The 143,620-nt window shown below is 46.1% G+C and overlaps 5 protein-coding genes across 14 annotated transcripts; 2 read left to right on the forward strand and 3 right to left on the reverse strand.

Moving 5' to 3' along the window:
- Positions 1-1,714: 1,714 nt before the first annotated feature.
- MYLK2 (myosin light chain kinase 2) lies at positions 1,715-39,471 on the forward strand. Its single transcript, XM_073681547.1, has 13 exons — positions 1,715-1,856; positions 6,367-6,637; positions 10,675-10,740; positions 14,040-14,314; positions 16,505-16,610; positions 17,041-17,134; positions 17,372-17,481; positions 18,339-18,480; positions 29,135-29,205; positions 29,319-29,447; positions 30,512-30,664; positions 35,973-36,105; positions 36,487-39,471. Exons 1-13 carry the CDS (start codon positions 1,715-1,717, stop codon positions 36,565-36,567), a joined length of 1,773 nt encoding a protein of 590 aa, XP_073537648.1. The 3' UTR covers positions 36,568-39,471.
- A 1,491-nt stretch (positions 39,472-40,962) lies between these two features.
- Positions 40,963-46,786, reverse strand: LOC141272280 (interferon regulatory factor 4-like). 3 transcript variants are annotated; one of them, XM_073682815.1, is made up of 8 exons: positions 46,598-46,786; positions 45,182-45,361; positions 44,849-45,032; positions 44,529-44,689; positions 43,170-43,260; positions 42,431-42,823; positions 41,353-41,468; positions 40,963-41,279 (listed from the first exon to the last, which is right to left on the reverse strand). In XM_073682815.1, exons 2-8 carry the CDS (start codon positions 45,356-45,358, stop codon positions 41,205-41,207), a joined length of 1,197 nt encoding a protein of 398 aa, XP_073538916.1. In that variant the 5' UTR covers positions 45,359-45,361; positions 46,598-46,786; the 3' UTR covers positions 40,963-41,204. The 3 variants fall into 3 exon arrangements, with proteins under 3 accessions (XP_073538916.1, XP_073538915.1, XP_073538917.1); XM_073682814.1 differs by having other exon boundaries at positions 40,967-41,279; positions 45,182-45,405; positions 46,598-46,785; XM_073682816.1 differs by having other exon boundaries at positions 40,973-41,279; positions 44,625-44,689; positions 45,182-45,405; positions 46,598-46,784.
- Positions 46,787-91,857: 45,071 nt separating this feature from the next.
- LOC141272281 (interferon regulatory factor 4-like) lies at positions 91,858-106,746 on the reverse strand. Of its 6 annotated transcripts, none has more exons than XM_073682818.1 (11): positions 106,597-106,746; positions 104,537-104,692; positions 100,814-101,184; positions 97,524-97,747; positions 97,191-97,374; positions 96,967-97,031; positions 96,589-96,679; positions 96,135-96,239; positions 95,433-95,819; positions 92,974-93,089; positions 91,858-92,889 (listed from the first exon to the last, which is right to left on the reverse strand). In XM_073682818.1, the coding sequence occupies exons 3-11, from the start codon at positions 100,872-100,874 to the stop codon at positions 92,815-92,817; spliced, it is 1,308 nt and encodes a 435-aa protein (XP_073538919.1). In that variant the 5' UTR covers positions 100,875-101,184; positions 104,537-104,692; positions 106,597-106,746; the 3' UTR covers positions 91,858-92,814. The 6 variants fall into 6 exon arrangements, with proteins under 6 accessions (XP_073538919.1, XP_073538921.1, XP_073538922.1 ...); XM_073682820.1 differs by having other exon boundaries at positions 104,442-104,692; XM_073682821.1 differs by lacking the exon at positions 104,537-104,692.
- Positions 106,747-106,815: 69 nt separating this feature from the next.
- Positions 106,816-127,349, forward strand: TTLL9 (tubulin tyrosine ligase like 9). 2 transcript variants are annotated; one of them, XM_073682824.1, is made up of 14 exons: positions 106,816-106,944; positions 110,058-110,104; positions 111,752-111,844; positions 113,306-113,417; positions 113,502-113,687; positions 117,524-117,592; positions 117,680-117,770; positions 117,944-117,984; positions 118,121-118,208; positions 118,300-118,358; positions 119,448-119,644; positions 120,544-120,657; positions 125,973-126,097; positions 126,181-127,346. In XM_073682824.1, exons 1-14 carry the CDS (start codon positions 106,930-106,932, stop codon positions 126,255-126,257), a joined length of 1,314 nt encoding a protein of 437 aa, XP_073538925.1. In that variant the 5' UTR covers positions 106,816-106,929; the 3' UTR covers positions 126,258-127,346. The 2 variants fall into 2 exon arrangements, with proteins under 2 accessions (XP_073538925.1, XP_073538926.1); XM_073682825.1 differs by lacking the exons at positions 106,816-106,944; positions 110,058-110,104 and having other exon boundaries at positions 111,752-111,836; positions 126,181-127,349.
- On the reverse strand, positions 120,376-136,550 carry PDRG1 (p53 and DNA damage regulated 1). 2 transcript variants are annotated; one of them, XM_073682828.1, is made up of 6 exons: positions 136,361-136,550; positions 127,277-127,352; positions 127,006-127,080; positions 126,717-126,797; positions 126,492-126,600; positions 120,376-120,631 (listed from the first exon to the last, which is right to left on the reverse strand). In XM_073682828.1, exons 1-5 carry the CDS (start codon positions 136,385-136,387, stop codon positions 126,518-126,520), a joined length of 342 nt encoding a protein of 113 aa, XP_073538929.1. In that variant the 5' UTR covers positions 136,388-136,550; the 3' UTR covers positions 120,376-120,631; positions 126,492-126,517. The 2 variants fall into 2 exon arrangements, with proteins under 2 accessions (XP_073538929.1, XP_073538927.1); XM_073682826.1 differs by lacking the exon at positions 136,361-136,550 and adding an exon at positions 128,280-128,515.
- Between the last annotated feature and the right edge of the window lie 7,070 nt (positions 136,551-143,620).

The following is a 143,620-nucleotide window of genomic DNA, read 5'->3' on the forward strand; positions in this document are numbered from 1 at the left end:
TATTTATGCACCGAGCCCCTCCACGCACCACAGTTATTGGAACCTTCATTTCTGTCTCGGCTTATTCAGCTCATATACTGCACTGGAGTAATAATCACATCACCGTTGCGATCTCCGAATCCTTGGTAAATTCTGGAGCTCTGTTCCCACCTTCATTATTCTGCGCCCTTCTCCATGTTTAGTATCCATTGCTAATGAGAAACTGAAGTAATATCCATGATTGAACTTGCATAGCTGCCATGCTTGAAATCTTAAATTTGTGTGCCCATGAAAGAGGAGGCATCAAAAATGCTAATTTATATGTAATAAAAAAAAATATCTATAGGCGGAAAATGAAAATGTGTAGAGTTGTGCAACCCTTTTTCTGTTTATCGCTGCCTTATTCCCATCTTTACATTAATGGAGTATCTACAGGATAATATAGTAATGACTGGTGCACTGAGACAGCAGGCGGTATCACTAATGATTGGTTTAGATACACAGCACTGCAGAAAATATGTAGTACATGCATCTTAGATACACACCTCTGTGGATAGTATCACACATGATGGGCTGAGATACACCATCTCAATTCATCTTATGAAATTTCAGTAATAATATCCAGGCTTTATATAGTGCCAACATGTCCCATCACAGCGAGCGTTGTCAGACCCCCTTTACTGCTCATCAGCCAGGGGCAGATCAGGATGCCAGCTTCTGCCAATCTAACCCACACCTAGCCTGGAAGCTCCGGAGGTGACTGATGGACGCTAATGACCTCACACAGCTGCTGAAGTTTGTCCCAGTAATCCAGGGGCAGGGTCGCTGGCCTGAGGAGTGGGGTTGTGGACAGGACTCGGTGTACTGGGCCAGCGCATTAACACTTAGGATGCCACTCTATTATACAATCTGCCAGGAGGAGAATGGATGATTGCAGCAGGATGTGGGTGGACAGTAGAACAGCGTGGCATGGGAAGACGACAGGGTGGATGAGGACAGGGTTTTAGGACAACACCGTGTCTGTGTATCGTTACATTCTGGAGCTGGAAGAATGGGACGTATCCGTTGAATTGCATCCAAGTGTGACAGGTGCAATCTGTGGTAATAACGCAACACGAAGTGTAAAGGATACTCTGCCCACCCACACAGCATTGTATTCCAAGCCCAGAAATGTCCTCTCAAAATCAGATCAACAACATAGAGGACCAGGGAGATGCATCCTGCACCTCTTCCATGGAAAACCTACATGGACTGCTCTAAAGAAAGGTAACTGCATGGGAGGAGCGGATCAATAATGGAGAAGGACCTGTTTTTTAGCATCGGCAAATATGCAGTAGAGATATCTGCCTTGTATTTGTGATACATATATTTGTTTATACAGACACAACACACATTGTAATGCTCTATATGTATGAACAGGCACATAACTAGATCTAGGATAGATGGATAAATATGGAATAGATAGGTGTCAACAGCATCATTCATTTAATTATAGCAGTTGTAGTATCCTGTCTATACAAGTAAGATAGGTACATATGAAATCGTAAGCTATGGAATAAACAGTGGATTGCATCCATAATGATAGGGGTTGTAATATTCCTGGCTATGAGGAGAAGGGCAGTTGTGAGATAAATAAATATAAGATTGATATTAACTATGTGGTTTTCATACAGTTCTGAAATAGAAAGATCACCTGTTAGTATGTATATGCAATGATAGGTTATGCAAAAATGAAATGCTAGAGATCAGTAGAATATTGCTAAATGATGACAACTATACTGTTAACCTGACTAGTGGAGTGTCAAAGGAAACTAAAGCGCCTGAGAAATCCCAAGAAGACGAGGAGAACATGTATAAATCATGCCGAGGTTGCCTTGGTTGGACTTTAAGGACTACATTAACAAGAAAAGTGCAAATGCAGCTCTCACCATGTACAAAATGAATAGTAAAAACATGTAATTTTTTGAAACATTGTCCTTCTCTGAGTCACTTCTGCTACTAATGACAGATCTGGGGTGAAGCAAAACCCCATAGCAGACCCCTTTCTTTCGGTTACTTGTACTAAACATATGGTTCTAAATGCAGAGTAACTTCAAACCATGATTGAAATAAGGACGCTGATTAAAAGAAAATGTCATTGTTTTTGCCCTTCTCAAGTAGGAAACCCCTCTGACATTCCTCTCATTGCCTTGGTGTCATATTTGAAGGTTCAGGGAGTCCCATCTCTCAGCTTATTGTGGAACCAATACAATTTATGCCAAGTCCAAGGAGGAATGTTTGGACTAATGCCAACATAAAGAAGGCGAAAATCCTGATGTTCTAAACTTAGACTCAGAATATGGTTATGTCTGTGTTTTTGGAATTCCATCATGAAGATTTCAGCTTAAGTATACATTGAGTAGACAATCTGGCTGCAGAGGTATGAGATAGTTGGAGAATAGATGCAAGCTGCATAATATTGTAAGCCTGAATCTTAACGTGGTGTAACTGGAAAGTTGTATAAGACAATCAATGAGTAAACAGTGTTTGGATGATAATGGAAAAAATAACGGCGGAAATTACATATCTTTACAACATTATTGAGTTAGGGCTCTTATTGAGACTCAGTGGATTGATATTCAATTAATTAAATTGACATTTTTTAGGCTAGGAAAGCTCTTTGCACATCACTTTTCTTTCTTTTATTTTCTTTTTACCTCTATGATATGATGTACTGTATGTGAAGTAACTCATACCAGCCAAACTAGAGATCAACAGTAGATAGCACTGTCTCAGGATTCTCGCCCCTCATCAGTGCAGAGCAGGGTACTTGTTGGCTTAATGAGATGCCTTAGATCAGTGGTTCTCAACCCCAGTTCCCAAGACCCACCAACAGTTCATGTTTTCAGGATTTCCCTAGTATTGCAAAGGTGATGGAATTATTACCTGTGCAATACTAATGAAATGCTGAAAACATGATCTATTGATGGGTCTTGAGGACTGAAGTTGAGAACCATTGCCTTAGATAAAAAGATTTTCAAAGAGGTGTTCCATGGAAAAACAAAATATGTAATGTAGCTCATACCAGACAAAAAAACAGAGACTCCAAGGCAGAGCTATTTACAGATGGGTTTCTAGTTTGGATGGTATGAGCTACTTTGCAGACTTTTTTCCCTATGGAGCATTGTCTTGAAAGTAAGCCAACATACTGAGTTTGGGTCTTTAATGAGAGACAGCATCCCCCATGAACTATAATATGAAGAAATGTCATCTTACAGCCACATCTCATTAGTTTATTAATCTAGACCAGTGCTTCTCAAACTCAGCCTAGCGTTGCCTAGTTGTTAGGCTCCATTTAGCAGGCAGTGAATGTGTTTTCCATCTTCTGGGATAATATTTTTTTCCTACATAAATGCATATATTTTTTACTGAAAATTTAGAGTGGTTCATTAAACATTTTGCACCATTTGCCTTCTATAACTTTTGCGTTGCACAGTCTATGGCCAGCTGCACAATGGATTAACTGAAAATCCTTCAGTGAGCTCATTCTGAGTTATTCAAAGGCTAGGGTCACACAACCGTTTTTCTTATGTCCAAGAAAATCGGTCCACTTTTGCTCATCACTCTCTGATCAGAGTGAGATCTGATTTTCTCAGATGTGGAGAATAAAAAAAAAAATAATTATCCATCTTCTCCCTTCATTGTGTCCATGAAAATCGGTCCGCACATGTATGTCATCCGAGCGCGGTCCAATTTTTTTTTGCAGACCCATAGACATCAATTATCAAGTGTCATCCAATTATCAGAGGCAAAAAAATAAAAATGTGACGTGCACAAGTCCATAGAATAATACAGGGACAAGTGCTATCCTTCAAAACAACAGACAGCACTTGTCCAACTTTTATGGACCAGACCTAAATCTTACCTGTCTTTCTATGAGCTCTTCTCAGCTGATTTGTGACCACAGAACACAAAATTGAATGTGCCGGGAAACAAAAGGCCTGTAAAAGTCAAACGGTGCAACGCTTTTAATTAAAAAAAAAATATTTTTAGCCCTACATACATGCACCTAAATAAAAAGTAGTGTCCCCAGAGATGGAAAACCCCTTCAAACGTAAACTGTCGGCAGGTTTTTGCTATTTAAAGAGAACCTGTTATGAGAATTATACCTATTAAGCTAAAGGCATTGCCATAATGGCTCTGTTATACTGATTTAATACAGTGGTGTGAAAAAGTGTTTGCCCCTTTCCTGATTTCTTATTCTTTTGCATGTTTCAGATCACTAAACAAATTTAAATATTTGACAAAGATGACACAAGTAATCACAGAATGCAGTTTTTAAATGGAGGTCTTAATTATTAAGGGAAAAATAAATCCTAACCTACAGAGCCGTGTTAAAAGTGACCCCCCCCCCTACCCCCCTTAAAACATAAATGAACTGGTTTATCTTTGGGAAGCTGAGTTTAATTTCCCTAGCCACACAGAAGCCTGCTTAGTGCCACTCCTGTTCTCATTAATTCACTTAAATAGGACCTCCCTGACAAAGTGGAGTAGACCAAAAGATCCTCAAAAGCTAGACATCATGCGGCTATCCAAAGAAATTCAGGAACAAATGCAAAACAAAGTAATTGAGATCTATCAGTCTGGAAAAGGTTATAAAGCCATTTCTAAAGCTTTGGGACTTCAGCTAACCACAGTGAGAGCCATTATCCACAAGTGACAAAAACACGGTACAGTGGTGAACCTTCCCAGGAGTGGCCGGCTGACCAAAATTACCCCAGAGCGTAACGATAACTCATCCAAGAGGTCACAAAAGACCCTACAACAGAATCCAAAGAACTGCAGTTCTCACTTGCCTCAGTTAAGATCAGTGTTCATGACTCCAGCATAAGAAAGAGACTGGGCAAAAATGGCATGCATGGCAGAGTTCCAAGATGAAAACCACTGTTGAGAAAAAAGAACATAAAGGCTCGTCTCAATTTTGACAGAAAACATCTTGATGATCGCCAAGACTTTTAGGAGAATACTCTGGACTGACTAGACAAAAGTTGGAACTTTTTGGAAGGTGTATGTCTCCTTACATCTGGCGTAGAAGTAACAGCATTTCAGGAAAGGAACATCATACCAACAGTAATATATGGTGGTAGTAGTGTGATGGTCTGGGGCTATTTTGCTGCTTCTGGACCTGGAAGACTTGCTGTGGTAAATGGAACCATGAATTCTGCTGTGTACCTAAAAATCCATAAGGAGAATGTCCAGTCATCTGTTCATGTCCTCAAGCTGAAGCGCACTTGGGTTATGCAGCAGGACAATGATCCAAAACACACCAGAAAGACCACCTCTGAATGCCTTAACAACAACAAAATTAAGACTTTGGAGTGGCCCAGTCAAAGTCCTGACCTTAATCCGATTGAGATACTGTGGCATGACCTTAAAAAGGCGGTTTATGCTCTGAAACCCTCCAATGTGGCTGAATTACAACAATTTTGCAAAGATGAGTGGGCCAAAATTTCTCCAAAGCGTTGTAAAAGACTCATTGCCAGTAGCCCAACCAGTTATTAGGTTTAAGTGGCAATCACTTTTTCACACAGGGCCCTGTAGGTTTGGATTTCTTTTCCCTTAATAATAAAGACCTTCATTTAAAAACTGCATTTTGTGTTTATTTGTGTTATCTTTGTCTAACATTGAAATTTGTTTTGTGGTCTGAAACATTTAAGTTTGACAAACATTCAAAAGAATAAGAAATCAGGAAGGGGGCAAATACTTTTTCACACCACTGTACATACTTTCAGTGAGTAAATCCGTAGCCTAGTTTTTATGAAATCATCATGAGAAGTTTTGGTCTCTGTGAATTGGGGCGGGATTGTGGGTAGGGTCTTCGGCTCTGCCATGGCCCTTCTGCTGTCTACTTCCTTATTTAAAGTCTGCGCCGGCGCCGTCCTAGACGCAGGCGGCACTTGCACAGATTGATCTCTCGATGGGCTAAAATAAAATGGCGCCGATAACGGCACATACAAGGATTGATCTTCTGGCAGTCTTTGGGAAAATATCGCCGGTGGCGGCGCATGCGAAGATTGAGATATTGGCTACATAATCCTTTTTCTTGCTGCTACAATCTTTTTTTTATCATTAAGAATTATTCTAATGTTACAAAGAGTTTTGGATCATTAACTGAGAAACTGTTGGAGGACCATATTATTACTCTTGTCAGTTATGTTGGTGTAGAAGCTTTTGGATGCGCCCAGGAAGGATAGACAGGCTACATATGCTCCTGACTTCTCCTCATCCTTGTCCTTTGCTTTGCATGGCATCTGACTACTACTCCTATATGTTGTAGCTGCATGTAAACTAACCATATACCTATGTATACCCTACAAACACATGGTTCTTTCAGGAGGCAGAATTAAGCTTGTGACAACTCTACACAATACTATAATCCCAAGGCTTCCACCAGAACAGCTGAAGATCAGAGAGGGTCTCTGGGGGTGTCCTCGGACACAGGCAAAGCAAAGAAGGAGCCAAAACCTCTGATGGATGTCAAAATTCAAGAACAGAGTCCAGAGCCTGCACCATCCAAAGATTCACCTGGACTTTGTATGGATCCATCTTCAAGTATTCTACAGGATGAACGGGAGACGAGTAAAGAAAAGAATGTACCCCCCACCGAAGAAGAAGACAGGTAATATTTTAGATGGTAATACTGAGAGCGATCTGTGCCGCTGGGTAATCATGGATATGAGTCTATGCCTCCAAACTAACCAGTTTTTACAGAATTGTCCCATGAAATAGGCCTCGAGAAGATGCGGCCTTATGTACTTGTGATCTCCGAGTGGGTGTATTTTGCAGGTAGTGAGTGTGTTTTTCTGTGGATCAGAAGCAGAGCTTAAAATGTACTAAATATGTAAGACGATATGTGGCCAATAAAAAGTCATCTCAGAGGCTGAGGGCCATTTATAGCAATAAGACCTCAGCCATAGCCCTATTACCTTAGTAGTCAGTCTACACCTTACTTGCTTATTTCTAACCTAGAGTTGTAAAAAAAAGTAAGTGATTCCTTTGAAATTACAAATACAGTATATGGAAAAAGTAGAGGGACACCCATCTCAGAGGGAATCTGTCAGTAAGATAAACCTCCCTAAGCCTCTATATGGGCATGTAGGTCATAAAGTGTTGACCAAAGTGATACCTTGTTATCTGAGATCTGATGTTTTATTCTACAGAAATCCACACTTTTTTTTAATATGTAAATGAGTTGTTACAATCTATGGGCATTAGATAGATCTCCCTGAGAATCTGCCTCAGAGCTTATTTTAAATGACAGTGGCGTTACCAGTGTGAGACATGTAATGACTGACAGTCTGCTCTCATAATTACACACAACTCTGCAGAGAGATCAGAACTAACACAGTACAGCAAAGCTAACACAGTACTGCAGAAGTGAACTTTGTCTCATTACAAAAACATCTGCAACTGCTCTCATAGTGCTTCAGCTTTCATCTCTCAGGCGAGTACAGCCGAGTTGACAGCTCTGTGAGAAGACAACTGCAAATGTTCTTGTAATGTTTGCAATTAGACAAGGTTCAACTTCGCTGTACTGTGTTGGTTATGATCAGACCCAGCTTTGTGGCTGCCAGCACTATAAGAGGAAAAGGGCTGTTGCAAATGTTTGTAATGAGACAAGGTTCAGTTCTGCTGTACTGTGTTAGATCAGCTGTACTGTGTTAGTTCTGATCTCACTGCAGAGCCTTGTGTGTTTCTGACAGCAAACTGTCAGTCATTACATGACTCACACTGGTAACACCCCCTTTTTATTTAAAATAAGCTCTGGAGGCAGATTCTCAGGGAGATCTATGTCTATCCCATAGAGCTTAATAGCTCGTTTATATACAAGAAAAAAAGTGGATTTCTCTGGAAAAAAAATACATCGGATAGCAGATATTAAAGTATCAATTTATTCAGCTTTCTATGACCTACATGATCATATAGGCGACTTAGGAGAGCTGATCCTACTGACAGATTACCTTTAATCATTGAATTTAGGATTTTCATTCAATCCCAGTGCCACAGCTGTATAAAATTCAGCACCTAGCCCAGCACAAGAACTGTGCACCAGGAGCTTCATTGCATGGGTTTCTGAGTGGCTGCTTGCAGCCTTACATCACCAGGCACAATGCCAAGTGTCAGATGGAGTGGTGTAAAGCCATCACTGCTGGACTTCTTTATCTGGCATCTAATGAGCAAGTCTGGGTTTGAAAAAGTAGGAGTTTGATCCTGGAGGCGCTGCCGTTGAGTAGTGGGTTCCCCAATGAGAAATGAGGCTTCTGCTATTTTTCGTGGTCCGGATATTAAAATGACCACAAGAAATGTAGAAATTAAAAAGTCTGGATTCATTAAAAATATGCCATCTTGGGAAGATCGCTGCTATACATTAAAATTGGTCAGATAGTTCACATGTGTTTCTGCTCATAGAGCCTTCATCAGGTGATGAAAAACATTATAGCTGGCAAAATATTTATACTCAGCCTTATTATTTATGGGTGGAGTTAATTTCAGGGGTGGACACCGCAGGAAAAAACTAAGTCTGCTTTTTTTCTTTTTCATATTATATAATGGCAACATTCTGTGCAAAAGCCGGTGAATATAAATTGTTTTGTGTACATTAAATGTGTTCCTTTATATAAATATGATATAATACTGCTTATTTATTGTATACATTATTTTGATGTAGATTACAATCCTGTATATCCAAAATGATCATTTTTATGTCTATAACCGTTTACTATACGTAGTCTCTTTTAATATTCCCAAGACAAAATAAAGTTGATTACATTATTGAGGAAAGTATACAGTTGTGCTCCAAAGTTTACATACCCTGGCTGGATTTTTCCTTTCTTGGCCTTATTTCAGAGAATATGAATGATAACAAAAAAACTTTTTCTCCACTCATGGTTATTGGTTGGGTGAAGCCATTTATTGTCAAACTACTGTGTTTTCTCTTTTTAAATCTTAATGTCAACCAAAAACATCCAAATGACCCTGATAAAAAGTTCACATACCCTGGTGATCTTGGCCTGATAACATGCACAGAATTTGACACAAATGGGTTTGAATGGCTACTAAAGGTAACATCCTCACCTCTGACCTGTTTGCTTGTAATAAGTGTGTGTGCATAAAAGCTGAGTGAGTTTCTGGGATCTAGACAGACTCTTGCATCTTTCATCCAGCCACTAACGTTTCTGGATTGTGAGTCATGGGAAAAGCAAAAGAATTGTCAACAGATCTATGGGAAAAGGTCGTTGAACTATATAACACAGGAAAGGGATACAAAAACATATCCAAGGAATTGATAATGCCAATCAGCAGCGTTCAAACTGTGATTAAAAAATTGAAAATCAGGGTCTTTGTAAAAACCAAACCACGGTCAGGTAGACCAACAAAAATTTCGGCCACAACTGCCAGGAAAATTGTTAGGGATGCAAAGAAAAACCCACAAATAACATCAGCTGAAATTCAGGACTGTCTGAAAACTAGCGGTGTGGCTGTTTCAAGATGCACAATAAGGAGGCACTTGAAGAAAAATGGGCTGCATTGTCGAGTCGCCAGAAGAAAGCCCTTACTGCGCAAATACCACAAAGTATCTCGCCAACAATACGCCAAACAGCACAGAGACAAGCCTCAAAACTTCTGGAACAAGGTAATTTGGAGTGATGAGACCAAAATTGAACTTTTTGGCCACAAACATAAACGTTACATTTGGAGAGAGGTCAACAAGGCCTATGATGAAAGGAGCACCATTCCTACAGTAAAGCACGGAGGTGGATCGCTGATGTTTTGGGGATGTGTGAGCTACAATGGCACAGGAGACTTGGGAAAAGTTGAAGGAAAGATGAATGCAGCACGTTATCAGCAAATACTGTGGAAAATTTGCACTCATCAGCCCGGAAGCTGCGCATGGGACGTACTTGGACGTTCCAACATGACAACAATCCAAACACAATTCAAAGTCGACCTGTCATTGGCTACAGCACAACAAAGTGAAGGTTCTGGAGTGGCCATCTCAGTCTCCTGACCTCAATATCATTGAGCCACTCTGGGGAGATCTCAAGCGCGCAGTTCATGCTAGACAGCCCAGGAATTTACAGGAACTGGAGGCTTTTGCCAAGAAGAATGGGCAGCTTTACCATCTCAGAAATTAAAGAACCTCATCCACAACTACCACAAAAGACTTCAAGCTGTCATTGATGTTAGAGGGGGCAATACATGGTATTAAGAACCGGGGTATGTGAACTTTTGATCAGGGTCATTTGGATGTTTTTGGTTGTCATTAAGATTTAAAAAGAGAAAACACAGTAGTTTGACAATAAATGGCTTCACACAACTAATAACCATGAGTGGAGAAAAAGTTTTTTGTTATCATTCATATTCTCTGAAACAAGGCCAAGAAAGGAAAAATTCTGCCGGGGTATGTAAACTTTTGAGCACAACTGTATGTGTATATATTGTTGAAATCTGTTTTAGATATTTTCTGTTAGTGGAATTCATCCGCAGAGTGATTTTCTTATTTATAAACCGCGGCATGTAAACATGGTTATTCCCTGGAGTTAGCTAATATTGCTAAATTCTCATTATGTATGTTATTGTGTGATTTCTAAAACACACAATCTATGTGGTATAAATTTATCCTTGATAATTAGATCCAAGCTTTCACACCGACAGATTCCCAGAGTCCTCCAATCAATCACCTCTCCCTCAGGCACCTTTGGAGGCGGCGGCTGCAAAATGGTAGGTGTTGATACAAGTTTGCGTCTGTCAGATTGAATTCCTTTATTCTTTGTTGTGCACATATGTAAAAAATGTTTTTTTTTTTCTATAAAGGGATATTTTACACGAGTTTTGGATATTGTGTTGAGGATTCTTTAGAAGTTTCTTTTGTATCCTGCTTATATCACTATTTTCAAGATGTGCTACTTGGAGGGCTGTGAGACTTAATACTTATATTGTTTATATATGTATATAATATATATTAAATATTATATAATATATATGCTATAATATATTATATTGTAATAATACTTAACAAAAAAGTGTGAAACAGCTGAAAATATGTCTTATATTCTAGGTTCTTCAAAGTAGCCACCTTTTGCTTTGATGACTGCTTTGCACACTCTTGGCATTCTCTTGATGAGCTTCAAGAGGTAGTCACCGGAAATGGTCTTCCAACAATCTTGAAGGAGTTCCCAGAGATGCTTAGCACTTGTTGGCCCTTTTGCCTTCACTCTGCGGTCCAGCTCACCCCAAACCATCTCGATTGGGTTCAGGTCTGGTGACTGTGGAGGCCAGGTCATCTGGCGTAGCACCCCATCACTCTCCCTCTTGGTCAAATAGCCCTTACACAGCCTGGAGGTGTGTTTGGGGTCATTGTCCTGTTGAAAAATAAATGATGGTCCAACTAAATGCAAACCGGATGGAATAGCATGCCGCTGCAAGATGCTGTGGTAGCCATGCTGGTTCAGTATGCCTTCAATTTTGAATAAATCCCCAACAGTGTCACCAGCAAAGCACCCCCACACCATCACACCTCCTCCTCCATGCTTCACTGTAGGAACCAGGCATGTAGAGTCTATCCATTCACCTTTTCTGCGTCGCACAAAGACATGGTGGTTGGAACCAAAGATCTCAAATTTGGACTCATCAGACCAAAGCCCAGATTTCCACTGGTCTAATGTCCATTCCTTGTGTTCTTCAGCCCAAACAAGTCTCTTTTGCTTGTTGCCTGTCCTTAGCAGTGGTTTTCTAGCAGCTATTTTACCATGAAGGCCTGCTGCACAAAGTCTCCTCTTAACAGTTGTTGTAGAGATGTGTCTGCTGCTAGAACTCTGTGTGGCATTGACCTGGTCTCTAATCTGAGTTGCTGTTAACCTGCGATTTCTGAGGCTGCTGACTCAGATAAACTTATCCTCAGAAGCAGAGGTGACTCTTGGTCTTCCTTTCCTGGGGCGGTCCTCATGTGAGCCAGTTTCTTTGTAGAGCTTGATGGTTTTTGCAACTGCACTTGGGGACACTTTCAAAGTTTTCCCAATTTTTCGGACTGACTGACCTTCATTTCTTAAAGTAATGATGGCCACTCGTTTTTCTTTACTTAGCTGCTTTTTTCTTGCCATAATACAAATTCTAACAGTCTATTCAGTAGGACTATTAGCTGTGTATCCACCTGACTTCTGCACAACACAACTGATGGTCCCAACCCCATTGATAAGGCAAGAAATCACACTTATTAAACCTGACAGGGCACACCTGTGAAGTGAAAACCATTTCCGGTGACTACCTCTTGAAGCTCATCAAGAGAATGCCAAGAGTGTGCAAAGCAGTCATCAAAGCAAAAGGTGGCTACTTTGAAGAACCTAGAATATAAGACATATTTTCAGTTGTTTCACACTTTTTTGTTAAGTATATAATTCCACATGTGTTAATTCATAGTTTTGATGCCTTCAGTGTGAATGTACAATTTTCATAGTCATGAAAATACAGAAAAATCTTTAAATGAGAAGGTGTGTCCAAACTTTTGGTCTGTACTGTATATATATATATATATATATATATATATACAGGGTGGTCCAAAAGTAGGTGGACAGAAAGTGTAATAAGGTTATGAAGGGGGAGATTTATCAAACATGGTGTAAAGTGAAACTGGCTCAGTTGCCCTTAGCAACCAATCAGATTCCACTTTTCATTCCTCACAAAGTTTATAGTCGAAAACCAAAAAGTGTCAGTGATTTTATAAATTACATAAGAGATGCATTTCAAGAAATTAATACCCAAAGAGACTTGTGCAAAAAAAGTTTGTCGAAGCGTAAGAGGCCGACTTCAAAGCTTTGCAAATTGTAATGGAAAACAGTTTGAGCACCTGCATTGATAAAATTTAAGGGCTTTTGTATTATTTTTCAGAATAAAATGTAATTGTCAATGTCGTGCTTGTGTTAGTAAATATAATTTTATATATAAATCAAAATAAATGTTATTATTTTCTGGCCACCTACTTTTGGACCACCCAGTATACATACACACAAGTGCTAATCACTAAATTAGAATATCATCAAAAAGTTAATTTATTTAATTTCTTCAATACAAAAAGTGAAACACCACACTTTTTCCTTGCACTCAACTTTCCATTAATATGCTTGGATACAGCACTGTGTGAACAGCCAGCTTCTTTAGCAATGACCTTTTGTGGCTTACCCTCCTTGTGGAGTGTGTCAGTGACTGCCTTCTGGACATCTGTCAAGTCAGCAGTCTTCCCCGTGATTGTGGAGCCTACTGAAACAGACTAAGGGACCTTTTTAAACGCATTGGAAGCCTTTGCAGGTGTTTTTTGTTAATTATTCTAATTTACTGACTTTACTAGCCACTTTTGTGTTTTCATTGGCTGTAAGCCATAATCATCAACATTAACAGAAATAAACACTTGAAATACATCACTCTGTTTGTAATGACTCTATATAATATATGAGTTTCACTTTTTGTATTGAAGAACTGAAATAAATTAACTTTTTGATAATATTCTAATTTTGTGAGAAGCACCTGTTCAACTAAATATTAGGTTAGTGATTCACAGGAATGCTAAATCCTCAGAAACAGAGGACATATTGTGAGTTTGTAAAGACAAATGCAGACACTCCTATTTTTTTTAGAACAGCCCAATGTTCATTTTTTGTTTATTTTCTGTAAAGTAGTTAAAAATTATATATGATGTACAATGTTCCCAATGCATGGAAATAAAAACTAGCATAAAGATTTTGTGCTTAACTCGTGTTTTTGAACACACTGCTATTATTTTGAACACTACTGTACCTAGACATGATTTACATGCCGGAATCTAGGACAGCTGAGTGTTGTAATGTAAGTCATACTGGTTGTAACTCGGATATAACTGGAAAACTAAATATGGCTAATTTTGCAGCTCCTATGCAAGTTGTCACTCGGTTTTTAAGACACTCGGGTCTTCTGAGAGTTGTAGTTTTGCATCTGCTAGAGGTTGATAGGTTGCAGTTGGCAGCACTGATTTGTGCCATTTTTTCTGATAGGTCAGAGATGATAAAAAGCAGACATGAAGGTTCTCGTGCAGACGATGCTGAGCATCCAGAAAATGTCTCAACACGGAAATGTAATCTAAATTTGGCATCTGAAAACAATGTAGTATCCAGCCTCACAGATGGGGCACCTCTGGAAAAGGGGGCTGCCGAGCTGTCTCTGCTGACGAGAGGGATTAAATTTGGAGTTCCACTAAGTCCTGCAGCGCTGGAGAGAGAATCACAGAGCCCAGTGATCATCATTGGACAAGACGTGTTCCAAATTATAGGTGAGGGCAGGAATTTCAATGACTGCTTAAAGAGATCTTTTCACCAAATTTTTCAAGTTGAACTGGACACAGGATGTAATAGTGGCTGCAGGGCAGAATATTTTTTTTTTGTTTTAATTTATTTTAGCAATCAAAGTATTTGGCACCTAATTAGTTTTTTTTTTTCAAGTCCAAGTGGATGTTATCAGATAGTTTTCACTTGGGGCGTGTACTTCTTCTCCCTGTATGATGCTGACCAATCATAAGCAAGCCGCAGCACTCTAAGGAAAGAAGAACACGCCCCCACCATAGCTTAGTGTAACGCTTGTGGGTGTGGACCCACTGCGCCACAGACAGGATTTACCCTGGAGGGGGAGGACTAAGTGTCTACAGGGTCTTCACTAGGGCCTCTACCGGTAGACACCAGGTACCACTCCAGGGCAGTCCCAGGGACTGAAGCAGTTGACCGTAAGGTCAGAGACATTGGGACGAGATACAGGAGGGCAAGAGAGGCGTAGTCCAAGGTCAGGGTAGGCAGCACAGGTTCACAGTACAAAGCTGGAGTCAAGGATGGAAAAGTCAAAACAGAGTGGGTAAACAGGCCGGGTCGATAACGGGAGACACAATGCAAAGTTATGCAAAAACAAGGTGCCCAATGTTCGGGCAGAAAGTGGTGGGAGAAGCTGCCTAATATGGACCATGCTGGCACAGGATAGGCGAGGGAACCTAATTTCTACAAAACATGGCAGGGCTAAATTCCTGCAGAGATCAGCCACGCCATTCTAAAGCCAAATGGAAACCACTTGCAGATTGAGGAGTGCTGCAAAAGGCAAACTTAGTGAGACAGCCTGACACGAGGAGAAGCTGCGTGATGACCACGGTGAGTAGGGCGGCACTGAGGAGGCATGCGAGTTACCGCCGTGACACTTGTACTGATACAGCCCTGATCTCCTGGTCTAAGCTCCTGCATGAGTAAGTGTGGTGGGAAGGGCTGCACAGCTGAGTTTGGCTGTGTCACATTACAAACCCTTCTATCAGCTCTCCTGATTACTGTGTCAGTAATTACACTTATGTCTGTTGTGATCAAGCAACTTGTAATGGCTCTGCAGTCATTACACCTCACACATAAGCAGCCTGTCTGTTTTGCACTACTCCTTTTTGAGATGTAATGAAATCCTGTTTTACTTTCACTGCAAGTACAGGTTGAGCACAACAGACATTTGTGTGATTACTGACACATCTCCAGACAGGCAGTGTTTGGGGACAGGCAATACAGCTGAGATGACCGTGTTATGAGAGGAGGAAAGCTGATAGAAGTGTTTGTAATGGACAAAGCTAAACTCAGCTGTACTGCTCTTCCCTTCAGAGGGACTTTATCTGAAAGGTGTTAGTCTTCTGTGCTTTTTTTACTGTGATTTTTATTGAAATTTACAAGAATAAAACAAACTCAAATACAAAAATCAAGTTAATGTCCAGAGTTAGTCAACTGTGCTTTCTAATCGTGCAGGAGGTTAGACCAGGAGAATCAGGGCTATCTGACATTATACATCTCACACACTGAGAAACCTGCTCTAAGCTATGGTGGGTGGGTGTTCTACTTCCCTCTGAGCGCTGCTGCCTGCTTATAATTGGTCAGCATGATACTAGGAGAAAATAATACATGGTCCCAGTGAAAACTGTGTGATTCCACCCTCTTAATTCTTTATGTGCCAAATACTTTGGTTGCTAATATCTCCGCAACAGTGAGGCAAAATTCTAAAAAAAAAAGTTTTATTCCGCTCTGCAGCCACTATTACATCATGTGTCCAGTTCAACATTAAAAATTTGATGAAAGGTCCTCTTTAAAGGAGTAAGCAAAGGCTGGGTTAATTGAGCAGTTTTTTGAAGGACAGATGATTGATTTCATGCGAACTGTGTAATACTTAATTTCTCCTGCGGGGGCACTGCAGAAAAATTTAGCACTTGTTAAAAATTTCACTACAGATAACAGCTGATCACTTGGAAACCCTAGCATCAGAGCACCTTGTGATTAGCTTATTGTCAAGGGACCCTTGTAACAAAAATATGTGGTGACAAACAGACACCCCCTTTAACACAAAATCCAGAGCATCTTTAAAGGAATTTGTTTAAAGTACAGTAGAATTAATGGCGCTGTATAAATCAGTAAAATAAATAAATAAAATATATATTTTTAATCTTTACTTTTGACAGATGACTGCCCTCCGCCTCCAGCTCCCTTCCCCCACCGCTCAGTAACTCTCCGAACTGGAAATGTCACTGACCTATATGATCTGAACATGGATGAGATTCTTGGAGGGTGAGATAGTTTATGCAGGTACACAGTGTGGGAAAAACTAAAAGCAAACCCTATCCAAAAGTTACAAAAAGATGGTTTTACTGGCGGCGAAATTAAGGGAAATTCCATTTAGATTTTATTATCGTTCAGAAGTTGTCTGATGGTAAAATAATAAACATTTTTTATATTCTCACTGTACAGCTAAGGCGACATAGTAACATGGCATGGAGGAAGTTGAATCCTATTACGCCACATAATGCATTGCCTTGTACCCTTCTACTAGATGGCATGCTGCCAAGATGCCAAAGGGCGTCGCACTGTCCTTTATATTTTTTGGTGGGTTAATCTATGGGATATATGTATGATTAACATGACGTATAATTAAAGGAACATGGTCACGTTTTTGATGCCATTAAAATCTGGACTAAGTTGAACCTTCACTTTTGCGCAGGGGTAAGTTTGGAGAAGTTCACGTGTGCACAGAGAAGTCCAGCGGCCTCCAACTCGTGTCCAAAGTGTTGAAAGTTCAGAGTGAGAAAGATCGGGTAATAAGAGGCTTTAGCCTTCATTATAAGCCTGAAGCCTATCTCCTCTCAATGTACAATTGCTCCCTGTTGTCAGCCACCAGCAGTAGCATACTTCACTACTCTGCCATGATACAACCCGTCACATAGATCTCCTGTCTCAGATTACCCTCCATCACTGATTTCTATAGCCTTCTGCTCTAGTTCCATCACTTTTTGTACATTCTTATATTAGGATTTATTGCCTATGTCTTGTAGGAAATGGCGCTGAATGAGGTGAATGTCATGAACCAGTTGAATCATCCCAACCTCATCCAGATGTTTGATGCAGTGGAGAACCCAACCGAGGTTTTCCTGCTCTTGGAATAGTAAGTTATTAGACAACAAAATGCAATTTGCAAATATAACCTTATTAAAGGGGGATCCCGGATCAATAACCATGAATAGTTTTCTTATCTTTGTGTAATGTATCCCATTTTAAATCTCAAGTAAAATGTTTGAAAAAAGGTAATCCCTGCCAAAATGTGCTCCTGATCCATTATGCGCAGTAGTATGTGCTCCAGAATTTTCCCACCTCCAGGAAGTAGCTATCTGACACCAGTGTCAGCCATGCTAGCTCTCATGAGGCTGCTTTATCTGTCACCCAGTCACACAAAGGATCTAACACTTCTCACTTCATCCTGGGTCTCAATTATGGGAGCAAAGTCACCCCCTCATGATTTTTTGCTTATAGAATATAATACATCAGCCATGTGAAGCCATCAGTAGATGGAAGTAGCTAACTTCTCTTCCCATTACTTATAGATGCCTATGGAAGCAATGACATATTTGTCATAGAGGCTATGAATCCTAGCAGAAATGGAGGCTGGTAGTGATTTGGGAAAGGGCCAAATACTGATTGGTGGGTGTCCCTTCCACTGATGGCACCAATCAGATCAACTAACTTTACTCCCTGTTACAAATGGCGAGAAAGGATGGACACCTGTTCTCCATCCATTTATTCTTTGTGAGGCTGAATGTAGTTTTTTGAAACCCCATAGGGAATGAATGGAGCAGTGGTCAGTGTGGGTCCCAGCAGTCGGACCTCCACAGATCAATGTGATCACCTATCCTATGAAGATGCAACAAACTGCTGCATCTTCTATGTCATTTCCTGATTCTTATGTCTGATTCATTCATTCTATTTCTCTCTGGTATCACTCCACATTACACCCATGCTGTGCAGCGTGGGGGGAGGGGAGCTCTTTGAGAGGATTATTGATGACAGCTACCAGCTGATGGAGGTGGACGCCATGGTGTTTGTGCGCCAGATCTGTGAAGGGATCTTCTATATGCACCAGATGTACGTGCTTCACCTGGATTTGAAGGTATATCATGTGTCGCGACATTGGGATCCTGGGCCCTGATGCTAAAAATCTGTAACAGAAACCCAACAACTATCACATCTTTAGTATTGAGGCCAGAGACATACATAAAAATCATAGGGCCCCATATAAGAAGTCCTAATTCCCTACCCCCACCTCCGTTCCAAAAAAAAATAGGTGCGGTCATCCTAACTTTTAAGGCTCTTTCACACGTCAGTATCTCTGGTACGAGTGGTGACAGTTTCCACATGTACCAGAGACACTGACACACGCAAACCCATTCAAATGAATGGGTGTGTGCACATGTCAGTGTGCTTTCACGGACCTTGTGTCAGTGTGCTCTACACGGAGACAAGTCAGTTTTTTTGCGGATATACGGTCCGCAAAACGTACCACACGGATGATATCTGTGTGTCATTTGTGTGACACGTACCAGCGCCTGGGAATCAGCGCTACAGTTAGCGCTGTTCCCAAGCACCGGTGCTGAATACTGCCCTCATCATGGTTCCCTGCTGGCGCTGCGATCAGTACCAGCAGGGACTATTTTGAGGGTAGTGGTATTCTTCTCCCGGTGTCCACCTGTAAAAATAAGAATAAAATAATAAAATCCCTATACTCACCCCTCCTAGGTGTCCCCCGCTTTGATCCATGTGACCGCTGCTGCCGAGGAGCCAGGGAGAATGAGCGGCTCCGGAGCTGCACTCAGTGAGTGACAGGACACCCCTCCTGAGCTGCAGCTTAGGAGTGGGTCATTCTCCCCGGCTCCTCGGCGTCAGCGGTCGCATGAATACAGCGGGGGGACACCTAGGAGAGGTGAATATATGGATCTTATTATTTTATTCTTATTTTTACACAGGTGGACACCGGGAGAAGACTACCACTAGCCTCATCATAGTCCCTGCTGGTGCTGATCACAGCGCTGGCAGGGAACCATGATGAGGGCAGTGTTCAGCACCCGGTGCTTGGGAACAGCGCTACTTGTAGCGCTGATTCCCAGGCACTGGTCCGTGTGATCCCGATGCAGCACACGGTTGCCACACGTGTGACACACTCGGATACACGGGACACGGATATCTCCGGTACCAGTTTTTCCGGTACCGGAGATATGCGGACGTGTAAAACCGGCCTTAAAGACAGTGAGAGCGACAAATATTGTACTTACAAAGTAATTTTGTCCCTATTTAAGCCCCTTAGTGTTCTCACCCACAAAAGACGGATTTTGGTAAGACCTTACCTGTAAAATCCTTTTCAGCGAGGGAAGGAAGGGAGACACAGTCACTACTAGTGGGTAGGCGGAGCCCACATAGGATAGAACACCTCAGATTAAAAAAGAGTGTTGTCCGGCCCCTCCAGCTTGGGCTCCTCCTACTCCAGCTCTCCAGTCCGTACACAAGCTAAGGAAGAGCAAATATCACCAGCGGAGCAACATAACCCCTTCTGAAGAACTTCAGAGAAAAAACAAGAGACAGGTTATGCATATAACAGAAAAACCACACAGTCCCAGGTACTACTCACTGGACCTGACCACTGCGATGAGCTGGCAATGCTGGAACAGAGCCTTAGCGCGCCGACCTCAGCCCAGATAATCGCTATCAGAGAAGGGTCACGCTGCATCTGAAAACACAACAACACACTTCTGCCATGGGAGGGAGCTGTGTCTCCCTTCCTTCCCTCGCTGAAAAGGATTTTACAGGTAAGGTCTTACCAAAATCCGTCTTTCAGCAGCAGATGGAAGGAAGGGAGACACAGTCATTACTAGTGGGACGTCCCAAAGCAGTCCAAAAATTAAGGGTGGGAAAAAAACAACAGAGGCAGAATCCCAACAACCTAGAAAAAAGCGCAACTAGCGCTAAATACAAGTTAACGATGACTTAAACTACAGCCGCCTGCAGGACCCTACGTCCTAAGGCTGCATCAGCGGAAGCACTGACGTCCACCTTATAAAACTTTGTAAAAGTGTGGACGGAGCGCCAGGTAGCCGCCCGGCAGAGTTGAGCTACCGAGGCCCCTTGATGAAAAGCCCACGACGAACCCACAGCTCTCGTGGAGTGAGCTCGAATCTTAATTGGACAAGATTCGCCCTTGAGTCGGTAAGCCTCTAAAATGGCCGACCGAATCCATCGAGCTATAGTGTCCTTGGAAGCTCGTTGACCACGCCGACGACCTGCTGGAATCACAAACAGAGAGTCCGATTTCCGAAAACCTTGAGTAATAGACAAATAGAACTTCAAAGCCCGCACTAAATCCAATGAGTGCAAGGCCCGTTCCTTCGCATTCCTCGGTTCCGGACAGAGCGAGGGCAACACAATATCCTGGTTAACATGAAATTGTGACACCACCTTAGGTAGAAAGTCGCCCCGTGTGCGAAGCACCACGCGATCCGGGAGAAACTGCAGAAAAGGAGGCGAGCAAGAAAGAGCCGCCAGTTCAGAAACCCTTCTCAAAGAGGTGACTGCCACTAAAAAGGCAACCTTCCAAGAAAGCAAAGAAAGGCTAACGGAGTCCATAGGCTCAAAAGGCCCATGTTGAAGAGCCTCCAAGACCAGATTGAGCCGCCAAGGGGACACAAGCGCCTTCCGCGGCGGAAACTGACGGGTTACCCCGCGAAAAAAGGAACGAACGTCCCTACGCGAGGCGATAGCCTTCCGAAACAGCAAGGACAAAGCAGAAACCTGACCCCTCAGAGTGCTAACTGCCAAACCCTTGTCCAGGCCATACTGCAAAAAGGCCAACAAATTGGGAATGGAAAAAATCCTCGGGTTCCTTGAAGAACCCGAACACCTTGAAAAGAAGGCCTCCCAAGTCTTGTGATAGATCCTAGTAGTGGCAGGACCCCTGGCAGCTCGCAGAGTGGCAATGACTTCGGCTGAAAAACCTTGACGAGTCAAGATTTCGGTCTCAAGAGCCACGCCGTCAAACGCAGAGATTTCAGGTCCGGATGACGAACGGGCCCTTGGGTTAACAGGTCCGGGAGAGGAAGTGGAGGCGCAGCCAGAAGCGACACCAGCGTCGAGAACCACGTCCTCCTTGGCCAGTCTGGGGCTACTAACATAGCCGGGACTCTTTCCAGTCTGATCCGACGCAACACCAGAGGAAGTAAGGATATCGGCGGGAACACATAGATTAGCTCGAATTGGTCCCACGGAGCCACCAGAGCATCCACCGCCACAGCCTTCGGGTCCTTGTACCTGGACATGAACGTCGGTAACTTGGTGTTGAACCTTGATGCCATCAAATCCACTTGAGGAGTTCCCCAACGGGAGCACAGCTGTGCAAAAATTTCTGGGTGAAGACTCCATTCTCCGGGATCCACCTTCTCGCGACTGAGGAAGTCCGCCGTGATATTCTGAACTCCCGGAATGTGAATCGCAGAGATGGCTGGCACCTTGGCCTCGGCCCATACCAGGATCCGAGACACTTCCATCATGAGCCTGGAGCTCCTCGTTCCACCTTGATGGTTGATATACGCGACCGCCGTCGCGTTGTCTGTCTGCACTCGGACTGGCAGACCGTTTAAAGGGACCGTCCAGTGTTGGAGGCAAAGGAAAATCGCCCTCAATTCCAGGATGTTGATCGGCAGGACAGACTCTTCCGACGACCATACTCCCTGAATCCAGAGATCGTTCCAGACACCCCCCCAGCCTGACAGGCTGGCATCGGTGGTTATGACCGACCACCTCGGAAGGAGAAAGGACTTCCCCAGGGATAACGCTTCCGGACGTAACCACCATTCTAGAGACTCTCGCACCCTGTGGGAGATGATGACACTGCGATCCAGCGAAGCCTGTGATCGATCCCAACGGTTCAGAATGAGCATTTGGAGAGTCCTGGAATGAAATTGGGCAAACGGAAGTGCCTCCATTGACGCCACCATCAAACCCAAAAGGCGCATACACCTTCGAAGGGACATTGCTGTCGAAGACTTCATAACCTGTACATGTCGAAGAAGACTTGCTTGCTTGTCTGGAGGCAGGGACACCACTGCTCGTACCGTGTCGAAATGCATCCCCAAAAACAGGATTGACTGCGACGGTTCCAGAGACGACTTCTTCCAATTGACCAGCCACCCGAAGTCCTCCAGGAGCTGAAGGAATAGATTGCGAGCCGTCACCGCCTCCTCCTTTGAGGACGCCACAATCAAAAGGTCGTCCAGGTAGGGAAGAAACGTAACCCCCTGTCTTCGAAGGATCGCCATGAGAGGTGGCAGAATTTTTGTAAAAACTCTGGGCGCCGAGGCCAACCCGAATGGTAGGGCCACAAACTGGAAATGGTCCTGACCTATGGCAAAACGAAGGAAGCGTTGGTGGGCCCTTCCGACGGGAACATGCAAATAAGCGTCGCGAATGTCGATTGACACCAAAAAGTCGTTCTGTGACAGGGCCGCCACAACCGAGCGAAGCGACTCCATGCGGAATTTCCGGGTGCGGACATGCCGATTCAATCTTTTGAGATCCAGAATGGGGCGAAATTTGTCCTCCTTTTTGGGGACCACAAAGAGGTTTGAATAAAACCCTCTTCCCCGGTCCTCCGGCGGAACCGGTACCACCACACCCTTCAGCAGAAGGGAAACGACCTCCTGCCGTAGAGCGGCAACTAGCTCGGGCTCTGACGGAATGCGAGATCGGCAAAACCTGTCCGGGGGTCGAGAAAGAAACTCTATGAAGTAGCCTGCTGACACAACCCGCGTCACCCAGGCGTCCGAAACGCGGGACGCCCAAGTCGATTCGAATAGGAGCAGGCGACCCCCCACTCAAGAGCCCTCCAGTGAAAACCTGGCGTCAGTCCGCCTTAGCGGGCTTTTTGTCAGCTTCCCGCTTGTCTTGACGGAAGCTCTGTTTTCAGGGAGTGCGGGATTTCTGAGAAGCCTTTTTTCCTGAAAAAGAGGGACGACCCGATCCCCAAGAGGGCTGACCGGACCGTCCCCTGGACCGAAAGGGGCCGCCGACTACTACCGGCACTAGGCCTGCCCGACGCAGAAGCCACAGTTCTTCGCTGTGGTAAGGCCGCTTCTTTTGCCTTTGCCTTGACAATCAGCTCCGTGAGGTCAGATCCAAATAACTGACCACCCTTGTAAGCTAAAGATAGCAAACCTTGCTTGGAAACCGCGTCCCCGGTCCACTGTCTGAGCCACAGTGCTCTTCTGACTGTGACCGCCGAGGATTGCGCCCTGGACAGTAGTGACGCGGTATCCAAACCTGCATCACTGCCATATCGGGCCGCATCCTCCAACAACTTGAAAAACCCATCCACCTCGGATAGCGGGGATCCATCCTGCCACGCCGTCCGTAGACGGTCCAACCAGCTTAGAGAAGCTTTACAAGCACACATGGATCCTAGCACCGCTCTGAATCCATGACCCGCGGCCTCGTAGATGGATTTCGCCGCCATTCTGTCCAGCGGATCCTGCGGACTCGCCTTCCTTTTAACAGGCAGTAATGAGGATTTGCTAAGCTGGGATAAAGGGACACTTCAGGAGAAGGAATCCAATTATCAATCAACTCCGTGGAACACGGATACAGTGTCAAAAAACCGTGTCCCCTGAAAACGTTTATCTGGACACAGGCGTTCCTTCTCCACTGCCTCATTAAGCTCATCCAGAGATGGTAATGCCAAGCGCGACCTATGCGACTCCTGAAACATCCGGGCCGACTTACCAGGACGTCTAGTTACCTCCTCCGGAAACTGTAACGCCTCCCTCATGGCTCCAATAAAAGCCTCTGCACGGCCCAAAAAAGAGGCAGAGTGCCCCTGCCGATCCTCCTTATCCGAATCGGACATCTCCCCATCTGAGCTTGAAGGGGAACCCTCCATAACAGAGATCTCCGAGTCGCTGCGCGGGGAGGGCAGTACCGGCCTGTGGCGCTTCCTGCCATGAGAGGATCTAGCTGACACCCAATAACCTAGAAGGTCAGACAGGCCATCAATAGAACGAGTGAGGGCCTCCATTTTGACCACTGCCCCATCACCGAAACCCCCGACCGCTGTGCTTGACGCCGTCGAGGACTCCTGCGTGTCAGACACGCGAGACTGATCCTGTAGCGGACCTGGGATCTGACATGCCCTCACACAGTATATGGCAGATTAAACCTGTCAGCAAGTAGGACAGTGTGGTTTCTTAAAAGAAAGCTGAAGGGTTAAAGTTCTTAAATAGAGAGCTACCCCAGCTGACCCCCAATTAAGGGATAACCGCCTAATAAGGGGTTAATGTCGCAGACTCCCCACAACCTCTGTGAAATGAAAAGGATGTGCGAGCCCCAGACAAAAAAAAAGGAACCTCTATATGAGGTAATAGCTGCAGGACAGCACAGTCTGCCACCTTATTGTGCCTCAGAAAGGTGCCCTGCGCTGAGGGGGTGAGGGGTTAAGCTTCTGCCCTGACAGGCAGAAGCGACTCACCCAGCTGGCCGCGGTGCAGTGTTCCTTCGGTCTGTCGGGAGGAGAGGAGAGTGAGGAGCCCGATGGAAGCCGTTCAGTAATGGCCGCCGCGCTGTGAGGAGAGAGAAGCCGGAAGAGGAGGGGCAGGAGAAAACGCGCGCTCAGAGCGCTTCCTGCCCGCGAAAGACCGGGAAGGCGCGAAGCCACGCCCCCCGCCGGCTTCAAAAAAAGCGCGCGCGACTCCTCCGCTCTCCGCTCCTGCCCCGCTTCCATGTCCTGCAGGCATCCACCTGCGGACAAAAAACCACAAGTCACCACCTGAATACATGTAGCAGCAGCCGCTGAAGCACTCAAAACACATTAACATGCTGAGTACTCACCCAGCTGAGCGCCACAGGGACCCCCAGGGATTTGTGGCGCTGTGCCCAAGCTTCCCCCCAGGGCGGAGAACGCAGTGACCCCAGATGCGCGGTTTGCGTCCCCGCCAGGGAAGCATCCCTCATCCCCCGGGGCCGGCAGGGTTCTGCAGGGACCTCTCTCAAAGGGTAATGCAGATCCGCCAAGGGAGGGGTGGGGGTCCAGCAGCGCTGAGACCCCTGAGACCTCAAGACCACGGGGGTCCAAGTCTCTGTCCGATAAAAATAAAAAAATTTTCTGAGGAGCTGCTTCCAGCAGCGACCATCCTCTGTGACCTCAAATTTTAGACTGGAGAGCTGGAGTAGGAGGAGCCCAAGCTGGAGGGGCCGGACAACACTCTTTTTTAATCTGAGGTGTTCTATCCTATGTGGGCTCCGCCTACCCACTAGTAGTGACTGTGTCTCCCTTCCTTCCATCTGCTGCTGAAAATACCCCTCTCATGGCCCCCATAAAGTATGATGCAAACAAAAGTGTCCCCCAAGCACAGTATGATACGTCCATAGCGAATTCCTCCACAATACCCTCCACATGCACAGTATGATGCCCCTACAATACCCACAGCAAAGTAAAGTGTCCCCACAGTTCCTCCACACATTATGATGCCCCCACTGACTCCAACAAAGTATAATGGTCCTACAGCCCCCCCACACAGTATAATGCGCCTATAGTTCCATCACACACATTATGACGGCCCCAACAGCCCTCCATGACACTGTAAAAAACACGTGAAGCGCAATAGGGTCTTATCCTAATTGTACAGAGTGGGTAAACATATGGAATGCTCACCTGGTAGGGTTGTGTATGACACAACCATTAGTAGTATGTAGGTACAAGCTGAAGTAACCATGAACAATTTCAAGTAATACCAAAGAGGGTGGAACTATTCTGCGCTGCTGGAATAACATAAAACTGAATTTAAGGACTGAGAAATGTGTAAGTGATTTCATGTCAACACGTTTCAAAGTCTAACTGGCTCCTTCTTCAGGACAACCACATGTAAAGTGACAGATATAATTACTCCATAAAGTGTGAACATATCTACAGCCTCCCACACAGTATGATGATCCCCACAGTCCCCCCCCCACACAGTATAATGCCCCCACATACAGTATGATGGTCCTCACAGTACCCCACACATAGTGTAATGCCCCCACATACAGAATGATGGTCCTCACAGGCCCCCACACACAGTATGATGGTCCCCACAGTCCCCCACACACAGTATAATTCCCCCACACACAGCATGATGGTCCCCACAGTCCCCCACACACAGCATGATGGTCCCCACAGTCCTCCACACACAGAATAATGCCCCCACACACAGCATGATGGTCCCAACAGCCATCCATAAACTATGATCACTTCTAAAGTCCCCCACACAGTATTATTGCCCCCCACAGTCCCCTACACACAGTATAATTCCCCCATACACAGCATGATGGTCCCCACAGTCCCCCACACACAGCATGATGGTCCCCACAGTCCTCTACACACAGAATAATGCCCCCACACACAGCATGATGGTCCCAACAGCCATCCATAAACTATGATCACTTCTAAAGTCCCCCACACAGTATTATTGCCCCCCACAGTTCCCCCATATACAGTTGATGGACTCCAAATCTCCTAACACTTTATGATGGCCGACACATCCCACACACAGAATGACACCCCATAATCATTGATAAAATACAAAAAAATAAAACCACTACGCTCTCTCGTTCCCTCGCTGGTCTGATATCTGTAGCATGTGGTGTGAAGCTCCGCACAGCAGACGCATTGTAGTGATGTCATCGCGCTCGCTGCACTGAGACTCAGAGATCAGATGCCAAGGGAGCAATAGGGAGTGACGGCTCCCTGTTCTCTGATTCTGTTCAACTGTATATTTATCCAAGATGCAAATACTGTGCAAAGAGTGACACCGGGTGAGGAGTCCTGGTGCCGGCACAAGACCTCCCCAACTCACGGACCCCATAGCAGCCGCATGGTCTGTTGCTTTTAGCAGTGCGCTACTGATTGAGGACCACCTTAGTCTCCAAAGCTTGCATGTGACTACAACTCTGCACCTAGCAGGTAACAGCAGTGAGATATTTGGCCCTACAAACTATAACAAGAGACCAACAGAATCCTACTTGCAGCTTTGAATGTGATTGGAGTGTTTTTACGTCTACTGTAGATCCGACCAATGCAAAACCTATTTCCCCTTGGATGTCTGTCCTGCACGTACCACGGAGTGCACATGATCTGAATAATCCCCCCACATCATCCTGTAGCCCCGATGACCCACACACTCTCCCATTATAGGCCCATGTACCCCACACTGTGCAGAATTTTGCCATTTTGAGATCCCTTAGGATCCAAACATTCAGTAAGCTGCAGCTCAGATTCCTGCCCCTGTCAGATTCTCATTGATATATGGTCCCAGGCCTGTTTATGTAGCGTCGCTGAGGGTGAAGGAGTCTGGGCATATTAATAGGAACCTATGAGATGCCCAGGATCACAATCCTAGGGATTAGGTGGAGTGCTCCATCCGTTTGCTTACTCCAGATATGACCTGTGACCTTTGCGAAAAAACTCACAGTAAGTTCTTTCCCTGTAACCAAGGTCCAGGATGGGATTTGCTGGGGGAGATCTGTTTATTGCACAAACAGTCCTTGGAAAGCTCTTGTTATCAACGTCCTCCCAAGTCCACACAGCAGTCCTATGTAAGGAGTGACAGTAGCACCTGTGTAATATTAGGTTAGGGAGATTTCTGCCCACCATGAGCCGTACTAATAATTCCCCACATCCTAGCTCAGTATAGATGCGGCTGTCATACATAACTGGTATCTGCAGGACGGTAGGACAAACAGTATGAAGCTCCTTGCCGAAATATCATTGAATGGCTTAAAGGGGTTGTCCACCTTCGAGGGAAATTTTTTTCTTGCAAAAAATGCATGGATTTTAGGCTAATAATAATTTTTATATTTGGATTTTATGCAAAATTTTGCAGTGTTTGCTTTCTATTGCCATTAGGTTGCACTGTCTATTACTGGCTGCAAAATGAGTTTACTGAGAGTCTGTCAGCGAGCTCATTCTGATGGCCCAGTGGAAGAGTTTTTAATTATTTTTATCTTTATTTTTTCCTATCTCTTCTTGCACAATTTTTGACCACAGAACACATCAAAGATGAAAATGCAGCAAACTAAAGATCCTGTAAAAGCAGAACGGTGCAAAATTTTTATAATGATAAAAATGTTCCCAGGGGTGGCCAATCTATTTAAAGGAAATCTATCAGTACGTTTTTACATATAGAAGTAGTGGGATGGCTGTAAAGGTGCTTGTCCCCCAATAAAAATGATACCTTTTTTGTAGAGATCTGATGTGCCGTCATGAGAAATCTAGTGTTGAAGCTGTATAGTGCTTTGTGGGCACTACTTCTTCCATGTGCACGGACACACCCACAATGCACTTCTAGCCTTATTTGCATACAGCTTCTACTCTGTATTTCTTATGACTGGAACATCGGATTTTACAAAAAAAGGTGTCATTTTTATTGGGGGACAAGCGCCTACATACTATTACTGCTACCTCCATGTATACAAATGTATTGACAGGTTCCCTTTGTAGAGGTTGTTCAGTTTGTAACTAATGTTAATTTATTTTGACATGTACTAACAGGTACCTTTTAATACAAACACCCAGCATTGAATGATGCTATAGGTCTCGCCATTGCTGCCCTGTTCTTAGTCATGAATACAATGCAAGGAGAGCATTGTAGACTGACACTAAAAGCAATGAGAGCGAGGAATGGATGCATAGAAATATAAGGAATGGGTGACACATATACTAATACTGCCTCAATCTCTTTTTTTAATTATTCCAGCCAGAAAACATAGTCTGTGTGTCCCCGATCAGCCACATGGTGAAAATCATAGACTTTGGCCTTGCCCGAAGGTGAGTTCTGTGGCTTTAGTGTATCATAGCACAATATAAAGTCATCTGTGTAATAAATGGCATCTAAATGTTCTGACCCCCCTAACTCCCAATCCCCTTCCTTATTCCCATAGGTATAAACCACAGAATAAGTTGAAAGTTTCTTTTGGGACCCCTGAATTTCTGTCACCAGAGGTCATCAACTATGATCATGTTTCTTTCCAGACAGACATGTGGAGTGTTGGTGTCATCACATACATGATGTAATATTATACGGTGTGACATGTCTATATACTGTACATGTAAGGGTAGATATTGTGTTAGATGTTTTTAGAGGATAGAATTATTGTAGCTATATTCTTGTACATAGGGGGCAGTATTATAGTAGTTATATTCTTGTACATAGGAGACAATATTATAGTAGTTATATTCTTGTACATAGGGGCAGTATTATAGTAGTTATATTCTTGTGTATAGGGGGCAGTATTATAGTAGTTATATTCTTGTACATAGGGGCAGTATTATACTAGTTATATTCTTGTGTATAGGGGGCAGTATTATAGTAGTTATATTCTTGTACATAGGGGCAGTATTATAGTAGCTATAGTCTTGTACATAGGAGCAGTATTATAGTAGTTATATTCTTGTACATAGGGGGCAGTATTATAGTAGTTATATTCTTGTACATAGGAGACAATATTATAGTAGTTATATTCTTGTACATAGGGGCAGTATTATAGTAGTTATATTCTTGTACATTGGGGCAGTATTATAGTAGTTATATTCTTGTACATAGGAGCAGCATAGTAGTTATATTATTTTACATAGGAGGCAGTATTATAGCAGTTATATTCTTATACATAGTGAACAGTATTATAGTAGTTATATTCTTGTACATAGGAGGCAGTATTATAGTAGTTATATTCTTGTACATAGGAGGCAGTATTATAGTAGTTATATTCTTATACATAGTGAACAGTATTATAGTAGTTATATTCTGGTACATAGGAGGCAGTATTATAGTAGTTATATTCTTGTACATAGGGGGCAGTATTATAGTAGTAATATTCTTGTACATAGGGGGCAGTATTATAGTAGTTATATTCTTATACATAGTGAACAGTATTATAGTAGTTATATTCTGGTACATAGGAGGCAGTATTATAGTAGTTATATTCTTGTACATAGGGGGCAGTATTATAGTAGTTATATACTTGTACATAGGGGCAGTATTATAGTTATTGTAGTAATACATATCCCTGTGTTCTTGTAGTTAATTGGTCTATTCTATACCTCTTTGTTAGTAGTAATTTTTGTTCTTTTGCAGGGTAAGTGGGTTGTCACCATTTCTGGGTGCTAATGACACTGAGACGATGAACAATATATTGTTGGGAGACGCAGACTTTGATGAAGAACCTTTTGAGCTGGTATCAGAAGAAGCCAAAAACTTTATATCCAACCTACTGGTGAGAGACATAAGGTCAGAACCCCGATCTCCACATGACTCCTGTACTAACTGCACACTATATCTTGAAGCTTTGGGGATAAGTGCAATACGTATTCCCTCCACATTAGCACACATGAGGTCGCCTAGTGCTGTGGATAATAACATCATGCTATATAGGATATGTAAACATGCTTAAAATAATGTTTCTATTTGGATAGTGAGATTTCATCAATGTACATTTATCACCCTACACCCATAATAATGCTATAAATACAGTTGGGATGCCTGTGACAATAATGGGCACGGTACCAGCTCTCTTCAGAAGGTTTCCGAAATATAGTTTCATTTAGTGTAGACCTCCTGTTGTGTGACCCGGCAATGTCTGGGCATTCAATCTCTTCAATTCCGCCGCCACCATCCCTTGACGGCACCTCGGATGAGTACTGACATCCACATTATTCAGATAACTGTCACTATGTGACCGCACTGGAAGACAAACGTCTCTTGTACAAATAGAGTTGGATGGAAGACAGGATCTAGTACACTATGAGTGTAATATGTATGTAATCATGAGGGCGGTATTATTACAGTATGCTGTATAATATACAGGTGTGAGTGTTAAAGTCGTGATGTTCAAGTACAAACCAATTCCCAAAAATTTGGGACCCTGTGTAAAATGTAAGGAAAACAAGAATGCAATGCTCAGGAAATCTCTTCTAAACATACTTTAGTTTCAACAGAACATAAGACACAGACCAGAAGGTGAATGTCAGTCATTTTTCCATTTCATTTGATAAAATTAACTGATCTAGAAATTGATGGCAGCAGCACGTCTCAAAAAAGTTGTGCCCGGGCCCCATCTACTACTGTTTGGCATCCCCAGGGGCATAACTACCACAGTCACAGCGGTCGCGGCGCAAGGGGTGAGGGGCTTTCCGGCGGCAGAAAATACTTCAGCTGGGTGTGCATCCTCGAACGCACATTCCGCTGAAATGTATTGTGGCGCACAGACTCTTTGGGTCCATGTGCAGCAATACACGCTGTCGGCAAATCAGAGGCCAGCAGCTGACGTCTGCGTGTACGTGACCGGGGGCGCACGGCAGGGACATCATGCGCTCCTGTCACTTGAACGCTGAAGTCAGCTGCTGGCTTCAGAAGAGGACGCCGCGCGGCAGCGGAGGGAAGGTGGGTTTTATTTTTATAGAAGCAGTGAGTACACTCTGGCCATACTACTACATGGATTACTATGGGCTGTGTACTATATTATATGAAGGATATGGGCCATGTATTATGCTAATATAAAGTACTATGGGCTGTGCGTTATTTTATATGAAGGATAAGGGCAGTGTATTATACTAAGATGTAGGACTATGGGCTGTGTATTATATATGGAGGTGCATTATATATGGAGGACTATGGAGGGTGCATTATTATTATATGGAGGACTATGTGGTGCATTATACTATATGGAGGACTATGGACTGTGCATTATACATGGATGACTATGGAGGGTGCATTATATTATATGGAGGACTATGGGATGCATTACATGTAAAGCGCCATGGAATAAATGGCGCTATAATAATAAATAATAATAATACTGTACTATATGGAGGACTATGGGGGCACATTATACTATATGGAAGACTATGAGGGGGCATTATTTTATATGGCAGACTATGGGGGTGCATTATACTGTATGGAGGACTATGGGGAGTGCATTATACTTCTGCTATGGGGCCCCATGACTTTTATGTACGCCCCTGATTAGTTTAATGGTTTATTTTTTTCTATACATTAAAGAATAGCGACGGAACGGGGGACATATATACCAGGAAGCGGGATATATATACCAGGATGGGGCCCAGGATAAGGGACATATACCAGGGTGTGGACTGCAAGCGGCCACTCCATCACCCGAATTTATGTGGACCTAGGCTGGTGTGATGGATTCAGTATGTGGTTTAGCATTGTCTCGCTGAAATAGACGTTGTCTGGATGGGATCAAATGTTGTTCTAAAACCTCTATTTAATGCTCACCATTGACAGTGCCTTCCAAAAAGTTAAGCTGCCCATGCCATAGGCACTAGTGCAAACCCATACCATCAGAGATACAGGAACTGTGCGCTGATAACAAGCTGGATCGTCCCTTCTGCTCTTGAGTCTGCAGGACACGGCGTCCGTGGTTTCCCTAAATAATGTCATATCTTGATTCATCTGACCACAGAATAGTTTTCCATTTTGTTTCAGTGCATTATAAATGAGCTTTTGCCAAGAGAAGATGGCCTTATTTATGGATTGTGTTTATATTGTTGAGTTGTAGCTATATTCTTGTACATAGGTCATTATTATAGTAGTTATATCCTTGTACATAGGGGCAGTATTATAGTAGTTATATCCTTGTACATAGGGGCAGTATTATAGTAGTTATATTCTTATACATACAGTACAGACCAAAAGTTTGGACACACCTTCTCATTTAAAGATTTTTCTGTATTTTCATGACTATGAAAGTTGTACATTCACACTGAAGGCATCAAAACTATGAATTAACACATGTGGAATTATATACTTAACAAAAAAGTGTGAAACAACTGAAAATATGTCTTATATTCTAGGTTCTTCAAAGTAGCCACCTTTTGCTTTGATGACTGCTTTGCACACTCTTAGCATTCTCTTGATGAGCTTCAAGAGGTAGTCACCGGAAATGGTTTTCACTTCACAGGTGTGCCCTGTCAGGTTTAATAAGTGGGATTTCTTACCTTATAAATGGGGCTGGGACCATCAGTTGTGTTGTGCAGAAGTCAGGTGGATACACAGCTGATAGTCCTACTGAATAGACTGTTAGAATTTGTATTATGGCAAGAAAAAAGCAGCTAAGTAAAGAAAACGAGTGGCCATCATTACTTTAAGAAATGAAGGTCAGTCAGTGCGAAAAATTGAGCAAACTTTGAAAGTGTCCCCAAGTGCAGTTGCAAAAACCATCAAGCGCTACAAAGAAACTGGCTCACATGAGGACCGCCCCAGGAAAGGAAGACCAAGAGTCATCTCTGCTTCTGAGGATAAGTTTATCCGAGTCACCAGCCTCAGAAATCGCAGGTTAAAAGCAGCTCAGATTAGAGACCAGGTCAATGCCACACAAAGTTCTAGCAGCAGACACATCTCTTCAACAACTGTTAAGAGGAGACTTTGTGCAGCAGGCCTTCATGGTAAAATAGCTGCTAGGAAACCACTGCTAAGGACAGGCAACAAGCAGAAGAGACTTGTTTGGGCTAAATAACACAAGGAATGGACATTAGACCAGTGGAAATCTGTGCTTTGGTCTGATGAGTCCAAATTTGAGATCTTTGGTTCCAACCACCGTGTCTTTGTGCGACGCAGAAAAGGTGAATGGATGGACTCTACATGCCTGGTTCCCACCGTGAAGCATGGAGAAGGAGGTGTGATGGTGTGGGGGTGCTTTGCTGGTGACACTGTTGGGAATTTATTCAAAATTGAAGGCATACTGAACCAGCATGGGTACCACAGCATCTTGCAGCGGCATGCTATTCCATCCGGTTTGCGTTTAGTTGGACCATCATTTATTTTTCAACAGGACAATGACCTCACACACACCTCCAGGCTGTGTAAGGGCTATTTGACCAAGAAGGAGAGTGATGGGGGGCTACGCCAGATGACCTGGCATCCACAGTCACCAGACCTGAACCCAATCGAGATGGTTTGGGATGAGCTGGACCGCAGAGTGAAGGCAAAAGGGCCAACAAGTGCTAAGCATCTCTGGGAACTCCTTCAAGATTGTTGGAAGACCATTTCCGGTGACTACCTCTTGAAGCTCATCAAGAGAATGCCAAGAGTGTGCAAAGCAGTCATCAAAGCAAAAGGTGGCTACTTTGAAGAACCTAGAATATAAAACATATTTGCAGTTGTTTCACAATTTTTGTAAAGTATATAATTCCACATGTGTTAATTCATAGTTTTGATGCCTTCAGTGTGAATGTACAATTTTCATAGTCATGAAAATACAGAAAAATCTTTAAATGAGAAGGTGTGTCCAAACTTTTGGTCTGTACTGTAGGTCAGTATTATAGTAGTTATATCCTTGTACATAGGTCAGTATTATAGTAGTTATATCCTTGTACATAGAGGCAGTATTATAGTTATATTCTTGTACATAGGAGCAGTATTATAGTAGTTATATTCTGGTACATAGGGGGCAGTATTATAACAGGTATATTCTTGTACATAGGGGCAGTATTATAGTAGTTATATTCTTGTACATAGGGGCAGTATTATAGTAGTTATATTCTTGTACATAGGAGCAGTTTTATAGTAGTTATATTCTTGTACATAGGGGACAGTATTATAGTAGTTATATTCTTGTGCATAAAGGCACTGTTATAGTAGTTATATTCTTATACATAGGTCAGTATTATAGTAGTTATATCCTTGTTCATAGGTCAGTATTATAGTAGTTATATCCTTGTACATAGGGGCAGTATTATAGTAGTTATATTCTTGTACATAGGAGCAGTATTATAGTAGTTATATTCTTGTACTGTACATAGGGGCAGTATTATAGTAGTTATATTCTTGTACATAGGGGGCAGTATTATAACAGGTATATTCTTGTACATAGGGGCAGTATTATAGTAGTTATATTCTTGTGCATAGGAGCAGTATTATAGCAGTTATATTCTTGTACATAGGAGCAGTATTATAGTAGTTATATTCTTGTACATAGGGGCAGTATTATAGTAGATATATTCTTGAACATAGGAAGCAGTATTATAGTAGTTATATTCTTATACATAGGGGCAGTATTATAGTAGTTATATTCTTAAACATAGGAGGCAGTATTATAGTAGTTATATCCTTGTACATAGGAGGCAGTATTATAGTAGCTATATTCTTGTACATAGGGGGCAGTATTATAGTAGTTATATCCTTGTACATAGGAGGCAGTATTATAGTAGTTATATTCTTCTACATAGGGGACAGTATTATAGTAGTTATATTCTTGTACATAGGAGGCAGTATTATAGTAGTTATATTCTTGTTTATAGGAGCAGTATTATAGTAGTTATATTATTGTACATAGGGGGCAGTATTATAGTAGTTACATTCTTGTACATAGGGGACAGTATTATAGTAGTTATATACTTGTACATAGGAGCAGTATTATAGTAGTTATATTCTTGTACATAGGGAGCAGTATTATAGTAGTTATATTCTTGTAGATATGTGCAAGTATTATACATGATTATATATGTTTTTTCTATGGAGGGGCGCTAGTTTCCGTTGATTTTTGATTAACTTCAGATGACGTGTGTTTTCTTCTCAGTGGGCGCATGACTGCCGGTGAGTGTCTCAAGCACCCATGGCTCAATGATCTTGCTAGAAAGGCCAAGCTTTGCAACCGTCTTCTGAAATCACAGATAGAGCTGAGGAAATACATGATGAGGAGACGCTGGAAGGTTTGTGTTTACAGCTATCTTAATCCCGTAGTTATCGTTTCATACATGTCGCTTTGATGGCGACATCTTCTTGGCACAGGAGTCACCAGTATCTTGGGTTGAGCTTATTCAGCTTTCAATGTTCTTCACCCTGGTGTCCTCCCATTTACACATTTCATTGAAGGTTAGACATTAGCCAGTGTGAACTCCACAAATCCAAAAACAGCTATAGTCCCAATAATACGAAATGACCATTAGCCCTTGATTTCTCCTCATTGTCGGTCACAGCTTTCCTATGATACAAAGCCCTATTTCCTATGTCCAGGATCCCAAAGGTCTAGGAAAGCTGAATGTACAGTGTATGACTGATAGATTTACAGTGTATCTTTTTGTTTTCAACAGAAGAATGTATTTGCTGTGACGGCTGCAAACAGATTCATGAGGATGAGTAGCATTGGAAGTCAGTCTTCAATGGGCGAATGAGGTTCTGATGGAGAACCAAGGAAGCCAAGCCATACGTCTATAGCCATAACGACTCACCACTCGCCTCTTGAGCCTCCAGTATCTAGAATATTCTCGATGGCAGAATGAACGAAGGAGGATGATTAAACTTTGGTCCCTGGATAAAGATTATGGTCTTCCCACCACCTCCTGAAGCCACCCTTGGGAAATACCACAAAATAACCTATTGGATACCCTCTTGCAGGCGTTGGAGACCTCATGAACATCTTGTGGATCTGATCCTTCTGCTGGCCAGTAGAGCTATATAAATAGCTTTTTGCTTGGGTTTAGGCTTTTATTGCAGCTCTTTTTCAATGGAGCAGAAAGCTCGCTGCCTACTCACTAGTGATGCCATACACTGACATATGCAATGACATCTCACTGTATAGTAGCTCCATATATGAAGCAACCATTTGTATTGGGTAGTAGCAGAACCAAACTCGTCATTTAGTTCTTTGGTTCTGCATTGTAATATGAAATGCTCTGCTACATCTGCTCTGCTACATCTTCTAGTGTGATCACATTTTTGTACAATTAGCATAGTGTGTCACAAAGCTTCTGCACTGCTCACTGATAGAGCTGCTGCTTGCTCATGCTTTAAGGGAGCCTGTGAACACTCATACATAGGGGTCAAGGTATGATTGAAACCACTACATGTGTAACCCAACCAAAATCCCTGTACATCTCTCACACCTTGCAATGTCCTGTAGGAGGACAGCATAACCCCTGCGGAAGTTCTCACCTTCCTAGTTTGTCAATGCTGGTACGCATATGGAGAGGGAAGTCCTGCTCTATCTGGACCCCACCTCTATACAGTAGCACATATAAAGCACATATACCTCTTGAATCAATATGGCAACAGCACTTCTTCCCCGTGATCTCCAGTCTGACCACCAGGCAGAAAGTCAGTAGTCAGTCTATGACTTCCTGTGAAATAGAGGATGACATCACCTAGTCAATCAATTCAGAAATCTCCTCACTTAGCTGTGTCCTCCTTGTAACATCTGATGGGGGAGAAACCTATCACAAGCAGGAGGCAGGGGAGCTGCATCACATCTCTTACATTGAGACTCATTATACACAAGGAATGCACAAAATCTTCTACATGAATCTTTAATAGTCTATGCTGTAATAACAATTGTTAGAGTGCTGCTTTAAACTATACTCATTGCTGAACCTGCCCTGGCATATTATACCCACCAACACTGCCACGTTAACAATCAGACTTTAGCACTTATGAGTGGTCGTAAGTCACTATACGGTTTACTGCAAATTTGCACATTGTTATTGAAACCTCTATCAGACAACCAGAACATTCACTTATTTTTATTTTTTTAACTGCAGAGGAATAATCTGATTGGCTGCTGCAGGATACATTTTGTTGTATTTGGTTAAAGAAACTTTTAAAAACTGAAAAACTTATATACCTAATGTAGGGACAGAAGGGGTGAGGTATGGCAGTGGTGTCCTCTGGGAATTCCTGTGACATGTTCCACACATTTGGGCGAGCACTACTTATAAGGCCACTTTCACACGATCAGTTTATGGTCAGTATTTTACATCAGTATTTGTAAGCCAAAAATCAGGAGTGGAACAATCAGAGGAAAAGTATAATAGAAACACGTCACCACTTCTGTATTTAGCAAAACTTATGTAAAATACTGACCAAATACTGAACGTGTGAACATGGCCTAACTCAGTATCAGTTTTGCAATACATGGCAGTAATGGTCCTCCAGCAATTATGGGGAACTACAACTCCCAGCACTTCTTCCCCCGAGCTACAGGTTACTTCCTTTTCACACCAATATCTCATATAAATATTCCTATCCGATGTAGCTGCAAAAGTATACACACCCTATTTCTTAAAATAATACTCCAGCTTTTATTCCTACCTATATGACAACTCAAAATCAGTATTCTAGCAATGTAATTTATTCCATCCCTCCTCAGTTGAATCCTTGCATTTTGAACTTTTTATTATGAGCAGAGGTGGCACGTGATCTCCATTTTGACCACCAAGCTCTTCTTTGTAGGCAGAAAGTCAGTCTATGACTTCCTGTGAATTAGAGGATGACTATTCAATCAATTCAGAAATCTCCACACCTAGAGGTGTCCTCCTTGTTAGACCTGATGGGGAGAAACATATCACAAGCAGGAGGCAGGGGAGCTGTATCACATCTTTTACATTGAGACTCAGTATACACAAGGAATGCACAAAATCTTCTACATGAATCTTTAATAAGTCTATGCTGCAATAACAATTGTTGGAGTGCTGCTTTAACCTACACTCATTACTGATCCTTCCCTGGGATATTGTACCCATCAACACTGCCATGTTAACAATCGGAATTTATCTCTTATGAATGATCATAAGTCACTATATGGTTTACTGCAAATTTGCACGTTGTGGGGAACTACAACTCCCAGTGGCTGGTGAGAGTTGTATCCACAAATCTCTGCGTCACGGCATCCTGCAGGCTTCTTTTCCAAGTCAATATGGAATGCGAGTTGCAAGAGTTACTGAGTAGATGAAACTTAGTTGCCAAATTACTGTGAATAAAGCCGAATGTATGATCTGTAATAAATGAGATCTGTGTCTGTGTAGACTGGTATCATCATTATTATGGGGTAAAAAAAACAGAAAAGAAAAAAAACAAGATGTTCTTAAAAAAAAAAAAAAACAATACCTTTATTAACAACATTTTAATGTTCACACATGCCAGGATGGAGGATTAAAGGTTTCTTTTTAGTCACAGTTTGGGTTTGACAAGGTGTGTGCTAGGGCACTGCTGTTATTTTAAAGCAGGTGTTGATGGTAAATGTATTAACAAAAATCCCTGATAATATGGAAAAAAAAATCATTATCTACCTATCAACAGATAGTGATATAAAAACTAAAAAAAAATATTATATTATGTTTAATTTATTTTTCTATTCTTTTTTTTAATTTTCCATAACACCTTATTAATAAAAAAAACACAGGAAAAAACAAATAAACACAGAAATCTTGCCATTTTTTCACTGGCCACTAATCCTAATATATAGCAAAATGGACACTAAGTCTATTAGTAGGCTCACACATCCTGTTCTGTGCAGGTTGCAATGAACTGTCACTGATTTATTGACTTCTTATTGTAAAGCTTGCTAGGTATGCTTTAATCTGGGCAAGGGTCAATGTGAAGGGAAGGGGAGGCGGTGAGCTGTGACATCGCCTATTGTGAATGGTACCTCCTGTGTTATCTATTTAGCAATATTAACTGTAATTAGGGTAGCACGGTGGCTCAGTGGTTAGCACTGCAGCCTTGCAGCGCTGGGGTCCTGGGTTTAAATCCCACCAAGGACAACATCTGCAAGGAGTCTGTATGTTCTCCCTGTGTTTAGTGTGGGTTTCCTCCGGGTTCTCCGGTTTCCTCCCACATTCCAAAGACATACTGACAGGGAATTTAGCCCCAACGGGGACAGCGATGATTATGTATGTAAAGTGCTGCGAAATATGTTAGCACTATATAAAAATAAAGATTATTATTAATTAGAACTAGACTGCTGAGAAGTGTCTGTACAGAACAGTAAGTACTAGTCCAGTATTAAAGAAGTTGTCTACTACTTTTCCATTTATGCCCTAATCCATAGGATAGGGCATCAATGTTTGATCGGTCGGTATCCGTGCTGGCGGCGGCCGCAAGTACTTACTTGTGGTGCTTGGCCTTCTAGCTGTAGTGGCCGCCGTGGGGTACTGCACATCCGCCTCCTATTCAATTTAATGGGAGTACCCTGCGGCCACTACAGCTAGGCGGCCAAGCACCACAAGTAAGCACTTCTGGCCGGCGGCCGAAGGCACAGATGGCAACTAATCGGCGGGGGTGCCGGGTGCGGATAGGGCATCAATGGAAAAGTAGTGGACAACTTCTTTAAGCTTAGTGGCCAGAGAAAAAAATAGCAAGATTTCTGTATTGTATTTGTTTTTTTAATTCCTAAAATAGAAAAAAGCACAGTGGGCATTATATTTCTACATATCCCATGTACTTTTCTGGATCTGTAAGTGCATCAAAAATACACAGCGACAAAAAGTCATCATTTGAACTTAACCTTAAATTTTCAATTCTGCCATTTTCTAAGTTCCATCCGTCCCAGGGAAAGCTGGGTCAGACCCAATATTACTAACATTGCAGAGCACCCAGCTGTCCTACATAAGGACTTTAATGGCGGATACTGGATATCACTAGTGATGAGCGAGCATGCCTGTTATTCGAGATTTACGAGCATGCTCGGGTGTTCTCCGAGTATCTTCAGCGTGCTCGGGTGTTATGTTTGAGTCACTCCGTGCTCATGATTTGCAACTGTCTGACAGCTTTAATACATGTGAGGAATGCCTGTTCCTTAAGCATTTCTCACATGTATTAAAGCTGTCAAACAGTCGCAAATCATGAGCACGGAGTGACTCAAACATAACATTCGAGCACGCCGAAGATACTCAGTGACCAGCTCGCCGAAGGGTTAACAGAACATGCTCGCTCATCACTAGTTATCACCCAACTTTCCCACAATAAGATATTACTAAGAAATGGGAAGGTTCTGCGTAACGAGCAGGATCAGGATAAGTCGTTCCATGCAGAGAGACTAGTCAGCCGGGGGGTCTTTCCTCCGTTTTCTTTTTGCATTCACCAGCATTTCTCGGGCAAACACCGGCTCCACCTATGAATATGAAAGTGACCGATAAATCAGACGGGGGCACATACATGACATGTACCCCATATTGTATACTCACATGAGCTGTTATTAACTGTTTAGAGTTCAGTGTTGACCCTGGATATTCCTCTCCGAAGCAGAGCTGAATCTGATACTTGGGTTTAGGACCTCTGTGCACGGCGTACATTTGAATTTCTACGAGAGGTGAAAAGGAGAGATCTCGTAAGAGAAAGTCAAAACTCAGTATTCTAATCCTGGGGTAAGAAGATAGGGGATTTTTTTTTTGTCTCCAACTCCATGACAAAAAAAGCAGAATGCCCCTGGTATCTTGGTCCTCAGCCCTAGATTTCGGCTCCCGTTGGGAAGGGTTGGTTAGGGGTATCCATATATGTGGACCCCTCTTTACGAGACCTAAAGCAGCAGCATGATTTGCTTTTTTGGTTTATACTCCTTTAGGTGGAGTCTGACAACTGGCACTCCCGCCGGTTTGCATCCCTCAGATGTAAATAGTGAACGGAGCTGGAATACTACAGTTCTGTACAGTGTTGGGAGTGAATAAAAGCTGAGCTGCAGTACCCCAGAAAGTCCACTACACAGTGTTGGAGCTGTGGTGTCTCTGGCCCTTTAGACTATTTACATCCAGTGGCCGTGGGACCAGCATCCAGCCGATCGGTGGGGGTGTCAGATGTCAAACCCCACGATCTGAACTGATTATAATGTGATTGTGTTCTAATAATGCTGAATTGCAAAACAGATGACAATTAAGAAAAATAGGTTGAGCTGCAGGAAACTAGAGTTGCGGACGCGACTGGTGTAAAACACATGATGTAGAAGACATGGTGCTCAAACAACACATTATGCATTGGCTTAATTAAATATTCTACAAAAATTGGACAAGACATAAGTGTAAATGAAAAAGGCGCATTTCTGATGCATTCAATTGAATAAATAAAAAAAAAATGCAGCAAAATTGCTGAACTTGACATGCTGTGCTTTCAAAAAGCACCCTCAGCTCAAAAAACACATGAAAAAAGTACTACGTGAAAGATTTTAGAAATCTCATTTATTTTTTTCGCTAATGTATAAAACTGCCTTTTTTCCCGCAAGAAAAAAAATGCACAAAAAAAGCAACAAACTAGGTGTGAACAATCCCTTACCATGCATGAAGTGTTCTATGTCCATCACTTTGCACGTTTTCTCTCTCTCCAGCTTGTTAGGCTGGTCAGTATTGGGAGCCAGGGGGCCACTCCAGTAGACGCGCACTTGGCACTGGCGCCTTATGTAGACCCCATCAGGTGCCACCCACAGGAACACCCCTTTGTCCAGGTGCAGCAATAACTTCTTGATGACGGTCTGTATCTCTGGGGATAGAATATCAGGCAGTATCTGGGGTGGTGGAAGCAGAATATTCTCCAGATGGTGCGGCGAGCCCAAGTCATGTTCATGTTCAGGTGATGCCAGAGGAATAATGCGGCATCCCTCGACTGTCTCAGTGGTGTCTTCATTCACCAGCTTGCCCTGGTAGTAAAGGCGGACATGTAGCCAGTAATCTGCGGAAATAAAACAAGAACATATTGAAAAGGTCAGTTTTAGGAAACCCCCCCTCCATCCATCCTGACAAGGGGTCTATGTACAGAAAAGTAAATTGAATCTCCTGGGTCTCATGTAGAATATGTAGATGTCCAAGGTGGGGGTCTCCCATTTGTGAACCCTGCTTTATGAACCAGAATGGGGTGTTGCTTTGTCAAACCCAATCCGTCAATGCCTTACATGGCGGGCCATTCATTTGGCCAGTGAAGAGGATATGTATAGTCAGATGTGGCTTCCCTTGGCAATTTCTGGAAGTTGTTGATAACAGACCCTAGTGGCTTCTATCTAAATGGGAGTTTGTCTCACCTTCTTCCGTTGGGGTGTTAAATGTTTTTAGCTGCAAAAGTTTGGAGGAATCATCTGTGTTGAGTGGACCTTGCATCATTTGATTTTCCATCTATACATGAGACAAGTAAAATAATGATTTACAAGAATGAAGAACAAGATCAAAACTAAAGACAGCAAAATATAGGGAATATCCCAAAAATAGCAGGGAGTTAAAAGGCTGGTGTGCTATATACAGCCTCTTTTATGGTTTTTGATATTTGGCCCTTAAGGTCCCAAGACATCCTTGTGCCCCCACCTCCTGCCATCTGTAACTAAACAGTTTCTTATCTTAATCAGCCAGACGTCTAGATTTGTTAAGCCAAGAGAAATACACTATTGTGTTTGTGTTGACTTCTGAATGTGTATTTCTGTGGCTGGTCAAGAAGGACATACTATTATGTGTGTAAACCTGAATGTTGACTTCTCTTGGTTTTGAAACAATAATGTTACATATTTTAATAAAGCCAGCTAGATGTTGATTTACCAGAACCCCCTGCTATACCAACTATGTAAATTGATTAAATGCTCAAACAATGAGACCTGAGCCCTGTGGAATAATACCCTCCTTAATTCTTGACCTGTGGATGTGGACTTCAAAGGACGATTGTAACTATTTAAGGGACATATGCCTCTGTAGCAGTCAGAATTGGAAGAGAAACTTTACAAAGAGAATCAGAGAGACACTCTTCAGAACATCAGCTTGTTAGCATGGCTCGATCCAGAGAGACACAGATTTGAATTCTACGTGATTCTGGCCTAAGGCTATATGGCCCTGACTGGAAGGATACAGATTTGCTCCATTGACCATTAGAGAATCCATAGATACATTTGGGGAGACCAGGTTGGGACGATGAAGTCACCTGGCCCCATGGATATGTTGTGATTGCCAGGTGGGACCCTCCGGTCGCCTGGAACCCATGGAGACGTTCAGAGAAGCAGATTGGACCAGCCGGTCATCTGGCCCCATGGAAACTCTCAGAGAGGCCAGCGTGGGACACTCGGGTCTCCTGGCCTTGTACCTCGATGGACTGTCAGCTTCCTAAGCTTGCCATTACCTCCTCTCTGTGGGGGCCCGCCAAAAGCAGGGGGCTACTGGTTGAGGTAATTGGCCCTGGAAGTCCCAAAGTCACAGTTGTTCTACTCCCAGGTGGGCCAGTGGAAGGGTGAGACTGTAATTTTGCATCATGTTGGGTATTTGCTGGGACTGTTCTATGTGTTTATTGTCCGTTTGGTGGCTCAATAAAGTATTGCCACACTGTTTTACCCTCACCCTGTGTTGTCTGAGTAGTATTATGCCCACTAGAAGACCCCGTGTCTTCACACCATCTCCATCCAAACCTTATATATTCTATTATCCAGGGCAGTCAGTGGTGAAGGTGAAGCACTTGAAAGGTGGAGATTGGTTATACATGATGGGTGGTAAGCTTTAGTTACTTTGATCATGGGTATTCTTGATGGTTCTTCTCTCAGTTTCTTGAAAGCTTCTTTGGATCCCTTGTCTAAAACACAATCAGTTCCAAAAAGTTTAGATAACCAACTGTAATACCTGAATGACTACTTGTTATTTCAAGTTGACAAAACTCTAGAAATCGTACACAAGTTCCTTACTGAAAGCAGCGTCATCTCTATAAAATACATTTCCAAAAAGGAAGACTTACAGGTTTTCTGTGAAGGATCTGATACAATAGAATAGACTTTGTAGGATTCACCAAAGTCTTGGCCACTATCCATGACCTCCTTAAAGTCTGGGCTTTTGTTCAGGGCACATCGAAGTCTTGTCTTCCAAACCGAAGGGTCTTCCTTGGCTCCTTCTCGAAACTTTCCCTTATGCACTGCCCAGGCCTGAAGAAGTAAAGAAACCACTTTACATTATATGGCAGCAGAGATAATCAGGAATGGTATTTCATTTACATACCTCACGAATTATCCCAGCCCATAATAGTATAGGAGCATGCTCCTGAAGGTTTTACATTCCAGATTTGGTTCCTTACCCTGAATAAGGCAGCATCTTCTTCTTCTTTGTAGTTATGTTTGGACGCATGTTTCCATGGAATTTTGAACACTGTTTTCTCCTCATTTTCCCATCGAAGACCGGGATATTTGCCACTGTCTATCTGAAGTATGAGCCACTCCTTCAACCTCAAAGGAGAGGTTCCTTTTTCACTCATCTCCTGGCCAAAATAAGCTAAATTATCAAGTTCTCCTCTTTTTGGACCTAAGAACAAGTCAGCAAGAATTAAAAGGGGTCCAGGATGCACAAAAAATATGGCTGTTTTCATCCAGTACAGCGTTAGTCCCAAAGGCGGGGCCAGTGACGCCAGCGTTGATTGGGCATCAGACTCACGTGTTATAACAACCGCACGAAAGCCCCATGTACCGCGAGTGCCAACACCGCTGGAACGGTGCCGGCACGGAAGGTGAGGTTTAATTTTAGCAGGGCCGAACATTTAGATCAAGAAGGGGTTGTTCTAGCAGTGGATAACCCCTTTAATTTCCCTGCAGCACCCCCACAGGTGAAATGAAGCATTGCTCTGTTCCAATTAAAATCAATAGGGAGTCCATGTACTTTATCGTTGTGCTGAATCTAGAGATGAGTGAATCCATTTGTAACTAAATTTGTTACAAATTCCCTGAAAAATTTGGATATGCTAAAATCTAAACCTTTTTTGGGGGATTAGATTTGCATGATTTGAGTCGGCCGGCATTTTGCTGAATTCTTTTGAGCTAGGAAGGGGTTAAAATAATAATAATAATAAAAAAGTTTTACCGGCCTTCTCTCTCTCCAGTCTGACGCTGAGGCTTGTGAACTGGCCCCTGCATGGGAACTTGTGGGGTAAAGGGGGTGCACATCATGAGACATGTGCGGACCCCCTCCCCCTGATGTGAGGGCAATCACAGGCTTCAGATTGAAGGGAGTTGAGTAATGGGGAAACGGGGGCGTATAATGTTTTTTTTTTAACCCTTTCGCTCCCCTCATGGCATTTAGGGCAGCATCAATTACTGGCTGAATTACAGAAAATCTGTCTGAATCGACTTTCAGGAGATTGGCTCATCTCTGGTTGGGTCCTTCAGCTCTAGGGCCGTCCTCATTGCCCCCCGATTAACTGAGGGTCCCATAGGGGTAGACCCTCAGTAATAATGGGTTTTCTGATCCAGAAATACCCTGTAATATCTAATCTGATCATATCCACCCACAGTGGTGCCCCTGACGGTGCCCAGTGGACACCCCCCCCTCCTGACTCCAGGTGCATGATGGGTGAAGAGAGGGTGAAGCTGCACTATGGTCTGTTTCCAATGACAACCAGAAGTCTAAATAAACTAAAAAAAACAACAATAACTGTCTCCATACGGGGGGAAATGTTCAATCACCAACAGGGGCACATTATTATTATTTTATATAAACGAACCTCAGCATGTTAATAATAGAGCAGAACAGCCAAATAGCCACCAAAGCAGCCGGCTCCGCTTGTGCTGTAAATCAGAGGCTGCGTCTATGTCCTGCGTGCGTCCGCACAGCGCTCCCAGTGTGTACAGGGTGGTAGAGTCTAGAATGGAGTTGATTTTTCGAGGGAATGATGTCACCGGAAAAGGCGGGGCTCCTTTAGTCCAGTGAAAACCCCATACCAGGAAGCAGGATTGTGCTGAGGCTGCTGGAGTGGAGGAGTGAGGAGCTGGGAATGACGACACAGGGCTCAGGGTGTGTGGTCTGAGGATGTACTTTGGGGGCAAGGAATGATGGTACTATATGGGGGCTGCATGTTTGAGGGTTGTTGCTTATTGGGGGGGCTTTCACAGGAAAAGAATTGCTGTTACTTAAATGGGGCTGCATGGGGAAGGGAGGATGATGATGAGAGCCTGTGCGGAGAAGGGGGCGAATGAGGATGCGGGGCTGTGCGGAGAAGGGGGCGAATGAGGATGCGGGGCTGTGCGGAGAAGGGGGCGAATGAGGCTGCGGGGCTGTGCGGAGAAGGGGGCGAGTGAGGATGCGGGGCTGTGCGGAGAAGGGGGCGAGTGAGGATGCGGGGCTGTGCGGAGAAGGGGGCGAGTGAGGATGCGGGGCTGTACGGAGAAGGTGGCGAGTGAGGATGCGGGGCTGTGCGGAGAAGGGGGCGAGTGAGGATGCGGGGCTGTGCGGGAAGGTGGCGAGTGAGGATGCGGGGCTGTGCGGAGAAGGTGGCGAGTGAGGATGCGGGGCTGTGCGGAGAAGGTGGCGAGTGAGGATGCGGGGCTGTGCGGAGAAGGTGGCGAGTGAGGATGCGAGGCTGTGCGGAGAAGGTGGCGAGTGAGGATGCGAGGCTGTGCGGAGAAGGTGGCGAGTGAGGATGCGGGGCTGTGCGGGAAGGTGGCGAGTGAGGATGCGGGGCTGTGCGGAGAAGGTGGCGAGTGAGGATGCGGGGCTGTGCGGAGAAGGTGGCGAGTGAGGATGCGGGGCTGTGCGGAGAAGGTGGCGATTGAGGATGCGGGGCTGTGCGGAGAAGGTGGCGAGTGAGGATGCGGGGCTGTGCGGAGAAGGTGGCGAGTGAGGATGCGGGGCTGTGCGGAGAAGGTGGCGAGTGAGGATGCGGGGCTGTGCGGAGAAGGTGGCGAGTGAGGATGCGGGGCTGTGCGGAGAAGGTGGCGAGTGAGGATGCGGGGCTGTGCGGAGAAGGTGGCGAGTGAGGATGCGGGGCTGTGCGGAGAAGGTGGCGAGTGAGGATGCGGGGCTGTGCGGAGAAGGTGGCGAGTGAGGATGCGGGGCTGTGCGGAGAAGGTGGCGAGTGAGGATGCGGGGCTGTGCGGAGAAGGTGGCGAGTGAGGATGCGGGGCTGTGCGGAGAAGGGGGCGAGTGAGGATGCGGGGCTGTGCGGAGAAGGGGGCGAATGAGGATGCGGGGCTGTGCGGAGAAGGGGGCGAATGAGGCTGCGGGGCTGTGCGGAGAAGGGGGCGAGTGAGGATGCGGGGCTGTGCGGAGAAGGGGGCGAGTGAGGATGCGGGGCTGTGCGGAGAAGGGAGCGAGTGAGGATGCGGGGCTGTGCGGAGAAGGGGGCGAATGAGGATGCGGGGCTGTGCGGAGAAGGGGGCGAATGAGGCTGCGGGGCTGTGCGGAGAAGGGGGCGAGTGAGGCTGCGGGGCTGTGCGGAGAAGGGGGCGAGTGAGGATGCGGGGCCTGTGCGGAGAAGGGGGCGAGTGAGGATGCGGGGCCTGTGCGGAGAAGGGGGCGAGTGAGGATGCGGGGCTGTGCGGAGAAGGGGGCGAGTGAGGATGCGGGGCTGTGCGGAGAAGGGGGCGAGTGAGGATGCGGGGCTGTGCGGAGAAGGTGGCGAGTGAGGATGCGGGGCTGTGCGGAGAAGGTGGCGAGTGAGGATGCGGGGCTGTGCGGAGAAGGTGGCGAGTGAGGATGCGGGGCTGTGCGGAGAAGGTGGCGAGTGAGGATGCGGGGCTGTGCGGAGAAGGTGGCGAGTGAGGATGCGGGGCTGTGCGGAGAAGGTGGCGAGTGAGGATGCGGGGCTGTGCGGAGAAGGTGGCGAGTGAGGATGCGGGGCTGTGCGGAGAAGGTGGCGAGTGAGGATGCGGGGCTGTGCGGAGAAGGTGGCGAGTGAGGATGCGGGGCTGTGCGGAGAAGGTGGCGATTGAGGATGCGGGGCTGTGCGGAGAAGGTGGCGAGTGAGGATGCGGGGCTGTGCGGAGAAGGTGGCGAGTGAGGATGCGGGGCTGTGCGGAGAAGGTGGCGAGTGAGGATGCGGGGCTGTGCGGAGAAGGTGGCGAGTGAGGATGCGGGGCTGTGCGGAGAAGGTGGCGAGTGAGGATGCGGGGCTGTGCGGAGAAGGGGGCGAGTGAGGGGCTGCATGTTGGAGGGTTGTTGCTTATTGGGGGGGCTTTCACAGGAAAAGAATTGCTTTTACTTAAATGGGGCTGCATGGGGAAGGGAGGATGATGATGAGAGCCTGTGCGGAGAAGGGGCGAATGAGGATGCGGGGCTGTGCGGAGAAGGGGGCGAATGAGGATGCGGGGCTGTGCGGAGAAGGGGGCGAATGAGGATGCGGGGCTGTGCGGAGAAGGTGGCGAGTGAGGATGCGGGCCTGTGCGGAGAAGGTGGCGAGTGAGGATGCGGGCCTGTGCGGAGAAGGTGGCGAGTGAGGATGCGGGCCTGTGCGGAGAAGGTGGCGAGTGAGGATGCGGGCCTGTGCGGAGAAGGGGGCGAGTGAGGATGCGGGGCTGTGCGGAGAAGGGGGCGAGTGAGGATGCGGGGCTGTGCGGAGAAGGGGGCGAGTGAGGATGCTGGGCTGTGCGGAGAAGGGGGCGAGTGAGGGTGCGGGGCTGTGCGGAGAAGGGGGCGAGTGAGGGTGCGGGGCTGTGCGGAGAAGGGGGCGAGTGAGGGTGCGGGGCTGTGCGGAGAAGGGGGCGAGTGAGGGTGCGGGGCTGTGCGGAGAAGGGGGCGAGTGAGGGTGCGGGGCTGTGCGGAGAAGGGGGCGAGTGAGGGTGCGGGGCTGTGCGGAGGAGGGTGCGGGGCTGTGCGGAGAAGGGGGCGAGTGATTGTGCGGAGAAGGGGGCGAGTGAGGGTGCGGGGCTGTGCGGAGAAGGGGGCGAGTGAGGGTGCGGGGCTGTGCGGAGAAGGGGGCGAGTGAGGGTGCGGGGCTGTGCGGAGAAGGGGGCGAGTGATTGTGCGGGGCTGTGCGGAGAAGGGGGCGAGTGAGGGTGCGGGGCTGTGCGGAGAAGGGGGCGAGTGAGGGTGCGGGGCTGTGCGGAGAAGGGGGCGAGTGAGGGTGCGGGGCTGTGCGGAGAAGGGGGCGAGTGAGGGTGCGGGGCTGTGCGGAGAAGGGGGCGAGTGAGGGTGCGGGGCTGTGCGGAGAAGGGGGCGAGTGAGGGTGCGGGGCTGTGCGGAGAAGGGGGCGAGTGAGGGAGCGGGGCTGTGCGGAGAAGGGGGCGAGTGAGGGTGCGGGGCTGTGCGGAGAAGGGGGCGAGTGGGGGTGCGGGGCTGTTCGGAGAAGGGGGCGAGTGGGGGTGCGGGGCTGTTCGGAGAAGGGGGCGAGTGGGGGTGCGGGGCTGTTCGGAGAAGGGGGTGCGGGGCTGTGCGGAGAAGGGGGCGAGTGGGGGTGCGGGGCTGTGCGGAGAAGGGGGCGAGTGGGGGTGCGGGGCTGTGCGGAGAAGGGGGCGAGTGAGGGGCTGCATGTTGGAGGGTTGTTGCTTATTGGGGGGGCTTTCACAGGAAAAGAATTGCTGTTACTTAAATGGGGCTGCATGGGGAAGGGAGGATGATGATGAGAGCCTGTGCGGAGAAGGGGGCGAATGAGGATGCGGGGCTGTGCTGAGAAGTGGGCGAGTGAGGATGCGGGGCTGTGCGGAGAAGGTGGCGAGTGAGGATTTGGGCCTGTGCGGAAAAGGTGGCGAGTGAGGATGCGGGCCTGTGCGGAGAAGGTGGCGAGTGAGGATGCGGGCCTGTGCGGAGAAGGTGGCGAGTGAGGATGCGGGCCTGTGCGGAGGAGGTGGCGAGTGAGGATGCGGGCCTGTGCGGAGAAGGTGGCGAGTGAGGATGCGGGCCTGTGCGGAGAAGGTGGCGAGTGAGGATGCGGGCCTGTGCGGAGAAGGTGGCGAGTGAGGATGCGGGCCTGTGCGGAGAAGGTGGCGAGTGAGGATGCGGGCCTGTGCGGAGAAGGTGGCGAGTGAGGATGCGGGCCTGTGCGGAGAAGGTGGCGAGTGAGGATGCGGGCCTGTGCGGAGAAGGTGGCGAGTGAGGATGCGGGCCTGTGCGGAGAAGGTGGCGAGTGAGGATGCGGGCCTGTGCGGAGAAGGTGGCGAGTGAGGATGCGGGCCTGTGCGGAGAAGGTGGCGAGTGAGGATGCGGGCCTGTGCGGAGAAGGTGGCGAGTGAGGATGCGGGGCTGTGCGGAGAAGGGGGCGAGTGAGGATGCGGGGCTGTGCGGAGAAGGGGGCGAGTGAGGATGCGGGGCTGTGCGGAGAAGGGGGCGAGTGAGGATGCGGGGCTGTGCGGAGAAGGGGGCGAGTGAGGATGCGGGGCTGTGCGGAGAAGGGGGCGAGTGAGGGGCTGCATGTTGGAGGGTTGTTGCTTATTGGGGGGGCTCTCACAGGAAAAGAATTGCTGTTACTTAAATGGGGCTGCATGGGGAAGGGAGGATGATGATGAGAGCCTGTGCGGAGAAGGGGGCAAATGAGGGTGCGGGGCTGTGCGGAGAAGTGGGCGAGTGAGGATGCGGGGCTGTGCGGAGAAGGGGGCGAGTGAGGGTGCGGGGCTGTGCGGAGAAGGGGGCAAATGAGGGTGCGGGGCTGTGCGGAGAAGTGGGCGAGTGAGGATGCGGGGCTGTGCGGAGAAGGGGGCGAGTGAGGGTGCGGGGCTGTGCGGAGAAGGGGGCGAGTGAGGGTGCGGGGCTGTGAGGGTGCGGGGCTGTGCGGAGATGGGGGCGAGTGAGGGTGCGGGGCTGTGCGGAGAAGGGGGCGAGTGAGGGTGCGGGGCTGTGCGGAGAAGGGGGCGAGTGAGGGTGCGGGGCTGTGCGGAGAAGGGGGCGAGTGAGGGTGCGGGGCTGTGCGGAGAAGGGGGCGAGTGAGGGTGCGGGGCTGTGCGGAGAAGGGGGCGAGTGAGGGTGCGGGGCTGTGCGGAGAAGGGGGCGAGTGAGGGTGCGGGGCTGTGCGGAGAAGGGGGCGAGTGAGGGTGCGGGGCTGTGCGGAGAAGGGGGCGAATGAGGGTGCGGGGCTGTGCGGAGAAGGTGGCGAGTGAGGATTTGGGCCTGTGCGGAAAAGGTGGCGAGTGAGGATGCGGGCCTGTGCGGAGAAGGTGGCGAGTGAGGATGCGGGCCTGTGCGGAGAAGGTGGCGAGTGAGGATGCGGGCCTGTGCGGAGAAGGTGGCGAGTGAGGATGCGGGCCTGTGCGGAGAAGGTGGCGAGTGAGGATGCGGGCCTGTGCGGAGAAGGTGGCGAGTGAGGATGCGGGCCTGTGCGGAGAAGGTGGCGAGTGAGGATGCGGGCCTGTGCGGAGAAGGTGGCGAGTGAGGATGCGGGCCTGTGCGGAGAAGGTGGCGAGTGAGGATGCGGGCCTGTGCGGAGAAGGTGGCGAGTGAGGATGCGGGCCTGTGCGGAGAAGGTGGCGAGTGAGGATGCGGGCCTGTGCGGAGAAGGTGGCGAGTGAGGATGCGGGCCTGTGCGGAGAAGGTGGCGAGTGAGGATGCGGGCCTGTGCGGAGAAGGTGGCGAGTGAGGATGCGGGCCTGTGCGGAGAAGGTGGCGAGTGAGGATGCGGGCCTGTGCGGAGAAGGTGGCGAGTGAGGATGCGGGGCTGTGCGGAGAAGGGGGCGAGTGAGGATGCGGGGCTGTGCGGAGAAGGGGGCGAGTGAGGATGCGGGGCTGTGCGGAGAAGGGGGCGAGTGAGGATGCGGGGCTGTGCGGAGAAGGGGGCGAGTGAGGGGCTGCATGTTGGAGGGTTGTTGCTTATTGGGGGGGCTCTCACAGGAAAAGAATTGCTGTTACTTAAATGGGGCTGCATGGGGAAGGGAGGATGATGATGAGAGCCTGTGCGGAGAAGGGGGCAAATGAGGGTGCGGGGCTGTGCGGAGAAGTGGGCAAGTGAGGATGCGGGGCTGTGCGGAGAAGGGGGCGAGTGAGGGTGCGGGGCTGTGCGGAGAAGGGGGCAAATGAGGGTGCGGGGCTGTGCGGAGAAGGGGGCGAGTGAGGATGCGGGGCTGTGCGGAGAAGGGGGCGAGTGAGGGTGCGGGGCTGTGCGGAGAAGGGGGCGAGTGAGGGTGCGGGGCTGTGAGGGTGCGGGGCTGTGCGGAGAAGGGGGCGAGTGAGGGTGCGGGGCTGTGCGGAGAAGGGGGCGAGTGAGGGTGCGGGGCTGTGCGGAGAAGGGGGCGAGTGAGGGTGCGGGGCTGTGCGGAGAAGGGGGCGAGTGAGGGTGCGGGGCTGTGCGGAGAAGGGGGCGAGTGAGGGTGCGGGGCTGTGCGGAGAAGGGGGCGAGTGAGGGTGCGGGGCTGTGCGGAGAAGGGGGCGAGTGAGGGTGCGGGGCTGTGCGGAGAAGGGGGCGAGTGAGGGTGCGGGGCTGTGCGGAGAAGGGGGCGAGTGAGGGTGCGGGGCTGTGCGGAGAAGGGGGCGAGTGAGGGTGCGGGGCTGTGCGGAGAAGGGGGCGAGTGAGGGTGCGGGGCTGTGCGGAGAAGGGGGCGAGTGAGGGTGCGGGGCTGTGCGGAGAAGGGGGCGAGTGAGGGTGCGGGGCTGTGCGGAGAAGGGGGCGAGTGAGGGTGCGGGGCTGTGCGGAGAAGGGGGCGAGTGAGGGTGCGGGGCTGTGCGGAGAAGGGGGCGAGTGAGGGTGCGGGGCTGTGCGGAGAAGGGGGCGAGTGAGGGTGCGGGGCTGTGCGGAGAAGGGGGCGAGTGAGGGTGCGGGGCTGTGCGGAGAAGGGGGCGAGTGAGGGTGCGGGGCTGTGCGGAGAAGGGGGCGAGTGAGGGTGCGGGGCTGTGCGGAGAAGGGGGCGAGTGAGGGTGCGGGGCTGTGCGGAGAAGGGGGCGAGTGGGGGGCGCGGGGCTGTGCGGAGAAGGGGGCGAGTGGGGGGCGCGGGGCTGTGCGGAGAAGGGGGCGAGTGGGGGCGCGGGGCTGTGCGGAGAAGGGGGCGAGTGGGGGCGCGGGGCTGTGCGGAGAAGGGGGCGAGTGGGGGCGCGGGGCTGTGCGGAGAAGGGGGCGAGTGGGGGCGCGGGGCTGTGCGGAGAAGGGGGCGAGTGGGGGCGCGGGGCTGTGCGGAGAAGGGGGCGAGTGGGGGCGCGGGGCTGTGCGGAGAAGGGGGCGCGGGGCTGTGCGGAGGTGGGGGCGCGGGGCTGTGCGGAGAAGGGGGCGAGTGGGGGCGCGGGGCTGTGCGGAGAAGGGGGCGAGTGGGGGCGCGGGGCTGTGCGGAGAAGGGGGCGAGTGGGGGCGCGGGGCTGTGCGGAGAAGGGGGCGAGTGGGGGCGCGGGCCTGTGCGGAGAAGGGGGCGAGTGGGGGCGCGGGCCTGTGCGGAGAAGGGGGCGAGTGGGGGCGCGGGGCTGTGCGGAGAAGGGGGCGAGTGGGGGTGCGGGGCTGTGCGGAGAAGGGGGCGAGTGGGGGTGCGGGGCTGTGCGGAGAAGGGGGCGAGTGGGGGGCTGCATGTTGGAGGGTTGTTGCTTATTGGGGGGGCTTTCACAGGAAAAGAATTGATGTTACTTGAATGGGGCTGCATGGGGAAGGGAGGATGATGATGAGAGCCTGTGCGGAGAAGGGGGCGAATGAGGATGCGGGGCTGTGCGGAGAAGGGGGCGAATGAGGATGCGGGGCTGTGCGGAGAAGGGGGTAACTTCACTTGTGTGGGGCTGCATGTGGTGGGGTCAGCTGTGCAAGGAAGGGATTGATGTCACATGCATGGGGCTGCATGTGGGGGGTTGCTGTGCACAGGGAAGAGGGTGAGGTCAGTCCCGCGGGGCTGCATGTTGGGCGGAGTGACGTCACTCGCATGCTTTTTGTTTTCATCTTTACTTGTCTCTAACTTGGCTTAATTCTACTTATTGATTTGTAAAGTTCATTGTTATAGACTTGTATGTATATTTATATATTTTTTTGTTAGACTTATTCATATATGTGGTTTAATAAAACCGTTTTAGAACTACGGGTTGAATTTTCATTTTTAAAGCTCAGGGTATGTTCACACATTGCAATTTGTTGGGGAAACCTTTCTGCAGCAAAGTCCTCACCATTAGACCCACACTAAATCGTTCAGATGTCGCTGACAATTTCTTTCCTTTTTTGTGTGCGCTGCCCTGATTACTACATATTATCACTACTTATGGGATTATTCTGTTTCCAACCCCCTTTCTTGGAGGTTTATTTCCCTGTCTATTTTATTTGTTTTTATTCTTGAAATAAAATTGATATATTTTTATTATTTATTTGTCAGAAACTCTTCTTATCTGGCGGTCATATGCCGCTATAGATTTGTTGTCTTGCAGTAATTTGAAGTGTCTGACGTCATGTAATTGGACTTTTTTTTTTAAGTATAATTAGTGTCTGAAACCTTGGTCAAAGTTATCTGAGAACACATCTTCAAGGGTGCCCAAACTTTAGTATCGGCCCATTTTCCTTTTTTGTAATTTTTTTAATGTGAAAGATGAAAAAATATATATATTTTGCCTAAAATACAAAGGAAATGTGTTATCTTTAACTTTAGGCCTTTTAGAGATCATTTAATCTTCAACTTGCTTAACTGTTCACAATAACAGTAATTTTGACCAGGGGCGCCCAAACTTTTACATGCCACTGTATAGTAGATATATACTTGTACATAGGAGGCAGTATCAGTCACCCAAGGTGTGGGAAAGACTTAGTGTAACACAGAGGGAAAGGATGTCCAGACTCTAGGGAAAGGGGGGGGAGTGGAGACCTCCTAGGTAGATCTAGCGTCACCCTGTCCCTACTAACGTTCCTATATTGGTTCTTCACCAGTCGCCGCACGCGTAGCTCGCCCTGTCTTTCCCTTTCTTTTGCCTTTGCTTAGGGAAGGGGATGAGCGCTAGTTGATCCTCACTGACGCTAAAGACAACAAGGGGGGACAGACAAGGGAAAATTGCTTAGCTTTAGATGACTCCAGATAACTGCGCACACATCCTCAACACCAGTGAGGAAGAAGTGCTGCTCTTGCTCAAGCCTTCACAAGGAGTAATGAATATTGCCGGCACCTCCCTCTGGCACACAGCAGGTATTTATACCCCCAGGCCAGGGTGTTAATTAGCCAGGGGAAAGTAGCCGCTGGGTCCTAGAGACAGCCTCTAAGAAGGTGTCTGTAATGCCAAATGTAGAGATCTCCTGCAACCAACTGCAGGGCAACTGTCTTTCACTTCTGACACACCTGTGACAGTATCAGGGCTGGGACAAGGTATTTTGGTGCCCTAGGCAGATGAAGCCAATGGTACCCCCGCACCCCAAAGCAAAGGAATGGGTCAAAGACTAAGGTTACAAGACCCCTAATGCACCTCACCCCTCCCACTCTGATGGGTCAGGTAACAAGCTCTGATGACCACTTCCAGTAGAATTACCTTTTTCACAAAAAAAATGCCAGCAAAAGTAAGAAAAAATTGTGTACTTTAGTGATGTGACTTAACGGAGTGCAATTTCAAAGTTAGATACAGAATCAATCATTTTTAGAGGACCATTTACACAATACAGGGGAAAATAGCAATATTCAACCCAGATGCCCTATATTTTAAATCTCAAAACCAAGTATTGTCATGAAAACTAACATAGCGTAAATATAAACCATTAGATTTCAATTAAGCTTTCCAGCTTTACAGACGCGAATGCAAATGAAGATGCAAGAGCCGACACTTCCCGGACCTTCTCCCTACCTGACGAGCAGCGTGATGAGGTCATCTCATCACGCTGCAGACATCATGAAAGCGCTGTTGAGGACCGGACAGCATGGGTGTAGAAGCCGGGAGACTGTAAGCGTTCGTAGAGATGAAGACGTGGGCATATACACATAGTGGATTAATATGAAAAGGGGCCCGGGCCCGCGTGGGAATGCTAAAGTATAAAGGGCTCAATATGGAAGTATAGGGCAGTTTAATATGAAGATGGGGCAGTATAGGGGGCTCTATATAGAAATGGGGCAGTATAAGTGTATTGTATATGGAGATGGGGCAGTATATGGGGCTCTTTATGGAGATTGGACAGTGTAAGGGGATTCTGTATGGAAATGAAACGGTATAGGAGGTTCTGTATAGAGATGGGACAGTATAGGGTTGATTCTGTATGGAAATGGGCACTATAGGCGGTTGTGTATGGAGATGGAGTAGTATAGGGGGGATTCTGTATGTAAATGGGGCAATATGGGGTTCTGTATTGAGATGGACAGTATAGGGGGGATTCTATATGGAAATGGGGCACTATAGGGGGTTCTGTATGGAGATGGGGCAGTATAGGAGGGGTCTGTATGGAGATGGGGTAGCATAGGGGAGATTCTGTATGGAGATGGGGCAGTATAGGGTGCTCTGTATCAAGATAGGGCACTCTATATGGAGATGGGGAAGTATACGGGGACTCTTTGAGATGGGGCAGTATAGGGGGCTTAGCGTGGCAATTGGTAGCATAGGGATGCTCTTTATAAAGATGGGTCAGTAATGGTCTTTGTGTGGAGATGGTGCAGTGTTGGGGGTCACTGTGTGGAAATAAGACAGTATGGGGGACTCAGTATGGAGATTGGGCTGAAAGAGGGGGCGGCTCTGTATGGAGTTGGAGTAGTATGTGAGGATTCGATGTGGAGATTGGGAAGTATAGGGGGACTCAGTGTGCAGATGGATCAATATGGGGAGTCTGACGAGATTGGGTAGTATGGGGATCAGAATGGAGAAGGAGCAGCATTGGAAGGACAGTGTAAAGAAAGTAATGAGTGGGGGAACAGTGTGAAGAGGGTGCTCAATATGGAGTGGAAACATAGGGGGGGGGGGTCAGCATTAGGGGAATGTGGAGGTCATAGTCCATAAAGAAGGAAGGTGTTTTGGGTATATCTCATAATGGTGGAAAATATGGCAGTTGTAGTTCACCAGGGCATACAGCATTGTGGTAGCCATAGTAAAAAAAAAAAAAGTGGAACAGTACGATGGGAATATTTTATAAGAGGAGACAGTGTGGACACTGTAATATAAGAGAGACAATGTGGGGTAATTTTTGTGCAAAGAGCACAGTGAGGGGCAATTATTTACTCCGGGGCACAGTGTAGGGCCTTATTAGGGCACAGCATGGGTGGTCATATTTATTCTATACTGTACTATACCTATATCTCTCTGCTTTATCTGTGCATCATGGATCGCGGTATGTGTTAAAGGGGCCCACTGAGACTCTTTCACCCGGGGCCCAGAAAAACCTGGAGCTGGCCCTGGTTGACTGCAGAGACACCGGGGCGCTTTCCACCCCACAGCTACTGTGTAACAACAAATAATGCAAAAGACACAACTTGATGGGTGAAGGTCAGTCACAGCTTTATTAGTTTTACTTAACAGCTAGAAAGGTACTTAACTATTATAACCACACTCATCGCCAAATGCCCAGTTGCATATTCACAGGCAAGTCAGCCAAGGAGCCGTAACCTATCAATGCGTCCTTTCTTTTCATTTAAATGCCGCACCACCAGGACCCGAACAGGGGGAAGAGGAGGAGACTGGTGCAGTGCTGGCTCTTAAACCACCCGGAAGGGGCTGTACTAGCCATTTTCATTGGCCCCAATAGGGGACATGCTATCAAACCCCAGACTATAGGGGTGGGCAGGAAGGCACCAATGGGATACAGCCCTGCTATGTGTTGCAGAAATGCTCATCTGCTATGATGAGCAGATCGGCAATCACAACCACAGGGGTCTCCCGCAGACCCCGGGTGGTCATGCCAACCCATCGGCGCCCCGCGATCATGTGACAGACGCGCCGATGGGCAGGATTAGTGACGCGCCTCCGGTGCGGCCATGTTAAATGTCGTTGTCGGAGATTGGCAGCGGCATTTAACATGTTAACAACCGCAAGTGGATCGCGATTCTACCCACGGCTATTAGGGTCACATGACAGCTGATCAGATCAGCTGTCATGTGCCTGAAAAGGTGCGAGCTCAGCGCTGGAGCCCACTCCAAAATGGGGGAGGCGACCTATGACGTAGGTCTTGATGTAGGAGCAGAGACCCTGATTCCAGTGATGTATCACTTACTGGGCTGCTTGCTGCAGTTTCAATAAAATCCCTGTTTTATCTGCTGCAGATCTAGCAGTTCTATGAATGCTGAGCTCTGTATAACTCCGCCCATGCCACTAATTGGCTACCTTCTGTGTAGATAAGCAGAAAGCAGCCAATCAATGGTGGGGGCGGAGTTATACAGAGCTCTTGAATATAGAGGACTTCATGACCGCAGATTTACTAGTCCTGTAGTAATAATCTCCTGCTGACAAAACAGTAATTCTATAAGTACAGCAAGCAGCCCAGTCACGCATCACTGGAATCAGGGTCTCTACATACAATGCTATTCTCGAATTAGGTGGAAAAAAAACATCATTTCCTGCCAAAGGACGATGAGGAAATCAGTGAAACTGTTCAGTTGTCCTTTAGCACCAGCACATCATGGATTTATTATACAGAGCTTATTCATATCCGTGGATTGTCGGTTACAGCGAGGCATAACAGCCGTCCGAAGGTAACAGCGAGGCATGTTCTTTGTAACCACACTGGCCACGAGGACCACTGACAAAGGACACCATTATATTCCCTAGGATAAAAGCTGAAGCGCTGAGTGCAGGAGAATTTTCCCACGCTGTCAGTGACGTGCATGAGGTGAGCTGAGTTCATTGGACATGAACTCGGCTCATCTTTATGCCGTCACAGAGAGACACTGAGGAGCGCAAGCATGCCTGCGCTTCTCAGTGTCTGCGGGATGACAGGCTGGATGGCAGCGTTCTGCTGCGGTCCAGCCTGTCATCTCGATGTAGCAGAGCTGAAGCTGTCGTGGGATCCATGGGAAGGTAAGGATGAGGTTGGTTTATTATTTTTCTTTTATTGCAGGAGATCGTTGGCTTCAGCTGGAATGGGCGTGATGGTAAGTATGGTTTAATTTAGAACAATAAAGAATTGTGTCTTTATTTCAATTAAAGGACTTTATTCTGGGTGTTGTGTTTTTTTTAAATACTTTACTAGAAATTCATGGCGGTCATGTCTAATATTGGCGTGACCCCATGAATTTTGGGCTTAGGGCCAGCTGATAATGCCAAGCTGGCCTTAACCCCTTTATTACCCAGTGAGCCACCGCACCAGGGCCCTGGATGAGTTGGGTACAGCGCCAGAAGATGGCGCTTCTATGAAGGCGCCATTTTCCGGGGCGGCTGCGGACTGCAATTTGCAGCGGGTGGGGCCCAGAAAGCTTGGGCCTCCCTGCGCTGCGGATTCCAGCCCCCAGCTGCCTAGTTGTACCTGGCTGGACACAAAAATAGGGCGAAGCCCCACGTATTTTTTTTTTTAATTATTTCATGAAATTCATGAAATAATTAAGAAAAAAAGGGCTTCCCTATATTGTTGTGTCCGGCCAGGTACAAATAGGCAGCTGGTGGTTGGGGGCAGCCCGTTCCTGCCTGCTGTATCTGGCTGGACACAAATATAGGACGAAGCCCCACATCAATTTTTTTTAAATTATTTCATGAATTTCCTGAAATAATTAAAAAAAAATTGACGTGGGGCTTCTCCCTATTTTTGTGTCCAGCCAGGTACAACTAGGCAGCTGGCGGCTGGAATCCGCAGCGCAGGGAGGCCCAAGCTTTCTGGCCCCCCCCCCCCCCCGCTGCAAATTGCAGTCCGCAGCCGCCCCGGAAAATGGCGCGTTCATAGAAGCTGGATGCTGTACCTGGCTGGCATACAAAAATATGGCAAAGCCCACGTCAAAATTTTTGGGAAAAATTAATTAAAAAATAAATAATAATTTAGGGACTGCATCTTTATTAACTCCTCAAATGTCATTTAGTGTTAAAATAAAGGATTTATTTAAAAAAAAAATTGGCGTGGGATCCCCCATAATTTTAGTCTCTAGCGGAGGTTAAGCAGACGGCTGGGGAAGATGTTTGAAGCCTGGGAAGGGGGTAATACCCACGGATCTTCCCAGACTACTAATATCAGCCCCCAGCTGAATACCTAGCCTTTACTAGCTATTAAAATGGGGGACCCCCCCAAAAAAATGACGTGGGGTCCCCCCTAATTTAATAGCTAGCAAAGGCTAGGCAGACAGCTGGGGGCTGATATTAATAGCCCAGGAAGGGTGCCATGAATATTGGCCCCCTCCCAGGCTATAAACACCAGCCGTCAGCCGCCCCAGAAATGGCGCATCCATAGGATGCGCCAATTCTGGCACTTAGCCTCGCTCTTCCACGCTGCCCTGGTGCGGTGGCAGGGGGTAATAGGGCTGGGGTTCATGTCAGCGCCAGCTGCCATGAAGCCCAGGTTAGTAATGATGGGCGTCTATAAGACACCCCCATTACTAACCTACAAAGTGTTAAAAAGAAAAAACACACTACACCCAGAAAAAAATAATTTATTTGAAATAAAACACACCATTTTATTTAATTCTTAGTTTACTAAAAAAAAATAGTTACCTGTCCACGTTCCTGCGCTGATCTCCCATGCACAGCTGTCACATCTGGAGATGGTGACAGCTGTGCATGGCTGCTGTAAGCTCACGCTGCCGGGAACACGTCCGCTCCCGGCAGCGGGAGCCACTGACTGAGGTCACCGGAGTGCATTCAGGCAGCGCAGCTCCGGAGACCTCCTTTATGGCACTGCTGTACCGTGGGAATTTCTCGCGATACAGCAGGGCCGTAAAGGAGTTGACCGGAGCAGCGCTGCCTGAACTCCGGTGAACCCGCTTATGCAATGACGGGGCTGCTTTACGGCCCCGTCATTCTAGCGGCGGCAGCGGTTCAGAGCGGTCACATTCTATGTGGCTGCTCTGAACTGGAGATCATCGTGGGACACTCGTGGACTACTACGGAGGGGTAAGGATAAGGTTGCGGTTTATTATTTTATATTTTATTACAGGAGATCAATGGCTTCGGGGAATTAGGTGTCTAGGTGAGTATAGGTGTAGTTTTTTATTTTTTACTTTATTTTAGGTGGCGATCGGCGGGGACAGGTAATGTATGAACTAATTTATTGTAGGTAACCACTGGCCACCAATGACATGTATTTAAAATTTATTGGGGACACAGTAGGGCAATTTAAATAGCAGGATCAGGCTGATGGGAACTACTGCTCCCATCGAGCTGATCCTGCTGGCACGAGTGGACGGGGTACAGACATAGGCCGATGGGAGTAGTAGTGTCACATCGGCCTATGTCTGCCTGCACGCACACACACCCGCACACATCGCACAGACACCGCGCACACACACCCGCACACATCGCACAGACACAGCGCACCCCCGCACACACCCCCAGACATCGCACAGACACCGCGCACACACACCCACAGACACCGCACACACCCGCACACATCGCACAGACATCGCGCACACCCGCACACATCGCACAGACACCCACACACACCAATCATGACGGGTCTGGGAGGTGAGGCTGACCTGTGCGACCGTGGGAAAGTTCATGTGAGTTCATGCAATGCAGTCAAGCATGAACTCACATGAACCCTCTGATGGTACCGCGGCGACTTCAAATGAACAGCTGATCGGCATCACCTGATACCTCAGCTGTTCATTTGAAATAACCGGCGGGAAAGCGCAGCACAGAACGGGAAAGCCGGCGGTGAAGTCTTTTCACTGCCGGCTTCCCCGCCCGGGTCCTTCGCTCCCCTCTCCTTGGTGCTGTGCTCCCCGCCCGGTCCTAACTTACGATCGGGATGGAAGGTGGCGAGGGGAGCGGAAGATCGGGGTGGAAGGCTGCGGGGAAGCAGTATGGGGCTGTGTGATTGTTTAAAAGCCGGCGGCTTTTTACCGCCCGCCGGCTTTTAAACAATCAGGAGAATTCTCCCACGCCGGGATGGCATTCTGATGACAGGCTGGATCTCAGCTGAGCGCTGCCATCCAGCTTGTCATCCTTCAGAGACCCTGCAGAGCGCAGGCATTATGGGAACTTCCGATTCCGGTATTCGATATTGTAAAAGTATCGGAATTAAGTATCGGAATTCCGATACCGCGAATATCGGCCGATACCCGATATTTCAGTATCGGAATGCTCAACAATAGTGGCTAGGTATTTATCACATTCTTTTATGATGATTGCATACTAACTGAACCTGTGCCACTGTGGGTTTAATACTTTACATGTATTTGGGGGTGGGGGGGCACTAATGTTTGACATGTATATACCCTTGAAAATTTTTTACATGTGGGGTCTTACAATTGTGACCATGTAACTAATATTGCTGGCAATTTTGCCTTATCTCGTTTGACTAACATTGACGCATCTGCTGATTGAGTCATATTGGGACCACACATATTGAATTTATACGTTTCTATCCCCCCTCTATAAGCTCTGTTCCTCTGTACTCTTTTTGACGCAGGTGCTTCTGATGCCCATCCATTCTTGCTTGTGAGCCTAAACTGATACCTCTGTATTATTCTCAGGATTGCCCCTTGGTGCTAATGCTAATGAGCATGGCTCTTCTTAATGTGTTTATAAAAAAGTCTTTGTATCTTACTATTTAATTAAATTATGTTCTGATGATTACATGTTTTGACCTCCTATGTCTCATTGTTGCTCTTGGTAGGTTTACTGCAGATTCTCTGCAGCATTTCATGCTTCAATTCGCTACATTAGGTCACTTGTGTTTTTTTGTTGCTGCATTTTTCAGTGTTTATTTTATGTGTTTCTATCGCTTTTTTTTTCTTTTCATTTTTCGCTTTTGTTTCTTTTTGTATATTGTGTTTTAAATAAAACTTACTATGTTTTGTAAACCTGTCTGTTGAGCTTTGATAAAGCTTTATTGATAATGTCGTGTGGATTACATCCATTTTTGCTCCAGAAACGCAATAGAAACATTTATGCATTTTTTTATATAGTGATTTTCTCCATCTTATTAAAGTCTATGGAGAAAACCCGCAAATGAAACACATTAACTGCAGGAGAAAGTGACGCTGCAGATCTTAAAAACTCAATGCATTTCAAATTCTTTAGTGTTAAAAAAGGCCCAGGGGCGTGAGATTTAGGCTGTGTTCACAGACGTTGGGTTTTTCAGCATATTTTGCTGCAGATTTTTCTGCAAATTTTCAGCTGCGTTTTGCAGTACCAGCAAAGTCTATGAGAAACCAGAATTCTCTGATCACACATATTGTTTTTTTTTTTTTTGCTGCGTATTTTGTGACTTGGTTGTGTTTTTGGAAAATAGAGCATGTCACTTCTTTCAGCGTTTTGTCAGCAGAAAACGCACCTGCGTTTTTGCTGCATATTTGCAGCGTTTTTTCACCCATAGGAAGTAATAGATGGTCAAAAAAATGCAGCAAAAAAAAAAACGCAACAAAAAACACACCAAAACCTGCGTTTTTAGCGCAGCTTTTGTCCTGCCAAAGAAAAGTTAGCAGCATATTTGCAGCAGAAAAAAAAAACAATGTGTGTGAACATAGCCTTACATACATGTTAGAAGCAAAAACATGCAGTGATTAAAACAGTTCTCTGATATGCGTTTGCATAATTTTTTAATGGTTTTTAGAAAATAAGTTGCGACTTCCTTTCTCTATTTTTGCACAATGAAGTATGGCTTTTAGGGCTCTTTCACACGTCAGTATCTCCGGTACGAGTGGTGACAGTTTCCACACGTACCGGAGACACTGACACACATAGACGCATTCAAATGAATGGGTCTGGGTACACCTCAGTGTGTTTTTGTGGACCGTGTGTCCGTGTGCTCCACATGGAGACAAGTCCACATGGAGATATCCTTGTGTCATCCTTGTGACATGTACTGGCACCTGGGAATCGCGCTGTTCCCAAGTGCCAGTGCTGAACGCTGCCCTCATCATGGTTCCCTGCCGGCGATGTGATCAGCACCAGCAGGGACCATGATGAGGGTAGCAGTAATGTACTCTCAGTGTCCCCACCTGTAAAATTAAGACTAAAATAATAAAATCCTTATACTCACCTCTCCTAGGTGTCCCCAGCTGCAGATGAGCCGGGGAGAATGAGCCGCTGCGGAGCTGCAGGTCAGGAGCGGTGTCCTGTCACTCACTGAGCGCAGCTTCGGCTTATTCTCCCCGGCTTGTCTGCAGCAGCGGTTGCATGGATGACAGCGGGGGACACATAGGAGAGGTGAGCATAAGGATTTTATTCTTAATTTTACAGCTGGGTACACTGAGAGTACACTACTACTACCCTCATCATGGTCCCTGATGGTGCTGAGCTCAGCACCGACAGGGAACCATGATTAGGTCAGTGTTCAGCACCGACGCCTGGAAACAGCGCTATCTGTTGCGCTGATTCCCAGGCGCCCGTCCATGTGATCCAGACGTCCATGTTATCCACACATGGATGCCACAAGTAAAACACACGGGCACACTTGGCACGGATATCTCCGGTACCGTTTTTTCCAGTACCGGAAGTATCCGGACTTGTGAAACCGACCTTAATAGAAGATGCTAGATCACTGTTTTTTTGCTTCTGCTTACCTCTCGCCTCATTACAAATCTTCCTGCATGGATCTTCTTATGGGTGAGCTGACTTTTTTTGCCTTTTTGAATATATCCATGTCAATGACTTTGCTGGAACTGTAATATGCTGTAATATGTTTGTTTGCTTTTTTGCATGAAATATACAGCAGAACTTCACCTAAATGAGTGTGTTTCATACTCTGGCGCAGAAGCTGGTTGTAAGTGAGGTGAGGATAGGGAGGTTGCTATCATAGAGGTGATCATATGCTGCACAGTCTTTCCTGGAAAGAGGAAAGTACTGTTTGTTTTTAAAATGGCAACCAGGGGACAGGAGTTTTTGAAAACGGAAAACTCCTTTAACGCTGCAACCTCTGCTGCTTACCTGCAACTCACACTGTCACATCAGTCAGTAAGGATTTAGGGCACTTTTATATGGCGATATTTTACATCAGTATTTTTTTAAGATTCCATTAGTGGATCCAAAACACAGAAGAGGTGGAAGTGATTCAGTTATGATTTTTCTCTGTGTTTGTTCCTCTCTGGTTTTTAGCTTAAAAATACTGATGTAAATTACAGCCCAAAATACTAAGTGTGTGAATGAGGCGAGGAAGCTGCTTGTAATACTGCTGTAATATAAGTCCTTATTCCGAGGATGAGTGCTCACTTGCAGGTTTGCAGGTGCTGTAATGCTTATCTTCCATCATACTCCCCAGAGCACGGGCAACCCCTGGGGCAAAACTGTGGTCGGCAGATGTTCAGACATATAACTCCGTGATATGTGATGGACCTCGACTCCCAAACAAAATACATCACACAGAAGCACAAAAAAATAAATACATGAAGCATTGCAATTAGGTGTCAAATATTCTCAACTTTATTTAAATTTACATGACACCGAAAATAGCATAACTCCCGACTCACGAAGAGTCACCCTCCAGCACTCAGGAGAGGAAAACCCCCTGTGGAGGAAACCTCTAGGGAACCATGGCTTGAGGACTGCCCTTCCCTTGGGCTTAGAGAGTTAGCGCCGATATATAACAGTTGTAACTGCAGAATTTAACAATTTGTAAATTGTACCAGATTTACAGAGAACGACATAACAAAAATAGACTATAAATGTGATAAATAGGATGTGGGAGAGATCTGGCTGTGATATCTGTCACCAAATTGACTGCTAGAATGAATTTGGTTGATTTGATTGCCTAGGTGGATGTACCATTTCTGCCTTACAGATCCAGGCCCAAGTATCCAGAAGTTGGACACCTGGTTAAAAGGATTGTTCGTTATGGATAACCCCTAATAGGATAAATATACCCTCACCCCTTCCTCCTCCCCCTCCCAATGTATCATCCATTAAACTTATAGATCCGTCCATGAACTCCCAAAGGAGAGCAGCTCTTTGAAGCAGCTCTTTGAAGAGGGTAACAGAAGGGGATCCTGTTCTGGGGACCCCCCTGTGTTACCTTCCCATGCCCTAGGGATGTCTAAAGCAGACAACCCCTTTCCCTGCTAGAACCTCCAAATTACATCAAGGTTGTTACATTACGTGGGGTGGTCAAGCTCAAGGTCCTCAGGTACATCAGTAATGGCGCTGATTGTGGCAGCGTACCCTTCTTTTATGGAATCTCCTTTAGGACATGTGTTTATGACCTCCTAACAGTTGTCATGGTTACTACAGGGGCCTATTACTGATGCAGGGCCCAAGTATTAACCCTTTCATCATTGGAAATTCGCTTTCATTATAGAGGCAAACAACTGTATTTGTTACCAAACAGGAGCCTTATCATTATGGCTTCCCTTAGGCACCATAAGAAATACAGATTACAGATTATAGGAGCAAGTGTTTCAGGAGTGTTTTTCACTTTTTAGATGCAGAGATTGGGATTATAACTAGCACTTTACAAAGAAAAAATAAGAGAAAATTACTTATAAAATAATATTATAGGAAATTGCATTTCAAGCATTTTCCCAATGTACATTCTACATAGTTAGAAAGTTGAAAAAAGAAAGGTTGAAAAAAGACCTAGGACCATAAAGTTCAAACTATCTTCAAAATTACACATTTTCTATTGCTAGATTATTTATAACTCACAATGTCATGTTTTGTTCAAAAAGTATCCAGACCTTTTTTTAAATACTGCTATAGTGTCTGTCATTACTACTTCTTGTGGTCGGGCGTTCCACTGTCTGACTGCTCTGACTGTAAAGAACCCTTTCCTATTTAGCTGCGAGAATTTACTTTCCTCCATGTGTAACAAATGTTCCATTAACCCTTAGTAAGGTCCCGGAAAGTGATAAGTCATGTGCCAGTATTATGCACTGACCACAAATGCATTTATACATATAAATGAGAACTTGTAATAAAGTAATAATCTAGTTCCAAATACTAGTCACTAAATTCCAAATATCTTTTTTAAAATGTGGAGCCCAAATTGGATCCCATATCAAAGATGTGGCCTTACAAGGGATTTATAGAGGGGTAATATTACAAAAGGATTTTATCTCTCTTTTTATACACCCTAAAATCTTGTTTGCTTTTGCAGCTGCTTCCTGACATTGAGTACTGCTGCTCATCTTACTTGTAACCAGAATACTCAAATCCTTCTCCTGTTCTGTAATCAGTCATATATTTACATTTAATCTATATGCAGCAGTACGATTACTCCCGTTATGGTGCATTACTCTACATTTATTAATTTCATCTGCCATGAGTTTGCCCTTGCAGGAATATTTTCCAGATCCTTTTGTAATATTATAATGTCAGAGGTTAATAATTAACATATGCCGTTTGGAGGATGCCTTGATCCTTTGGAAAAGGTAGGGATATCCAGCCGTTTTTTTGATAAAAATTTTTTAAAAAATTATTAATAGAATTGAATAAAAACAGAACATTTTGGGAAAGGTCTCACATTTTCTCTATAGTACTAGGAATGTTCTGTTTTTTATTGAATTCTACTAAAAACATAGTTTTAACATTTTTTATCCAAAAAAACAGCTGGATATCCCTATCTTTTCCTATTGATACCAAGAAGGAGTGTTTTTTCATTCGAACTGGGGATTCGCTGGCTAGTTCAAAGTCGGTGAGCTGGATCACTCTCTCTCTTATTTATTGCCTTGATCAATTACTTATAAATTCAGAACAGCTGTGGAGTTAAAATAATTTTTACTTAAAGGAAATCTGTCAGCAGTTTTTTGCTATTTCATCTGAGAGCATGTTGAAAAAGGAGAAAAGATGAGTATAGCGGCATAAAAAGCATTATTTTATTCAATAAAGGTTACATAACAGCGTATACAAAAATCACATTACAGAATAGGAGATATAAAGTGCAAGGTGCCAGGCATCAGAGGGTCAAACGGATGATGGGTCATATAAATTAAGGAGATGAAAGTAGCTCTGTATAGATACTAATAATGAGTGTGGGAACGTGTGTCAAGAGAATTACGGGAATCACTACTTTAGAGTATACTGCTTAGTGCTAGTGGGAAACTATTAGGCCAAAATATATAGGTGTTCCCATTTTGTGCTTGACCCACCCCCCTATCTTCATAGTATCACAGGTACAACTCACCCGAAAAAATAGGGGCTATAGGACCCTCAAGCCACAATTACCCCCGGACAGAAGTTGGTAATGATGACGGTGCGCCCCGACGCGCGTTTCGCCAATCTTTATCAAGAGGCACATCGAGCAGCATAATGTAGGAAAAGAGACCCAGAATCCAACGATGTATCACTGTTTGATTGTGTCAGAATGTCTGCACCCAGAAGAGTATTTAGATTTAGCAATGCAGCAGAGCTGAGAAAGCTAACCCCGCCCATACCACAGCTAACCCCACCCACACCACGCTCTCAGTGTACATAGCTATAGACAGTGAGGTGCATATCAGAGAAGGGGGCGGAGTCAGACCAGGGCTCAAGACAGCTAGTTACAGCAATGTTAATCACAAGGTGATTAAAGCTTCAGTCTAACAGCACACAGTCGGATATGTGACACATCGTTGAGTGTTTTAACCCCTACCTCATGGTGTCCTCAGATTACACAGCAAAAACTTGCTGACAGATTCCCTTTAATGCTTACATCTCTGCCGCTTACTGCAGCCCACACTGCCCAAACAGACTATTAAGTGTCTCATGTGGCAGTGTGGGGGGCACAGGGAAGCAAATATTAAAGAGATGATAATTACCTTCATAGAAGGGTTATGATCATTCATAAATTGCTTTCATAGGTTTGATCTCCAGGATTAGGAGGGATTTGGGTTGTAAACATAGTAAACAATGAGTAAAACATCAAAGCAAACAGAAAAAGGGTCTGTGACCTAAACTGGTAGGTGAGCCACATATTATACGAGGTCACAACCAGGTTTCGCCTGAGGAAGGCAGCACTAATTAGTCCTCAAGAGTACATAACCCTGAAATATGCAGTGATTATACGCTACCCATTATAAAAGTGTCTAATGTGCTCAGGGCTGCCACCAGGATTTTCAGTGCCCCATACTGGCAAAATTTCCAGGCCCACTTGAGACTTTCCCCATGCTCCACCCCAGCTCCGCCTCCACCCCTTGAACCTTCCGCAGTCCCACCGCCCACTCTTGGAAAAACTCCACTTCTGCACCCCATCCTCACCAATCACACATTAATAGTTCCCATTGAACACCATATCATATACATAGCCAGCAGCTTTTGTTTCAGCCAAAAGATTTTTTAAACTGCCACCACAACAAGGAGACTCTTCTGGTCGGGCCATACTCTACTTTAACTTATTAAATATTTTTTATAATACCCAATACTCTTTTTGATATATTTTTCTTTATGGGAATGTGTCACATACATTTTTTTTAAAATAACCAATACTACCAGATACAATGGACAAATACCACCGCACTATGACCATATCACATATTGCCACCACATAGTGACTAGATAATACCACATACAAGGAACAAATACTGTCACACCATGACCATACCATATATTACCACCTCATAGTTACCGAATAATACCACATACAAGGAACAAATACCGTCACACCATGACCGGACCACATACAGTACAGACCAAAAGTTTGAACACACCTTCTCATTTAAAGATTTTTCTGTATTTTTATGACTATGAAAATTGTACATTCACACTGAAGGCATCAAAACTATGAATTAACACATGTGGAATTATATACTTAACAAAAAAGTGTGAAACAATTGAAAATATGTCTTATATTCTAGGTTCTTCAAAGTAGCCACCTTTCGCTTTGATGACTGCTTTGCACACTCTTGGCATTCTCTTGATGAGCTTCAAGAGGTAGTCACCGGAAATGGTTTTCACTTCACAGGTGTGCCCTGTCAGGTTTAATAAGTGGGATTTCTTGCCTTATAAATGGGGTTGGGACCATCAGTTGTGTTGTGCAGAAGTCAGGTGGATACACAGCTGATAGTCCTACTGAATGGACTGTTAGAATTTGTATTATGGCAAGAAAAAAGCAGCTAAGTAAAGAAAAACGAGTGGCCATCATTACTTTAAGAAATGAAGGTCAGTCAGTCAGAAAAATTGGGCAAACTTTGAATGCGTCCCCAAGTGCAGTTGCAAAAACCATCAAGCGCTACAAAGAAACTCGCTCACATGAGGACCGCCCCAGGAAAGGAAGACCAAGTGTCACCTCTGCTTCTGAGGATAAGTTTATCCGAGTCACCAGCCTCAGAAATCGCAGGTTAACAGCAGCTCAGATTAGAGACCAGGTCAATGCCACACAGAGTTCTAGCATCAGACACATCTCTACAACAACTGTTAAGAGGAGACTTTGTGCAGCAGGCCTTCATGGTAAAATAGCTGCTAGGAAACCACTGCTAAGGACAGGCAACAAGCAGAAGAGACTTGTTTGGGCTAAAGAACACAAGGAATGGACATTAGACCAGTGGAAATCTGTTCTTTGGTCTGATGAGTCCAAATTTGAGATCTTTGGTTCCAACCACCGTGTCTTTGTGCGATTGTAGAAAAGGTGAACGGATGGACGCTACATGCCTGGTTCCCACCGTGAAGCATGGAGGAGGAGGTGTGATGGTGTGGGGGTGCTTTGCTGGTGTCACTGTTGGGGATTTATTCAAAATTGAAGGCATACTGAACCAGCATGGCTACCACAGCATCTTGCAGCGGCATGCTATTCCATCCGGTTTGCGTTTAGTTGGACCATCATTTATTTTTCAACAGGACAATGACCCCAAACACACCTCCAGGCTGTGTAAGGGCTATTTGACCAAGAAGGAGAGTGATGGGGTGCTACGCCAGATGACCTGGCCTCCACAGTCACCAGACCTGAACCCAATCGAGATGGTTTGGGGTGAGCTGGACCGCAGAGTGAAGGCAAAAGGGCCAACAAGTGCTAAGCATCTCTGGGAACTCCTTCAAGATTGTTGGAAGACCATTTCCGGTGACTACCTCTTGAAGCTCATCAAGAGAATGCCAAGAGTGTGCAAAGCAGTCATCAAAGCAAAAGGTGGCTACTTTGAAGAACCTAGAATATAAGACATATTTTCAGTTGTTTCACACTTTTTTGTTAAGTATATAATTCCACATGTGTTAATTCATAGTTTTGATGCCTTCAGTGTGAATGTACAATTTTCATAGTCATGAAAACACAGAAAAATCTTTAAATGAGAAGGTGTGTCCAAACCTTTGGTCTGTACTGTATTATCATCACATAGTGACTGAATACTACAATACTGATCATTAATAAAAAAACACAATACTAATATTACCATAAATACCATTATACACAGGAGCTCTGTACATAGTATACAGTGTATAGTGTCAGTGTTCAGGTAATACAGGGATCACCAGTGACATTATACACAGGAGCTCTGTATATAGTGTCAGTGTACAGGTAATACAGTGATCACCAGTGACATTATACACTGGAGCCCTGTGTATAGTATGTAGTGTATAGTGTACAGGTAACACACCGACTCACCAGTGACATCTCTAGGTGAAGTCCTTCATCTTCGCTTTTCTCCTTCATCCAGCACAGACCGCCATCACTTCTTCTAGCCAGGTCTCATCTCTGCAGAAAATAACAGTTATCTAGAGTAGTTTTCAGAGCACATTCTCCAATTTTTCCCCAACTTTTACACTACACCAGATGAAGAAAAAAAAGTGACATAGTGCCACCCTGCAAAATAACAAGACCTTCCCCCACTGAAAACAGTATCCCCAAAAATAAAATACATCCTGCCCCCATGTGTCTCATCCTCATCACCATACTGACCCCCTTGTGTCTCAGCATTCTGCCCCGTATGTCTCCTCCTCAGCATTCTGTCCCCCGTGTGTCTCCTCCTCAACATTCTGCCCCCGTGTGTCTCCTCTTCAGCATTCTGCCCCCGTGTGTCTCCTCAGCATTCTGCCGTGTGTCTCCTCCTCAGCATTTTGCCCCATGTGTCTCTCCAGCATTCTGCCCCCATGTGTCTCCTCAGCATTCTGCCCCCATATGTCTCCCCAGCATTCTGCCCCATGTGTCTCCCCTGCATTCTGCCCATGAGTCTCCCTTGCATTCTGCCCCATGTGTCTCATCCTCATCACCATCCAGACTCCCTTGTGTCTCAGCATTCTGCCCCATGTGTCTCCTCCTATGCATTCTGCCCCCCGTGTGTCTCCTCCTCAGCATTCTGCCCTATGTGTCTCCTCCTCAGCATTCTGCCCCCGTGTGTCTCCTCCCCAGTATTCTGCCCCTATGTGTCTCCTCCCCAGTATTCTGCCCCCATGTGTCTCCTCCTCAGCATTCTGCCCCCATGTGTCTCCTCATCAGCATTCTGCCCCCATGTGTCTCCCCAGCATTCTGCCCCATATGTCTCCTCAGCATTCTGCCCCCATGTGTCTCCCTTGCATTCTGCCCCATGTGTCTACCTTGCATTCTGCCCCCATGTGTCTCCCCTCCATTCTGCCTTGTGTCTCCCTAGCATTCTGCCCCTATGTGTCTCCCCAGCATTCTGCCCCATATGTCTAATCAGAATTCTGCCACCATGTTCTCCCCAGCATTCTGCCCAATGCGTCTCCCCAGCATTCTGCCCAATGTGTCTCCCCAGCATTCTGCCCAATGTGTCTCCTCTGCATTCTGCCTCATGTGTCTCCCCTGCATTCTGCCTCATGTGTCTCCACAGCATTCTGCCCCATGTGTCTCCCCAGCATTCTGCCCCATGTGTCTCCCTAGCATTCTGCCCCTATGTGTCTCCCCAGCATTCTGCCCCATATGTCTAATCAGAATTCTGCCACCATGTTCTTGACGCGCCCCCTGGGACATATTCCTTTTTGAGGGGAATACCCGGCACCGGATCAGATGGGGGGTTGTAGTCTCCGAGCGGCTGTGACCCGGTCCCGTGCCCAGGGCGTCAAGCTCAGTGTGATGTGGCAGTTCTACAGATGTTACTAAAGTTCTTTTGTGTCGACTACGCCACCCGTTGTGATGCGGTCACTGTGGCCGCCGCTGCAGCAGGGTCCGCTGAGGCTGATGGTGGGTGCGCAGCTTGGTGAGATAACCCCCAACGGGAGGGGTATAGCCTCAGAGGGGACAGGCGCAGAGGATGGGGGTTGTGGTGGTGTAGTGCAGACGGCAGTGAAGACAGAGTCGGGTTGTGCAGTTAAGGGTGTTTACTTACTGCAGATGTTGTACTGGTCACTCCAGCTGCTAGTGACCACCCGAGCCGTGCTGCGTCCACCAGGTCCTGGATCCAGCCAACCCCCAAACAAGTCCGGAGCGTGGCCCTGAGCTCTCCCTCTGTCCTTTCTTCAGCCGTCCCCACCAGTGATCCACCTAGGTCCAGCTCCCTCGGGCCTTCTGTTGGGACACCCTTGGCCCTGGGTTCCCTGACCCTTCATGTGGTGTGCCTTCGGGGTGAATGTGGTGGGTGACCATGACAGACACTGCCCACGGTCTCCGGTCTCTGGCTGGGGATTGTTTTTACCCCCACCAGCTTGGGTTCCGGTACCCTGATGCTGACTCCTCACCCGGTGCTCTGATTTGGGTTCTTGGGTCCCTTCTCTTCTGTGCTCTGGGTCTTTCTCTTTTCTCCTCTCTCACTCTGGGTCTTGGTCTTTCTGCAGCTGATCCTCTCTGCATCTGACTCTCTGCGTCTGACCCTGATTCTAGTTGGTGCCCACCTTATATACACCCTCTATGTGTGAGCTCAGGTGACCAGCACCCAATGAGCTCCTAACTTTACCCAGGCTGCTCCCCCTATCTGCCCCTACACTACATGGGATGTACCACCCCCCTCCCACTCCAGCCAGGAACAGACTCGGTCGTACCTGCACATTTCTAAGTGGGAGTACCGTCGGCCTGTTCCCCGGAAATGGGATGTGTGTAGTGCATGCAGCCTACTGAGCTCAGTTCCACACTCCATCCTTACCCGGGAGTGGAATATCACACCTCTGGGTTGAGGTGCAATACTCCTGTAGCAGCCGAATCCTCAGGGTGCTACATTCCCCCCTGGTAAATCACAGCACGTCCTCGGGCTGTAAGACATAAATAACACCAAAACATACAAAATTTTGCATAAACATAAACATAATAAAACATATAAAATATCATATATATAAAACTTTTCATATAAACATTCTCGTCGTCTCTTGTTTCAAGTTCCTCCTCCGGACACTGTGCACCGTGTGTCCGGGAAAAGTACGACAGTCTCTTAGAAAAACTGGTTTTCCTATAAAACCGGTAGGGGGCGCTTTAGGAAGCGCAACTATTTACAGGGAAAGTTGGCCGCTCTCAGTCCTCGGCCAGGTAGAGGGAAGGGAATGGCTGCTCACAGTCCTCAGCCTGTAGGATTAAGGGGTTAACGGGTAAACAGTTCACTGGTCCCAACGGGGACTATTTTAGCAGCAACAGTTTCAGTTTCTTTATACCCCCATTGGGTAACTTATTTACAGCACCTGCTCTGCCGCACTCAACGGCGTCTTCCTCCTGCTCTTTGAACTTCAGACCCGTCCGGGTCCTCTGGCTCCTCCTCCCCGTACCGCAACTCCTCCTCCGTCAAGCGGTGTACGTGGAGGGCGTAAGGTCCTTTGGCACACTTGTGCCGGGTGAAAGTGACCTCGTCTCCGACGTAAAGGTCACGACCTCTGTGCCCCTCCGGCAGATGGGACTCCACGTCTCTGCGCGTGACAAAGACGTCGCCGTGGGTGTTGTTGTCTCGAATGAAGCCCCACCCGTGCTGCTGGTTGAACTTTATTACAGTCCCGGTGGTACGGGGACTGTGCGCTGCACGGGGGTCCCTCCTGGTCCGGCTCTTCTGCTCGGCGCTCCTTATTTGGGCCTGTTGTTCCCGGACCCGCCTCTCTCTCCGCTCCCTCGCAAACTCCTCGAGCTGTTGGCGGCAGCACTCCGCACGCTCTGCTGCAGCGGCCCTAGTTTCCTGAGTGAACCCCATTAGATCTTCTCCGGTGGGGTCCCACTCAAACTGCGCTTCCGCTAGCGGGGGCGAGATCCGTGCCACGGGCTTCGGAGTCGGAATCAGGGGTTCATCCAGGGGTCTTAGTCTCTGCTGCCGTTCCAGCTCATGGTATCCTTCGGGCCAGATGAAGGGCCGCCCGTCCGGCCATGTGAGCTGGCTGAACAAGTCCTCCCCCAGGTGTGGCACCCTTGGTATTGCGGGCGCGGGCGCGGTGGTGGTGGCGCCCGGGTTGCCCAGGCCTTGCGGCCAGGCCTGGGGCACCTGGAAGGTGAAGGGCACCGTTAGGACGGCGGCGCCCTGGGCTACCTGGCCTTGCGGCCAGGCCGGAGGCTCCGCGGAGGTAGGGGGCGCTGTTGGTGATGCGGCGCCCGGGGGTACTAGGCCTTGCGACCAGGCTGGTGGTATTTCCTGCTTTGTCACGCTCCGGGTCGAGGCGCGTGACGTCACAGGGGTCGCTGCGGCGGCTTCCGGTCGGGGCCTAGTCCATAGCGGTGACATGGCGGCTACGGGCACAGCAGGGGGACTTTCGGGCTCTGCGACGGGGAGCTGGGGCAGGTAAGCGGTGTCACGGCTTGGGGTATAGGCGTCCCCTTTACCTGCCTCCCTGCGTTCGGCTCCCTCCTCGGCGCCGTCTCCGGCCTTGAGTCCTCCCGCGCCATCCTCAGAGGCGGTCTGCTTCCTCTTCCAGGGTAGCGTGCTCCGTTGACTGGTCTCAGCTTGCTGGGTCATCTCCCGGCTCCACTCCGCCAGTATCTCGCGCTGCACCCGGGCCATCCTCCGTGCGAGGCCCTCCAAGGCAGTTTGTGCACACTCCCGGTCTCGGGGGAGCTGCGCTAAGATCTCCGCTAGACCTAGCGGGGTTGTGGACTCTAGCAGGCTCCTGACCATCGGGTCGGTGCTGCTCTGCTCTTCTTCCGGCAGGCTCCTGGCCAGCGGGCCGGTGCTGCTCTGCCCTCCTTCCTCGGTCTCTAGCAGACTCCTGGCCAGCGGGCCGGTGCTGTTCTGCTTTCTCTCCATCTCCGGGTAAGCTCCTCCGCTACTCCTCGTTAGACCTCTTGCCTCCGGGTGCGCTCGCTCCAGACTGCTCCAAGCGACACCCATCTTTTCTCTTCTCTTTCGTCTCCTCCCACTTCGAGGGCGGTCCCGGGGCAACTCGGTGACTGTCAGCTCCAGGGGGAGTTCTTTCACGCTGACAGACACCTCCAGCATCACAGTCTCTGTTGGTGGGGGCGGTTTCCACTTTTGGCGCCATTTTCTGTCCTGGCCCACGATGGGAGGTGGCCTCTTGCCCTCCTTTGGCACGCCCATAATGGCGTCCGCTGCTCTTCCAAGGCGGGAAATCTGCGGTTTTGGCGGGAAGCGTCGCCCAGTGGCGGGAAACTCTGCAGATGGCGGGAACAAGCTGGAAATGGCGGACAATCGGCGGGAAACGACTGGTGATGGAGTCCGATGGCGTGGACCCTCCGGAACCGGCGGGAGACTTCTTTCTGAGGTAAACTTGCACTTTTCTTCAGGCACGCAGTACCCGGGTGTTGCGGGCACGTAATCCTGCCGACTACGCCAAAGTTGACGCGCCCCCTGGGACATATTCCTTTTTGAGGCGAATACCCGGCACCGGATCAGATGGGGGGTTGTAGTCTCCGAGCGGCTGTGACCCGGTCCCGTGCCCAGGGCGTCAAGCTCAGTGTGATGTGGCAGTTCTACAGATGTTACTAAAGTTCTTTTGTGTCGACTACGCCACCCGTTGTGATGCGGTCACTGTGGCCGCCGCTGCAGCAGGGTCCGCTGAGGCTGATGGTGGGTGCGCAGCTTGGTGAGATAACCCCCAACGGGAGGGGTATAGCCTCAGAGGGGACAGGCGCAGAGGATGGGGGTTGTGGTGGTGTAGTGCAGACGGCAGTGAAGACAGAGTCGGGTTGTGCAGTTAAGGGTGTTTACTTACTGCAGATGTTGTACTGGTCACTCCAGCTGCTAGTGACCACCCGAGCCGTGCTGCGTCCACCAGGTCCTGGATCCAGCCAACCCCCAAACAAGTCCGGAGCGTGGCCCTGAGCTCTCCCTCTGTCCTTTCTTCAGCCGTCCCCACCAGTGATCCACCTAGGTCCAGCTCCCTCGGGCCTTCTGTTGGGACACCCTTGGCCCTGGGTTCCCTGACCCTTCATGTGGTGTGCCTTCGGGGTGAATGTGGTGGGTGACCGTGACAGACACTGCCCACGGTCTCCGGTCTCTGGCTGGGGATTGTTTTTACCCCCACCAGCTTGGGTTCCGGTACCCTGATGCTGACTCCTCACCCGGTGCTCTGATTTGGGTTCTTGGGTCCCTTCTCTTCTGTGCTCTGGGTCTTTCTCTTTTCTCCTCTCTCACTCTGGGTCTTGGTCTTTCTGCAGCTGATCCTCTCTGCATCTGACTCTCTGCGTCTGACCCTGATTCTAGTTGGTGCCCACCTTATATACACCCTCTATGTGTGAGCTCAGGTGACCAGCACCCAATGAGCTCCTAACTTTACCCAGGCTGCTCCCCCTATCTGCCCCTACACTACATGGGATGTACCACCCCCCTCCCACTCCAGCCAGGAACAGACTCGGTCGTACCTGCACATTTCTAAGTGGGAGTACCGTCGGCCTGTTCCCCGGAAATGGGATGTGTGTAGTGCATGCAGCCTACTGAGCTCAGTTCCACACTCCATCCTTACCCGGGAGTGGAATATCACACCTCTGGGTTGAGGTGCAATACTCCTGTAGCAGCCGAATCCTCAGGGTGCTACATTCTCCCCAGCATTCTGCCCAATGCGTCTCCCCAGCATTCTGCCCAATGCGTCTCCCCAGAATTCTGCCCAATGTGTCTCCCCTGCATTCTGCCTCATGTGTCTCCCCTGCATTCTGCCTCATGTGTCTCCCCTGCATTCTGCCTCATGTGTCTCCCCAGCATTCTGCCCCATGTGTCTCTCCAGCATTCTGCCCCATGTGTCTCCCCAGCATTCTGTCCCATGTGTCTCCCCAGCATTCTGTCCCAATTGTCTCCCCAGCATTCTGTCCCAATTGTCTCTCCAGCATTCTGTCCCAATTGTCTCCCCAGCATTCTGCCCCATATGTTTAATCAGCATTCTGCCACTATGTGTCTCCCCTGCATTCTGTCCCATGTGTCTCCCCTGCATTCTGCCTCACTTGTCTCCCCTGCAATCTGCCCCATGTGTCTCCCCTGCATTCTGCCTCATGTGTCTCCCCTGCATTCTGCCTCACGTGTCTCCCCTGCATTCTGCCCCATGTATCTCCCCAGCATTCTGCCCCATGTGTCTCCCCAGCATTCTGCCCCCATGTGTCTCCCCAGCATTCTGCCCCATATGTCTCCTCAGCATTCTGCCCCCATGTGTCTCCCTTGCATTCTGCCCCATGTGTCTACCTTGCATTCTGCCCCCATGTGTCTCCCCTCCATTCTGCGTTGTGTCTCCCTAGCATTCTGCCCCTATGTGTCTCCCCAGCATTCTGCCCCATATGTCTAATCAGAATTCTGCCACCATGTTCTCCCCAGCATTCTGCCCAATGCGTCTCCCCAGCATTCTGCCCAATGCGTCTCCCCAGAATTCTGCCCAATGTGTCTCCCCTGCATTCTGCCTCATGTGTCTCCCCTGCATTCTGCCTCATGTGTCTCCCCTGCATTCTGCCTCATGTGTCTCCCCAGCATTCTGCCCCATGTGTCTCTCCAGCATTCTGCCCCATGTGTCTCCCCAGCATTCTGTCCCATGTGTCTCCCCAGCATTCTGTCCCAATTGTCTCCCCAGCATTCTGTCCCAATTGTCTCTCCAGCATTCTGTCCCAATTGTCTCCCCAGCATTCTGCCCCATATGTTTAATCAGCATTCTGCCACTATGTGTCTCCCCTGCATTCTGTCCCATGTGTCTCCCCTGCATTCTGCCTCACTTGTCTCCCCTGCAATCTGCCCCATGTGTCTCCCCTGCATTCTGCCTCATGTGTCTCCCCTGCATTCTGCCTCACGTGTCTCCCCTGCATTCTGCCCCATGTATCTCCCCAGCATTCTGCCCCATGTGTCTCCCCAGCATTCTGCCCCATGTGTCTCCCCTGCATTCTGCCCCATGTGTCTCCCCTGCATTCTGCCCCATGTGTCTCCCCAGCATTCTGCCCCTGTGTCTCCCCTGCATTGTCCTTACCTTGCCGCCGCTCCACCGACGATTCTCCTCCTCATCTGAGGCGCAGACGCCAGCCAGTCACAGGCCGGCAGTGACGTCAGACGCCATCGCCATCGACGTGAGCACTGACATCAGACAGCTGCTGGCCTGTGATTGTCTGGCGACTGTTAACTATTGCCGTGTGAGAGCCTCCCGCATGGTAATAGTTTTAAGGTACACCTGCGTCCGAGGACGCAAGTTCAGATTGCTAGGGCCCGGTGAGCAGAGGGGGGCCTTGTCGGGGCTCACCGCGCCCCATACACCAGTAAGGGCTGTAATGCCCTGATGGCGGCCCTGAATGTGCTACTTAACAAGACATACTTGTAAGGAGAGATGGAAAAGGTTAATGGGGGATGACATATAAATATACCGAGGAACTCTATATAACATAAAATATAAGCAAAAAAGAAAGGGAAGAATGGCTGCACATCTATTCTTAGACGCATTGTAACCATTCTTATAAAAAATATATTAAGTCTAATGACCTCTAGAATGAGCTCAGCGAGTCCAAACAGTGAGGAGATAAGGCCATACAGGGCCCAAGGACAGGAAAAGCAAGACTCCCTAAAGTAAAGGCCCCGTCACACTTAGCGACGCTGCAACGATCCCGACAACGATACGACCTGTCAGGGATCGTTGCTGCGTCGCTATATGGTCGCTGGTGAGCTGTCAAACAGGCAGGCTCACCAACGATCAGGGGAGCAGCGACATCGTGGAAAGAATCTTTCCACGATGTCCTGCTCCTGGTTACCAGCCTGCTGAAGCAGGAGCAGGCTGGTAACCATGATAAACATCGGGTTACTAGGGGCACACGCGCACCTAGTAACCCGTTGTTTATCATGGTTACCACTCTGCTACGGTGAGCGGGAGGTTACCGCTCACTTTAGCAGGCTGGTAACCATGATAAACATCGGGTTACTAGGGGCACACGCGCACCTAGTAACCCATTGTTTATCATGGTTACCACTCTGCTACGGTGAGCGGGAGGTTACCGCTCACTTTAGCAGGCTCGTAACCATGATAAACAGCGGGTTACTAAGTGCGCGTGTGCCCCTAGTAACCTGATGTTTATCATGGTTACCAGCCTGATCGCTGCTCCCGCTGGTCACACACAGCGATGTGTGCTGACCAGCGGGAGGGCAACGACCAAAAAATGGTCCAGGACAATTTGCAGCGATCAGCGACCTCACAGCAGGGGCCTGATAGCTGCAAAGTGTCACACATAGCGACATCGCTGGTGAGGTCGCTGTTGCATCACCAAAACCGTGACACAGCAGCGATCTCGCTAGCGATTTCGCTATGTGAGACGGGGGCTTTAGGCTCTGTTCACATGTCCAGTAATCATCAGTTAGAACGGATCCAGCAGCAATCCGTTAACAAAAAACTTGGGCAGATACAACTGTTTTGTCCAGCTAAAAAAAAAACTTTAAAAAAATGAAACTGCTTCAAATCTGCAAGGAAAAAATAAGCTGCTTTTCCATGAGATTTCAGAAATCTCATTCACTTTTCTGGTACTATCACACATTAGAGTTTTTGGGATCATGGAGCCCTATATTACAAATATGAACGTCCCTCCAGTTGAAAGAAATTAACATTTTCCTGAAGTAAAATTTATATTCTACATTATGTCAATTCAGTTTTGTCTGTCAATGATAAAGTGCAGTTTACAGCAATTTTTATTTAAAAAATGTGACATATACGCAAATCCGCTAGAACCCACACGAAGTGCACGAAAATATTTCACATTCACCATGCACCGGGTGGGCTTGCGTGCTTTCAAATGTCAGGGCTGAGTTCGAGTTCCAGTACGGCCCCCATATATAGTATCATGTCTACCACAGCCCCACATAAATAGTATGATGTCCAAAACAGCCCCATTGTATACTATGATGGCCCCACAGCACCCCATACAGTATTATGGGCCACAAACAGCACCCCAAACAGTATATTCACCACAGCCCTCAGTATAATGTCCTCTATAGCTCCATATACAGTATGGTCACCACAGCTCCTCATATACTTTGCTGCCCCCCTGCACAGTTTCTCCTTTTATGTCCCCCTGCACAGACTCTCAATTTATGCCCTCGTTGCACAGCCCCTCATTTAATGTCCCATGCACAGCCCCACATTTAATGCCACCCTGCACAGCCCCTCATTTTATGCTCCCCCTGTACAGCCCCTCATAGTATGTCCCATGCACAGCCCTTAATTGGATGACTACCTCTACACAGCCCCTCATTTTGTCACTTCTGCACAGCCCCTCATTTTATACCGTATGCAAAGCCCGTCATTTTATGCCTCTCTCATATTCCCTCATTATATGCCCCCCAGCACAGCCCCTCATTTTATGTCCCCCTGCACAGCCCCTCATTTCATGGCTAAGTTATATATATATATATATATATATATATATATATATATATATATATATATATATATATACACTGCTCAAAAAAATAAAGGGAACACTCAAATAACACATCCTAGATCTGAATGAATGAAATATTCTCATTGAATACTTTGTTCTGTACAAAGTTGAATGAGCTGACAACAAAATCACACAAAAATCATCAATGGAAATCAAATTTATTAACCAATGGAGGCCTGGATTTGGACTCACCCCCAAAATTAAAGTGGAAAAACACACTACAGGCTGATCCAACTTTGATGTAATGTCCTTAAAACAAGTTAAAATGAGGCTCAGTATTGTGTGTGGCATCCACATGCCTGTATGACCTCCCTACAACACCTGGGCATGATCCTAATGAGGTTGCGGATGGTCTCCTGTGGGATCTCCTCCCAGACCTGGACTAAAGCATCCTCCAACTCCTGGACAGTCTGTGGTGCAACGTGACGTTGGTGGATGGAGCGAGACATGATGTCCCAGATGTGCTCAATCGGATTCAGGTCTGTGGAACGGGCAGGCCAGTCCATAGCATCAATGCCTTCATCTTGAAGGAACTGCGGACACACTCCAGCCACATGAGGTCTGGCATTGTCCTGCATTAGGAGGAACCCAGGGCCAACCGCACCAGCATATGGTCTCACAAGGGGTCTGAGCATCTCATCTCGGTACCTAATGGCAGTCAGGCTACCTCTGGTGAGCACATGGAGAGTTGTGCGGCCCTCCAAAGAAATGCCACCCCACACCATTACTGACCCACTGCCAAACCGGTCATGCTGAAGGATGTTGCAGGCAGCAGATCGCTCTCCACGGCGTCTCCAGACTCTGTCATGTCTGTCATATGTGGTCAGTGTGAACCTGCTTTCATCTGTGAAGATCACAGGGCGCCAGTGGCAACTTTGCTAATCCTGGTGTTCTGTGGCAAGTGCCAAGCGTCCTGCACGGTGTTGGGCTGTGAGCACAACCCCCATCTGTGGACGTCGAGCCCTCGTACCACCCTCATTGAGTCGGTTTCTAACCGTTTGTGCAGACACATGCACATTTGTGGCCTGCTGGAGGTAATTTTGCAGGCCCCTGGCAGTGCTCCTCCTGTTCGTCCTTGCACAAAGGCGGAGGTAGCAGTCCTGCTGCTGGGTTGTTGCTCCCCTACAGCCCCCTCCATGTCTCCTGGTATACTGGCCTGTCTCCGGGTAGCGCCTCCAGCCTCTGGACACTACGCTGACAGACACAGCAAACCTTCCTGCCACAGCTCGCATTGATGTGCCATCCTGGATGAGCTGCACTACCTCAGCAATTTCTGTGGGTTGTAGAGTCCGTCTCATGCTCATGTGTGAAAGCACAACCAACATTCAAAAGTGACCAAAACATCAGCCAGAAAGCATTGGTACTGAGATGTGGTCTGTGGTCCCCACCTGCAGAACCACTCCTTTATTGAGGGTGTCTTGATAATTGCCAATAATTTCCATCTACTGTCTATTTCATTTGCACAACAGCATGTGAAATTGATTGTCAATCAGTGTTGCTTCTTAAGTGGACAGTTTGATTTCACAGAAATTTGATCTACTTGGAGTTATATTCTGTTGTTTAAGTGTTCCCTTTATTTTTTTGAGCAGTGTATATACAGTATATATATATATATATATATATATATATATATATATATATATATATATATAGGCTTATACTCACTTAATCCAGGCTCCCCGTCCACCGTCTCCTCTGTGGAGCAGTGGGCACTTGACGGCGCAATGACATCATTGCATCGCACCATCCAACGTCCCCTGCATGCACCTTCTCCAACAAGGCGCAGGCGGGAAGCAGCCTGCATCTTTCTGGAGATTATGGTGGAGCAGGGGAGAATACAGCTCCTCTGGTCTTCTGCCGGTTGGCTCTGACATCAATTGTACTCGTGTATTCTTCACCCTGGTGTCCTCCCATTTACACATTTAATTCATAGTTAGACATTAGACAGTGTGAACACCACAAATCCAAAAAGAGCAATAGCCCCAATGATAAAATTGACCACTTGCCCTTGATTTCTCCTCCTTCGTCGGTCACAGCTTTCCTATGATACAAAGCCCTATTTCCTATGTCCAGGATCCCAAAGGTCTAGGAAAGCTGAATGTACAGTGTATGACTGATAGATTTACAGTGTCTCTTTTTGTTTTCAACAGAAGACTGTATTTGCTGTGATAGCTGCGAACAGATTCATGAGGATTAGTAGCATTGGAAGACAGTCCTCAATGGGCGAATGAGGTTCTGATGGAGAACTAAGGAAGCCAAGCCATATGTCTGTATCCATAATGACTGACTATTCGCCTCTTGAGCCTTCAGTATCTAGAATATTCTAGATGACCGAATGAAAGAAAGGGGATGATTAAACTTTGGTCCCTGGATAAAGATTATGGTCCTCTTACCACCTCCTGAAGCCATCCTTGGGAAAAACCACAATAGAACTTATTGGATACCCTCTCGCAGGCGTTGGAGACGCCATAAACATAATGTGGACCTGGTCCTTATATGCTGCACAATAGAGCATGATTGCTTGAGTTTAGGCTTTGATTGCAGTTCTTTTTCAATGGAGCAGAAAGCTCGCTGCCTACTCACTAGTGATGCCATACACTGACATATGCAATGACATCTCACTGTATAGTAGCTCCATATATGAAGCAACCATTTGTATTGGGTAGTAGCAGAACCAAACTCATCATTTATTTCTTTGGTTCTGCATTGTAATATGAAATGCTCTACTACATCTGCTCTGCTACATCTTCTAGTGTGATCACATTTTTGTACAATTAGCATAGTGTGTCACAAAGCTTCTGCACTGCTCACTGATAGAGCTGCTGCTTGCTCATGCTTTAAGGGAGCCTGTGAACACTCATACATAGGGGTCAAGGTATGATTGAAACCACTACATGTATAACCCAACCAAGATCCCTGTACATCTCTCACACCTTGCAATGTTCTGTAGGAGGACAGCATAACCCCTGCGGAAGTTCTTGCCTTCCTAGTTTGTCAATGCTGGTACGCATATGGAGAGGGAAGTCCTGCTCTATCTGGACCCCACCTCTATACAGTTGCACATATAAAGCACATATACCTCTTGAATCAATATGGCAACAGCACTTCTTCCCTCATGATCTCCAGTCTGACCACCAGGCAGAAAGTCAGTCTATGACTTCCTGTGAACTAGAGGATGACATCACCTATTCAATCAATTCAGATATCTCCTCACCTAGCTGTGTCCTCCTTGTAAGATCTGATGGGGAAAACCTATCACAAGCAGGAGGCAGCGGAGCTGCACCACATCTCTTGCATTGAGACTCACTATACACAAGGAATGCACAAAACCTTCTACATGAATCTTTAATAATAGTCTATGCTGCAATAACAATTGTTGGAGTGCTGCTTTAACCTACACTCATTGCTGATTCTTCCCTGGGTTAACAATCGGACTTTAGCTCTAATGAGTGATCATGCATCACTATATGGTTTACTGCAAATTTGCACGTTGTTACTAAAACCTATTAAGCAAACCTATGTCAGCCAATCAGAACATTCACTTATTCTTTTTTTTTTTTTTTTTTTTAAACTGCAGAGGAATAATCTGATTGGCTGCTGCAGGATACATATTGTTGTATTTGGTTAAAGAAACTCTCTAAAAACTGATACACTTATATGCCTAATATAGGGACAGAAGGGGTGAGGTATGGCAGTGGTATTCTCTGGGAAGTCCTGTGACATGTTCCACATCTTTCGGCGAGCACTACATATCGCTGCAGCGAGCGGGCCCTGAATCTCTGCTGAGCTCAGTAGTGGTGTCCTGTCACTCACTGAGCGCTGCTCCGGGGCCCACTCGTTTCATTCTCCCCGGCTCCTCTGCTGAGTGGTCGCATGGATTACAGCGGGGGACACTTAAGACAGATGAGTATAAGGATTTTTTATTTTATTCTTATTTTTACAGGTGAACACTGCGGGACCAGACACTACTACTCTCATCATTATCCCTGCTGGTGCTGATCACAGCGCCGGCAGGGAACCATGATGAGGGCAGCATTCAGCACCCGGTGCTTGGGACCAGCGCTAATGGGGCACCCTGCTACCCACAGGTACCACAGGACCCAAAAGGGTGCATGGACGGACTTCTCCACAAGAGGCCCTCAGTACACACAGACACCTCCACCCTTCCACCTCATACCACCAGAGGGAGCCCTGTTAGGGATATATATACTGGAGGGTGGAGTTAGGTAGGCAGAGAGTGTGCTGACACTTTAGAGCAGTGAAGAAGCAGCACATGTTAGCTGCTGTGCTGAGAGCAAGTTAAGGCCTAAAGCACGTGCTGAAGCCTGAGGGCCTAGAGCGTGGCCGGAGGCAAGGAGAGGAGAGAGAAGTGTTGGGGGGTGAGGAGCATCTTAGGCTCACCCCTGAACACAAGCCGGACACCGGGTCCGCGCCTACAGGGTCCTCTACGCCCAGTAGGAATAACCGGTATACCAAGGGGATTCTAGACCCCTGGTCAACCTGAAGCTGCAACCATCCAAAGAACTAGGAACCACGAAGGCCCCAGCGTCCAGGGATAGTGGTAGCCAGAGGAAAGTTCTTACCACCAAGCAAACAGGTGAGAGAGTGAGAAAGAGTACAGAAGCTAGGCCTAGTTCCAAGCAGGTCAGGAGCTTCAGAGAGAGAGAGAGAGGAAGAAACAGACAAGGAGGCCTTATACCCGCTCACTGGGGAGAGTCCAGAAGTGCACCCTTCCTACCAAGTACCCTGGACCGTACCTGCCGTCTACACCAGTAAAGGTACTGAAGCCAATCCCCTGTGTGCGTGTCTGTTATTCTCCCCTGACCCGGCTGGGCCACATCTCACCTACATCCCTTCCATCAACCCTGCCCCGGGGGCCCGCTCTGCCTGTGGGGAGCAGAAACATCTCAGCTGCCATTCCATCACCCCCGGAGGTCTGCAGCAGCACTGGTACCCATTACCAGGAACCACAGGTGGCGTCACGAGACAAAACCGTTTATCATCCCTTCAAGCAACAACCCCTTTTAAGAGTGACCCCAGGGTACGGGCCCGGGAGCCGACCGCCGGGATATCCCAAGAAGGTAAAGGCCCGGGTACCGAGTCCCCCATATCCCCCTGGGCGAGTCACTAACTGTACACTGATTCCCAAGCGCCGGTACTTGTCACACGGATGGCATCCGTGTGTGGTACGTGTTTACACAGACCCATTGACTTGAATGGGTCCATGTGATCCGTGCTGTCGTTCAAAAACGGACATGTCAGCCTAGGGAGCACACGGACACATGGTCCATGGAAACACACTGACATGTGCACACACCCATTCATTTGAATGGGTCTGCATGTGTCAGTGTCTCCGGTACGTGTGGAAACTGTCACCACACGTACCAGACACACGGACGTTTGAAACAGCCCTAATACAGTATCAGTTTTGCAATATATTGCGATAATGGTCCTCCAGCAGTTGTGGGGAACTACAACTCCCAGTGGCTGGTGAGAGTTGTATCCACAAATCTCTGCGTCACGGCATCCTGCAGGCTTCTTTTCTAAGTCAATATGGAATGCGAGTTGCAAGAGTTACTGAGTAGATGAAACTTAGTTGCCAAATTACTGTAAATAAAGCCGAATGTAAGATCGGTAATAAATGAGAAAACCAAGATAACGTAACAAGTTAAAACCAACAACTTTATTAACAATATTTTATCCATGATGGAGGTTTAAAGATCAAGTTTTCTTTTTACAGTCACAGTTTTGGTATAACAAGGCATGTGCTGGGGCAATGCTGTTATTTTAAAGCAGGTGTTGAAATTAAATGTTCTATCTATCTATCTATCTATCTATCTATCTATCTATCTATCTATCTATCTATCTATCTATCTATCATCTATCCTCAGAATCATCCTTACCCCAAGAGGCAAGATTTTCCATGGAGCCCCAGACTGAGGAAGATTGACAATCATCTTGTGTTTCTAGCCTTGTGCAGGTCTACAAGGGGGTATAACTTGCAAATTCAAAAGTGTATTAAATATTTATTTTCCCCACTGTAGGTAGGTAGGTAGATAGATAGATAAATAGAGCGAGACATACAATGGCTTGTGAAATTATTCACCCTCCTTGGCTTTTTACCTATTTTGCTACATTACAACCTGTGTGTAAATATTTTTGTAATCGGATTTGTGTGTGATGCATCAGCACTAAATAGTCTAAGTTGGTGAAGTAAAGTGAGAAAAATATAGGCATAAATAACATTTATGGGATCAAGTAAATAAAAATTGGCATGTGCATATGTATTCACCCCTTTGCGATGAAGCCCCTAAAAATTTCCGGTGCAAGCAATTCCCTTCTTAAGTCACATGCTTAGTGAAAGGAAGTCCACCTGTGTGCAATGTAAGTATCACATGGTCTGTCAGTATATACACACCTTTTCTGAAAGGCAACACCATTAAGCAAGAGGCACCACAAACCAAAACACCATGAAGACCAAGGCGATCTCTAAACTAGTCAGGGACAAAGTTGTTGAGAAAGTTATAAAAAATATATCTCAATCTCTGATGATCCCCTGGAACACCATCAAATCCATTATCATCAAATGAAAAGAACATGGTACCACAACAAACCTGCCAAGAGATGGCCGCCAACTAAAACTCTCAGCCCAAGCAAGGGGGAGATTAATCAGAGAGGCAGCAAAGAGCCCAAAGGTAAGCAGAGGAAAAACCGAGAGGGTTCCAGCATCCGCCAATAATTAGAAGTTTAAAACATGACTTTCAATGAAAAACAAAAACATGTCAGTGAAGTGGGACATGTTTTGTAAAAAATTTTTTTTTTTTTTTTAAATTTAAAGTCATGTTTTAAACTTCTAATTATTGGCGGAAGCTGGAACCCTCTTGGTTTCTCCTCTGCTACTGCCCAGCTGCCGGTCTGGAGTCCGTGCAACACATTCTTTATATGGAGGCTTCAAATCATCTGCACTTGGTGAGCTGAATATTTTCCTTTCTCCCGTCCCTATGTTTTTTCAGCCCAAAGGTAACCCTGAAGGAGCTGCACAGTTCCCAAGCAGAGACTGGAATATCTGTCCATATGACCACAATAAGCCGTACACTACATAGAAGTGGCCTTCATGGAAAAGTGGGGAAAAAAGCCTTTACTTACACACATAAATTGTAAAGTTCATTTTGAATTTGCCAAAAGACATGTGGGAGACTCCCCAAATGAATGGAGGAAGGTGCTGTGGTCAATTGAGACCAAAATTTAACTTTTTGTCCACCAAAGCAAACGCTATGTCTGAAGCCGAATCGACACAGCTCATCACCCCAAGAACACCATCCCCACAGTGAAACATGGTGGTGGCAGCATCATGCTGTGGGGATGTTTTTTGGCAGCAGGGACAGGGACAATGGTCCGAGTCAAGGGGAAGATGGATGGTGCGAAATACAGGGATATTCTTGAGCAAAACCTGTTTCAGTCTATCAGTGATTTGAGACTTGGACAGAGGTTCACCTTCCAACAAAATAATGACCCAAAGCATACTGCTAAAGCAACACTCGAGTGGTTTAAGAGGAAACGTGTCAATGATTTGGGGTGGTCTAGTCAAAGACCAGACCTTAATCCAGTTGAGAATCTGTGTTCAGACTTGAAGATAGCTGTTCACCAGAGGAAATCATCTTACTTGAACGAGTTGGAGCAGTTTTGCCTTGAGGAATGGGCAAAAATCACAGTAACAAGATGTGAACGCTCATAGAACAGGGATGTCAAACTCAAACAGACAGAGAGCCAAAATGAAAAACTTGGACAAAGTCGCGGGCCAACCAGTATACAGTATATACAGAATGGCCCCACATAGTCCTCCATACAGAATACTAGGCCCCACATAAAACTCCATACAGAATAATGGGCCCCACATAGTCCTCCATACAGAATAATGGGCTTACATAGTCCTCCATACAATATTATGGGCCCCAAATAGGGGTGGTGGCTCTTGTGTTGAGGGCCAAATAAAACCACCCTGCGGGCCAGATTTGGCCCATGGACTGTAATTTGACATGTGTGTCATAGTGACTTATCCAAAGCAAATTACAGCTGTAATTGCCACAAAAGGAGGTCTCTCAAAGTACTGACTTTAGGGGGGTGAATAGTTATGCACACTGAAGTTTTCAGCTATTTTATCCTATTTGTTGTTTGCGTCACAATAAAAATAAAACCAAATGTTCACAGTTGTAGACATGTTCTTTTCATGAACTGGTGCAAACCATCAAAAAAAAACAGTGAAATTCAGGTTGTGAGGTAGCAGAACGCGAAAAATGACAAAGAGGTGAATACTTTCGCAAGTCACTGTAGATAGATAGATAGTGATATGGAAAAGAAAAAATATTATTATTATGTTTAATGTATTTTTATATTTTTAGAATTTTTTTTTTTTAATTTTCCATACCACCATATAAAAAACACTGGAAAAAAAAAACAAACAAACACAGAAATCTTGCAATTTTTTCACTGGACACTAAGCCTAATACTGGACTTATACTTCCTGTTCTATACAGACACATTTTTGTGAGTGGTACTGCCTGTGTTATCTATATAGAAATATTATTTATAATTAGAATGATAATGAGACTGCTGAAAAGTGTCTGTACAGAACAGGAAGTATGAGTCAAGTGTTAAGCTTAGTTGCCAGAGTAAAAAATAGCAAGATTTGTTTTTTCATTCCTGTGTTTTTCTTTTATTTTTTTAAACACATAGTGGTATGAAAAAAAAAGAAAATGATCAAAAAGAACATGAAACATACATAAGTAATTAAAAAAAAAAAGTGAACTTTCACTGGACTCAATGTCTCACGTTGGACTCGAGTTCACACTCTGCTGCTGTGGAGCTATAGTACTACATGTCCAAGAACTACGTGGTTTACCGCAAATTCCTGTAGTTTGAAGCATATAAAATCATACTGTAGCAATGCCAGGTAGGCTAGGGTTAAATCCTAGGTCTGCAGGCTTTGATTACTTCACCTGGCTAGCTCTGCATATAACCAGGCTAGGTGTTCTCATTAGTCAGTCAACTCAGGGAAGCTGACCAGACTGGATGTGTCTTGGAGCCGAATAGAGAGACAGGCCAGAAGTCCTCTCTGGGAAGAGTCTGCACAGGCCGTGTGCAGAGAACCGCAAGTATCAGTGGTTGATATTGACATTAGCTGTTTTGTTTGACCGAGCTGGGGTTAGCTCAGCAGTGTATTAGTATCCAGGGTCTGTTCTGTTTAGTTAGCGCCTGGACAAGGCTATGGATTTATGTTTATGAGTTTGTTTTGGTGTTGTGCAACCTGTGGAAAACAATAAAAATTGCATGTGTTTGGCCCAAAATTGCACTGCCTGTGTGAACGCTATCTAAGTCCTAATACCTAAAGCCTACCAGAGAGAGTGAATCCCCTACAATACAATCAAGCAATGCACGGCAAACTGCGGGACGTTTCGCCATTGGCCACACTACCACTCAAGGATGTAACACCGTGGGAATACAGGTGCTAGGGAATATCTAAGGGGCTCATAGAAAACACACACATGAACTTAAAAGGGCGTTTATATATAATAAAAAGTTATTCAATATTTTAAATAATTTGCTTATCAAAATATTTCAGATTTCTGCTTATTGTCAGTGAATAAAAACATTTTTGCTGATATTCATGTCCTACACATGTTTCCTGAGCAAAGGCAAATATCCAAGCATGCAATAAGTAAAGGGGCAAATAATTTGTTTTCTAAATGCCCCTTCCACCCAAAAATAACAAAAAAAAAACAACCCTGAACAGTCTGAGTCACAGTAGTAAGCTGTAGCTACATTCCCACAATGATTATTTGGTGAGATTTTGATGTTAGAGATTTTTTACACCTATCTTGGTTACTTGAGTTTTTTTCACATGTTTTTTTTGTCTCTTTTTTTGTGTGTTCTGTTTTAAATAAAGCTGCTTTGTTTTTGATTCTTCCTGGTATTTGACTTTATTGATACAGTCATGTGCGGATTACGTGTGTTTTCTACATGCGGATTTTCTGCATTTGATTCAATTCAATGGGGAAAATCCGCACATAAAACTCGACACACCTGAAAGAGAAATTGACATGTTGGGAATTTCTAACGCGCACCGCAGGTCAGTTTACGCTGTGCAAAAAAAAAAGCACAGTGGGCAGGAGATTTCTATACATCCCATCCACTTTTTTTTAAACTGTAAAATGCCACGTTCTTTTGTGCAGCGAAAATACCCAGCATCAAAAACTCACCAAAAAGTCATGGTGGGAACTTAACCTTAAAATTTCAATTCAGCCATTTTCTAAGTTCCATCCGTCCCAGGAAAAGCTGGGTCAGACCCAATATTACTAACGTTACAGAGCACCCAGCTGTCCTACATAAGGACTTTAATGGCAGACATACTGGTTATCACCCAACTTTCCCACAATAAGATATAACTAAGAAATGGGAAGGTTCAGCGTAACAAGCAGGATCAGGATAAGTCGTTCCATGCAGAGAGACTAGTCAGCCGGGGGGTCTTTCCTTAGTTTTCTTTTTGCATTCACCAGCATTTCTCGGGCAAACACCGGCTCCACCTATGAATATGAAAGTGACCGATAAATCAGACAGGGGCACATACATGACATGTACCCCATGTATACCCCATATTGTATACTCACATGAGCTGTTATTAACTGTTTAGAGTTCGGTGTTGACCCTGGATATTCCTCTCCGAAGCAGAGCTGAATCTGATACTGGGGTTCAGGACCTTTGCGCACGGTGTACATCTGAAACTCTAAGAGAGGTGAAAAGGAGAGATCTCGTAAGTCAAAGTCAGAACTCAGTATTCTAATCCTGGGAAAGGACGGTCGGGGATTTTTTTGTTTTCTACGCCATGACAAAAGAAGGCAGAATGCCCCTGGTATCGTGGTCCTCAGTTCTAGATTTCAGCTCTCATTGGGAAGGGTTGGTTAGGGGGTATCCACATACAGTGGGGAAAATAAGTATTTGATACCCTGCCAATTTGGTAAGTCTTTTTCACCTACAAGAATGAAGAGGTCTGTCATTTTTACCATAGGTACACTTCACCTGTGAGAGACAGACTCTAAAAATAAAAAAAACAACAACAGAAAACTGCATTGTATGATTTTTGCATTTTATTGCATGAAATAAATATTTGATACAATAGAAAACCAGAACTTAATATTTGGAACAGAAACCTTTGTTTGCAATTACAGAGGTCAGATGTTTCCTGTAGTTCTTGACCAAGTTTGCACACACTGCAGCAGGGATTTTGGCCCACTCCTCCATACAGATCTTCTCTAGATCTTTCAGGTTTCGGGGCTGTCGCTGGGCAACATTGAGTTTCAGCTCCCTCCAAACATTTTCTGTTGGGTTCAGGTCTGGAGACAGGCTAAGTCACTCCAGGACCTTGAAATGCTTCTTATAGAGGCACTCCTTAGTAGCACTGCCTGTGTGTTTCAGGTCATTGTCATGCTGGAAGACCCAGCCACGACCCATCTTCAATGCTTTTACTAAAGGAAGGAGGTTGTTGGCCAAAATCTCACGCTACATGACCCCATCCATCCTCCCTTCAATACGGTGCAGTACTCTTTGCAGAAAAACACTCCCAAAGTATGAGGTTTCCCGCACCATGCTTCATGGTTGGGATGGTGTTCTTGGGGTTGTACTCATCCTTCTTCTTCCTCCAAACACGGCGAGTGGAGTTGATACCAAAATGTTCTATTTTGGTTTTATCTGACCACATGATCTTCTCTCATGCCTCCTCTGGATCATCCAGATGGTCACTGGCGAACTTCAAACGGTCCTGGACATGTGCTGGCGTGAGTAGGGAGACATTGCGTGCCCTGCAGGATTTTAATCCATGACGGCGTAGTGTGTTACTATCAGTATTGTTTGAGACTGTGGTCCCAGCTCTCTTTCGGTCATTGACCAGGTTCCCCCGTGTAGTTCTGGGCTGATTTCTGACCTTTCTCAGAATCAGCCTTACCCCACAAGGCGAGATCTTGCATGGAGCCCCAGACCGAGGAAGACTCTTCATCAGGCCTGATGTAGTCTAGAAAGCTTGCAACTTGTTACCATCTTTTCAGTTAGCCATTAAAAGGTATCAACCACTGAGAACTCTCAAATCTAAATATTTTTCCATCTCCCAGATGTAAATATTGAAAGGAGCTGAAACATCACAGTTCTATACAGTGTTGGAATGAATCGAAGTTGAGCTGCAGTACCCCAGAATGCCCACTACACAGTGTTGGAGCTGTGGTGTCTCTGGCCCTTTTACACTATTTACATCCAGTGGCCGTGGGACCTGCATCCAGCCGATCGGTGGGGGTGTCAGCTGTCAAACCCCAGATCTGAACTGATTATACTGTGATTGTGCTCTAATGAAGCTGAATTGCAAAACAGAGGACAATTATGAAAAAATGGTTGAGCTGCAGGAAACAGAGTTGTAAATGCATTTCTGAACACGACTGGTGTAAAGAAGACATGGTGCTCAAAGATCAAATTTTGTAATTGTTTTATTAAATATTCCACAAAAATTGGACAAGACACAAGTGCAAAGTAATTTGGATCACTTATAATCGATCATTCTTCATAGGTTTCAACATAAGTGATCCGAATCGCTTTTGCACTTGTTTCTTGTCCAATTTTTGTGGAACATTTAATGAAGCCATTTTGGAATTTTATTGGATTATGGGAGCCTGATTCATCCTTTTTTCCCTTCATTGCGGCACACAGACTGTGTGATCTGTGCACCTTGTGATGAATTAGCGGAACTTTCTGTTATTCAAACAACAATAGTAAGTTTACACAGTACTTTTTTGAAATGTTTCCTTTTTTTTTTCCTGTCCCCCACATGAAAAAGGCGAGTTTTTGATGCATTCAATTGAATGGCTAAAAAAAGCAGCAAAAATTGCTGAAAGATTTGACATGTTGTGTTTTAAAAAAAATACCGTTAGCTCACAAAAACACAAGAAAGAAAAAGTACCATGTGAATGAGATTTTATAAATCTCATCTCATTTATTTTTTTTGCTACTGTATAAAGCTGCCTTTATTTATGCAGAAAAAAATGCACAGAAAAAACAGCAAAAACACCACGTGTGAACAAGCCCTTACCATGCATGAAGTGTTCCATGTCCAACACTTTGCACGTCTTCTCTCTCTCCAGCTTGTTAGGCTGGTCAGTATTGGGAGCCAGGGGGCCACTCCAGTAGACGCGCACTTGGCATTGGCGCTTTATGTAGACCCCATCAGGTGCCACCCACAGGAACACCCCTTTGTCCAGGTGCAGCAATAACTTCTTGACGACGTTCTGCATCTCTGGGGATAGAATGTCAGGTAGCATCTGGGGCGGTGGAAGCAGAATATTCTCCAGATGGTGCGGTGAGCCCAAGTCATGTTTCGGTGAAGCCAAAGGGATAATGCGGCACCCCTCGGCGGTCTGTGTGGTGACTTCAGTCACTAGTTTTCCCTGGTAGTAAAGGCGGACATGTAGCCAGTAATCTACGGAAATAAAACAAGATCAGTTTTAGGAAACCCCATCCATCCTGATCCTGACAAGGGATTTATGTACAGAGAAGTAAATTAAAGCTCCATGCCCCATGTAGAATATGTAACCGGCTCCTCATCTACCATGTGCCATTAATATATTGGTGTCTTCTTATATGACAATAGGTTCTTTGGGCTCTCAGGCACCAGGGCCAAGGAAATTTGTTAATTCTACAGCCCCCATAGCTACACCCATATCTGTATATAGATGACACATATGAAACCCATAAGATCTGTACTCTAACTACTTACATCAATGGCACGTCTCACCTGATGAAGAAGGTGATGATGGGATGATAATGTCTTTTTCTGAAATATCTGCTACTTCATGATCAACGTTTTGGGTCCTTAAGATGACTGGTGAAGGAAAACTCACTGAGCAGGAAGGAAAGTAACATACAAGCGACGACATTACTGATGGGAAAAACCATTGTCATATTTTAAGCTGAACAGAAAAAGTTGTCTTATATCAAAACTTCTGTCCATATATCCTACAACGACATACATATGTCCAATATGGGGGTTTCCCATTTGTGAACCCTGCTCTATGAACCAAAATGGGGTGTTGCTTTGTCAAACCCAATCCGTCAATGCCTTACATGGCTGGCCATTCATTTGGCCAATGAAGATTATATGTATAGTCGGATGTGGCTTCCCTCTGCAATTTCTGGAAGTTGTTGAAACCAGACTCTGGTGGCTTCTATCTCAATGGGTGTTGTCTCACCTTCTTCTATTGGGGTGTTAAAACTTTGAAGCTGCAAAAGTTTGGAGGAACCATCTGTGTTGAGTGGACCTTGCATCATTTGATTCTCCATCTATATATGAGACATAGAAAGAAAAAAACATTTAAAAGAATGAAGAACAAGATCCAAAACTAAAGACAGCAAAATATAGGGAATATCCCAAAAATGAGCAGTATGCTGCCTCTTTTAGTGTATTCGATAATTGGCCCTTAAGGTCCCATGACATCCTTGTGCCCCCACCTCTTACCATCTCCATCCAAACCTTATATATTCTATTACCCAGGGCAGTCAGTGGTGAAGGTGAAGCACCTTGAAAGGTGGAGATTGGTTATACATGATGGGTGGTAAGCTTTAGTTACTTTGATCATGGGTATTCTTGGTGGTTCTTCTCTCAGTTTCCTGATGGCTTCTTTTGATCCCTCATCTGAAACACAATCAGTTCCAAAAAGTTTAGATAACCAACTGTAATACCTGAATGACTACTTGTTATTTCAAGATGACTAAACTCTAGAAATCGTACACAAGTTCCTTACTGAAAGCAGCGTCATCTCTATAAAATACATTTCCAAAAAGGAAGACTTACAGGTTTTCTGTGAAGGATCTGATACAATAGAATAGACTTTGTAGGGTTCACCAAAGTCTTGGCCACTATCCATGACCTCCTTAAAGTCTGGGCTTTTGTTCAGGGCACATCGAAGTCTTGTCTTCCAAACCGAAGGGTCTTCCTTGGCTCCTTCTCGAAACTTTCCCTTATGCACTGCCCAGGCCTGAAGAAGTAAAGAAACCACTTTACATTATATGGCAGCAGAGATAATCAGGAATGGTATTTCATTTACATACCTCACGAATTATCCCAGCCCATAATAGTATAGGAGCATGCTCCTGAAGGTTTTACATTCCAGATTTGGTTCCTTACCTTGAATAAGGCAGCATCTTCTTCTTCTTTGTAGTTATGTTTGGCCGCATGTTTCCATGGAATTTTGAACACTGTTTTCTCCTCATTTTCCCATCGAAGACCGGGATATTTGCCACTGTCTATCTGAAGTATGAGCCACTCCTTCAACCTCAAAGGAGGGGTTCCTTTTTCACTCATCTCCAGGCCAAAATAAGTTAAATTATCAAGTTCTCTTCTGTTCGTACCTAAGAACAAGTCAGAAAGAGTTACAAGGAGTCCAGGATGGACAAAAAATATGTCTGTTTTCGTCCAAGTACAGCATTGGTCCCTCAATGAGTTGTGTGTGGTACTACTGCTGAGCTCTACAGAAGTGACTGTGTCTGACTTTCAATACCACACACAACATATGGACAGGGTGGACACACTGTTTTGGGATGAAAGCAGTGCCCCCATTGTTTCTCTATTTTTTTATATGTCATATATATCTGACAAATAATGGTTCCACCTCAATGGCCAGCACCTATGTTCAAACAGGGGTCTCCAGACCTCTGCGCTACCTGGTGAGACAACTGTCGCATCCGGGAAGCGACAGAACAGAAAAGTCGCCACACGTCTCCGTATTCACTTTTATGGGATGGACAGAAACAGCCACGCAAGCATCCTTGTCTGTTTCTGTGACTTATGAACGTGTGAGGCCTCCTCTCTTTTTTCTCTCTGTTTAAATGTGGTGCCCATGTCTACTTCGTCATGAGGGAACCCTCCCGATATACATTTTTAACCTATGTTCATGCTGAACAAGCATTACTGTATTAGTCCAAGCTCTCTTTTCTTAATTTCACATACTGATAATCTAGAACCATACGGCCTTTTCTCTAGAACCAAATATAAACTCTACAGAAATTTTTCATTTTCTAAACTACCTTTTTTTTTATACAGCTTTTCTATATACGGTATAACATCTCAACCTTTCCAAAAGAAGCTCCCTCCATGCTCTCCAGACTATAGTTTCTTCTCTCTAAACCACACATGTCAAACTTCGGCCCGTGGGCCAAATCTGGCCCGCAGGGTGGTATTTGGCCCCCGACACCAGAACCACCACCCCTATGTGGGGCCATTATTCTATACTAGATGGTGGCCCGATTCTAACGCATCAGGTATTTTAGAATATGTCTCCCGACGGTGGCGTACTTATTTTAAATCTTCCGCCAATTGGCCGGAGGCCGTGTTTAAATTTGGCGCCACAATCGCAGATTGGTCGCGGCGGCCGGCCGCGAGCAATCAGCAGAGCGGTGTTTAAATTGGCGCCGATATCGCTGATTGGTCGTGGCCGGCAGCTGCGACCAATCAGCGAACCGTGTTAGTGAGGACCGGGGAGCATCCACCTGCCTTATAATGCCCCATGCAGGATGTCACTCCCCCCCCATATAATGCCCCATGCAGGATGTCACATCCCCCCTCTCTTATAATGCCCCATGAAGGATGTCACATCCCCCCCTTTCACTCCCCCCCACCATATAATGCCCCATGAAGGATGTCACATCCCCCTCCCTTATAATGCCCCATGCAGGATGTCACTCCCCCCACCATATAAAGCCCCATGTAGGATTTCACATCCCCCCTCCTTTATAATGCCCCATGCAGGATGTCACTCCCTCCACCATATAATGCTCCATGCAGGATGTCACATCCCCCCCTCCCTTATAATGCGCCATGCAGGATGTCACATCCCCCCCTCCCTTATAATGCCCCATGCAGGATGTCACATCCCCCCTCCCTTATAATGCCCCATGCAGGATGTCACATCCCCCCCTCCCTTATAATGCCCCATGCAGGATGTCACATCCCCCCCTCCCTTATAATGCCCCATGCAGGATGTCACATCCCCCCTCCCTTATAATGCCCCATGCAGGATGTCACATCCCCCCCTCCCTTATAATGCCCCATGCAGGATGTCACATCCCCCCTCCCTTATAATGCCCCATGCAGGATGTAACATCCCCCCCTCCCTTATAATGCGCCATGCAGGATGTCACATCCCCCCCTCCCTTATAATGCCCCATGCAGGATGTCACATCCCCCCTCCCTTATAATGCCCCATGCAGGATGTCACATCCCCCCCTCCCTTATAATGCCCCATGCAGGATGTCACTCCCCCCCACCATATAATGCCCCATGCAGGATGTCACATCCCCCCCTCCCTTATAATGCCCCATGCAGGATGTCACATCCCCCCCCCTTCCTTATAATGCCCCATGCAGGAAGTCACATCCCCCCTATATAATGGCCCATGCAGGAAGTCACATCCCCCCCCATAGTGCCCCATGCAAGATGTCACCCCCCCCTCGTTTATAATGCCCCCTCCAATATGTCACACACCCCCACCCCACCATTTAATGCCCTATGCCCCCATACAATAAAAAAAAAATCCAATACTCACCTCACTTCTCACTTGCTGGTGCTGCCGCTGCTCTGGACTCCTCACGCACGCCGGCATCTTCCCGCTCTGCGCTGTGACCGTTCAGGAGAGAGCGCCGTGAAAAGACGTCACCGAACCCTCTGACCTGAGACGACACAGAGCTGCAGCGGAAGAGACAGGAGCTGCTGCGGAGGCACGGGGAGGTGTAAGTATTGCGCCGGGTGCTGATCTCCCGACGGTAGCCGCATGGAGGTCAGCGGCGCCTCCGGTCGGGGGACTTATGCTGCGAGCAGCCGGCTGCATCGCCGCTGACCTCCGTGTGGCAGATGAGCCGCTAATGGCCGCCATCTTTTTCTGAAATGCAGCATCGCTGATTGGCCGCAGCCGGACCAATCAGCGACGCGGGATTTCCTGTACAGACAGACAGACACACAGACAGACGGGATAAGACAATTATATATATTAGATGCAGGACTATGTGGGGCCCATTATACTGTATGGAGGACTACGTGAGGCCAATTATACTGTATGGAGGACTATGTGGGGCCATTATTCTGTATTGAAGACTACGTGGGGCCCATTATTCTGTATGGAGGACTATGTGGGGCCCATTATTCTGTATGGAGGACTATGTGGGGCCCATTATTCTGTATGGAGGACTACGTGAGGCCAATTATACTGTATGGAGGACTATGTGAGGCCATTATTCTGTATGGAGGGCTGTGTGGGGCCCATTATACTGTATGGAAGACTCTGTGGGGCCCATTAATCTGTATGGAGGACTATGTGGGGCCAATTATACTGTATACTGGTTGGCAAGCGACTTTGTCCAAGTTTTTCATTTTGGCCTCTGTGTGTTTAAGTTTGACATCCCTGCAGTCTAAACCCCGCTTACATGTCTTTCTTCTTTTCATGCCTTCTTTGCTTTCAGCAAGTTTCTTGCTTACTCTCTTCATCTCATTATAACCTGTTTTTCCTCTGTAAAACTTCACTTTCTAGACTCTCGTAATTTAGCTCCAGAACATTTTTTTTCCTCCTTTAGGGCCTTCTTTCTCTCGAATATCATATGTTTCTCCAAAGCTTTTCTTCTCTTTACAGCTTGCCTTCCATCTCCCCAACATTTTCCTTTATGTCCTTGACAGTTTCCTGTGGATCCTCCCTTTTATCTTCTCTGAACCTACTTCTTTACCAATCCTCCTCTTCTTTTATCTAGAATATTTCTTACTTATCTCAGGAACTTCATTTTCTCTAGTGTCTCTTCTAGACCTAAAGGTGACAAAACACATTGGCTAAAGATAGATTGATGGTTAAAGGAATTTTACACTTTCCACAAAGTGGACCCCAAATTATTGCAGCAAACAAAAAGAATCCAGTGTGGAAAACTCAGTCCCGGGTAAGTAAAACTTCACTTTTAATAATTGGGTTTTCCACGCTGGATCCTCTCCTTGTCCGATACTGGATGAGTTGCCCTGACCTGATCCGTGTGAGACTTCCTGGATCTTCAGACTGAGAATACCCGGATTGGGGAGCTGACCCTATCTTTTGCACAATCCCAAACTACTGCAATTGTGTAAAATAATAATGCCAGATATCACTCACCTCCCCCCGGGTCCAGCGCTGACTCTCCATAACATTCTTTCAAACTGGCCAATTACACCGGGCAAATTAAGAACAAACTTTCTGAGAATGTTCTTTCAGAAAGCTTTTTCATGGACTAGGGTCAGAAAAAGATTCAAAACACAGTTAACTTAGACCCAGACCATGACGGTCTTTCATCAGCTGGCTAAAACCACAATTTCTTTATCCATAACCTTCTTTTTACCATAGAACTGTCATTTCATTACCCACAACCTTTCCTTGACTCTTGAACCTGTTTCTTTATACATAGTATATAAAAAGTTTCAGCCAGCTCACCTGAGCAATCCGAAGAATGGAGCATGGAAATTCCTCCTGGCCAGATGCCAACAAACCTGAAGAAACCAAAAAGGTATCCAACTCCAGGATCCAAGTAAGCAGGAAAATTTTAAAATAGCAACTTTATTAGAAACAAATCATATAAATGACTCCATCCAAAAATGAAGGAATGAATAAATAAAACTGAGATACAGATGCAATTGAATAGCTGTTACTAGGACATTTTCAGCAACGCGTTTCGATTGCTCAGAGGCGATTCTTTTTCAAAGCTGCTAGACAAATGCTAACACACCATGTAAATAACACGCTGACAAACAAAACAAATTAAAAAACAACCCATCTGAGATCATTACCTTCAATGACCCAACAGGTGAATACCAGTATGTTAAATCACATATAGAAAATAACAGCAACATGCAAACAGTTAAAAACCAAGTGTGAACACTGAAACTAGCACAAATATCCTAAAAACATAACAAGAAACTTTGAAAAAGATCGCCTCTGAGCGATCGAAACGCGTTGCTGAAAATGTCCTAGGAATAGCTATTCAATTGCACCTGTACCTGTTTTATTTATTCATTCCTTCGTTTTTGGATGGAGTCATTTTTATGAATTTTTTCTAATAAAGTTGCTATTTTAAAATTTTCCTATTTCTTCGGATCCTGGAGCTGGATACCTTTTTGGTTTCTTCAGTGTTTTTTAAACACAAGCGTTGAACCTTTTTTTAATATGTAAACTTTCATTAACAACAAAATGTCAACATCTTTAGCCACAACCTTCCCATTTACCCTAGAATCTGCATTTCTATATTGCCAATTTTCTATTTACTATAGAACCTCCATATCTTTATCCACAACCTTCCCTTTGTCCTAGAACACATTTCTTTATCCCCAACTTTCTATTTACCACCGACCTCTAATTACCCTAATACTCCTTTATCCACAACCTTCCCTTTACTAGTCTACAACTTCCAAGTCTTTCTCCACAACCTTCCATTTTCCTCCAGACTTCCATTTCTTTATCAACAACCTTCCATGTAACATAGAACATCCATTTCTAAATCCACAAACTTTTCTCTACCATAGAACCTTCATTCCTTTACTCATAACCGTCCCTTTGTCCTAGAAAGTTTTTCTTTATGCCCAGCCTTCTTTTTACCCTAATGTCCCTTTCTCGCAACCTTCCCTTTGCCCTAGAACAGGGATTTCAACCTCAAACACACAGAGGGCCAAAATTAAAAACTTGGACAAAGTCATGGGCCAACCAGTATACAGTATAATGGGCCCCACAAAATCCTCCATACAGAATAATTGGCCCCACATAGTCCTCCATGCAGTATAATGGGCCCCACATAGTCCTCCATACAGAATAATGGCCCCACATATTCCTCCATACAGAATAATGGCCCCACATAGTCCTCCATACAGTATAATGGGCCCCACATAGTCCTCCATACAGAATAATGGCCCCACATAGTCCTCCATACAGAATAATGGCCCCACATAGTCCTCCATACAGAATAATGGCCCCACATAGTCCTCCATACAGAATAATGGCCCCATATAGTCCTCCATACAGAATAATGGCCCCATATAGTCCTCCATACAGAATAATGGGCCCCATATAGTCCTCCATACAAAATAATGGACCCCCATAGTCCTCCATACAGAATAATGGGTCCCACATAGTCCTCCATACAGAATAATGGGCCCAACATAGTCCTCCATACAGTATAATGGGCCCCACATAGTCTTCCATACAGAATAATGGCCCCACATAGTCCTCTATACAGAATAATGGCCCCACATACTCCTCCATACAGAATAATGGGCCCCATATAGTCCTCCATACAGAATAATGGGCCCCATATAGTTCTCCATACAGAATAATGGGCCCCCATACTCCTCCATACAGAATAATGGGCCCCATATAGTCCTCCATACAGAATAATGGCCCCACATACTCCTCCATACAGAATAATGGGCCCCATATAGTCCTCCATACAGAATAATGGGCCCCATATAGTTCTCCATACAGAATAATGGGCCCCCATAGTCCTCCATACAGAATAATGGGTCCCACATAGTCCTCCATACAGAATAATGGGCCCAACATAGTCCTCCATACAGTATAATTGGCCCCACATAGTCTTCCATACAGAATAATGGGTTCCAGGGTGGTGGTTCTGTGTCGCGGACCAAATATTATCACCCTGGGGCCAGATTTTGACATGTATGTACTAGAACATGTTTCTTCATCTCCAACCTTCTTTTTACCCCAATTCTGCTCTTTCCACAATTTTCTCTTTACCCTAGAACCCTTTCCTTCTCCACAACTTTTCATTTGCCTCCAAACCTCCATTTCTTTATCAATAATGTTCTATGCAGCCTAGAACCTCAATTTCTACAGCCACAAACTTTGCTTTGCCGTAGAACTTTCATTCCTTTATTCACAACCTTACTTTTACTCTAGAGCCCCTATTTCTTTATCCATAACTGTTCTAATTTCTCTCCAGAACCCCAACTTCTCCATGCAATCTCACATTACGTTTCTCCAGAACCGCCCTCATTTTTGCTTAGAACTTCCTTTCCTTTTCTCTTGAACCTTACCTGCTACTTTCTTTGTAGAACCAATGTCACCCAGTATGACCATTACTCGATATTTTACCTAGAGCCCTGTCTTCATGACTTCCAAGGGATCTCACCTGCAGAGTGTTGGATTTTAACACACGTTTCTTCCTTTTGTACCTTCTCTCCGGATTCAGCTTTCACAAAGTGAACGAAAAGTGAAACTGATGATCATTACTTTCAGTTTCCAACTTCGAAGTGGGTAGAACAAGAATCGCATGAGCCCCGAGTTACTAATAGGAAACAGCAAGCAAAGTGTAATCCTGTTGCCCCCAAAGGAATTTTTGTACATATCAATTTAACCCTTAATACATAGTCTATGACTATAGTAAAAAAATACATATATCCGTATAGAATACATATTACAAAAATAATTATTGCAAAAAAAAATGATCATGAAGGTGGAGCCTAGAGAGGAAACAAGTCTGAGAACCTGGAAAAAAAGAAGTGACTAACCCTCGGGGATTGGCAGCAGGAGACTTGTGGCTTTTGTGGTTTTGTGTAAACCCGACTTGCCAAAAGGAATTTACAAGAAGCCACAAAGCTTATAATGTTTTATCTGAAGGATCGCAGAATCCAGAACAATATATCTACTGTGAAAGGTTATTGAGTAACTATAAATATACACCATCATAATGCTGCATAGCAGGGTTAATAAAATCCATTTTTTTTCCCAGGACTAAGATTTTAATGATCTATTCTTAAGATCAATGGGGGTCCGACAACCGACACCCACTCCGCTCAGCAGATACCTAGAACAATGGCAACTGGAAATTCCCTTTGTATGGAGCAAGGACACCACAGCGCCTTACACTGTGTAGTGGACACTTCAAGTACTGCAGCTTAGATCACATCCACTTCAATCATTGCTGAGCTACAGTTCCCATGAACCGCCACTGCACGGTGTAGGGCGCTGTGGTGATTGGGCGCTATACACTTGTAAACATCTATTGGCGCCCGGTATCAGCTGATTACAGGGGTCCTTGTGTTGGTTGAAAATCTATCCTAAAATCGTGAATATCTTGGTCCTCGAAAACCCTTTTAATATTTAAAGGGATACTCCTTGTTCTTATAACATTGGGCATTTGAGGGGTCAATTGAAAAAGGGTGATTACTGAATGTCCCACTGCTTAGACACCCAATCTTCCTCAAGTAACCTGGCATGAAGAGTTTAATTTCCCTGCAGCACCCCCACAGGTGAAATCAAGCATTGTACTGTTCCAACTAAAATCAATAGGGAGCCAATGTACTGTATGACTGTGCTGGGTCTAGAGATGAGTGAATCCATTTATAACTAAATTTGTCACAAATTCCCTGAAAAATTTGGATATGCTAAAATCTAAACTTTTTTGGGGGGATTTGATTTGCATGATTTCAGTCGGTCGCCATTTTGATGGATTCTTTTCTCACCTTCGGTTTCTCCAGTCTGACGCCGAGGCCTGCGATTGGCCCCCATGTGGGAACTTGTGAGCTAAAGGGGAGGACGCATCATGAAACATGTGCGGACCCCCGACGTGAGGCCAATCACAGGCTTCAGACTGACCTTAGTGTCAGAATGGAGGACATTAAAGAGCCATGGAATAAATGGCGATATAATAATAAATAATAATAATGGAACAACAGAAGACGGGGGCGCCGTGCGGAGGCTTTGTAAGAAAGGGTGCGTAGAATTTTTTTTAACCCTTTCGCTCCCCTCACAGCATTTAGGGCAGCATCAATTCCTGGTAAATTAGAGAAAATTTCAGGAGATTACCTCATCTCTGGTTGGGTCCTCCAGCTCCAGGGCCATCCTCGCTGCCCCCTGACTAATTAAGGAGGGTCCCACAGAGGTAGACCCCCAGTAATAATGGGTTTTTTGAGCCAGACCTCCCCTGTAATATCTAATAAATTATCAAGTCTTTTTGAAATACCCTGATCACATATGCGCCATAGTGGTGCCCAGTGGACCCCCCTTCCTTACTTATAATAAGGGGCATGATGGGTATAAAGGAGGTGGAGCTAAACTGGTGTCTGTTTCCAATGACAACCAGTAGAATTCTGAAGAATCTAAAAATAACAATAACTGTCTCCATAGTGAGGGAAAAGTTCTACAATCACCAACAGGGGCACATTATTATTTTTTTTTATATAAACGAACCTCAGTATGTTAATAATAGAGCAGAACAGCCAAATAGCCACCAAAGCAGCCGGCTCCGCTTGTGCTGTAAATCAGAAGCTGTGTCTATGTCCTGCGTGCGTCCGCACAGCGCTCCCAGTGTGTACAGTGACTATATGAGTATGCACAGCCCACCAAAAAAATGTCCGCCATCACGTGCGGTGACACATCTGGACAGAGCGCGCACTTCCTGTAGCGCACACACCTACACGTCACGTGCTCTTGTCCAGTTGTCATGGGAACGGCTAAGCCTCTGCTGTGCTTTGCGTCTGTTTACATTCCCGAGGTTGCGGTCAGCGCCGGCAGCAGCCAGCAATGTCCAGAGGAAAGGTCAGTGCGGGCAGGAGGGAGCTGCGGGAACGCAGTGCTCCCAGTACAGAGGAAGCGGCTCCTGTATAACGCTCCAGCACTATGTGTGTCCGCCGCTCCTGCGTCACGTGACCATAATGTGGGTTCTGGGAAGCGAATAATGGGATCAGCCATAGATACCCCAATAGTGGAGCGGATGTGATAGATGACAGCCACAGTGCCCCCATAACAGTGACACTGACAGCAACCAATAACAATGACAGTCACAACACCTCCATAACAGTGACAGCCACAGCGCCCCCCATAACAATGACAGCCACAACACCTCCATAACAGTGACAGCCAAAGCACCCCCCATAAGTGACAGCCACAGCGCCCCCATAACTGTGACAGCCACAGCGCCCCCATAACTGTGACAGCCACAGCGCCCCCTATAACAGTGATAGCCACAGTGCCCCCTATAACAGTGATAGCCACAGCACCCCCATAACAATAACAGCCACAGTACCTCCATAACAGTGACAGCCACAGCGCCCCCATAACAATGACAGCCACAGTACCTCCATAACAGTGACAGCCACAGCACCCCCCATAACAATGACAGCCACAACACCTCCATAACAGTGACAGCCAAAGCACCCCCCATAAGTGACAGCCACAGCGCCCCCATAACAGTGATAGCCACAGCGCCCCCATAACAATGACAGCCACAGTACCTCCATAACAGTGACAGCCACAGCACCCCCCATAACAATGACAGCCACAACACCTCCATAACAGTGACAGCCAAAGCACCCCCCATAAGTGACAGCCACAGCGCCCCCATAACAGTGATAGCCACAGTGCCCCCTATAACAGTGACAGCCACAGCGCCCCCATAACAATAACAGCCACAGTACTTCCATAACAATGACAGCCACAGCGCCCCCATAACAGTGACAGCCATATCGCCCCCCATAACAAAGACAGCCACAGCACCTCCATAACAGTGACAGCCACAGCGCCCCCATAACAATGACAGCCACAGTACCTCCATAACAGTGACTGTCACAGCGCCTCCATAACAGTGACAGCCACAGTGCCCCCATAACAATGACAGCCACAGTACCTCCATAACAGTGACACTCACAGCGCCCCATAACAGTGACAGCCACAGTGTCCCCATAACAGTGACAGCCAGTGTCCCCATAACAGTGACAGTCTCAGCGCCCCATAAGAGTGACAGCCACAGCGCCCCCATAACATTGACAGAGTCCTCGTAACAGCGCCCCCATAAGAGTGACAGCCACAACGCCCCCAGAACAGTGACAGTCTCAGTGCCCCCATAAGAGTGACAGTCACAGAACCCCCATAGCAGTGACAATCACAGCACCCCATAACAGTGACAGTCACAACACCTCCATAACAGTGACAGCCACAGCGCCCCCCCATAACAATGACAGCCACAACACCTCCATAACAGTGACAGCCAAAGCACCCCCCATAAGTGATAGCCACAGCGCCCCCATAACAGTGACAGCCACAGTGCCCCCTATAACAGTGACAGCCACAGCACCCCCATAACAATAACAGCCACAGTATTTCCATAACAGTGACAGCCACAGCGCCCCCATAACAGTGACAGCCATAGCGCCCCCCATAACAATGACAGCCACAGCGCCCCCCATAACAATGACAGCCACAACACCTCCATAACAGTGACAGCCAAAGCACCCCCCATAAGTGACAGCCACAGCGCCCCCATAACAGTGACAGCCACAGTGCCCCCTATAACAGTGACAGCCACAGCGCCCCCATAACAATAACAGCCACAGTACTTCCATAACAATGACAGCCACAGCGCCCCCATAACAGTGACAGCCATATCGCCCCCCATAACAAAGACAGCCACAGCACCTCCATAACAGTGACAGCCAAAGTGCCCCCATAACAGTGACAGCCACAGCGCCCCCATAACAATGACAGCCACAGTACCTCTATAACAGTGACAGTCACAGCGCCTCCATAACAGTGACAGCCACAGTGCCCCCATAACAATGACAGCCACAGTACTTCCATAACAGTGACACTCACAGCGCCCCATAACAGTGACAGCCATAACGCCCCCATAACAGTGACAGCCACAGTGTCCCCATAACAGTGACAGCCAGTGTCCCCATAACAGTGACAGTCACAGTGCCCCATAACAGTGACAGCCACAGCGCCCCCATAACATTGACAGAGTCCTCGTAACAGCGCCCCCATAAGAGTGACAGCCACAACGCCCCCAAAACAGTGACAGTCTCAGTGCCCCCATAAGAGTGACAGTCACAGAACCCCCATAACAGTGACAATCACAGCACCCAAATAACAGTGACAGTCACAGCGCCCCCATACCAATGACAGCCACAGCACCGAACAGTGACAGTCACAGTCACCCCATAACAGTGAAAGACACAGTGCCCCCATAAGTGACAGCCACAGCAACCCATAACAGTGACAGTCATAGAGCCCCCTTAACAGTGACACTGACAGCCAAAGAGCCCCCATAACAGTGACACTGACAGCAACACGGTCCCCATAACAGTGACACTGACAGCCACAATGCTCCCATAATAGTGACAGCCCCAGGACCCCTATAATGGTGCTCACAAAAGTGCCCCCATAACAGAAATAACTACATTAGTCCCATGAAGGAGATAAGCACAGTGCCCCCATAACAGGGTCAGCAGCTTTCTTGCACATACTAATTCAGTTTTTCATCATTCTTGGCTCACTGCTTACGGTCAGTGAATGGGAACACACTTACATGAATAGGTTAATAACTTCTGATCTAGTCCTTCCCTTACAGCTGGTGGACTCGTCACAGTGTGCCAGTGCTTGGAGCCTGGCTTCCAGGAGAGGAGAGGGGCTGGTGCTGCTGGGTTTAGCACAGACCTTTGCCTGCACTGATGCATTGTATGAGCCCCAGCAGCTGAGTTATCAGGACACCACACAATGTTCCTGTACACTGACAGCGAGCAGTGATCCTGAAAATGGCGAAGAATTGATCCAGAAAGACTATGAATAAGCTTCGTTATACAATGACTATGAGACCGTGCCGGTTCTTTCTAACCTCCTGGAAGTTTTACTTTTTTGCTTTTCTTTTGCATCAGGTAACTACAAACAAGAATCAATATGGCTACCAGCGGCAGAAGGAGCGGTGAGGACGGACAAATGCTGTAATTCTCCCATATCAGTGGGAGCACAACTCTCACCATCACATCAGTCTTGTGACAACCTTGTAGGACGGCAGAGTTTTATCTCCGTGATGAATCATGTAAAAAGCTCCATATCTTTACCTTCAGGCTGGAGCTGATGTACGAGGAAGGCTAAATTCACATGTCTGTATTTATGATCTGAGTTTCTGCCATAATTTCTGGCCTGGCTCCAGGACTCCTGACCTATGAGGCTTTAGGCCACGTTCACACGTTCAGTATTTCACATCAGTATCTGTAAGCCAAAACCAGGAGTGGGTGATAAATACAGAAGTGGTGACTTGTTTCTATTATACTTTTCCTCTGATTGTTTCATCCCTGATTTTGACTTACAAATACTGATGTAAAATACTGAACGTGTGAATGTGGCCTTAAGTTCAGCTTAGGAGACCGGCGATTGGGATGGGAACTGAGGCCCGAACACTTGATAATACTGAGTTGTGAATCTATAATAGGCGCCATTATGACTGATACAGGTGCCACCGTTCCCAGAGACACTGGCGGACACAGTCAGGAGAGGGCCCCTGTGCAAGAACAGTATATGGGTCCTTTGCCATCCAATAGCTCATCATAATGTACAATTCCACCTGCTTTGGAGGTGGAAATTGGGCCCCTCATCTCTTGGGCCCCTGGGTGGTTGCACCAATGATGTGTCTGCCTCTGCCAAAGATGTATGGAGAGAACAGGTTATGGACTGAAGATTACACGGTGAGGGTCTAGGGGGAAAGGTGAATGAATCAGGCAGCAGTTTGGTGTGTGGATTGCAGAGGTGCAAAAGTATTAGGTGGTCGGCCACAGAGGAGGAAGTTGCAGTAATCTCGGCGGGAGATGATGAGGGCCTGCACAGGCATTTTTGTTTCTTTGCAGATTTGAGAAATGTTTGGAGGCGGCAGTAGGTGAGAAGGGCTGGGTTGTGCATTCCCAGGTCACCCTGAAGCAACGGACTTGTGAAACTGGTAAAATATAAAGCCATCAAAGGGGTTTTTCCATTTCAAAAAATCCTGGTCCCTGGGCAAAGTTAGTTCTAAAAAACATCTATCACCGAGTCTCCCGGTGACTGGTATTGTCTGCAGCCCTTGACGTCATGTCATCAGCGCTGCAGCTGATACCTAAGCTCAGCGGCTCTGCCAGTGGAGACCGAACGCCCCCCTCAGAGCCGCTGGACTCACTGATTGGCTACCATGCTGTCGTGATGTCAGCGCTGCAGACAACGGGAGTAGCGACAGAGACTCACTGCAGAACCCGGGGAGGGCGAGGAAAGCACAGATTGTTTTTTATAACAAACTTCGCTCAGGGACCAGGGTTTTCTGAAAGGGGACAGCTCCTTTAATTGTGATAGATAACTGGTAGAGGTTGAGTTAGATAGGGGAAAGATGCATTATAACAAACCCTCAGCAGTGAGTCAGCTTGGTTTCGAATCTCTAGATAGAAGAAAGACTGTTCCCTTTGAGTGACAGCAAGCAGAGATCTTGAAAAGTGTGAAGAATTGATAAACATAGTGTCAATTTCCAGAACCTCCATTATACACTGATGACTCTCTATAGAAAACTGGATCAGTCCTTTAAGGTCCAAAAATGTTTGTTTTTCTGCAGCGAGCCCAGATCCTGCATCCGGTACAAATGCGGCCTCATCAACACCATCGCGGATGTGCTGAGACAGCGGCCTGGATGGACGGAGGTGAAGGAGTAAGGTTTGGGTGCACTCTGCTGTAGTCGGTCATTGCTCACATTACGCTTGTGTGAAGCCTTCAGAAATCTCAATGTAGAGTGGGTGGTCTAATATTGTCTTATCCTGAGTACGCTGGATTAACCCTTTACCGACGTAGGACCAGTATGAGCTGCCATTGCACTAAAGGGCCTTCGGCTGGGTTTAGTAGGGGATTGTCATTTTCACTATGTGCAAAACTCCAGAAATATGGTAGCACATAGAGCAAGCAATCGTAAGAGCGCAGGCGCAAGTCCCCTAGGAGAACTTAAAAACGACAATGTAAAAATATCACCCCTTTTCTCAAAAATAAAGATTAGTGATGAGCGAGTATGTTTTGTTAACCCTTTCGCCGAGTATGCTCGGGCGAGCACCGAGTAGTTACAGCTGCTCGGTGATATGGTTGAATCGCTCCCGTGTGCATGATTTGTGACTGTTTGACAGCTTTATTACATGTGAGGAATGTGTAAGAAATAGACATTCCTCACATGTATTAAAGCGGTCAAACAGTCGCAAACCATGCACACGGGGGTGATTCAAACATAGCACAGAGCAGCTGTAAATACTCTGTGCTCGCCCGAGCATACTCGGACAGAACATACTCGCTCATCACTAATAAAGATATTTAAAAAGAAGTAAGAAAGTAAAGTAAAGAAATAATAAAACAGACGTATTTAGTATCGCCACATCCGTAAGAGTCCAGTTTATGAAAATATAAAATTAGGTTAACCATACAGTGTAAAAAAAAAATCGAAATGCAGAATTGCTCTTTTTTGGTCCCCACACGTTACTCCATAAATGTAATAAAAGACGATCAAAATGTTGTACATGCCTCAAAATAGTATCAATAAAAACGACAACTCCCCACTAAAAAAAAATTTGGTGGAAAAATTTCAATGTTACGAGTCTCATAAAATGGTGACACAAATCAAATTATTTATTTACAAATTTCAGCATTTTTTTTTATAAACTACAATTTATATATATAAAAAAAAACTACAAGTTTAATGTCACCGTAATCGCGTAGACTTGGAGAGCCATGTTTTCTGGTCAATTTCACCGCACAATGAAAACCACAAAAACAAAACCCCGAAAAACAATGGCAGTATTGTGCTTTTTTTCATTATTTCGCATACTTCGACTTTTTTTTTTCATACCATAAAGTGTATGGTGTAATTTGCAACTACCACTTTTCCCGAAGAAAGGAAAAAAAAAAATCTTAAAAGGCTATGTCTACGGAAAAATAACAAGGTTATGGCTCTTGGATGAAGGGGAGGAAAAAAATCGAAAGCCCAAAAATGAAAATTTGCTCCAATGGGAAGAAGTTCAGGGAATTTTCCAATATATTAGCTGTGGAGCGAGATCTCACCCTACTGATCTGCGTCGCAGCAATATCTCTGTACGATCTCTTATTTTGCTGCACTTCACAATCCTTTTTACAGGGATGGAGAGTGGGATTTCTACTGGTGTGAGGTGGGCTGGCTACGCGAGAACTTCGACCACATTTACATGGAGGAACACGTGCGCATCTGCCACTTCCGCAATCACTACGAGGTGACCGTCTGTCTCTGCCGTGTCACGAGTTTGGCCATGAGCATGACGGCCGCCATATTCACATTCTGCCGTCTCTTCTATTAGCTGACCAGGAAGAACTTTATGGTGAAAAATCTCAAGCGCTTCCGGAAGCAGCTGGAACGAGAATCCGGTCGCCTCGAGGCCTTAAAATGCGACTTCTTTCCCAAAACCTTTGAGCTTCCAGCAGAATATCATCTGTTTGCAGAAGAGTTCCGCAGAAACCCCGGAATCACGTGGATTATGAAGCCTGTAAGTGGGGCAGTAGAGTAAAGGTGTCCTCAGACACAAACCCCCACCCTTTCAGATCCATGGGACAGTCTCAAAAATGTCTCCAGTTAATCTGCTGCCTGTAAATATATCTTGGTTTTTGCCACCTAATCTGAGAGCAGCACCAGATAGGGACAGAGACCTTGATTCCAGCGATGTGTCACTCACTGGGCTGCTTGCTGTAGTTTTGATAAAATTACCTATCAGAAGGAGATTATTACTAGAGGACTAGTAAACCTGCTTCCATGTATTCCAACCACGCACTCACCACTGATTGGCTGCTTTCCGTGTATAGGCAGAAAGCTGCCAATCAGTGGTGTGAGTCGGGTTATACAGGGCTCAGCATTCAGAGAACTAGTAGATCGGCAGCAAAAAAAAAAAACCTGCAGCGACCTTAATTCATGGACTGTGAAGGATTTCTCACGGTTCGGCAGAGTAAATATATTAAAAATGAATATTTTACCTAGACTGCTTTACCTCTTTCATACTATCCCGACCGGAATCCCTTTAAATTTTGGGAAACATCTATGTAGTAGCTTTTGTAAGTTCATCTGGCCGACTGGTCGTCCACGTATTCGTGGTGATATATTAGTCCGGTCTAAACAGATGGGAGGCCTCGGTCTTCCGGATTGTAGAAAATAGTACATGGCGGCAGTCCATGCCAGAATACGTGATTATTTTCACCATCAACATGGGAAGCTTTGGGTTCATATAGCACAAACTATATGTCCAAGGGCATACACTCCCCTGGAGCCCACATCCCTCAGTCCTTAACCCCTTAAGGACCCTGGGATTTTCCGTTTTTGCATTTTCGTTTTTTGCTCCCCTTGTTCCCAGAGCCATAGCGTTTTTATTTTTTGGTCAATATGGCCATGTGAGGGCTTATTTTTTGCAGGACGAGTTGTACTTTTGAACGACATTACTAGTTTTACCATATCGTGTACGGGAAAACAGGAAAAAAATTCCAAGTGCGGTGAAATTGCAAAAAAAGTGCAATACCACAGATGTTTTTTTTTTATTTTTTTTTACCACGCTCACTGAATGCTAAAACTGACCTGCCATTCTTATTCTCCAGGTCATTACGAGTTCATAGACACCAAACATGTATAGGTTCTTTTATATTTAAGTGGTGAAAAAAAAATCCAAAGTTTGCTAAAAAAAAAAAAAAAAATATGGCGCCATTTTCCAAGACCCGTAGCGTCTCCATTTTTTGGGATCTGGGGCTGGGTGAGGGCTTATTTTTTGCTCACCGAGCTGAAGATTTTATTGATACCATTTTGGGGTAGATCCGATGTTTTGATCGCCCGTTATTGCATTTTATTGCAATGTTGCGGCGACCAAAAAACATAATTCTGGCGTTTAGAATTTTTTTCTCGTTACGCCGTTTACCGATCGGATTAATTCTTTTTTTATATTGATAGATCGGGTGATTCTGAACGCGGCGATATTAAATATGTGTATGTGTTTTTTTGTTTTTATTATTTTATTTTGAATGGGGCGAAAGGGGAGTGATTTAAACTTTTATATTTTTAAAATTGTTTTAATATTTTTAAAAACTTTTTTCTTTTTTTTTTACACTTTTTGCTTGCTTCTATAGTCTCCATAGGAGACTAGAAGCAGCAACTGTCCGATCGCCTCTGCTACATAGAGGTGATGAGCAGATCACCTCTATGTAGCAGAAATGCTCCTGTGCTATGAGCACCGACCACTAGGTGGCGCTCATAGCTATCAGTACATGACAACCACTTCTGGCGCGGCGCTGTTAAATGCCGCTGTCAGAGATCGACAGCGGCATTTAACATGTTAACAGCCGCGAGTGGATCGCGATCCACCCGTGACTGTTGCGGGCACATGTCAGCTGTATAAATCAGCTGACATGTGCCCGATTCAGTGTGGGCTTAGCACCGGAGCCCGCGCTGAACAGGGGGTGACAGACTGGTGCGTACTATTATGCCCCAGGCTGTAAAGGGGTTAAACTCTCTCAACAATCCTACAGCACATACTGTACAATCTTATCCCTACGTCAAGACAATAAGAAGATCTCTCTAATTGACCCACAGGGCCCATTATACCCAATTTCAGGCAATCCCACCTTTTTACCGGGGCTATCTTCCAATCGATTTCTGGGTAGAAGTAAATATCACCCTCTTCACTGGAAAAGTACTTCTCCACCTACTCTTGAGGAGTGGTTCTGTGAAATAGCCCTTCTAAATAGGATGGAACATTTGATTGCCCAATCCCCCACTGATTGTGATAGATACTGTGAGACTCGGAGAGACTGTCACCCACCCTTTTCTCCGGTGCGTTTCTTCTCTGTACTGATTATGCTCCGTGTTGGTTTGCGCCTGGCTGCACTATGTATGGTTTCCATTGGATTTTAGTAATACTGATGGCCTAAAATGTTCCCTTCCTTCCTACAACTTGATGTTTCATTGGACATTATACTTATATTCTATGATATAGTGATGCTGATATTGTCCTGGTTATTCTTTTTTTTTTTCTTTTGTATTTTTGTAATTGAAAATTATTTAACCTTTCAATAAAAATTTAATTTTGAAAAAAAAAAAAAAAACTGCAGCAAGCTGCCCAGTAAGCGCCAATGCTGGAATCAGGCTCTCTGTCTCTACACCATGCTGCTCTCAGATGGAGTAGCAAACATCTGGTGACAGATTCCCTTTAAAGTAAATTCACATGAACTGGAAATGTTACAGATTTTACCTGTGGGGATTTACACAGATAAAATCCAGTGATTTTACAGTACGAGGCATTTCACTCAAAGTTATCAAAATGTCATTCAGATATTGCAGAATTTTAATTGTGGCTTTTATGCTATTAAATGTGACATTGCATTAAGATTTGCTTAAAATCCGCACCAAATCTGCATGACACGTGGTGTTTGTCACTGATTTTTCAATCTATTGTTCCCTGTTGCTAATTAGAGGAATTAAAGGGATATTCCCACAATGGCAATATATAAATATATATTTTTTAAAAGCACAGTATCTGCATCACTAACATACAGTACAATCCTATAAACTTTCTTCTACCTTGTTTTTTTTTCCATCTTCTGCCCCTGTGAGCACCCAGCTGAATGGGTGGTCCTATTCTTATATGCTAAAACTACATTTCCGATAAGCACTCTGCTTCTTCTCAGTGCTGCAGGCCCCTCCGTGTTTCCTTATAGAGATGGATCTCCACATGTACAATTTTTATTTATATGGATGAGGTGACCATTAAATAGATTACATCGCCCTCAATGGTAAGACTGCAGTGTTGGTGTCCCTCTAACTTTGGATGTTTTCCACTTTGGACAATACCTACTCATTAGATTATCTGAGACCCTTAGTAATATACATGGAAACCTGTGAATAGGTGATAATTTCTCTGCAGCTCCAGGGGTATGAGGCTTTACTCAGTGCCATTCACATCAGTAGGCAGTCAGTATAATGCTGGACAGGACAAGTCCTCCAAGAGAGACCACCCCAATCTGGCCAAGAGATGGACTGAACTCCCTATTTAGGGCAGTAATTAGATTACCTGAACCCTATCTCCTGGTATTCAGCTTCAGCTGCTGCTTCCAGTAGTCCAGACGCCCTCTGGTCTGGCATGTGCGTGATCATATACATAGAAGCAGCAGACCAGCAGGATTGGAAAAGGCTGAATTTGTATCCAGAATGTAACCATCATTTTCCAGCCTATTGGAATTCCTGGCTGAGTGCCCATGACATCCTATATTGGCCTTGATGCCAGCTTACTGTACAGTGCTGACATTGACATACTGTCATATGAGACCTGTGTATAATTGTCCTTTCCCATAGGTGGCCAGGTCCCAGGGGAAGGGGATTTTCCTTTTCCGGAAGCTGAAGGACATCATAGACTGGAGGAAGGTGATTGTGGGATTCTGTACAGGGGGAATAAGATGACATCACATCTCGGAAAATAAAAATCTAACCGCTCATTTCTGTATTTTCCAGGATGGCAGCCGCTCAGATGAGCAGAAAGACGAGCTCCCTGTAGAAAATTATGTGACTCAGCGCTATATAGAGAATCCATATTTAATAGGAGGTAAGAAAAGCTGCTACCTGTAACGTGGACCCTATACTGCTCCCCCACCACACCGGACGTGTGCCTACTTACCATTGGGGGTTTCTTCTCATACACAAGTTCTTCTGCATACAGTCTACTGGAAAATACATAGGCCGTTGTATACACTACATGTGTGTCTGCTTCATTTCCAGGGAGAAAATTTGACCTGCGGGTCTATGTCTTAGTCACATCGGTAAGATGTCTTCCTTGACGTAATATTTCCCCTACCTTCTGTGCAGGCATGATCTGTTCTCTGTACATTACTGTCCATCCTTACGCTGCACATAGATGGAGCTATAATATGGAGTCGTTCTTGTCTTTCCCTGCAGTACATCCCCCTCCGGGCCTGGCTTTACCGAGACGGTTTCGCCCGATTCTCCAACACACGCTTTACACTCAGCAGCATCGATGACCAGTGTATCCTTATACTGAGAGCGTCTCACCAGATTTATGTACCATACCGTGAGTTATCTGCTGCCTTTGCTAACTCCTTAACTACCCGATATAGATATTCACTTGACCAATGTGGCAATCCAGAAAACTGCTCCAGATTATGATCCAGAGAAGGTAAGAAATGCTATTATCTACACACTCAAAGGGAATCTATCACCAAGTTTTTTTCCACCTAATCTGAGAGCATAATGTAGAAACAGAGATCCTGATTCCAGCGATGTGTCACTTGCTGGGCTGCTTAGTGTAGTTTTGATAAAATCACTGTTTTATCAGCCAGATATTATCTAGTAAACTTGCTGCTCTGTATAACCTCGCCCCCAACACTGATTGTCAGCTGTCTGCCCATGCATAGTATACACAGAAAGCTGCCAATCAGTGGTATGGGTGGGGTTATACAGAGCTCAGCATTTAGATAAATGTCAGATCTGCAGCAGATAAAACAGAGATGTTATCAAAATGACAGCAAAAAGCCTAGTAAGTGACATCACTGGAATCAGGGTTTCTGCTCCTACATTATGCTGCTCTCAGATGGAAAAGTTTGCAGAGTTACACAAAGGAGTTTATTTATTTATTTATTTTTTTTAAGCCCTTTTTCCAGACGCAGTTTGTTTCTTAAAAATAAAAACAAAATTGTACTATATTAGCCCTCCCCAAGTCCAGTGGCGCTGGGTTCCAATGTTGACTGTAGCCCTGACGTCACATTGACAGCGTTGCAGCCCATGTGGGTGGCACCAGCCGCTGATATCACTAATTGGCTGCAGCGTTATCAGCGCCGAAGAGAACATCGAAAGCAGTAGCGGAGACCTAGCGCTGGACCCAGAGAGGGTAAAGTAAAGCCCAGTTTGTTTTTTAACAATAAACTGTGCCTGGGGACAGGGGTTTTCCAGGCACGGCCTAGTCATAGGATAAGTTATCACTATCAGACAGGTGGGGTCCATCTGATCAGCTGTTAGTTACCGCCAGATGTAAACACTTGACTGGTGCAGGTCCTGTTCAAAAGAACAGAAGCTAATCTGCTCCGTTCAAAGTGTGTACATCCAGCAGCCGCTGGAGCAAATAACAGCTGATTGGTGAGGTTGCTATGTCCCAGTATGCCTTTTAAGTTGCACTTTGTTGTGGCATGCTGGAACCTGTAGTTTCACAATAAAGAGTGATGTAATGATTGACCTATTACAGAAGCTATGACATCTCTCTCGCTCTTAGGGTTGCAAATGGATGATACAGCAGCTGCGGCAGTACCTGACAGCCAAACACGGTCCTACAGCAGTGGAGACCCTCTTTCAGAACATGGACAATATATTCATCAAGAGCCTACAGAGCGTCCAGAAAATCATCATCAACGACAAGCACTGCTTTGAATTGTATGGATATGACATTCTGCTGGACGAGGACCTGAAACCGTAAGCAACTGCTACTTCGATGTAGGGTTATTTTTTAACCCCTTAATGACCTGTGATGTGTACATATACACACATCCCAGGTTGGGTGCAGGCGCATGAATTGGGTTCTGGAGCTGAGCTCTCTTTATATGATGGGTGCCAGCTGTGTTATATTGCCGGCACCAATCTTCTAACAGCAGCGACCAGAGCTAGCTCTGATTGCTGCTGTTTAACCATTTAGATGCTACTGTCAATCTCTGACAGCAGCATTTAAATAGTTTAAAATTGCACAAGTGTCTGTCTGGGCACTAAAACTTTTTTTTTTTTAACAAAAAAAACTATTTAACTTAAGTCAACCCCCTCTTCCAAACCAAAATAAAAAAGGAGCACATTTGGAATTGCTGCATCCATAAAAAAGCGAATTGCGGTCTTTTAGTCTCCACATTGCCCTCCGCCAAAAAAAAAAATGAGATCAAAACATCATATGTACCCCAAAACTAAATCAGTACAAGCTACAACTTATCACGCAAATAAACAAGCCCTCATACAGGTCCATCAATGGAAAAATAATAAAGGAGAAAAATGTCAGCAAACCAAAGATTAAAAGGAATGGGGTTCAAAACATAAGTGAAAAATGGCTGCATCCTTAAGGTGGAAGCAGCCATTATGTAAGGGAAGAAAAAGACAGGCAGGACCCCCACACTTACCCCAGTATAGTGCTGTGGTAGAATACAAGAATGGTCAGACAACACTTTTTATGAGAAAACATATACAGATATATATTCACATACATTATATTACATATAAACATCCGTTCTGTGGTTCCCATAGACGAAGTGATCGCACATACTGCTCATGTATAGTGCCGCCGGTAGATCCTGCTTCCCGCCATCTTCTCACGTTCTTCATGTACTTTGCAGGTGGCTGCTGGAAGTTAACGCTTCTCCGTCTTTGACCGCCAGCAGTCAAGAAGATTATGACCTCAAATGTCATCTCTTGGAAGACACCCTGCACGTGGTAGACATGGAAGGCAGGTAAAGAAACAAATCACAAAATATTCTGTGCAGGAAAGATCTCTGCTTGCTGTCAGTGAGTAAAAACATTTTACATGCCGAAAATCCATCGAGATTATGTCCTGCTCACACAGCAACACTTTTTTACAATGTATAGATGAGAGCTGAACTTCAGGACAGGGGAGAGATCTGTCCTCTTACTATTTAGCTGCAATGTTACAGTGTAACAAACCATCAGCTCTGTGAAGAGGAATAGGACAGGGCTGGTTGAGAAATTCCCTACAATGCTGTGTAAACTTAAGTGCTGGAGAAATGAAAGTAAATTGTTCACTTCTGCGTTATTAACCCCTTAAAAGGGAACCTGGCAGAAGCTTCTAGACACACAAACCATTTATATGTCTTTGTAGCCCTTTAAAAGAGAAGCACGTTGATGTCTATATGACCCCAAAACGATGCTCTGGCAGTGAGAAATCGTTCTGACGTTCTGTATATGTGTTTGGATGTACATTGGGGCGTGATGATGCACTTACAGCTCCTCGGCCTCACGCTGTATACCCTGCCCAGCGCCACTCTCCTCTGGTTGATTGATAGATGATTGGCTCCGATACATTGCAGGGGAATACAGTATGAAGACGAGGAGCTATAAGTGCTTCGTCACAATGCCAGGCAGCTATAGCGTCACAGAACTTTAAATTGTCATTTCTTGCCGCTGGATCATTGCTTTAAGCTCATACAGGGATCAAACTTGCTTATCTTTTAACCCCTTCACCCAGGGCTGTGGATGTCAGTCGGTATAAAATGGACCGACTCCAACTCCTAAAATATATAATAAATTGGGTACAGTAGTTCAATGCAGTTTGTGGAGAATATTTTTTCATTAGAATTTGGGAAAGTTGTGAAATGTCCTATAGATGTCTGTCCTATTCCTGATCTAAGGGTCTGGACTTTTAGCTGAGATGAATCTGTGCTACAGTAAATTTATCACTTAAACATGAGCCATGTATGAGGGAGTCGGTGTCATGGAAATTGAGGGAGTCAGAGGTTTGGCTTACCGACTCCACAGCCCTGTCTTCACCACCATGTGATTTTCCGTTTTTTACGCTTTCGGTTTTTGCTCCCCTTCTTCCCAGAGCCATAACTTTTTTATCTTTATCTTTCCATCAATATAGCCGTACGAGAGATTGCTGTTTGCAGGACAAGTTGTACATTTAAGTGACACCATTTATTTTACCATATGGTGTACTGGGAGACAGGAAAAAAAATTCCAAGTGCTGTAAAATTGCAAAAAAAGTGCAATGCCACAATTGTGTTTTTTTTTTTTTTTTTTTTTTTTTTATTTACCATGTTCACTTAATTCTAAAACTGACCCTGCATTATGATTCTCCATATCATTATGAGTTCACAGATACCAAACATGTATAGGTTTTTTATTTAAGTTGTGAAAAAAAAAGTCCAAAATGTAAAAAAAAGTTGCCATTTTCCGAGATTCGTAGCGTCTCCATTTTTCGGGATCAGGGGCCAGGTGAGGGCTTATTTTTGCGTCCTAAGCTGACATTTTTATTGATACCATTTTGGGGTAGATAAGATGTTTTGAGCGCCAGTTATTGAATTTGATTGCAATGTTGTGGCAACATTTCTGAACGCAGCGATACCAAATATGTTTGTTTTTTTAAATGATTTTATTTTGAATGGGGCAAAAGGTGGGTGATTTAAATGTTTGTAATTTTTTTTTTTTTTTTTTAGTTTTTCTTGCGTCAATAGTCCTCTTAGGAGATTTGAACCTGTGATCAGCCTGTGCTACACATTGCAGCGCTTCAGCACTGTTATGTGTAGCATAAATCATGATCTTCTATGAATGCTGGCCAAGCGCCGGTGTTCATAGGAGATTTACAATGCTAAGCACGGGGGTCTTCTGTAGATCCCCGGCTGTCATGACAACCCATCGCACATTTCCGCCAGGCTCGTGTTAAATGCCGCTGTCAGAGATTGGGGTTCAACTCTGCAGTGAGTCCTCTCCGGTGCCGGGTTCGGACATCATGTGACTGCAATTATGCGATTTGCACACCCTCAACCACATTCCGACAAGAGGTGTGAAGCCTCGGTCGTCTAGCTGGCACATTACTGCACATATGCAAATCCATTACTTGTGGTCACGTGCTCGTTGCTGGCACGAGAAAGAATTCAGAAGTCTGCAGTCACAATGACTGCAGATTTGGAGTCTAAGACCAGACAACCCGTTTAAAGGGAGTCATAAGTCTGCAGTCACCAAGAGTAATACACACAATTCATGGAAAAGGTAGTAATTTTTTACCCCATAGGGGAATCATCTGTATCATAACCATTAATTACTTTCATATCCGAAACTACCAAAATATGGCTAAATCGTAAAAAGGACATAGATAAGTAGCAGAAGCAAAAACGATCAAAAAGCCATAAATATAGAAATATATCAAAGTTTATTTACGAGTAATAGCATAAGGGGGTAAAATACAGGTACAGTAGAAGTGAACCTTAATCCACGTGCTACATATAAAAATATATAATAGCAAATTTGCAAGATAAATTATCGCCAAAAAGGCCCCATATATCAATTACAATCAATAAATATATATCAAGTATCATAATGTGCCCTTAGACATTTAGACATAATAGTAATACTCATGTACCGACACATATAGAGCCACTAGAGGCCCTCACTATACATATTAGTGAATCAATTGCAAGAGAAGCCTATGGGCAAACAGTCAGGGCACAGGGGCAGTAGTAGAAAGGCTACACACTACTGCCCCTGTGCCCTGACTGTTTGCCCATAGGCTTCTCTTGCAATTGATTCACTAATATGTATAGTGAGGGCCTCTAGTGGCTCTATATGTGTCGGTACATGAGTATTACTATTATGTCTAAATGTCTAAGGGCACATTATGATACTTGATATATATTTATTGATTGTAATTGATATATGGGGCCTTTTTGGCGATAATTTATCTTGCAAATTTGCTATTATATATTTTTATATGTAGCACGTGGATTAAGGTTCACTTCTACTGTACCTGTATTTTACCCCCTTATGCTATTACTCGTCAATAAACTTTGATATATTTCTATATTTATGGCTTTTTGATCGTTTTTGCTTCTGCTACTGACCTAGTCACCAAGAGTGACTATATATAAATTCCAGCACAACTTGTGCTATAACACATTCAGCCATCATTGGTTTGTTTTGATCCGACACTGCTATCATTATATTGAGACAAAGAGAGAACAGGGCATTTAAACAAGCACACGGCTCCTGACTGAGAGCAGTGATTAGGAGACCTGCTGACTGGCTATTTATAACTCTCTCTCTCTTCAGAATTTGAGCAGATAACTGCTGCATAGAAATCAATGGGCTGGAGAGAGGTAACTGGCAGGGCTGTGGAGTCGGTAAGCCAAACCTCAGACTCCTCAATTTCCCTGACACAGACTCCCTCATACATGGTTCATGTTTAAATGGAACCTGTCACGTCCTAGTTGCTATGTACACTGCCCCCATAGCGTTGTTAGTGATGCAATGTGCATCACGAACAAGCTTTTTTCATTAAAGTCGGTGGTAGTATAATGATTTTATAACTTTATATACACTTTGTCCTACCTGCTTGTATTCAGTCATAGGGGTGTGATTCTCTCAGTCAGGGGCAGCACAGCATTCACTCACTGCTGGCGCCGTTGTGTCTAGATCGGATGTGATTTTTTTGCATTGTTATATAATTTATAGCTTTTTACACTTACATATTTTATGGATTTGGGCAAAATTGTTTTTTTTCCTGATTAATGAAACTTACATTTTTATTGTCGCTTTATGTAATATAAACAGTTCCCCTTATCGCTGATTGGTCAGTTTTGCCAGAATGTGATTGTTCCCATATGTCCACAGTCCTGTCCGCAGCACTGATATTGTGAAGAGTAGGCGGAGCTAAGCAGGGAGAGGTGGAAAAGAGCGCCCCCGACAGTCACCATAATTTACGCCACTTTTGTGCTGTACATTCTGATGATTCTGTCGGCTGCTCCGTCACTGGCGGAGACTTGTGGACCTCCAGGAAAATTTGAATTCTATCAAAACTGAACAATCAGAGCTGTGTGTAATTTTTTATATTACAGAAAGCAATAATAAAAAAACCCCTCACTATTAATTAAAAAAAAATTCACAAAGCAGCTGAGCTTTCTCCCATGGAAACTAGCTGTACAGTATAAAAGCTCTCATTGCAGGAGAGTAGTGACACTAGGTAGAAAAAACAAACCAATTGCAAGTTTGCTTATTTTATGCTAACTAAAGCAATACAAGAACTTAAGAACACCCCTTTAGGGGGTTTAACATCTTTTAACCACTCCTCCTCGTGTATCACATCTTTTCCTTCTGGCTTTGGGGCCAGTCCTACTAGCTGTGAGGTGTACCCACCAAACATACTTTGTAACGCTCAGCATAACCCGGTCACTACATGACTAATAAACTTACATGCAAGTGCGCTCCCTAGCCTAGCGCGTGACTTTTCCCAAGTGCGCTCCCTAGCCTAGCGCGTGACTTTTCCCAAGTGCGCTCCCTAGCCTAGCGCGTGACTTTTCCCAAGTGCGCTCCCTAGCCTAGCGCGTGACTTTTCCCAAGTGCGCTCCCTAGCCTAGCGCGTGACATTTCCCAAGTGCGCTCCCTAGCCTAGCGCGTGACTTTTCCCAAGTGCGCTCCCTAGCCTAGCGCGTGACTTTTCCCAAGTGCGCTCCCTAGCCTAGCGCGTGACTTTTCCCAAGTGCGCTCCCTAGCCTAGCGCGTGACTTTTCCCAAGTGCGCTCCCTAGCCTAGCGCGTGACTTTTCCCAAGTGCGCTCCCTAGCCTAGCGCGTGACTTTTCCCAAGTGCGCTCCCTAGCCTAGCGCGTGACTTTTCCCAAGTGCGCTCCCTAGCCTAGCGCGTGACTTTTCCCAAGTGCGCTCCCTAGCCTAGCGCGTGACTTTTCCCAAGTGCGCTCCCTAGCCTAGCGCGTGACTTTTCCCAAGTGCGCTCCCTAGCCTAGCGCGTGACTTTTCCCAAGTGCGCTCCCTAGCCTAGCGCGTGACTTTTCCCAAGTGCGCTCCCTAGCCTAGCGCGTGACTTTTCCCAAGTGCGCTCCCTAGCCTAGCGCGTGACTTTTCCCAAGTGCGCTCCCTAGCCTAGCGCGCTCCCTAGCCTAGCGCGTGACTTTTCCGTATTCATACATGGATGACGTGTTCCCCTAGTGATGCCGCACACATGGCAGGTTCATTGTTTTGCTCAGATCTTGCGCTGGATGTATTCACAGTATATAGTGTCCAGTTATCTCTGTTCTGTAGACTAACCGGGAAGGAGAAGCTGGTCGGGGGCTTCGACCTCATGTGGAACGACGGCCCTGTATCCCGAGATGACGGCCCGCTAGACTGCATCAGCAATGGGAGATTTATTGCAAACACACACTTAGGTAAGAGACGCCAGTTGTTGCCATATATAAAATGGCCCACCACGCTGCCGCCCGCCGTGTTTAACTATTTATCTACCCTTCAGGCTGCATCAACAACAGAAAGAAGAACTTGAGGCAGCTGATGAAAGTCGCCAGCAAGAAATCTTCCACCGCTCAATAAACTACATGACTGTCTATCCCGTGGTCTACTGAATTTGTAGAGCTGCGGCAAGTGTCGCTGCCCATGACAAGCAGATGCCATTGTCTGGTTCCTACGGACAATACCCTATATTTTTTATATTCAATGAGGTCAACCTATAAAGATGAAATAAGCCCACGCTGCCATTATAAGCCATATGGCGCCAGGATAACACGTCTGGCAAAGTAAGACCTTTATAAATCCTCCATCACTTACAAGACCGCTGCGTTCTTCTTTTAGAATCATACATTCAGTACTTTATTGATCGCCTTCATTTCATCCGGATCCAGAGGGGTCAGGTTAAAGCCTTTCAGCTCTGGTTTACCTGCGGGTACATAAATGGCAGGTTGGAAGGCATGCAGGGACATTGCCACTAAAGTCAGTGTTTACTAGTAACCTACAGATAAGGGAAGACACAGATCCCATCTCCCCTGCATTTACCTTGCGCCTCATACAACTCCTTCACCTTCACTTTCAGCTGAGAGCGAAGATTTTGGATCTCTACGTCCAGCTGTTCCTGATCTGCAAGACAAGTAACAATAAGCCGAATTCAGACGTTCCTGTACAGACCGGCCGAGGGTCTCCTGACCCACACTAAGCAGCCTTATAGGCACAAATCGGGAGACCTGCGTCCAGTCCGTACATCACACACCGTGCACGGGATGTCAGAATTAGGCCCTAGATTGGAATTATGATCCGTTATTAACCCTCTCAGCTCCCTCTCACTCACCTTTCTCAATCATCTGCTTGGTTTTATCTTTTGGAAGGTTAATAAACATGTTACCGAAGCAAACGGTCACCGGCCCTGTGGGTACAGAACAGCGGAGAAGATGGTTGTGTCAGGAGCCGTGAAGCAGGCAGAACCACAAGATGTTATAATCTGGCAATTGGCAGATTTGATAATCTGCCTTGCTCCAAAACTAGTTTCATGCTGGATGTGAAGTAATTTTCCCAGATCCTGGATTATCTGAGTTTTTACTTATGAAGCAATGTTCACCCACCTGAGTGTGAGGGGTCTCTGCCGAGCGCTCGCAGGGCCTCTCTATTCTGATTCCTTTTAAGATCGAGATCCACAATCTGAAATATGAAGGATTAGACAGTGATCATCTTGTGCCCACCTCAGACCTCCTGGACAGCCCACAATGGTCCTGACTGAGAACACCGTCCAGTCACCAAGACTATGGGATCACTGATGGATCTTTGGGGTTGTCAAAGTGACTTGTGGGATCGCAACGTGTGACTGCAACACTAAAGCTCAATGCTTATGGGTATAAGGTCATCAAGAGTTGCCATAAAGAGGGAGTGTTACCCGCGATGATCACAAAATTTTGGTAGTGTATGGGATTCTGCAAAGTTCTGCAGTCGCCCCCGTGCCACCATGGTGCTCAGCTCCTGACACCGTACGCAGTATCACAGGCACGCGCCGTCGCTGACATTATGACACGCCATGTGGGGGACTACTTGGATTTCGGTTTGGGGATATCCTACTTGTCCTGCTGTTAGATTTCACAGTGCAATTTGCTGTTGCCCATTTGCAAACTGGAATGATCCAACATTGGCCTTATAAGCAGTATTATTATTCAGGGGAGCCCCACTGGCACCAATACAATTCAGGGGGCTACACGTACTAAGGGGGCCCTCCGCCGGAGCTACACGTACTCGGGGGGGTCCTCCGCCGGAGCTACACGCACTCGGAGGGGGGGGGGGGGAGGTGCCCTCCGCCGGAGCTACACGTACTCGGGGGGTCCTCCGCCGGAGCTACACGCACTCGGAGGGGGGGAGGGGCCCTCCGCCGGAGCTACACGCACTCGGGGGGGGGCCCTCCGCCGGAGCTACACGTACTCGGGGGGGCCCTCTTGCCAGCCATGTTCTCAATAAGGGGGGCACTGTGGATGCAGACACTTGGGCTGTGGCACTGAAGCCCCTGTACTGCCCCCATGTGAACTCATCTCTCCTCAGTCTGCAGCATGTCACTATCACCACAGTAGGTGCTGCCCCGGTTACCTGCCGCCTGTCCACCAACACATCCTCGGCTTTCTTCTCCACCTCCTGCAGATAAGCCAGCACTGCCTCCGGTTCCCCGTACTTCTCCATGTTTTCACCTGGTTTATGCACGCAGCAGCGCAAAATATTTACGTCACATTCTAAGAGCCGAATTTCAAGATTACAAAAAACCTCTACAAAATGGCGACGGAGACAATTCCCTACAGTTCACTTGCGTCTCTTGTGACAAAAAAAAATAACTTGATTTTAGGAGGACGTGCGCCCTCTAGCGGTCACTTGACACCATCTCCACCCCACTAGGAGGAATGTTGCTTTTTAGCAGGACGTGCGCCCTCTGGTGATAAGACGCGTTAATAACATACAGGTAATCTCCCATCAGCACTGTACAGCAGTTTTTCACGTACTGAACGCCTGAGCTGCATTTCTCTGTTTGTTCTCTGCGGGCTTTGGGTATACACATGATTAAGAACATCCAGTGTTCATATTTGCTTGGGTTTTTGCAACACCCTTAGGCTATGTGCCCACGTTGCATTTATGAAGCAGAAAATTTCTGCTGCATAAATGCAAGTCCTCTCCCGGAAAAACGCATGCGGAATTCCGCACGCGTTTATCGCGCTTTTTTCGCGCGTTTATCACGCGTTTTCCACATGCGGAATTGCCTTGCGTTTTTTATGCATTGAACAAAGGCAATTCTGCTTGCGGAAACGCAAAATTAAATGACATGCTGCGGATTTTTGAACGCAGCATAAACGCTGCGGAAAAATCCGCAGCATGTGCATAGAACTTGCGGAATCCCATTGGGGACCATGGGGTGCGTGTTACCAAGCGTTTTTCAAGCGTTTACGCTGCGGAAATTCCGCATCAAAAACGCTTGAAAAATGCTACGTGGGCACACAGCCTTAAAGAGAACCTATATTTTATTTGATTAATATGTGTTTATGATTAAGCATTTGTTCTTTTTTTTTTTCTTTTATTAGGGTGCTTTCACATTACCTTCAGGCACCTGTTTGATGGTCCATTCTGGGTTTACGTCCGGGCCCCCCTGCAAAACGGGATTCGGGCGTATGCTCCAAAGCATAATGGTGCCGGCAGAGCGAACGTGCGCTCTGACATATATAATTTTCGGAGGTGGACAACCAGACTTAGACTCATGGTTTGTCCGAATGAAGGAGTGTGTCACTTCGAAATGCGTTGACAAACCGCATTTCCACGGATCTTGTCACCTGCTCATCATTGGACCACCGGCAGCGCAGATTTTGATCCACTTTCCTCCAGTTTTTGACATGTTTATCCAGAGCGTAGATCTGCATCAGCCTCTTCCTAAGCTTTTACAAGAGTTGTGATTTCACAACCCCAGCAGGTGAGCAAAACTGTTATTGTCTCCTCTTTTTTCTCGGATAAGATCCTATTGCGCTTATTGTCTTTCCAGTCCCTTTGTCTATCTCTATCTGTTGATGCATATGGCAGAGGATTATCTTCTGCCATATGCATCAAGAAAGCAGCAATTGCAGTTTCACATCACCAATCTGTCACCCAACAGGCAACAAACACAGCCCAGGGTGCTGTAAAACAGCACACAGTGCAAAAGGCATGAAGTGTATTTTAAAGGTCAAATACATTCTATGTCAGAGGTTGAGGTGCAGCAGAGCTATGCTGGCAGGATGGCAACTGCACTGCGCATGATCAACCAGAAGCCGTAAAACTACACTTGATTGTAAAGTGCAGCAGAATAAGTTGGTGCTATATATATAAAAAATCATTATTATACTTTCTTTCATCCTGGGCAAAGGTTCAACTCATCGTTTTGGCCCAGTGTCAAAATACCATGGCCAAGCTCCCAGCTGCTGGGGTGCATGCTCCCCCAACCCCCTAGCTATGTTATCTAGCTCTCTATCATGATAATGATGGCATTTCTGATATGGCCCATAACCAGAAGCCATCTGTCAGTGACCAGTGCTCTCGTCATGATAGATGTGGGGTGACAGAACACAGGAATGAGGAACGTGACAATATGGGGATGTGATGGCGGAGGTTGTCAGTGTAATTGATGGCAGAGCTTGTATGTGAAACATTTTTACTAGTGTAGGTGCCATTCGGTTTCTGAGAAGGTGGTCACTCAGATTTTTCAATTTTTTATTTTAACAATCCAAATCCACAGACTCATGTACAGATATCAAACCTAATTTTACTGACTCCATTTAGAGGCGTATAACAGATCAGTATGGTGACATATTGGACAATATAAAGGAGCATGATACAGAATTGACAGGTTTATCATCTGTTCACTGAAAGGAAAGTGTCACCCCCAATTTTTTTTTTTCAACAATTGGTAAAATTTAAAGTAATGCACACACAGACTTCTGATGCGCCCTGCAGGTGCAGCAGTAAAGCCCCATTTTGACGTCCCTGTACATACAGACATCTGAATAAGGCAAGAGCAGAGTCGAGTCAGGGATCAGAGGACAGCATCCAGATGACTACACTGCTGTGCACTGTACACTGTAGGGGTGACAGCGGTGGTGAGTGCAGGTTGGGCAGCAGCGGTGATAGGATAATAATAATAATAGTTTTTATTTTTATAGCGCCAACATATTCCGCAGCACTTTACAAATTTTAGGGGGGATATATACAGACAATACAGAATAAGCATATCTCATATCGAAAGGAGTGAGGGCCCTGCTCGCAAGCTTACAGTCTATGAGGAAATGGGGGAGACACAAAAGGTAAAAAGTACATATATTGTATAATGCAGCCTTGATATACTAAATAGGATAAATAATAATACATGGACTGGTCGCCAGCCAGTATGTGTACCGTCCTGACAGAGGCTATTAAGTGCATGGTTGGTATGAACCTGAAGTTGAAGAAGATTTTAATATGGGGGAAAACTGGGACGGACAGAGTGTGGTTAGGCGATACGCCAGTCTAAAGAAATGTGTTTTTAGGGTTCGCTTGAAACTGTGGGTATTGGGAATTAATCGAACTGTCCTGGGTAGTGCATTCCAAAGAATTGGCGCAGCACGCGAGAAATATTGGAGACGGGAGTGGGAAGTTCGGATTATGGAGAATTTTAGTTTTAAGTCATTTGCAGAACGGAGGGCACGTGTAGGGTGGTAGACTGAGACAAGAGAGGAGATGTAGGGGGGTACTGAAGCATGGAGAGCTTTGTGGGTAAGCGTGATAATAAGTTTAAATTGAACTCTATATTGGATGGGCAACCAATGCAATGACTGGCACAGGGAAGAGGCATCGGTGTAGCGATTGGCGAGGAATATGATCCTGGCTGCTGCGTTAAGGACGGATTGGAGAGGGGAGAGTTTAGTAAGAGGGAGACCGATTAGTAGAGCGTTGCAATAGTCTAGACCAGGGGTCTCAAACACGCGGCCCGCGGGCCGCATGCGGCCCCTGAGGCTGCTTTATGCGGCCCGCAGGCACAGACCCCTTGACGATCCCGACCTGGTCCAGGATGAGCCACCGACAGCAGCGCTGAATTGCCACACAGAGACTGTTTCCCAGCACTGCATTTCCAATGCCAGCCGCTGGCCAATCAGAGGCCAGCAGCTGATATCTGCGTGTCGGCGCAGCGAGTATGACGTCATTGCCATATGCAGATGTCAGCTGCTGGCCTCTGATTGGCCGGCGGCTGACATTGAAAATGCTGTGCTGGGAGACAGTCTCTGTGCGGCAATGCAGCGCTGCTGTCGGCGGCTCCTCCTGGACCAGGTCGGGATCGTCAAGGGGTCGGACTCTGTGGTGCCTGCGGGCCACATCTGCAGGAAGGCCGCCGAGGGAACGGAGGACAGGTGAGAATCATCTTTTTTTTTTTCTATTTTATGTGTGTGAAGAACAGCACAGAGGGCACAGAGCCACAACATGGGGACCGGGATGGTGCACAGAGCCACAAGAGGGGACCTGGATGGGGCACATAGCCACAGGATGGGGACCTGGATGGGGCACATAGCCACAAGAGGGGACCTGGATGGGGCACAGAGCCACAACATGGGGACCGGGATGGGGCACATAGCCACAAGAGGGGACCTGGATGGGGCACATAGCCACAAGAGGGGACCTGGATGGGGCACAGAGCCTCAAGATGTGGACCTGGATGGGGCACATAGCCTCAAGATGTGGACCTGGATGGGGCACATAGCCTCAAGATGTGGACCTGGATGGGGCACAGAGCCACAAGATGGGGACCAGAGCCACAAGATAGGGACCTGGATGGGGAACATTGCCACAGGATGGGGACCTGGATGGGGCACATAGCCCCAAGATGGGGACCTGGATGAGGCACATTAGTACAAGATGGGCGCCAGGATGGGGAACGTTGCCACAGGATGGGGACCTGGATGGGGCACATAGCCTCAAGATGTGGACCTGGATGGGGCACATAGCCTCAAGATGTGGACCTGGATGGGGCACAGAGCCACAAGATGTGGACCTGGATGGGGCACATAGCCTCAAGATGTGGACCTGGATGGGGCACATAGCCTCAAGATGTGGACCTGGATGGGGCACATAGCCTCAAGATGTGGACCTGGATGGGGCACATAGCCTCAAGATGTGGACCTGGATGGGGCACAGAGCCACAAGATGGGGACCAGAGCCACAAGATGGGGACCTGGATGGGGAACATTGCCACAGGATGGGGACCTGGATGGGGCACATAGCCCCAAGATGGGGACCTGGATGAGGCACATTAGTACAAGATGGGCGCCAGGATGGGGATTGTTGCCACAGGATGGGGACCTGTATGGGGCACATAGCCACAGGATGGGGACCTGGATGGGGCACATAGCCACAGGATGGGGACCTGGATGGGGCACATAGCCACAGGATGGGGACCTGGATGGGGCACATAGCCACAGGATGGGGACCTGGATGGGGCACATTAGTACAAGATGGGGACTTGGATGGGGAACATTACTACAAGATGTTTTCCATTATTACTATATGATGCTAATTGTAAGACAATATTACTGTATGTGGCCAATTGGGGGAAATAAAATTGTAAAAAAAATAAAAAATAAAATAAAGCATGAAAAAATATTGGGCACTAAAAATGCTGTTTTATATGTAAACTAAAGTAAACACAAAAAAGTGCATGTTTATTATCGCCACATCCATAACGACCCAAGCCATAAAAAAAATAAACACGGCAAAAATGTTCAAAAGGTGTATACAAAAAAAATGGTATCACTAAAAATGTCACATTGAACAAAGAATGCGGCCCCCCAAATTCAAATTTTTTCCATGTGCGGCCCATATACCCAGCCGAGTTTGAGACCCCTGGTCTAGACGAGAATGAATAAGAGCTACAGTAAGAGTTTTTGCCGAGTCAAAGGTGAGAAAAGTCCTGATTCTTGAGATGTTTTTGAGGTGTAAATGACATGAACGAGCAAGTGATTTGATGTGAGGAGTGAAGGAAAGATTTGAATCAAAAATGACCCCAAGACAGCGGGCTTGTTGCTGGGGAGTAATGGTTGAGCCACAAACAGAAATGGCAATATCGGGCACAGGTAGGTTAGTGGAGGGAGGGAAGACGAGTAGTTCAGTTTTTGACAGATTCAGTTTTAGGTAGAGGGAGGACATAATGTTAGACACGGCAGAAAGACAATCGCTGGTCTTTTGTAGTAATGCAGGGGTGATGTCCGGAGCAGAGGTGTATAATTGGGTGTCATCAGCATAGAGATGGTACTGAAAACCGAATCTACTGATTGTTTGTCCAATAGGAGCGGTGTATAAGGAGAAAAGAAGGGGGCCTAGGACTGATCCTTGAGGAACCCCGACAGTAAGGGGAAGGAGAGAGGAGGAGGAGCCGGCAAAAGACACAGAGAAGGAGCGGTCAGAGAGATAGGAGGAGAACCAGGAGAGAACAGTGTCCTTGAGGCCAATAGTGCGGAGCATAGTGAGGAGGAGCTGGTGATCCACAGTGTCGAATGCTGCGGAGAGATCCAGGAGAATCAGCAGGGAGTAGTGACCATTAGATTTAGCTGTTAATAAATCATTAGAGACTTTAGTGAGGGCAGTTTCAGTAGAATGTAAAGAGCGGAAACCAGATTGTAAAGGGTCAAGAAGAGAGTTGTCTGAGAAATAGCGGATTAGACAGGAATGGACCAGGCGTTCCAGGAGTTTAGAGATAAAGGGAAGATTGGAAACTGGTCTGTAGTTGGCCGTGCAGTTCTGGTCAAGGGATGGTTTTTTAAGTAATAGTTGTATGCTGGCGTGTTTAAAAGAAGAGGGAAAGATACCAGATGAGAGGGAAAGGTTGAAAATTTTTGTTAGGTGAGTGGTGACAGCTGGAGCAAGGGACTGAAGGAGATGTGAGGGAATAGGGTCACTGGTGCAGGTGGTAGGGCGAGAAGATGCAAGGAGCCTGATCACTTCATCTTCTGTGACTGGTTTGAAGTCAGAAAGTGAGCAAGATACAATGTGGCGGGGGAGAGCATGCATAACATTTGGGGATTGGGAGAAAATTTCCTGTCGGATATGGTCAATTTTTTCTTTGAAATAATTGGCCAGATCGTCAGCGCTGAGGTCGGTGGTCGGGGCCTGTGTTGTTTGATTGAGGAGAGAATGAAACGTGTCAAAGAGTCGTTTAGGATTATTGGAAAGTGAGATGATGAGGTTGTTAAAGTAGGTTTGTTTGGAGAGGTGAAGGGCAGAGTTATATGTTTTCAGCATAAATTTATAGTGGAGGAAATCTTCGGGCAGATTAGATTTTCTCCACAGCCGTTCAGCGCACCTGGAGTACCTCTGGAGAAGACGTGTTTGAGGCGTGTGCCAGGGTTGTCGCTGTCTATGCTGAATTGTTCTTTGTGTAGGAGGTGCGGCTTCATCCAGGGCGCATAGCATTATTTTGTTATAGTGCTTCAATGCAGAGTCGGGACATGAGAGGGAGGAGATTGGGGCCAATGATGATTGCAACCTTTTTATAAATTTCTGGGTGTTAATGGCACGTACATTTCTATAAGTGTGGACGGTGGGAGTGTCTTGAGTAGAGTCGCAGTTCTTGACAGATAATGAAAGAAGATTATGGTCAGAGAGTGGAAGGGGAGAGTTAGTAAAGTCATGTACTGAGCAAAGCTGGGAGAAGATCAGGTCCAATATGTTCCCGTCCTCATGTGTAGGAGAATTAGCAAGCTGTGAAAGGCCGAAGGAGGAGGTTAGTGATAAAAGATGCGTGGCAGATGGGGAAAGAGGATCGCCAATTAGGATGTTAAAATCTCCCATGATTATCGTGGGGATGTCGCAGGATAGAAAATTTGGAAGCCAGGCGGCAAAGTGATCCAGGAATTGACGGGGGGACCTGGAGGGCGATAGACAACCGCCACTCGCAGGGCGAAGGGCCGGTAGAGTCTGACTGTGTGGGCCTCAAAAGACGGGAAGATAAGGGAGGGTACAGGGGGGATAACCTGAAAAGTACATTTTGTTGAAAGAAGCAAACCAACACCTCCACCTGATCTGTTGTCAGGTCGCGGGGTATGAGAGAAATGTAGGCCACCATAGGAGAGAGCTGCCGCGGCGGTGGTGTCCGACTGCTGAATCCAGGTTTCAGTGAGAGCCAGAAGGTTGAGGGAATTAGAGAGGAAAAAGTCATGGATGTAAGAGAGTTTATTACAAGCTGAGCGCGCATTCCAAAGGGCACAGTTGAATGAGACAGAAGATATGCAGGGAATATTAATGAGATTAGCAGGGTTTCTGAATGTAACAGGGAAAGAGTTAGTGTTATTATTACTGGAGGGTCCTGGGTTGGGAGAAATATCACCTGCGACTAATAGAAGGAAGATACAGAGAGTGAGCAGATGATTGAGTGATTTGTGAGAGAGTTTCCTGTGTTGTATGGTGGGAATGAATGGATCTGTGTGGTATAACGTTGTGAAGAGAGCATGACAACTGTACATAGGAGAAGAGAGGAGAGAGGGGTTAATATGGATGAAGTGTGCAGAATTTGTGGGAGAACGGTGAATGTGGATGATTGTAGCAGCCAGAATATAAATTGCACAGATACAAATGGTGAATACTGTTTGCCCAAAAGATGACATGGAAGCAAGTTTGTTTAATTGTCTTGCATGTCTTACCTGTCTCCTGCCCTGTCCAACTGCCATCTTCTAACTGCCGGGGCACTTTGATAAATTATGGCACTTCGATAAAGTATGCTTAAATGCTATATGCATAAATGCCTCCGCATAAAATAGGAGCTCCAGGGCAGTGGTGGTGAGTGCAGGTTGGGCAGCGGCAGTGATAGAAACTCCAGGGCAGCGTTGGTGAGTACAGATCAGCAGCCTGATATTGTACTGCTAATACCAGGCTACCGACCTGTTCTCACCACTGAAGAAAGTTACTGCAGCTGAAGAAAGTTCTCACGGCTCAGAGCAGCCCTGCAGTGGTAACTTCTTCCATCGGTGAGAACAGAGCGGTAGCCTGGGCTTAGCAGTACAATGTCAGGCTGCCGACTTGTATTCACCTACGCTGCCCTGGAGCTCCTATCACCGCCGCTGCCCGACATGCGCTCACCACCGCTTCCTTGGAGCTACTGTCACCGTCGATGCCAAACCTAACTCACTGCTGGAGAAAGTTACTGCTGCAGCCCTGCGGTCGTAACTTCTAGCAGTGAGAACAGGTCGGTAGCACGGGATTAGCAGTACAATGTCAGGCTGCCGACTTATATTCACTACCGCTGCCCTGAAGCTCCTGTCACCTCCGCTGCCCGTCCTGTACTCGTAGGCTCTGCACCATCGCCCCTCCTGTCACTGCAGAATACTATGAGCGGTGATAGGGGGAATTGTAGTTCAGAGCACATCTCTGGACTACAAGAAAATGGCGTCCAAATCCTCCCACAGCTGTGACCTGGACAGCTCAGGGGGTGTGCCCACTGACCTCCGTCTCCTATGCCCATGGGCTGCCGTATTTGAGGTGTGTAGGTGTTGTGCTCAGACACTTACACATCAGCAAATAAACATGTCAGCCCCCAGCAGCTGCAGAAGAAAATTAATAAGTAAATACATGTTAAAAAACACAACATGCCATTTTGTATTAGAGATAATTGTATAATCAATAATTATTACTACAATAAAAAAAATTGCAACACATTCCCTTTAAGACTATGTGCTCATGTTGAGTATTTTCTGCAGATTTCTCCAGCGCGTTGGCAGGAAAAATGCAGAGTAAAATATACGTGTTTTTATGCGATTTTTGTTACACGTGTTTTTACTTGTGGCTTTTTCCCATTTATTTGAATAGGTGAAAATGCTGAAAGAACTGACCCGCTGCAGAGCCGAAAAACGCTGAAAAGACTGACCCGCTGCAGAGCCGAAAAACGCTGAAAGAACTGACCCGCTGCAGAGCCGAAAAACGCTGAAAGAACTGACCCGCTGCAGAGCCGAAAAACGCTGAAAGAACTGACCCGCTGCTGAGCCGAAAAACGCTGAAAGAACTGACCCGCTGCAGAGCCGAAAAACGCTGAAAGAACTGACCCGCTGCAGAGCCGAAAAACGCTGAAAGAATTGACCCGCTGCAGAGCCGAAAAACGCTGAAAGAACTGACCCGCTGCAGAGCCGAAAAACGCTGAAAGAACTGACCCGCTGCAGAGCCGAAAAATGCTGAAAGAACTGACCCGCTGCAGAGCCGAAAAACGCTGAAAGAACTGACCCGCTGCAGAGCCAAAAAACGCTGAAAGAACTGACCCGCCGCAGAGCCGAAAAACGCTGAAAGAACTGACCCGCTGCAGAGCCGAAAAACGCTGAAAGAACTGACCCGCTGCAGAGCCAAAAAACGCTGAAAGAACTGAACCGCTGCAGAGCCGAAAAATGCTGAAAGAACTGACCCGCTGCAGAGCCAAAAAACGCTGAAAGAACTGAACCGCTGCAGAGCCGAAAAACGCTGAAAGAACTGACCTGCTGCAGAGCCGAAAAACGCTCAAAGAACTGAACCGCTGCAGAGCCGAAAAACGCTGAAAGAACTGACCCGCTGCAGAGCCGAAAAATGCTGAAAGAACTGACCCGCTGCAGAGCCGAAAAACGCTGAAAGAACTAACCCGCTGCAGAGCCGAAAAACGCTGAAAGAACTGACCTGCTGCAGAGCCGAAAAACGCTGAAAGAACTGACCCTCTGCTGAGCCGAAAAACGCTGAAAGAACTGACCCGCTGCAGAGCCGAAAAACGCTGAAAGAACTGACCTGCTGCAGAGCCGAAAAACGCTGAAAGAACTGACCCTCTGCTGAGCCGAAAAACGCTGAAAGAACTGACCCTCTGCTGAGCCGAAAAACGCTGAAAGAACTGACCCGCTGCAGAGCCGAAAAACGCTGAAAGAACTGACCCGCTGCAGAGCCGAAAAACGCTGAAAGAACTGACCCTCTGCTGAGCCGAAAAACGCTGAAAGAACTGACCCGCTGCAGAGCCGAAAAACGCTGAAAGAACTGACCCGCTGCAGAGCCGAAAAATGCTGAAAGAACTGACCCTCTGCTGAGCCGAAAAACGCTGAAAGAACTGACCCGCTGCAGAGCCGAAAAACGCTGAAAGAACTGACCCGCTGCAGAGCCGAAAAACGCTGAAAGAACTGACCCTCTGCTGAGCCGAAAAACGCTGAAAGAACTGACCCGCTGCAGAGCCGAAAAACGCTGAAAGAACTGACCCGCTGCAGAGCCGAAAAACGCTGAAAGAACTGACCCTCTGCTGAGCTGAAAAACGCTGAAAGAACTGACCCGCTGCAGAGCCGAAAAACGCTGAAAGAACTGACCCGCTGCAGAGCCGAAAAATGCTGAAAGAACTGACCCTCTGCTGAGCCGAAAAACGCTGAAAGAACTGACCCGCTGCAGAGCCGAAAAACGCTGAAAGAACTGACCCGCTGCAGAGCCGAAAAACGCTGAAAGAACTGACCCTCTGCTGAGCCGAAAAACGCTGAAAGAACTGACCCGCTGCAGAGCCGAAAAACGCTGAAAGAACTGACCCTCTGCTGAGCCGAAAAACGCTGAAAGAACTGACCCTCTGCTGAGCCGAAAAACGCTGAAAGAACTGACCCTCTGCTGAGCCGAAAAATGCTGAAAGAACTGACCCTCTGCTGAGCCGAAAAACGCTGAAAGAACTGACCCGCTGCAGAGCCGAAAAATGCTGAAAGAACTGACCCTCTGCTGAGCCAAAAAACGCTGAAAGAACTGACCCGCTGCAGAGCCGAAAAATGCTGAAAGAACTGACCCTCTGCAGAGCCGAAAAATGCTGAAAGAACTGACCCTCTGCTGAGCCGAAAAACGCTGAAAGAACTGACCCTCTGCTGAGCCGAAAAACGCTGCACCGCTGTGATGGGTCAAATCCGTAAAGGAAAAATAAGCAGCGCGTTCAGATTTCAGAAATCTCATTCACTTTGCTGGTACGCTAAAACGCTGAGATTCTTACCCGTGAAAAACGTGGACAAAACGCAGCAAGCGAACAAGCCCTTACTGTGCTAGTGGATGACATCTATTGCTCTCTGTTATCAGCCATTTCTGAGCGTTAGTAGTGACATATTTGTGTGAATGACAGCAGCGGCTCTTCCTATTACCCTGCTGGTCCTATAACTCTGTCAGACTTTCCTCATCCTGAAATGGCTGAGAAAAGGGAGCAGTAGATTGTATTAAGCTACACAGAAGACAGCCTATGATTTACTAGGTACATAACACGTTCACTTCAGACCGCCCCTCTCCCCGTAGTGAGGGCCTGTGTGACATCACAGGAATATCAGGGAAGGAGCAGTAATTCGGTAATTGGCCTGTGTGTGTGGATCCCTGCAGCCCGGCACAATGACTGTAATTATCATCTTACTCGCTCCATTGTGTTTTGAGGAGAAGCAGACTGGTAATAATGAGGAGCCAGACAAAGCATCGGGCCACGTGCTCCAATATTACGTCTCCCCCGATATTACTGCATAATTAGTGTGCCCCCCGACATTACTGTACAGTGTGCCCCCAATATTACTGTACAGGCATTGTCGTCCCCCCATCATTACTGTTTGATATGCCCCCCCTATGTTACTGTACAGTCAGCGTCTCCCTCTATATTACTGTATAATCAGTGTGCCCCCCCGATATTACTGTACAGTGTGCCCCCAGCATCACTGTATAATATGCCCCCCTATGTTACTGTACAGTCAGCGTCTCCCCCATATTACTGTATAATCAGCATGCTCCCCAACATTACTGTATAATATGCCCCTCTATGTTACTGTACAGTCAGCGTCTCCCCCTATATTACTGTATAATCAGTGTGCCCCTGACATTACTGTACAGTGTGCCCCCAATATTACTGTACAGGCATTGTCCCCCCCAACATTACTGTATAATCCCTCCTATTTTACTGTACAGTCAGCACCTCCCCCTATATTATTGTATAATCAGTGTGCTCCCCAATATTACTGTACAGGCATTGTCTTCCCCCCAACATTACTGTATAATATGCCCCCCTATGTTACTGTACAGTCAGCGTCTCCCCCTATATTACAATATAATCAGTGTGCCCCCTGACATTACTGTACAGTGTGCCCCCAATATTACTGTACAGGCATTGTCGTCCCCCCAACATAACTGTATAATATGCCCCCCTATGTTACTGTACAGTCAGCGTCTCCCCCTATATTACTGTATAATCAGCGTGCCCCCCGATATTACTTTACAGCGTGCCCCCCAACATTACTGTATAATATGCCCCCCTATGTTACTGTACAGTCAGCGTCTCCCCCTATATTACAATATAATCAGTGTGCCCCCTGACATTACTGTACAGTGGGCCCCCAATATTACTGTACAGGCATTGTCCCTCCCCCTAACATAACTGTATAATATGCCCCCCTATGTTACTGTACAGTCAGCATCTCCCCCCTATATTACTGTATAATCAGTGTGCCCCCCAATATTACTGTACAGGCATTTTGTTCCCCCCCAACATTACTGTATAATATGCCCCCCCTCTATGTTACTGTACAGACAATGTGCCCCTCAACATGTCCCCCAATATTACTGTACAGTGTGCCCCCCGACATTACTGTACAATGTGTCCCCTTATATAACTGTACAGCCACTGCCCCTCCCAACATTACTGTATAATATACACCTCTATGTTACTGTAAAATCAGTATGCCCCCTATATTATTGTATAATTGTGGCCTCTATACTACTGTATAATCTGTGTGCCCCCCTATATTACTGCACAGTCAGTGTACCTCCCTATATTACTGCATAATGAGTGTGCCCCTATATTACTGTACGGTCAGTGTGCCCCCTATATTACTATACGGTCAGTGTGCTCCCTATATTATTGTATTATGTGCCCCACCCCACCACCCTATATTACAATATAGTTAGTGTGTCCCCTTATATTACTGTACAGTCATCATGCCCCCTTTATGGCTGAACAATCTGTGTGCCCCCCTATATTACTGTATAATGTGCCCCTTATATTTCTGTACTGTCAGTGTACCCCCTATATTTCTGTATGGTCAGTGTGTCCCCTATATTACAGTATAACGTGCCCCTTATATTTTTCAATATATTGTATCCCCTATAGTACTGTATAATGTGCCCCCTTATATTACTATATATTGTGCCCCTATACTATTATATAATGTGCCCCCTATATTACTGTATATTGTGCCCACCTATATTACTGTACAGTGTGCCCCCTATATTACTGTACAGTGTGCCCCCTATATTACTATATATTGTGCACCATATATTTTTACATAGTTACATACAGTTACATAGGTTGAATAAAGACCTAGGTCCATTAAGTTCAACCTTCTTCCAGAAATTGTACATTTTGTCACTAATTTAACTGTAACCCATAATGTCATGTGAATTGAGGAAATCATCCAGCCCAGTTTTGAACGCTGTTATAGTGTTGGCCATCACTACCTCTTGTGGTCGGCATTCCACAGTCTGACTGCTCTGACCGTAAAGAACCCTTTCCTGTTTATGTGCCGGAATCGCCTTTCTTCCACCCGTAATGAGTGCCCCTGGTCCTTAGTATAGTCTTTGGAAGGAATAAGTCATGTGCTAGTCCTTTGTACTGACCACACATATATTTATACATGCAAGTTAGATCTCCTCTGAGACATTTTTTTCTAAGCTAAACTTTTTCAACCTCTCATCATATGAGAGGCCTTCCATCCCTTGTAATAATCTAGTTGCCCGCCTTTGAACTGACTCTAACTTCTGAATATCCTTTTTAAAATGTGGAGCCCAAAACTGGATCCTATATTCCAGATGTTGCCTCACCAGTGATTTATAAAGGGTAACAATATGTTGGGATTGCGGGATTTTATTTCTCTTTTTATACATCCTAAAATCTTGTTTGCTTTTGCGGCTGCTACTTGACATTGAGTACTGATGCTCAGCTTACTTGTAACCAGAATACCCAAATCCTTCTCCTGTTCTGTAATCCCGAGTATACTCCCATTTAATGTTTATTCTATTTTCTTCAATATATTTTGCATTTTTTTAGAAGCTGGACACATTTTTTTCTACATATATCCTAACTACAAGTTGGTCCTTTGATTTCCGGGCTTCAGCATGTCCAGAGCCTAGGTGAGTGGTACATTTTCTATATACTTGTTATCTTGATCCACATTCTTACCTTTCTTAAATATCGGTACCACATGAGCCATCCTCCAATCCTGTGGCACTACCCCTGTTACAAGAGAGTCTAAGAATATGAAATACAACGGTCTGTCAATTACTGAGCTCAGCTCCCTCAGTATCCGTGGATGAATGTAATCTGGGCCGGGGGATTTGTCAATATTTAATTTGCTCAGACACAGGTGTATTTGTTTTTGTGTTATACTAGTTATATCAGGTGGTGAACTTTGATTTTTGCCCTGTTAAAAGATCCCTGGAACAGACGGTTCATTGGTGAACATGGATGAAAAGTGCCTGTTTAATATCTCAGCCTTTTCTTTGTCCTCTATAATTATCTCGTTATCATCGTCTTTTAAGAGGCCCATACTATCTGTTTTTTTCTTTTTGACATTGATGTATTTTTAAAAAATTTGGGGATTTAGTTTAATGTACCTGGCGATTTGTTGCACTGTAGATAATTTTGCTAGCTTGATTTCTTTTTTACATTTCTTATTTAGATCTTTATACTCTTGAAATGCTATTTCTGTATTTTTGGCCTTCAAGATTTTGAATGCCCTTTGTTTTTGTCTTATTAAAGTTTGTACTGTCTTATTTATCCATAATGGTTTCTTTTTATTCCTGGACATCTTATTACCAGAGGGTATCAATTTTCTACAGGATTCTGGTAGTATTTACTTAAACATGCCCTATTTATGTTGGTATCCCAGTTGCCATGACACAGCTTTCCTAAAGTTCCAGGT

The sequence above is a fragment of the Phyllobates terribilis genome, unplaced genomic scaffold, assembly GCF_046119375.1.
Source record: "Phyllobates terribilis strain yellow unplaced genomic scaffold, ASM4611937v1 Scaffold_5__5_contigs__length_657084704, whole genome shotgun sequence".
In the NCBI taxonomy this organism is placed as follows: domain Eukaryota; kingdom Metazoa; phylum Chordata; class Amphibia; order Anura; family Dendrobatidae; genus Phyllobates; species Phyllobates terribilis.

Bases quoted from the DNA above. Each gene is read 5' to 3' on its own strand.
- MYLK2 (XM_073681547.1), top strand. From the start codon at position 1,715: ATGCTAGAGATCAGTAGAATATTGCTAAATGATGACAACTATACTGTT. The intron at 1,857-6,366 runs GTTGGACTTTAA...GGCAGAATTAAG, and splicing joins ATCATGCCGAGGTTGCCTTG to CTTGTGACAACTCTACACAA. The intron at 36,106-36,486 runs GTTTGTGTTTAC...TGTTTTCAACAG, and splicing joins TGATGAGGAGACGCTGGAAG to AAGAATGTATTTGCTGTGAC.
- TTLL9 (XM_073682824.1), top strand. The intron at 118,209-118,299 runs GTATCCTTATAC...TACCCGATATAG, and splicing joins CAGCAGCATCGATGACCAGT to ATATTCACTTGACCAATGTG. The intron at 118,359-119,447 runs GTAAGAAATGCT...TCTCGCTCTTAG, and splicing joins CAGATTATGATCCAGAGAAG to GGTTGCAAATGGATGATACA.
- PDRG1 (XM_073682826.1), bottom strand. From the start codon at position 128,369: ATGGAGAAGTACGGGGAACCGGAGGCAGTGCTGGCTTATCTGCAGGAG. The intron at 127,353-128,279 runs GTAACCGGGGCA...TTCATATTTCAG, and splicing joins TGTTGGTGGACAGGCGGCAG to ATTGTGGATCTCGATCTTAA. The intron at 127,081-127,276 runs GTGGGTGAACAT...CTGTACCCACAG, and splicing joins CAGAGACCCCTCACACTCAG to GGCCGGTGACCGTTTGCTTC.
- LOC141272281 (XM_073682821.1), bottom strand. From the start codon at position 100,874: ATGAAGAGAGTAAGCAAGAAACTTGCTGAAAGCAAAGAAGGCATGAAA. The intron at 97,032-97,190 runs GTAAGTCTTCCT...ATTGTGTTTCAG, and splicing joins AGATCCTTCACAGAAAACCT to ATGAGGGATCAAAAGAAGCC. The intron at 95,820-96,134 runs GTGAGACGTGCC...TTATTTCCGTAG, and splicing joins ATCATCACCTTCTTCATCAG to ATTACTGGCTACATGTCCGC.
- LOC141272280 (XM_073682815.1), bottom strand. From the start codon at position 45,358: ATGAGTGAAAAAGGAACCTCTCCTTTGAGGTTGAAGGAGTGGCTCATA. The intron at 45,033-45,181 runs GTAAGGAACCAA...TTACTTCTTCAG, and splicing joins AAGATGCTGCCTTATTCAGG to GCCTGGGCAGTGCATAAGGG. The intron at 43,261-44,528 runs GTTTGGATGGAG...TCTCATGTATAG, and splicing joins TGGATAATAGAATATATAAG to ATGGAAAATCAAATGATGCA.